The sequence below is a fragment of the Leptopilina heterotoma genome, unplaced genomic scaffold (genome assembly GCF_015476425.1).
Source record: "Leptopilina heterotoma isolate Lh14 unplaced genomic scaffold, ASM1547642v1 Lhet_98, whole genome shotgun sequence".
Lineage (NCBI taxonomy): Eukaryota > Metazoa > Arthropoda > Insecta > Hymenoptera > Figitidae > Leptopilina > Leptopilina heterotoma.
In genome coordinates, this window is record NW_025111204.1 from 790,747 (window position 1) to 934,925 (window position 144,179).

General features: G+C 25.6%; 1 protein-coding gene across 3 annotated transcripts; it reads left to right on the forward strand.

Annotated features, from left to right (window-relative positions):
- The first annotated feature begins 380 nt into the window (after positions 1-380).
- On the forward strand, positions 381-41,929 carry LOC122512381 (paired box protein Pax-6-like). Of its 3 annotated transcripts, none has more exons than XM_043628167.1 (6): positions 381-1,271; positions 19,798-19,977; positions 37,693-37,833; positions 38,253-38,654; positions 39,111-39,310; positions 39,420-41,929. In XM_043628167.1, the coding sequence occupies exons 1-6, from the start codon at positions 824-826 to the stop codon at positions 39,963-39,965; spliced, it is 1,917 nt and encodes a 638-aa protein (XP_043484102.1). In that variant the 5' UTR covers positions 381-823; the 3' UTR covers positions 39,966-41,929. The 3 variants fall into 3 exon arrangements, with proteins under 3 accessions (XP_043484102.1, XP_043484104.1, XP_043484105.1); XM_043628169.1 differs by having other exon boundaries at positions 39,126-39,310; XM_043628170.1 differs by having other exon boundaries at positions 39,437-39,758.
- The last annotated feature ends 102,250 nt before the right edge of the window (positions 41,930-144,179 follow it).

The following is a 144,179-nucleotide window of genomic DNA, read 5'->3' on the forward strand; positions in this document are numbered from 1 at the left end:
GATGCCCTTTCTCGCCGTTGGGATTCCTCCCTTGCCCCCCACACACACATCATTGCAAGGGGGGGGGGACGACCCCACACCAATTTTGTGGGGAGTATCCTCCAAGGCACACAAATACACACAGGTGTATGCACCACTTAAGCAAGTAGAGTCGAGGCAATGTGATAATTCCTCACGACAAGCTCCTTCTTAAATCTTGATCTCACCTTTGGTAGAGCTGTGCGCAGTGGCCAATGCTTTAGGGCATTTGAAAGGTGGGGGGAAGGTGAGCGAAAGAATGGGGTGGGTGGCGAGTGGTGTGGATCCTTTAAGTGGGGGAGGGGAGGGAAAGGGCAGGCAGTCTGGGTGCGCTTCGAACCGCTGAACGGAAGCCAATCCGCTCGAATCCGGCGGAGCGCGAGCAGTCACGGGTGCTCACCGGCTGAAGATCTAGTCTCCAAGTTTATACACACACGATCGGCTTGAATTTGGGGGAACAACCCTTCTCCGTCACAAATAGCCCCACTCGTGAACTTTGTATTGCGCTTGCGTACTTTTGGTGTTTTGTCGCAGTTTATTCGAAACCTGTTTTCTTTTGAGAAAAGAGATTTTAGGTTTATTGGTGTTTATTTATTCACGGTGATCATTGAGAGGATCTGTCAGTATGAAGTGTCCCGTTTTTAAGTGATGGGTTTACGGATTATTAAACTCTGAAGGGGTGGATTTTTGTTAATTTGTAAGAAAAACAAATGTTGATTGTGAAGACTGATGAATACTGGATGTAATAGCGAGGGCAATAGATAAAGTTGCCGAAAGAAAAAGAAATTAGGGTTAAGGACTGGTGATGATGATTGGGGGTGGTGTTGTAACACCTCCGGGAACTGCCAAACCGGCAGCTGTTATTAACGAAATGGTTATTGATGTCATTGGCAGTGCTAGTGTCAGTGGGAGTGGTAGTGGAAGTCCAGCGACGGCCGCTGTACGTGCTTCAAATATTGACAATGAAAGTGGTAATAATAACAACAATAGTATAAGTAATAATAATAATGATGCTCATTCGGTTGTTGGTAATGTGACAAATTCAAGTTCAATTGTTGGGAGAAAAATTTGTTGTCAAGAAGATGATACACCACCGAGTAGCACTGTGACGAGACCTTGGGAACCACCTTCTCCAACCCTTTCGCAACAACAGAATAGATCTCATTTGTTACAAATGCATCCTGCCCGACATCATTCACATGCTCAACATCATCATCAGCAGCTCAATGTTCAACCAACATCAATGATTGATGGTTTGTGGTATTTTATCATCTATCTTTTGTTATTATCTTCTCTATATATCAGAAAAAATACTAGCACTGAGAAATCAATTCGCTAAAATCACAATACTAATTCTAGAAGGTAAAATTTTTACCACCTCGTAAGATAGTTGCAAAGGTTCTCTTTATCAATTTCTTCCCTTATCTCATGCTTAAAAAGTCCAACCTGTTAGTTTTTAATTCTATTTTAGTAGATATTCATCAATAAATAATTTCTGCCATTTGTTGGATATGTTGAACTTTATTCATGGATGAAGTTCAACATATCCAACAAATGGAAAAAATTATCGATAATTTCAAAACGAACCGTTAGGAAAGGAAAGATTGGCATAGTCCTAGTCGTAATTGTAACCAGAGAAGTCAATACTGTTAGATTAATGACATTTATTAATGGATCACTATTGCTCAAGTTAATATCTACACATGTTGTTGAGAATAATTGACAACTACCAATGATCAATTACTTGTGAACATTAAATAATAAATGATTTTCTTACAATAAATTTTAATTAACATCAAAATAGTATAGACAGAAAGTTTGATACAATAATTGTCTGTTTTCTTCTTATATAAATAATTATAATTGCATCTCACTTGTGAGAAAATTACCGTATGCCCACACTGCGCGGCGCTGGTGTTGCTAAATATTCCCGCGTTGCGCGAAAGTACCTGCGCTTGGCACTTAAGTCACTCAACGTCCCACAGAGTGAGCAATTAGCATTTTTTCTTATAATTCATATTGCACCAGAATTAAATATAAGGAATTAGATTGCCATTTCAATAGGAAAATATAATATTCGCATATTATATTTATTATCTATTATTCTTAATAATTGTAGCTTTCTAATATATATAATAATAATTAACTTAGTAATAATTAGCTTCCTGAAGTTGGCGTCGACGCTCAGCATCGAAAACTATTTTTAATTTTTAGTGACAAAATTTAAACTAATTTCACTAGATTTATTCACCTATAGTAAATAAGACACTTTTAAGAGTACTTTTTTAACCTTTAACCTCGGGAAACATTAAGTGATTTTTTCGGTTTCGTGAAAAAAATATTCTTCGACGCTCAGCATCGACGCCAACTACAGGGACCATAATTTTTAGTAGTTCTCTATACTAATTGTTAGTAAACTACTAATTCATTATAGTAAGTCATATTTTTTAGTATTTCAAATTAAAAAGCTTATTTACTACATAAATTAGTAGTTTTCTATTAGCAATTAGTAGAAAACTACTAAAAGTTAATAAAACCCGTTACACTAATTTAATTGGTAAACGAATCCGCAGTATTTCATTAGTAGAATACTATTAATTCAGATTTAGAGAATAGTGGAGCAGTACATTGGATGTCAGTATGAACAAAAAAAAAAAATTTTTACCAACAAAACATCGTTATTTAAAATTTTAGAATCTAATAATAAGTAGAGCCATAATATTCCATTTGGTATTGTATTTAAAATTAACAAGGTTATTTTTAGTGTTCTTATATTGAATGTAATTTAATTAAAAGTTTATATTATTGGGCCATGATTCTTTGAGTTGAATATATCTTTTAAATTATTCACGCAAGTTAATGAAAGTGTATAATAGACATTAATATAATGCAATGTAAAAATGAAACTGGTCCTTATAGTAAAATGGTCGAAAAATTAGCATTGGAGATCAAACAGTCACATATGTTATTAAGATTAAAAATATGTTACTATTTTGGTTTTAAGATGTAAACGTATTTACATTTGGTTTGTTTTGTGTAATTAAAAAAATATTCACCAAAAATTGAAAAGCAAGAAAATTAGGATCATTTTTTAAGACGCTAAGAAAACAAAAATTTAAAAATTACGCAACTCTTCTAAAAATGTAAAATTAGAAAAGAATTTTCTTTTTAAATTAATTCATCTCCAATTTTAATATGCCCAAATTTTTCTTAGAGAAGAGTTGCTTACAAATCATTTAAATTTGAAGCAAAAATAATAAATATCGTCTCATTTCTATTGCTTTCGTGTTTGAAAAGTTTTGAGTAATTTTTTAGTCTGCAAACATTGCAGACTTTAGCCTCATAGAAAATTACTATATACAGTCTTTATTATTAGTATTTTTATTTATTTATTCTTCACTCACTGTAAGAATTGTTGTTTTTTCCTTCCTTCAAATTATTTCAAACAAATTATCAAACATATTTCTGCTGTTAAAAATTGCCGTAGTGCTACAACGAAAAAGAGTAAATAAAGCAGCATCATAAAAATGATGGTCATCAATTTAAGAGCCGCAAAGTGAAAGATATTATCGCTTCTTGATTGATTTTAATAATTATTGGTGATGTAATTAATACCGTGAGGTTGCTCCCGTATATGTGGATGTATATTATATACTTGATATACCTACTTATAGCAGTTTAATCAAAAGGAGGGGTGCGAAGACAGCCACACTTAAAGAGGAGTAAGATAACCTAAATTACAAGGTGGCGGCTGTGCGTGTGAAAGGTCTGCTGTATAGCCAGCTTCTATATGCCACTGTAAATATATAAGTGCGAATCAAAGATAATTTACGCGCGCAAAAAAGGGGTGTATCAGCACTTAAATACCTTAGATCCATTTGATTATGATGCGAACATATTCATATATGTGTATCTCGTGTACCCTTTACAAAAAATCAAAACAGAAGGAGGTAAATGATAAGAACATTCAAATTCACATAAAATTCTCTTGCAAAATCATAATTGAGTCCAAAAAATATTTATCAGTTCTTAAAAGTCTCGATTTTTACCACAAGCCTCAATATTTATCAATACCTTAAAGATTAAACCAATATTACTAGTATAGTAATTTTTAAAAACAAAGCATTCAATATATATCAATCATAAGCTAAATGAGCGTAATGCGAATAAATTTCCGTTTTGTCTTAATGGTACCATAATGATTGTAGTTTAAAGTCAGTAATTTAAAGTATATATACACCACATTCGCCAGTCTATTTGTGAAAGTATTTTTTAAATGCATAAAAATTGTTATGATTAAATTATAAGGTGTGTGTGTGTGTATAAATATAAATGTATGTGTGATATTATCAATTTAACGGTTATCGGTTGCCATTGCTTGCTCACGAGAAATTCTTGTTTTAAATGACTATATTGCATTTTTAATGCAAATATTTACAAAGACGTCTTCTTATCGAATGATGGTGAACGCTTATCGAAAACAGGTAGGATGTTTATGACGCAGGGACTCGCGCGCGATCGTAAAAGGAATAGGTAATACTGGAACGTAAAGCGCGAATAAACGAGGTAATTTCGATGAAAAATTTATAATCCCTCCACGCGAGAGAAGTGTTGATGTTTTATTTTATTTATTTTCTTTTTTGCTTTTGTTTTTAATAGCTGAAACATAGTTTATGTTTAGTTAAAGTAGCAAATGATTATAACTGCGTCCAAGTTCGTTTATATATAAGGGAATTAAAAAGTATTTTAACATTCCTCAAAACTTTTTTCTTTTAATACTGTGTGTGTTTTCTTTGCAAATATTTACTACAAAGTAATTTTACTGCTTTTTATAATTAACTATCGTTTTAATTACAAAACAATAAAGTGAAGTTTGAGTTACAAGTGTTGGTGACTATTAATATTTGAGAGGCACTTAGGATAAAGGTATCCTAAGAAGCAATACATTGCAGGCTGTGTTTAAAAAAAATTTTTAAACTAAAATTCTTCTGAAATTAGTTAAATTTTTTAATAGACTAGAGGGCCCCAAGGTGGCCAGTCAAGTTTTATTTTCCTTAGTAAAATAAAAAAATGTTTTTGCTAAAAAATTATTTTTACTACAATTTTCATGAAATTTCTCGAAAAATGTAATAAGATGTAAAATTTTTAATAAGATGTAAACGATCTTTAGAGAATAAGAATAGAGTATAGAATAATTAACTTATCTTGTATTAAAATACACTAATGCTTATAATTATTATCGAAACATTTCTTTTGACTATGAATCGATGAATATAAGCAATTCGCATGTGAATATATATGTTAGATTTGATTCTTTGCCAGTTGTAGAATGTTGTCGGGCGTCAGGTGTAAGTTATAACCGACATTTATTCACGCGTATAAAGATAATCTAATTAACATTCTAAGTTTCTCGACCACGATGTATCTAAATGATAATTTCGCGACGTTGAAGAGATTTTATGTTTCGTTTATCGTTAAGTTAAAGTTGTTTTCATTCAGTATTATATATATATATATATATATATATATATATATATATATATATATATATATATATATATTATACAAAATCTTGATGTCGCTTTTAAATGTTTTGATAGCTTTGAAAAATTATTAGCTATACAATTAAATTTTGAGTGTGAAATTTCAAATAAACTATAATAAAAATAAGAGAATTGAATTTCTCTGAAAATATTTTAACTAAACTTGATAAATTCCTTGACAGTTATTAGCTATATGGATTTATTAATTGGATTTATATTCCATTGGGCTTTTGAATCGAAAATATAGTAAAAAGAATTACATTAGACAATTCAATAACATAACTATTGAAATTTTTAAAATTGAGAAAAAAAACATTACATATTCCCGTTTTTTTAATATTTTTGTAGAAAATTTTCATAAGCAACTACACTGAAAAAAAAATTTAATTGATTCAATTAACCGATTAATTGACTATTATCCATTAAATATTTAATTGAATCAAATAATATTTATTGGAGTCAATTAAATGGTATTTGATTCAAATACTGAAATTATTGGTTTAAATACCAATTAATTGAATCCAATAAATATTATTTGATTCAAGTAAATATTTAATTGATAATAGTCAATTAAATGGATAGGTATTTGAATCAATTAAATTTTTTTTCAGTGTAATTTACATCATTTCTATATTTTTCAATTAAAATTGTTTTAATAAAATTCAAAGTTTTTTAAAAATAAAGGAAAAAATGTTTATAAACTCTATTTGTAAATTACAAATTTTAATTGAAAATTCACTTGAAACTTTTTAAATTTTTAGAAAATAAAGGAAACAATTTTACACAAAAAAATGTTCTGTTACATTTTTACGAATTTCTATAATTGCAAAGTCATTCGAAAACAACATTAACCACTTTTTTTAACTAAATATTTAATTATTATTATTTTTCCACAGGAATTAAGACATTCAAAAATTTTAAATTCAAACTCGGAGTGATCGATTTCTTCATTTTTTTATAAGAATTAAAGATGATCGATAGATAAAATAATTATTTTCTATTATAAAAATAGTTACTGTTACTTCTTCAAAATTATTTTCATTTTAAATTATTATCTAAAATTTTAACTAAAATTCATTTTTAAATCAATTTTTATTAGAAAATTCTATGAGAATTCAATTATTTAAATACAAAAGTAAATTATATAATTGAATGCTTCTTAAAATTTAATTCCTATAAAGAATTTTATCAATAAATTTTTAAATAATTGAATTCTTTTGACGAATTTGAATAAAATTCTTAAGAATAATTACTAATAATTAATTTTTTGAGGAATTCGATTAAAACTGTATTCAAATAATTGAAATTCTGCGATAAGTTTTATTATTTATGATAATAATTAAATGTTTGGGTACAATTATCAATTTTTTTTTAAATAATTGATTTCTTTTGGGGTAGTTTTATTAAAATAGTACAGACATTGAAAATTATTGAAATGAGGAAATTTTTTGAAAATAATTGAATTTTAAAGAAGATTTTTATTATTTAAAACGAAAATTTGTATTTTGACGAGATTTTTTTCAATTTTGAATATAATTGAATTTTGTGATAAGAATTTTATTACTGTTTAAAGTAATTAAGTTTCTGCAATCATTTGTAATTGTTTTAATAAAATTCAAAGTTTTTTAAAAATAAAGGAAAAAAATGTTTATAAATTCCATTTGTCAATTACAAATTTTAATTGAAAATTAATTTGAAACTTTTTAAATTTTTAGAAAATAAAGGAAACAATTTTACTTAAAAAAAAAAATGTTTTTACATTTTTACGAATTTTTTTAATTGTAAAATTATTCGAAAACATCAATAACTTCTTTTTTAAATAAATATTTAATTATTATTATTTTGCCACAGGAATTAAGATTCTCAAAAATTTTAAATTCAAACTTTTTTAAAATTAATTAACTTTTAAAGTATTGTTATAAAACATGAAGATATCAATCATTCCGAGTCGAAGATTCGGAATGATCGATTTCTTAATGTTTTATAATAATTTGTAATAATTAAAAATTTTTGAAAATAATTGAATTATTGCGAAGAAATTTATAAAAAATTGTAAATAATTACGAATTCCTGTGGAATTTTTATTATTCTTGAAAATAGTTAAATGTTTGTGTTTACAAAGATAATTGGGATTTTGACGAGAAAATTTTTTTAATTTTGAAAATAATCGAATTTTATGAGAAGGTTTTTATTATTTATAAAGAAAATTTGTATTTTGACGAGAATTTTTTTTTGAATTTGGAAAATAATTGAATTTTATGAGAAGAATTTTATTATTTATAAAGAAAATTTGGATTTTGACGAGATTTTTTTTTTAATTTTGAAAATAATTGAATTTTATTATTTATAAAGAAAATTTGGATTTTGACAAGAATTTTTTTTTAATTTTGAAAATAATTGAATTTTATGAGAAGAACTTTATTACTTTTGAAAATAATTGAATTTCTGCAATTATTTGTAATTTCTCCAAAATTGAATTTTTTTAGTGTTTTCAACAAAAATTTGAATTAAGAATGTTTAAATTTGCTAATTTTATTTAAAAAGTGAAGTAAAGAGTCTGTTGCTAGTAATAATTAATTTTTATTTGATGCAACATACTTAAAAGTTTATTGAAGCTGAGGACCGCAACGTTTTTAATAACAATTTTTTTTCAAAGTAAATTCATAGCTCAAAATTTTATGTGAGTTAATTTTTAAGAAATTAATTATTACTTAAGAGACAATTGTTAAAAAATAACATGATTTAGAATCAACAATAACAAAAATCCGTCGCATTGTTTTTTCATTTCGAAAACGCTGTCGACTTCAGCCTCAAGTCTATTGGTTGTATATATTTTTCCTATTAGTGGCAAATGAGGAATTTTTTCCTTCAAAAGAAAAATATTTCAGGAAATATTATTTTTTAAAACTAAATGCATCTGGAACGTGTGGAATGTTTGCCTTAATTTTCGATTAGAGTTAACACCTATGTCTAGAGAATGCTGCCAGTGTGTTATTATTAAGAGCATCAAGTTGCATGCTTACCACACTTGATAGACTTCACAAACTTGATTCCACACGTCTATTCTAGACTCCTCGAACTATTCTTTATGAAGAATATATGTATAAACACACAAACACGAACATAAAATACATAGACATACACATCCAATTGTTTACATGCCATGCTTTGAATAATTTAAAAAAATTTCACGACTTACATAAAAATTTCTTTCCTTTAAGTGTAAAGGAAATTTTAGTTCGTCTTTAAAAGTAAATCGATAAAACGATTTTTATGCGTGAAAAAGACATGTAAAAAAGGGTTCTTGCGGTAATAGGAGGTGTGCTTCTTTTCTTTCCACCATATAGTAAATGTAGCTGCTATTATATTTATAAATATGAATATAATTTCATATTGTTTAAAATTATATTAGTTGTGAAAAGTTTTATCGTTTTTCCTATGAAACTTAAACATTGAATGGCTCGAGGAGTTTTAATATTTTAGAATATTTCAATACTTTCTAAATTGATCTTCAAATGAGATATATTTAACTCAGGTGATAATTTGTAGAAATTCAAACTGGGATTTGATCTGGATTACATCTGAAAGTAGAATCTGATTGTAGGGAAACTTAGAACTTAGCTTAGCTTATTGTCAGAAATAGAAAAATTTGAAGAAGACACCTAAATTCAGAATCTTCTTATGAATTCTAAAAATTTAATTTTTTTACAGTACTTTTAATAAAAGTCCCTGATTTCGCTGACTTGTGGCACCTGTTAGGCACGGATCCAGAATATAATTGGGACCTGCCTCAGTTAGGCTCAATTATGACCCAATTGTAAACGGGCCGAAACAGGGCCTAATTTTGTGATCGCGATAAAGGCCCGGTTTAAAATTTCTTCACGGATTAACTGTATTATAACAATATTTGATTGATTCATGGAGAATTTCTCTTTTTCAATCATTGTTATTGTGCTTGAGTAAGTTTCTTTCTCGTAAATATGTGCATAAAAAAAGGGGGTCTGATTTTAATGTCACGCAACGATCTGCTTAATCTTGGAATTTCACCTGCCTTATCCTCTATTAAGCATCAAACACGTTGCAAAGGAGGCGAACCATGTTAAATCAGCGTGACAACAGCGTTTCATGGTTTTCGACCTGTGCAAGAAGGTCTATAGTAATGGCACACGTCAACCATCATTATTTTAAATGTACACACATACGGATTTTTTAATCTTCTCTTTTTTTAAAAAAATATGTGTTATACAAAAATGTGTTGATAATAATTTTTTCAAAATATTTTCGACTTTTTGCTTTTCAATTAGTACATTTTACCAATAATTAGTAATTTCTACTTGAATCAAATAATTTTGAAATGATTCAAATACAATTTATTTGATACAAGTAAATATTTATTTGATAATAGTCAAACCTGGAAAATCTGAAAATGTCAGGAAATTTTATAAACCTTGAAAAAACCTGAAAAAGTCAGGGAATTTTTATTGAAATTCTGGGAAATTATTGTTCTCTAAAGTTATTGTGCTTTCTATAATTTCTTTGCAATAATTCAATTATTTTTATAAATAATCAATTTTTTCCAGACATTCAATTATTTTCATAAATAATCAAATTCTTTATAGGAATTTAATTATTTTCATAAATAATAAAATTCATCGCAGAATTTCAATTATTTTCAATATAATTATTTTAATCGAATTTCTCGAAAAATGTAATTATTCTTAAAAATTTTATTCAAATTCATCAAAGAAATTCAAATATTTTAAAAAGCTTTCCTATAATTTATTTATTAGAATTTAAGTATTATTGTCAATACATTTTTAATTAAATTTCTTAAAAGAATGAAATTATTTTCAAAAATTTTAATGAAATTTTTTTTAACAATTCAATTTTTTTTCAAAATAATTTTAATAAAATTCTTCGTAGAAATTTAATTAATTTAAATAATTTATCAAAATCCAATTATTTTCAATATCTACTATTTCCAGAAAATTTCACAAAAGAATTCAATTACTTTCAAAAGTAATAAAATTCTTCGCCAAAATTCAATTATGTTAAAAAATTTTTAAAAATACTGATCAAAATTTTAATTATCTTTATAAATAATAAAATTTTTCTCCAAAATTCAATTATTTTTAAGAATTTTAATAAAATTCTTGGGAAAATTTCAATTATTTTCAAAAGTTTTCAATATCTCTACTATTTTAATAAAACTACCCCAAAAGAAATCAATTATTTAAAAAAAATTTTAATATAATTGTACGCAAACATTTAATTATTTTCATAAATAATAAAACTCATTTCCAGAATATCAATTATTTTTAATACAATTTTAATCGAATTCCTTGAAAAATGTAACTATTCTTAAAAACTTTATTAAAATTCGTCAAAAGAATTTAATTATTTAAAAATTTAGTAATAAAATTCTTTATAAAAATTAAATTTTAAGAAACATTCAATTATATAATTTACTTTTGTATTTAAATAATTGAATTCTCATAGAACTTTCTAATAAAAATTGATTTAAAAATGAATTTTAGTTAAAATTTTAGATAATAATTTAAAATGAAAATAATTTATTTAAATAACTATTTTTATAATAGAAAATAATTATTTTATCTCTCGATCATCTTTAATTATTATAAAAAATGAAGAAATCGATCACTCCGAGTTTGAATTTGAAATTTTTGAATGTCTTAATACTTGTGGAAAAATAAAAATAATTAAATATTTATTTAAAAAAGTAGTTAATGTTGTTTTCGAATAATTTTACAATTATAGAAATTCGTAAAAATGTAACAGAACATTTTTTTGTGTAAAATTGTTTCCTTTATTTTCTAAAAATTTAAAAAGTTTCAAGTGAATTTTCAATTAAAATTTGTAATTGACAAATAGAATTTATAAACATTTTCTTCCTTTATTTTTAGAAATTTTTGAATTTTATTACAACAATTGTAATTAAGAAATAGAAATAATGTAAATTAGTTCCTTATGAAAATTGAAAATTTTCTACAAAAATATAAAGAAACGGGAATTTGTAATGTTTCTCTTCCCAAAATAGAAGAATGAGTTTGTGAACAATATTGTTATTGAGAGATAAAACTTATGCATAAAATGGGTATTTATTTCCTATTTTTAAATTATAATTTTTTTTAAAACAATTTTCTATTTCTTTTAAATAAAAAGGAGAAAAATTTGCATAATTTTGATCAGTCAAACGATATTTCAATTTGTTGTAGAAAAAAGCATATAATAAACAAAAAGGGTATATTTTTCATTTGTTAATCATCATTTAAAAAAAAATTTCTATTATTTTAGTTGCATATTTATATATTATATATTTATATATTAGTTGCATATTTTCGATTTGTCAAACAATATTTTTTAAAGAAAAAAAAAACAAACAAAAGCATACACAAAAACTAACTTCAAACTACGGACAGAATGAATTGAAATGAATGAAAGAATACGAAGATTAATATAGCTAATTAATGAAGATAAAAAAACAAAGATCCAAGGCATAAAATGTGAATGAAAAGTTTACCAAAAATACCTATAGGTTAAAAAACTGCACATGTAAACTTTTACGACAAAATGAATAAATTTGTTCAATGTGAACGTTTAGTTTGGGATCCGAATGAAAATCAAGATCCGACACCTTAACCCTAATGCGCCAATTAAGAAAACAGTATAACCGTCAGGTATATAGGACTGCGTGTTAAAAAACAGGTATATATATATATATATAGGGACCGAAAACAAAAACTTAGGTTACCAGTCGTTGCCACAAAGTAGGTAGGTACTTCTTGCGTATCCACAGATCTTTCTGGTGTGTTCACACCTACCAGATGGACTGGAAACCAGCCATACTCGTTCAGAACCGGTTCCACGTCGCGAACCGACAGTACGTCTTTTTCGCGAAGAGAGCTACTCTCGTTAAGCACATCTCGAGGGCTCGAAGGACTGTCCTTCCAGTTTTCGTGAATCTTACCCGCGCGTACCAAAGCACGCCTACTCGATTACCACCGACTATTTTTCTTTTCCTTTTTTCCACCACGTACATATCAGTTGTATTTAGAGTCGTTCTCAACCGGTTTTTCCCTTGAAACATTAAGACTTTAATAAAAAAAAAAAAATAAGCACAGAAGCATTGCTTATTCTTCTTTTTCTTTTTATTTTCTCTCACTTCTCTCTGATTATTCAAAAAGAAAATATTTCTAGGGGAATATATAAATATACCACAATTGCAAAAATGTTGGTGTAGGTCTTCAGAAACAAAAAGTGAATTCTTTGTTTGATATTTTTTTCAGTTCCACTCACTAAAAAGAGTATTGCTTCCTCTTATATATTGTATGAAAAGTAATGGTCTTCACTTGAGAGGATTTTCCTCTCGTATATTATATATTTATCAATTATATGGTTATGAACTAATAAAATAAAAAATTACGGACCAATTATTACTGACAAAAATATAACCTGTTAGAATCTATTACTAAAATTTTTCTTTAAATCAATTAATTTTCAAAAAAGTTCATCTACAATTTTCAAAATTCATTTATTTACAATATTCAATTTTACAAATTTTAATCATTCGTAAATTTTTCAATTAATTATATATTAGAAAATAAAAACTTTAAATAATATAAAAAAAATTCAATTACATTATTAAAAAAAAATTAATTTCGAAATTAAATTATTCCTAAAAATTATCTACAATTTGAACTGAAATTCAGTTTTAAATCAATTTTTATTAGAAAATTCTACTAGAATTCAATTATTTAAGTACAAAAAAAAAAAAAAATTATTAAATAATTGAATGTTTCTTAAAATTCAATTCCCATAAAGAATCGTTATCAACAAATTTTCAAATAATTGAATTCTATCAACGAATTTTAATAAAATTTTTAAGAATAATTACATTCTTTAAGAATTTTTCAAATTCATTTGTTTCAAATTCAATTTTACAAAATTTCAATGATTCGTAAATTCTTCAATTAAATTTATATTGGAAAATAAAAACTATCAATAATTTCAAAAAGGAACTTCGCAATTAAAGTTTTAAAAAAAAATTAATTCTACAGAACTATTAGTTAAAAATATGAAAAGTTCAAATTTTCAAAGATTTTAATCTGAAACCTTTTCAAAATTCAATTATTTCTAAAAATGTACGCTCTAATGCTTTTAAAATTCAATTATAATCTAAAATTTGAACTGAAATCCATTTTTAAATCAATGTTTATGAGAAAATTCTACTAGAATTCAATTATCTAAATACAAAAATAACAATTTATTGAATAATTATATGTTTACGATTCAATTTAATAAAATTTCAATTATTCGAAAATTCTTTAATTAAATATATATATTAGAAAATAATAACTTCAAAATTCACGCTATATTGCTTTTAATATTCAATTATTATCTAAAATTTTAAATGAAATTCATTTTTTAAATCAATTTTTATTAGAAAATTCAACGAGAATTCAATTACTTAAATACAAAAATTAATAACTTATTGAATAATTAAATGTTTTTATAAATTGAATTCTCATAAAGAATTTTATTAACAAATTTTTAAATAATAGGATTCTTTCGACGAATTCTATTAAAATTGTATTAAAAATAATTGAAATTCTTCAATGAGTTTTACTATTTATGAAAATAATTGAATTCCTAAAAAGAATTTTATTATTTTTGAAAATAATTGAATATTTGTAAAAAAATTTTATTATTTATGAAATTAATTGAATTATTGCGAAAAAATTTATAAACAATTTGCAAATCATTAAATTTATTCAAAGATTTTTAAAAAAATTTGATAATAATTGAATTTCTTCGAAGAATTTTATTATTTATGGAAATAATTGAATTTTTGGAAAGAATTTTATTAAAAATTTTCATAATCCTAATTTTTTAAAAATTTTTAAAAAACAATTGAATTCTTTCGAAAAATTTCTTTAATTTATTGAATAAAATCGAATTTTTTAATAATTGAGTTGAAAATAATTTAATTCTTCTAAAGAATTTTATTATTTATGATAAATAATTTAATTTTTACGATGAATTTTACTACTTATAAAAATAATTGAATTGTTTCGAAGGATTTATTAAAATTTTAGAAAATAATTGGATTATTTAAAAAAATGTTATTAAAAATTTTTTTTTTAAATTGAATTCTTTCATGAAATTTTATTAAAATTATATTATAAAGAATTGAATTTTTAGGAACAATTTTATTAAAATTTTTGAAAATAATTGAATTTCGGAAAAGAATTTTATTATTTAGAAAGATAATTGAAATTTTGATAAGAATTTTTAAAAATTTTTTATCATTATTAAATTTTTGCAAAGAATTTTATTACTTTTGAAAATAATTGAATTTTTGTCATTATTTGTAATTTTTCAAAAATTCTCCAAATTATATTGTTAAATTTATGAACTTTTATTGCTTTTTCAATCAAATTACGGACTTTACGAACCTTTTTTTTTAAGAAAACAGACTTTTACGAACTTTAAACAAATTTACGGACGTTCACAGAATTTACAGAAATTTTCAAACTTTGCCGCTATTACGGCCCGGTAAAAATTTTTACTCAAGAGAAAAACTAAAACTGTTTAAGACTTTAGCCAGACTTTAATAAGAAAAAAAAAAATTTTTAAATTCTACTTTTGTTGAAGTTCTAAGGACATTTTTTAGACAGTTTTTCCAAGATTTGAAGTAGAAAAACTACTACTACGTCAGACAGAGCAATGACGAGGAAAAACGTTTATAGAAGTATTTGCAGTAGAGAAACAGTTGTTTCGTCAGACAGGGCAAATATAAGACGTTTAAATACACAGAAATAGATTTAAAAACCACTGAGAATATCAGTTAACAATGATAAAAAAATAAATATTAAAAAAAAAATACAAGAAGACTAAATTAATAAAAAAAAAGTAAGTTTCAAAGAAAACTAATAAAATTTATATGAAAATATTATATCTTGCGAAATGAATTTTTTTTTCAACTAAAAATACTTCCTGTAGAATGTTATTAAAATGTTACCATAGAAACTTGGTATTTTGAAATGAATAGATATTTTGCATTTTACGTCAAAAATGTTATAAATTTTATAAATTCCTATCAAGGAATTTCTTGAAAGGAAAACATTTTTTTTTTTTTGCGTGAATCTATGTGCAGTGTGAGCAACGTCATGAATGTAATGCGCGTCCAATTGAAAAACGATGTTTGATGATGTTTTGATAACGCTGATAGAACAAGATATATGGACATTGTAATTATTTCCTATTACAAACATTATTGCCGTTGAAAATTTTTAAATTTATTTCATTTGGTCAATTATTTAGAATTAGTTACTAAAATAGGAATATGAAGCAAGTTATTCAGACAAAGCAATAATTATTACTAATTTTTAATTAATTTAATTTAATTATTACTAATTACAAAATTTAATTAGTATTTACTAATAATTGGTAATATTGTAATAATTGAAAAGGGAAAAAGACATTAATGAAAACTACTAACAATTAGGAAAGTTTTATTATTTTTATAGAATTTTACTAATTCAGATTTAGAAAGTAATTACTATTTATTTCACTAGTAATAGTAATTATTGATAGTAATTAGTAATAGTAATTATTGATAGTAATTAGTAATAGTAATTATTGATGGTAATTAGTAATAGTAATTATTGATAGTAATTAGTAATAGTAATTATTGATAGTAATTAGTAATAGTAATTGTTGATAGTAATTAGTAATAGTAATTAATAATAGTAATTAGTAATAGTAATTAATAATAGTAATTAGTAATAGTAATTTGTAATAGTAATTAGTAATAGTAATTAGTAATAGTAATTATTGATAGTAATTAGTAATAGTAATTGTTGATAGTAATTAGTAATAGTAATTAATAATAGTAATTAGTAATAGTAATTAATAATAGTAATTAGTAATAGTAATTTGTAATAGTAATTAGTAATAGTAATTCGTAATAGTAGCATTATTTACTAATATAATTAGCTCAATAAAAAATTAGTTCTCTTGAAAGTAAAATTCACTTCCCTCGTTTCAAGAAAAATTCTGCAAGATAAAAGATAAAAAATTTCATGGCGATACCAAAAGTAATAATATTCTTTTTTGTTTACTTGCGCGACCAAATTAGAATATTGGTTTATAAATTAAGAGAAATAGCTTATTTATTTGTTTAGTGAAACATGAAGTTGGTCCAGTCAAAATTAATAGTCGGTTTCGATTAAGTCATTAGGAACCTGTTGCTCAGAATGAATTATCAATTAGTGGTTCTTAACGCTTGGCGCACTAATTGCCTAAGCATCTGCCACTTGAATAATCGGCTGCTGATTGGACAAGAATTTCTTTAATTCGCATATTCTCCCCGCAGCTATTTCACGTTTCCTTTCAATTAATTCCCATCGGTATTCATAAGAAACCTCGAAAACACGAAATTTAAATTTATAAAAATAGTAATAACTTTTCAAATAAACGGGTTCGTTTCTGTTTATGTAGATTTGCGGTATGTAGCGTATTTTCTTAATTATATGCTAATAGGTATCAATAACTGTTATTGTAATTATTTTTCAAGTGATAATAATTATAAACATATCAGAAAATTAAACTCAATTATTATCTAAAATTTTAATTGAAATTCGTTTTCAAATCAAATTTTATTAGAAAATTCTACTAGAATTCAATTATTTAATTATAGAAAAATAAATAATATATTAAACAATTGAATGTTTTTTAAAATTAAATTCTCATAAAGAATTTTATCATCATATTTTTAAATAATTGAATTCTTTCGACAATTTTTAATAAAATTTTAAAGAATAATTACATTTTCCGAGAAATTCGATTAAAATTGAATTAAAAACAATTGAATTTCTGAAATAATTTGTAACTTCTGCAAAATTAAATTTTTCTTAGTGTTAACTAACATTTTTTTTATAAATCCATTATTTTTAATAATTTTTTAAATAGATTTTTGAGAATTTTAAAATTCATTTCTTTTTAACTGAAATTTATTTTTAAATCAATTTTTATTAGAACATTCTATTAGAATTCAATTATTTAAATACAAAAAAATAATTTTTTGAATATTTGAATGTTTCTTAACATTTGTATTATAATAAAGAATTTTGTCAATAAATTTTTAAATAATTGAATTTGTTTGACGAATTTTAATAAAATTTTCAAGAATAATTTCATTTTTCGAGAAATTAGATTAAAATTTTATTAAAATAATTGGAATTTTGCCAAGAATTTTATTATTTATGAAAATAATTGAATGTGAAAAATTTGATTGAATTGCGAAAAGTTTTTGAAAATAATTGAAATTTTGCGAAGAATTTTATTCAAATTTTGGAAAATAATTGAATTTTGGAGAAAAATTTTATTATTTATAAAGATAATTAAAATTTTGACTAGTATTTTTTTTTAATTTTTTAACATAATTGAACTTCGATGAAAAAATTTAATTACTTTTAAAAATAATTGAATTCTTGAGACGGATTTTAATAATATTTATTTTTAAATAATTGAATTCTTTTGTGAAATTTTCTGGAAATAGTAGATTTTAAAAACAATTGAATTTTAATAAATTATTTAACTTAATTAAATTTCTACAAAGAATTTTATTAAAATTATTTTGGAAAAAAGTGAATTGTTAAAAAAAATTTCATTAAAATTTTTGAAAATAATTTTATTCTTTCAAGAAATGTAATTAAAAATGTATTGACAATAATACTTAAATTTCAAAAAAATAAATTATAGGAAAGCTTTTTAAAATATTTGGATTTCTTTGGTGAATTTAAATAAAATTTTTAAGAATAATTACATTTTTCGAAAAATTTCATTAAAATTGTATTAAAATTTAAAAATAATTGAAATTCTGCGATGAGTTTTATTTTTTTTCAGAAAATAATTAAAAACTTATAAAGAATTTGATTATTAATGAAAATAATTGAATCACTGTGAAAAATTTGATTATTTATCAAAATAATTGAATTATTGCGAAGAAATTTATAAAAAAGCACAATAACTTTAGAGAACAATAATTTTTTTTAAAAATAATTTAATTAAATTGCGAAGAAATTTATAAATAATTGAATTTTTGTAAAATTTTTATTATTTTATTGGCATTCATTAAATGTTTGCGTAGAATTTTATTGAAACTTTTTTAAGGAATTGAATTCTTTTGGAAAATTTTATTAAAATAATACATTTTTTGAAAATCATTAAATTGCGGAATATTTTTGAAAAGAATTGAAATTTTGCCAAGAATTTTATTAAAATTTTTTGAAATTAATTGAATTTCGGAGAAGAATTTTATTATTTATAAAAATAATTGAAATTTTGACGAAAATTTAAAAACACTTTTTAAACATAATTGAATTTCTGTAAAGAATTTAATTACTTAGGAAAATAATTGAATTTCTGCAATGATTTGTAATTTCTCTAAAATCTCCCAAATTATATTGTCCAATTTACGAACTTTTTGTTGTTTTTAATCAAATTACGGATTTTACGGACCTTTTTTTTTTTTAAAAAAAGGACTTTTGCAGACTTGAAACAAATTTACGGACCTAGTTCGAAGTCTTTAGTAACCATATAATAATAAAATGTTAAAAAATTATTTCACGAAATTTATATTCTTTCTAATTAAAAATCACTAAAATTTAGTAGAATTCGTTTAGAAATTCTATAGAATGATTCTAGTGAAATTTTATAGAACTTTTTCAGCTGGATAACTATAATTAAAATTCAAAGGTAGAAATTAATTTAAATTTAATTAAAATTAAAATTCAAAGGTAGAAGTTAATTTAAATTTAATTGTAATTAAAATTCAAAGGTAGAAGTTAATTTAAATTTAATTGTAATTAAAATTCAAAGGTAGAAGTTAATTTTAATTTAATTCTAATTAAAATTATTATCCAGTAGTAAGTAAGTAAGTAAGTAAGTAGATAGAAAAATAAGTTTAATTTTGTCCTAGAGTTATTATTTGTATTCCGTACCTTTAGGACGAGAATTTTTTTTTTTGTTTTTTTTCTTTATTTTATTTTGAGTCAGCGAAGCATTGTAAAAAAGGTACAAAATGTCTTTTCAACACTCTCGACAATTCTTTACGAGAGCCTTCGATGTTGAACATGTGACCAACGCTACTTAATATCCCACAACGGAAGCGACGAAGCTTCTCTAATTTCCAACTCTTACGTGTTTTCAGGTGTCAGTCTACAAAACTGCACGACAGGACCGTTCCCAACGGGAAACAACAGCAGCAGTGCTTCACGACAACGACTACTCGAACTCTCACATGGATTAGGTGCCTTGAGGCATTACAATGATCTCGCAAATCATGTACTGTCATTAAATCAACAGGGTGCTGTTGTCACAAAATTACTAGGTGAGTCATTTTTATGTGTATTTTTAAATCTAGGAATATAAATAAGACTTTTTTTTATAATCTATTTAGAGAAATAATAAATTTATCGACTCAATTTTATTGCACAAAAACATTTCCCGAAATTGAAAAAACTTATCAGTTCCTTGTCTAACTTTTACACAGAGCTGAAAATAATTTTCCGAAAAATTTAATAATAGTTTTTGAATAATTTTACAAACTTATAATTTTTTTTCAACTAGACACTAGAGATACGGATTAAACCATAGTTATAAATCTTTGTTTTATGCAAAATAGGCCTATGAAAACCAGCTGAAATCTATGTTGAAGCCCTATTTATTTAAATAGTGAAACAAAGTAAAAAATGTTATTTCTCCAAGTACACAATTCTAATCTATAATTACAATGTTTCACAATTTTTCATTAGACATTGTTAATGATTTTCAGGTATTTTTTCTTTGAATATCAAATTAAGATATTTGTTATAGTTATAATTCTATTTTGTACAAGTCAGTAATGACAGATGAAAGTTGAACCGGTTTAAAGTGACTTTTATTAGTTCGCACCTTCAAAAGTTTCACGTGAATGTTTAATCGCCCGTTAACTGCACATAAAGTCTTAACATGTAAACTGTAAACTTTCAACGCTCACATGATAAATTGACTCTTTCCTAGCAGTCCTTGAAGGCAAATATTACTTTGTTTTCTTATACCTTAGCATACGATATCCTTAAAAGTTTAAACTGTGTCGTTATTTCCAATATTTTTTTGTTTATTAGATATTTTTCTAACAAAAGATATATTTTTTTTAGTCTAGATAGAATTTTGAGTTCGCTAGTTAGTAGTTTTTGATCACAGTCAAAATATGGAAAGTTTGTGGGTTTAAAATATTTTTGTCGTTCGACACGGTTTCCTAAATTGTGACCATAGATTGCTATGAAACAAATTTGCTATGACGTAACTTAAAGGCCCCTATGGGGGCCGTTAGAAACTACGACCAGACCCCCAAGTCTCACTTAGAACCATACAGACCTATGTTGTCAAAAAAAAATTAAAAATTTTACCACGCGCAATTTTGTACAAACTATACTATGAAAAAAGAAATTACAATTTATTTACCCAACGCTAATCAGTGTGAAATATTGTATATTATTACAGACATTGAAAAAGTGCGTCTCATTTACTGTTTTTTTTTTTTTTAAAACGCTAATTATAATTACTAAGGTGGTTATGAGCTTCACTCATCGTTTATATGTCTCAATTTCAGCGCGCATTTCTTTCTTTCGGCAAAACAAAGTCATCCTGACGAGTCTTAATTTCTTGTCGAGACTAACGAGCGCATGAAGAGTGAACCTTTACATTTTTATAAGGCTCATAATGCAATGCGTTCCCTATAATTTTCCTAGAGTTGCTCTTGAATTTTGTTTCTTTTGTATTTTCCACATACCCTTTCAAGTAAAGAGTAATCTTTTCTTTAAAATATATAAGTGTTAAGTGCGCAATTTTATATACATGAGGAGCATAAACATACATATAAACTTCTTGTTCTTCTCAATGATTGACCGGCGCGCAGTCAAAAACGATATTCATTGAAGCCGCTTGTAAAATTCAAAATGCTTTTGTTAACTCTTACACCATATATCATTTTACAGTTGTTGAGTTAAAATCCGACGATTTGCGGAATGTAATTTTGAGAAAACAAAACTTTCCCTATTTTATGTATTGTGACAGTGCGATAGTGCATGTACAATTTCAAATGGTAAATTGTAAATATATTCATTGGAAAAAGACGATTTATAACTTTTTGTAAACTAGGAAAACTTGATGGGTACTAGTTTAAAATTTATTAGTCCCAGTATGGCGCGTTTAAAATAGGAACTTTAGTTATTAGTCAGAATTTCCATTTTACCCTAATATGTTCAAAAATTCTCATGTCAGAAACTAAAAAAACTTTCTAGTTTCTGCCTAGTTTCTGCCTAGTTTAATGCCCTCATTTCCCCAGTTCAGTCATTTTAAAGTAGACACTTGTAGAAAATCACATTTACCCCTATGTTTAAAATTGATGTTCAAAATAATTTTTCTATGCAGAAACCAAAAAAACTTGCTAGATCCTAGTTCAGGGTTGCCACAAATATTTAATTTTGTTTCTGATTTCCAGACAAAATTTTGACTTTTTCCCTGACTATAAAGAATATTCTGATTCACTCTAAAAATTATTAGATACTCAAAAATATATTTTATTAAATTTACAAATTTCTTTAAATGTAAAATTATTCGAAAACATCAATAACTTTTAATAAATAAGGTTGAACAAAAAGAAATATTAATTATACATTCAAACAAAATTACTCTATTTTGTTCAATGAAACTAAATTCAAAACATGAAGAAATAGATCATTCCGAGTCTTCGACTCGGAGTAATCGATTTCTTCATGTTTTGTAATAATTTAGATTATCATAAAATTTTTCAAAAAAAATTTAATTATTTTAAAAAATCCTAATAAAATCCTTTGCAAGAATTCAATTATTTTTAGAAGTACTAAAACTTCTGAAAAGAATTCAATTATTTTTTAAAAAATGTAATAAAATTCGTTGCAAGAATTTAATTATTTGAATAAATAATAAATCGATTATTCGGAAATTCATTTTGAAATCAATTTTTATTAGAAAATTCTTCGAAAATTCAATTATTTAAATTCAAAAATAAATAATTTATTGAATAGTTGAATTTTTGTTAAAATTGAATTCTCGTAAAGAATGTTAGCAACAAATTTTGAAATAATTGAATTCTTTTGACGAATTTTAATAAAATTTTTAAGAATAATTACATTTTTCGTGAAACTCGATTAAAATTGTATAAAAAATAATTAATAAATAAAAATAATTGAAATCCTGCAATGAGTTTTATGAAAATTGACTTTTATTATCGGTTTTTTTTTATTAAGGGCTTAGCCCGTGTAAGAATCTTAAATAAATAAATTACTGAGAACAGTTTAATAATTTTTAAAAATAATTGAATTACTGCAAAAAAAATTATAAAAAATTTGTAAATAATTGAAATTATGGGAAATTTTTATTATTTATAAAAAAAAATTTGTTTGCGTAGAATTCTATTAAAATTTTTTTAAATAATATTTCATCGAAGATGTTTGCTATTTATAAAGATAATTGAAATCATGACGAGAATTTTTTTTTGACTTTTGGAAATAATTGAATTTTTGAAAAGAATTTTCTAACTCTTGAAAATAATTTTATTCTCGTGATTAATATTGTTATTTATGAAAATAATTGAATTTTGCAAAGAATTTTATTAAAATTCTTTAAAACAATTGAATTTTGGCGAAGAAATTTATCTAGATAATTGATTTCTTTCTAAGAATTGCATTAAAATTTTGTAAATAATATTAAATATACAATATTAAAAAATTCAACTAATTTCAACAGAATTGAAATTAAAATTGTATTAAAAATAATTGAAATTCTGCGATGAGTTTTATTATTTATGAAAATAATTGAATTATTGAGAAGAAATTTATAAACAATTGTAAATATAATTGAATTCCTGTGAAATTTTTATTATTCATGGAAATAATTAAATGTTTGCTTAGAATTTTATTAAGATTTTTTTCTAAATAATTGAATTCCTTTGGAAAATTTTATTAAAATTGATATTTAAAATCATTGAATTGTGGAAAATTTTTGAAAATAATTAAAATTTGGACAAGAATTTTATTAAAATTTTTGAAAATAATTAAATTGCGGAGAAGAATTTTATTATTTATAAAGATACTTGAAATTTTGACAAGAATTTTTAATATTTTTTGAACATAATTAAATTTATGTGAAGAATTTTATTACTTTTTAAAATAATTGAATTTCTGCAATTTGTAACTTCTTCAAAATTCAATTTTTTCTAGTTTTTTTAACTAAAATTCTTCTATAAATCCATAATTTTTAATAATTAATTAAATATGTATTAAAAAATGTAACTAATTTCAGAAGAATTTGAATTATTAAAATTTTTTTGAAAAACTAAGTTCTTTAAAATTTTTAATCAAATTCATTCAAAATTCAGAGTTTTCTTATGAATTTTAAAAATTCAATTTTTTCAGTACTTTTACTAAAAATCCCTGACTTTTCCCTGATTTCCCTGACCATTTTGGATTTTATAATTCAGGTACAAAAAATTTTTTTGACGTTTTAATCTCGCAAAAAGGTTTTTTAAACCAAAGTGTAAAGAGGATAAATTTAGGGTTTAAAAGGATCATTGTCAAAAACTAGGAAAACTAGTTTCAGCCTTACTGAAATTTTCTTTCCCGTATATAGAGTAAATTGAGAAAATTTCTGCACATATTTTAAGTAGGAGAAAGTGGTACGACTTCTGCACGAGATTTAATGATTCATTACAGTTTAAGTTGTTGGTTGCGTTAATTATTGTCGCCTTTAAATCATTACAGCTTTATAGGTGTCTGGTATATCAATTAATATTATTCTCAAATAGTTTCGCTCACTAATAGTAGTAATTAATATCACCTTTATTCATTATAGTCCCAATTAATAGTAGTTGCAATTAACATTGCATTTTATTTCTTTCACGAGGCTAATATTATCAATTAATATATTTAGTTTAATCTATTCTAATTTCAGTATAGCTAATAGTGTTAATTAATTTTACACGCCGCGTATAGTTTTAATTTTCATCCGCATATTTTAATTTCCAGTGTATTTTAATTTTTAGTATATAGTTGTTTTTGATTACTCTTCATTAATTACAGATTTTTTGCAAATTAAATTTAACTAGAACAAGGAAGCAATTTTTAAGCAAATTTGATTGAATTTGAAAATTTACTTCGCCATATTGGATTTATTTTGAATTTTAAAAAACTGACATCGGATTCGTAATCAGTGACCCCAAAAATTTCCGACTAATAATTTTCAAGCAAATTTGATTAAATTCTAATTTTTTTAATTTTATTACCATTTTGTGTCCGCTATTTTGTTTCCTGTGAATTATGACAAGTTTAAAGATTTGCAATCCGAAAAGTATGAAAAAAGATTTAAAGTTTTCAAAGGTTCAGAATTGAATTAAATTCTAAGAATTTCTCAGTAAGAAAATAGCTCGGGCTTCAGTGTATTTTTTGCGTAAAGCAAATTTTTAAAAACTGTTTATGTATAATACATTGACGTTAAATGACGAAAAACCTCATTTAAGAAAAAAACAAGTATAATTTAAGTAACTTCCTTATACCAAAAAAGGAATGTAGTTCTTAAACGACGAAAAAACCTTAAAGAATATATTCTTAAAAGTCCCTTGAACTTGGTGCTAAAACTCTTTCGGAAGGTGTTATGTAAAAAAGTGAAAAAAAAACTTAAATCTCTTTCGGCAACTTTTTCATCTACATACCAAGTGAGGAAACAATTATTACATTCTGAATTCTGAAAAATATATACTGTATTTCCGAGACAACATAACCAGATTGAACTCTGATGTTGTCATTAGTTTTGCAGGTGCAATCAAATTCAGGGAAACATCAAAAATTAAGGAACAAAAAAAAAGAAGCGTTCTTTTTCTCTTTCTCTAAATATATAAACTAACTTCATTCGGAGTAGATGTGAAGATAGGATGACGAGAGAAAGAGAGAGAGCCCACTGCAATGAAGAAGCAAGGGATGAAAGGAAGAAAAAAAAAATTCTATGTATGTGTGTAATAAAAAATGAAGGCGAAACACTTCGATCCTGCTTCTCGCGGCTCGTTCCTCGTTAAGTTTACGAGCCGCTCGTAAAAATACCGTTCGTACTGGCCTCTCGCCTCTTTGGTAATGTCTTCATCTTCAGAAAACTGACTCCTTTTAGCTTTGGCGAGGTGAATATAATGTACCATAATCGTGCAGCCAATTACTTAACGCCACGAGACAATCAATCTCACGGTCACTCTTGCCGTCGAGCTTTCCCCGATAAGATCTGTCGGCACATATGCCAAGAATCCGCCTTTATCTTTATATATATAGAACCGCTTCGTTTCTCGAATTTCTTGTTTCTTCAGGAAATCGTCGAAAAAACATCGTTTCGAATTCTCAATGAGGTTTTGCTGGAGCAAAAGGCAATGAGAATCGATTGCCTATCCTCTCTTTCTCTCTCTCTCTCTCTTTTACTCATTCACTTCTTCATCCTCGCCTGGACACGCGACGATTTTTTTCCAACTCATTATTCTTTTGAACCGTTCGAAAAAGTGGAGATCGTCTCGCCAATCGACAAAATAGCTCAAGATTAAATCCAAAACCTGAAATTTGTCATTCTGTGAATCTTTAATTAAAGTTGATTCTTGTTTTATTTGTGATTTCGAGGTGATGATTGTAGATAGATTGCAATATTTAAAGAGGTGTGGAATTTCGGTAATGATGGTTAATCATTTCAATCGACACGTGATTTTTCATTAAATAATAATATAGCCAAGGGCTTTAATTGGAATGAGAACAGCAGAAGATTTTTGGGGAAAAATGAGATTTCCTTTCTTTTATTTTAAATTTTAACCAAAAAAAAATTTTACCTGCAAAATTTTGGTCAGTTTTCAGAATTATCATCAACTCAATTTACGTTTCGTGAAAATTTAGATTCATAAGAAAAAAGTCGGGTTCCGAATAGCTAGTAAAATACTGAACGAAAAACTCACTGCAACGAGAAACCCTTAAAGTTATGGTCAGCATAAATTTAGAAGGCGAGAATTCAGAATTTTAAATCTTTATAACCTTCATGCGTTAATTATTCTTCGTTAGGATGTATCAATTTTGTTTTAATCGCAAAAAAGAATCAAAATAATTCACTGATTCATCGGGATCAATCTGATTATTTTCACTTAACACTATATAGGTTTTCAAATCTGTTAAAAAAGATTTTGTTCGATCAAATCTTAATTCAAGAATTTAAAATTCAGTCAAGTGGAGAGATTTCATCGAAACTGGTTACGTAAAGCTTTTGTGAATATTATATATATACATGCTGAAAACTGATTATTTTTTGTGACATTTAGTTGAAGTTTCGTGAAGAATTTATATAGTGTTAATTGAAGCATATATATTATTTATACGTTACTAATTCAGAAAGGAATTGTTATTCAGTTTTAATTTTAATTTATAGATTTCGTATCACAGAGAATTTTGGAGTTGTTATTTTAACACCAAATCTGCAAAACGCCTCAATCCGTCAAGGATTAAAATAATTCATCAAACATTAAAATAATTCATCAAGGATTAAAATAATCCACAGAAGGATTATTTTTTCAAAATGTTTTAAAAACTATTTGGTTTTGATTTAGAGACATTTTTTTCATGCACTGAGAAAAAAAACTATTGGTTCAATAGTGCGAATGCTATTAAATTCAATTTTTTTTGTTGGAGAAATAATTTCTGTATTAAATTCAGTAAAGACAGTTTTTCTAAGGATATAAAATTGAGACACAAAACAAATCAAATTTTTAATTAGAAATTATGTTCAACATTTTTTTAAATTCTCGTCAAAATTTCAATTATCTTTATAAATTGATAGCGAAATTCTTCTCAAGAATTAAATTATTGTAAAAAAATTTTAATAAAATTCTTGGCAAAATTTCAATTATTTTCAAAACTTTTCCTCAATTTAGTGATTTGCAATATCTATTAATTTCAATAAAATAATAAAAATTTCACAGAAATTCAATTATATTCATAAATTTTTTATAAATTTCTTCGCAATATAATTCAATTATTTTTTGTATTTAAAATTTTAAATAATTGAATTCTAGTAGAATTTTATAATAAAAATTGATAAATGAATTTCAGTTAAACAAACAAATGATTTTAAAAATTCTCAAAAAACTATTTCAAAAATTATTAAAAATAATGGATTTATAGAAAAAATCAAGTTAACACTAAAGAAATTTAATTTTGGAGAATTATTTACAAATTTAATAAAAATTTAATCGCAATTGTTCAATTATTTTCATAAATAATAAAATTTTTACATAGATTTTTCGAAAAAAAGCAATTATTTAAAAAAATTGTTATAAAATTAATCGCAAGAATTTAATTATTTTGAAAATTTTTAATAAAATTCGTTGCAAGAATTCAATTATTTTCATAAATAATAAAACTCATCGCAGGATTTTAATTATTTTAAATACAATTTTAAATTATTTTTAAAACATTTTACAATTATTTAAGAACAATTTAAAAATTTAATGATAAAATTCTTTATGAGAATCCAATTTTCGATTACCTATAATTCAATTATTTAAAAATTTGTTGATAAAATTCTTTATGAGAATTCAATTTTAAGGAACATTCAATTATTCAATAAATTATTTATTTTAAATAGTTGAATTCTAGTAGAATTTTATAATAAAAATTGATTTTAAAAATAAATTTTAGATAAAAACAAATAAATTTGAAAATTCTCAAAAAACTTTTTCAAAAATTATTAAAAATCATGCATTTATAGAAGAATTTTAGTCAAAACACGAAAAAAATTTAATTTTGGTAAAAATTATTGCATAAATTCAATTATTTTTAAGAATAATAATATTCTTCCCAAAAATTAAATATTGTTCAAAAATAATAAAAGACTTTTTAGGAATTCAACTATTCTCATAGTTAATAAAACTCAATGCAGAATTTCAATTATTTTTAATACAATTTTAATCCAATTTCTCGGAAAATGGAATTATTCTTAAAATTTTTATTAAAAATCGTCGAAAAAATTGAATTATTTAAAAATATGTTGATAAAATTCTTTATTAGAATTTGAATTTTAAGAAACATTCAATTGTTCAATAAATTATTTATTTTTGTATTTAAATAATTGAATTCTAGTAGAATTTTCTAATAAAACTTGATTTAAAAATGAATTTCAGTTAAAATTTTAGATAATAATTGAATATTAAAAGCCATATAGCGTAAATTTTTAGATATAATTGAATTTTCAAATTAATTTTTTTTAAAAAGTGTAATTGAATTTTTTTTTATATTATTTGAAGTTTTTATTTTCTAATATATATTTAATTGAAGAATTTACGAATAATTGAAATTTGTAAAATTGAATATTGTAAATAAATGTATTTTGAAAATTGTAGAATAACTTTTTTGAAAATTAATTGATTTAAAGAAAAATGTTAGTGATAAAAAAAAATTTTGAAAAAATACAATATTCTTATAATAAAAAATAATTATTTTATCAATTTGCCATTTTGAATTATTATAAAACATGAAGAAATCGATTACTCCGAGTCAAAGACTCGGAGTTATCGATATCTTCATGTTTTATAGTTATGAAAAAATTTAACTTATACTTTTAAGTAAAATGTTTTCTTATTCGATACGGACTGGTTATATTTTTGTCAGTAATTGGTCCGTAATTTTTCATTTTTGGTCCGTAAAGTCAGTATTTTTAAATATTTTCACTGGTTCGAACCCTGTTACTAAGTTAAATGAATTATATATTGATATAAACAATTTTTGCCTAAAATTTGTCGTAAAAATCAAATGTAAAATTTAATTACACAATAATATAAAGGTGAAAAATATTATTTGACGAATTTAAAATCTTTCTAATTAAAAGTCACTAGAATTTAGTAGAATTCATGTAGAAATTCTGTAGAATCGTTCTAGTGAAATTCTGTAGAATAATCACTAGAATTTATATGTAGAATTATTCTATAGAATCATTCTAGTAAAATTCTATAGAACTTTTTCAGCTGGGGCAGCAATTATTTTTAATATATATCCTAGTTTACTGTGATACAAATTCAGCTTCATTACTGATTCAGTTTGAAAACTAATTCAGTAGCGTTTCCATTAAGCTGTGGATTGAAAAATGGATTCGCAAAATTGTTTTCCTAGACGCATTAACATTATTTTTCATTAAATATATCCTCGTGTAAACTCGAAAATTCTCTCTCTCTCTCTTTCTCTCTTTCTATATATTATAAACTGGTGTTACACCGACTGTTACTGACATGCGCGGTGCAAACAAAGAAAATCGAAGTTCAGGTTGGAATTTGCTCGAGGCTTTGGATACCTATTAGGTGGGTATATCGTTTATGTACCCAACACGCACTTCATTCCGTGGGAGCGCACGCTATATTATATGTATACCGTCTTCCCAATAGCATCATTATTGTTATTAATAATAGTTTGTAACGACCAATAATTGCTCAAGTCTGACTGCGCCTCTGGTTTCCATTACCTTCGCAAGAGTGGCATTCACCAGTTAGTTCTCCAATCAAAATTGATGGTGTATATATATATATATGTATAATATTTGTTGACGAAACAGTGGCTGCGGTCCATTTTTACTGATGATGATAATGATGACGACGTGTGCGTGCAGTCGCGCTTACCATGCTTAGTTCATTTTAAAAGATGATTTTCTTGTACAGTGGAACAACCTTGACAGCACGCACATTGTCTATATATACAGGTACAGACATATTTTCCATGTACCTTATAGCGTGTGTCCCTGAATCAAGTACAAGAACATATTGCTTTAGGTGCCATAAGTGTCTTTCAATTTTCAAAGAATTCATAAACGAAGGGTTTTCGATGATCACGATTATTTTATTTATATATTTTTATGTTTGCTTCTTTACAAGCCGTAGGCTGTATATTTATATATTATTGACAAGGTAAACGAGAGAATTGAGAGTTAATTTTATTCAGAGAATTTGCGATGCCAATTGACATAAATAAACACTTGGGTTTTGTTGCAATGAATAGTGGTTTAAATAAATAGTGAAGAAAGGATTTTATTTAAGAGGAAAGAGTAAAATGGGGTACATTTAATTTTCTATGAAAGGTACTTCTATACTTCACCTTACTTATTTATAATAATGTCGAAAACGTGAATCAAATTTGATTTTTCAAATGCTCCTTTAAAGTTTTAGACAACTTTTTGTAATGTTGCGTTATTTTTTAAATTTAAATCCACTGAAAGTTTAACAGAACAGTGAATTACTATTTATTCCTCAAATTTCTTAAATCATGTTGAAGAAACAAGTACATAGAAAATAAAAGACTTAATATCAAGTCTAGTGGTTAAGTCTGTGTCACTTTTCGTTTGCTTTACATATAATTAACTTTTAGCATACTTAATATTTCAGATGGCTGATGACTTTATTGTACATAAATATATTGATTATATGCTAACAGTAATAAGAGTAAAAGCCGTAAGTAAAGACTCTCTAATCGTGACTATAGTTTGAGAACATAAAAAATAAATAAACTATTAGTGCCAGATTGTAGATCTAATAGAGACATAGTAGAAAAAAGACCTTATTTAAATTCAGTTAAAAAGACCTTATGTACTAACAAAAGTCTAATAGATTATTTCAATTGTTCTAAAGAAGAAAATACATATAACGATGACAGTAAAAATTGTATTAATGACAAGAAAAGCAACAAAACAAATTTTTAAATTTTCGAATTCGTCTCTCTACATATACACTGATTCATAAATTCCTCGCGCAGTAAAATATCGGGAGAACTTTTAGAAAACCACTTAAAAGATAATTTTCGATAATTTCAGTGTTTTGGACTTTAGTTGATAGGTCAGAAAAAAAATAATTGTTCCTTTTTCGTACTTTATTCTCAAAGTGTTAAACATTGTCGTCCCAAAAAACGAGTCTGACGAAAAAAAGGTCACAAATCCAAGAAAAATGGTCGTAATAATATTTTTAGTCGCTCATTCTAGAGTGATTTATCCATAGCACGAGATCACGCACAGGTAGTAAAAAGCGAGCAAAATAGAAAAAAAGAAATGAGGAAAAAAAAATCGAAATCACCGCTTAGGTTTCTTGAGTCTTCTCTCTCTCTATACATATATATGACGTAACTATGCCTCTTGATGGCAGATGTTTAGCAGTCTTCAAGCTACCGAACTATCTCCAGACTCTTCCGGTTTCGTTTGACCTTGAAGAAGATGGTTCACGACCCATTCAAGTTGTGTAATATTTATGATTGGACGGTGTTTAGTCCTCGAGCTATATACCTGTATGCACCTGGTTTTCTTATATACATGGACACGTATATTATATTTGTATTCTTTTTGGTCTACATAAGGGACACTAGGTGCGGTTGACACAAGTGGAAGAACTCTTTTATTTTGAAATGTTTACAAGTTTTTTAATTATAGACAAATGAATTTATGACGTTCTGCTAAAGTTTTCCTCTTCCCAAGTAGAAATGTCCGGAGTTAGGACGGAGTTAAACACCGACATGGTACTGACTCAGTACTGACCGTCGGTACAGACTTTCGGAACCCGATCAGTACTGGGAGTATACTGACTCCAAAACCGAATCAGTACTATGTCGGAGTTAGAAAAGTTCTAAAATCAGTACTGGCAGAAAACTGGCTTAACACTAAATCAGTACTGCGAAGGAGTTAAAAAAACAATCAAAATTTGTTATAATGTAATTAAACATTAAACATCGTTTGATTTATTAACAATTAAAATATTTGCAAAGATTTGTAAAAACATTATTCATCAACAATAATATCAAACATTTTATTAATTTATTATTAACTAATAGATATATTTTAATAATATAATAATAAATTATTATTAATTAATTATTTTTAGAATTATTACGTATTATTAATAATAAAAAAAATTTTATTTTTTAAAGCTGTATATATATTTTTATTTATTTATTTAACAAAAATTTTTCTTAAATAAATTTTTTTTTATTATTATTTTAATAAATAATTAGATTATAAATAATAAATAAATAATTATATTAATAATTTTTACCATATTATTATGATGTATCTATTAATTACTACATAATGACTTGATAAAATGTATATAAAGATATATGTATAATAATTTTTCTTGAAATAAATATAATATGCAGTGGATTTATTATTAAAGCACTGTATATATCGGTCCCACAATTCAAAAGGAAGTTTATGCGAGATAACTCCCGAGCTTGCGTGGCTATGCGGTATGTGTATTCGACTTGCGTCCTCGAGGTCTAGGGTTCGGTCCCCCGTGCGTGCGATATTTTTCCGTCTTAGTTTTAAGTGTTTTGTGTATAATTCTTAACAGTGTTACATAAAGTATAAGTTTAAATAATTAATAACCAGTAATAATAATAATTTAGTCATTAATTTAAATAAATAAGAATTAAATAAATAATGAAAAAATAAGAAAAATATTTTTTTAAAACTTATTTTAATAAAAGGAATTCTAATAATTAATTAATAATAATTAATACTAATAATAATTATTAGTATTCAATAAATTACTCCCCATGCTTTAATAATTAAATAAGGAGCTTATACTGACCGCCGGTAAAAATCAGTACTGGACAGCGTTACCAGCCAGGGTTTTCCCAGTACTGACTTAGTACTGGAGTCAGTACTGCAATACTGGCAGTCAGTACAAGATCAGTACTATGCCAGTATTACATTTCTACTTGGGTTTTATAGATTTTTCTAACAATACAACCAGGGTATCGGTATCTTCATGTTTTATTATAATTAAAGATGACCGAGTGATTAAATCATTTATAATTCAATATTATTTACGAGAATTTTTAACTAAAATTCTTCTTTAAATCGATTATTTTTAAAAATTTTCGAAAAAATTCGTTGACAATTTTTAAATCCATCTGTTTATCTAAAATTTTGAATGAAATCCATTTTTAAAATCAATTTTTATGAGGAAATTCTACTAGAATTCAATTATTTATAAATACAAATAAAATGCAAATAAATAATTTGTTGAATAATTGAATGTTTCTTAAAATTCAATTCTAGTAAAGAATTTAATCAACAAATTTTTAAGTAATTGAATTGTATCGACGAATTTTAATAAAATTTTTAAGAATAATTACATTTTTTGAGAAATTTGATTAAAATTGTGTTGAAAATAATTTAAATTCTGCGATAATTTTTATTATTTTTGAAAATAATTGAATTTTTAAAGAAGTAATTGAATTGATTAGAAGAATTTTATTAAAATTTTTAAAAATAATTGAATTCTAGCACCGAATTTTATTAAAATTTTCAAAAATTATTAAATTCTTAGGAAGGACTTTTAAAATTGTTCTTAAATAATTGCGTAAAATGTTTTAAAAATAATTTTAAATTGTATTAAAAATAATTGAAATTCTCCAATGAGTTTTATTATTTGTGAAAATAATTAAATACCTAAGAAGAATTTTATTATTTTTGAACAATATTTAATTTTTGCGAAGAATATTATTACTCTTGAAAATAATTGAATTTCTGCAATCATTTGTAATTTCTCTAAAATTCTCCAAATTATATCGTACAATTTACGAACTTTTCGTCCTTTTTTAATCAAATTACAGATTTTACGGAACATTTTTCAAAAAAACGGACCTAGTCTCTTAAAAGAAGATTTTTACAATAGTTTATTTATGAAAAATGTGAAACAAAACAAAGAAACTTTGTTCCTAAGATAAAACTTTCAATTAGAATAAATGAAAATACTTTTAAAATAAGTCTTACATAAAAGAAAATTGATTAATATTCAAATGAATTCTATGTAAGGAATCTAGAAAAGGGCATTTTACTTTTACAATTATTTAATAACTTTGCTTTAAAAAATTGTTTCCTCTATGCTATTGCAGAAACTGTCATTAAAGAATAGTTGTGGAAAGTTTAAGGCGGATTGCTTGCAAATAAATTTTATAATTTGCTTCCATTTACAAATGTGATACATGATCCATGGTATTGTGTCAACCGAGACAGATTTTGCACTGTTGATACAATTTATATGCTGTAAGTTTATTTGATCAAATTAATTGCCTTATTGTCATAGAACCATCACTGTAAAAAAAGTCTTGTTTAAAGCTTGATTTTGGCTAAAACAACAACAACCGTCAGCAGTGAACTGATTTTAATACCTAAAATTGTCTTAATTTTATTTTAATCCCAAAAATGAGTTGAATTGACAAATAAATTTAATTAAACTTTAATTACTCTAAGTGACCAAAAAGCCGATAGTTTATAAGCTTTTAGTTGCCTTGATTTTGAAAGTAGCGTGACGGAAACCGCACATTACATCCTTGCAAGTACCACTGTCAGGCGGTTGTCGCGTCAAGTCTCTAATTTAAAGTTTAAAAATTGATCCTTATTAGCAAATAACATATTTCGCTTAACAGTTTTAAGAAGACTTTTATTTCTCTAAAAGTTGTCGTGATACTTTGTGTGCAAAAAATGCACATCTTTCCGAAGTATTGTATTTGTGTGTGTGTGTTTGAGTGTGGACCAGCAAAAAAGGATAATTGTGGGTTACATATTTTTCAACAATAATCCCTTTTCTTTAGAACGATAAGGACGTAATTGTCCGCATTCTTAGTCTGGCTAAAAGAGAGCACAAAAAAAAGAAATGGAAGGTTTTTTCAGTATTGCAAGTCGTTGCTTCAAATAATTATAGAATTTATCCTAATTTAGGGTTGAAAAAAATGGAAAACGTTTGCGAGCAAGGTTAACGTTTAGTGTATACACACAAAATGGGTGTATTTAGACAATTAATAGAATTATTAGTAGGGAAAAATTGTTTTTTTTGTCAAAGGACTTGATAGCAAGGAAGTTTTTAACTTAAACGAAACAAATGGTGCGTTACTTTCAGAAATTTTCGTACTAAGTAGAACTAAAAAAAGTAGTAAAAAAGTAGCTATTGAATAATTAAACTTGACGATCAAAAAAACTCGTTTTAGACACTTCACAAAACTGACAAAAATTTCATACTATATTTTATTTTTCTGACCTTTTCCTAATTTACATCAAAAATATTTACTCCTCTCTTATCCTACTAATAAATTAAATTCCAGCAACGAATTTTATTATTCATTAAAGAATTTAAATATTTATAAAAATAATTTAATTCTTGCCAAGAATTTCATAAAAATTGTTAAATAATTGACTTCCTTTGACTAATTTTATGCAAATTCTAATTTAAATAATTGAATTCCTGAGAAATTATCATTATTCATAAAAAGAATTGAATTCTTACGAAGATTTTTACAAAAAATTTTTTAAATAATTGAATTCTGTTGGGAAATTTTATTTTCAAAATCATTGAATTGCGAAAAGTTTTAAAAAATAATTCAATTTTACAATGAATTCTATTAAAACTTTTAACAATGATTGAATGTCTGTGTGGTATTTTATTAATTTTTTTTTAAAATAATTGAATTCTTAAAAAGCATTTTATTATTTATCAAAATAATTGAATTCTTGCGAACGATTTTATTAGAATTTTTTAAAATAATTGAATTTCCCAAAAAAAAAAAAAAAAAAAAATGTATTAAAAAAAAATGTAAAAAAATGTATTACTTTTAAAAATAATTAAAATCTTGTGATGAATATTGTTATTTATGAAAATAATTGAATTTTGCAAAGAATTTTATTAAAATGCCTAAAAATCATTGAATTTTCGGAAATAATTTTCTTATTTATCTTTAATAATTAAATTCTTTCAAAGAATTATTTATGTAAATAATTGAAGTCTTAGAAAGAATTTTATTAAACTCTAAAGAAATAATTTAATTTTTCAAAAAAATTTAATTAACATTGTATTTAAAATAATTGATTTCATTCGAACAATTTTATTAAAATATTTGAAAATAATTGAATTCCTGCGAAAAATTCTAATACTTTTGTAAATAATTGAATTCTTACAAAGAATTTAAAAAAAAAAATTTTTTTAAATTGATTTTTTCGAGAAATTGAAATTAAATTTTTAAAAATAATTTACATTTTTTGAGCAATTCCTATAAAATTGTTTTTAAAATAATTGAAATCCTGCGATGAATTTTATTATTTATGAAAATAATTAAATAGTTGCTAAGTATTTTATTAAACGTTTCAAAAATAATTAAATTTCTGAGAAGAATTCTATTATTTATGAAAATAATTGAATTATTGCGAAAAATTTTATCAACTGTTTTTTTTTAATTAATTGAATTCGTTTGCGAAATTTTATAAAAATACTAGATAATTAAAAATAATCGAATTTCGAATATTATTTGAAAATAATTGGATTTTTTTTAAGAATTTGATTATCATTTTTTAGAATAGTTTTTCGATTTCTAGTATTAGCGAATTTAAAGCAGTGGAAATTCTAAAAAAAAATAACAGAAATAGTAGCTTTTAGTGGCTGAAGTCTAAAAAAAGTACCCAAATAGTAGCATAACGTAAAAAAAGTAGTAAACAGTAGGTTTTAGTATGAGTGCGTAGCCTGATTACAAATTATGCTGAAATTTCAAGATTCGTTCTAATGGTTATTTTTTTATTTTCAAATTTATTTTAACATTTAGTTTCCTTCGGCTAAATTGTGCAAAATAAAAATGAAACACAAATTTTCATAAAAAACCTCTAAAAATTGTTTTTACAAACAAAACTCTAAAAATTATTTTAATATTAAAGAAAATTATTTTCGATTTTAGTTTCACGATGTAAGAAGTTTTTATTCTATTTTTGTACCTAGTAATTTTCTCGTTAGTAAAATATAACTTTAATAACGAGACATTTCTAAGTGAGATATATATGGTATATATGTGTATATGTAAAAACGCCCCTCTTCGAATGAAATACTGGTGTATGTAGTACTGACAGAGCATTAATCCGGTTTTCTTTCGCTATAAGGATTCTATAATCGTGTCCAGCCTTTCTTCGCTTTAGCGTCTACTTAGAGGTCTGTTTATTCGCTTTACAGGCACCCTCCGCCCACCAGGTCTGATTGGTGGCAGCAAGCCCAAGGTAGCGACGCCCGCAGTAGTCGCCAAGATTGAACAATACAAGAGAGAAAATCCAACCATCTTCGCCTGGGAGATTCGAGAGCGACTTATCTCCGAAGGTATTAATAACAATAAATTCTTTATCTTATGTATGCAGAGAAAAACAGATGCTTGGAATTCGTCTTAAATATAACAATCCAATAAATTTTTGTTAGTATACTATTGTGATTGTTGGTACACTACTATTATTTGTACTATTTTTAATATTATTATAATTCTCAGTTGTGAAAAACTAATTGAGCGCTACAATGCAACAACTCGTTCGACGCTCGAAACATTTTCGAGCGTCGAACGAGTTGTTGCATTGGAGCGCTCAATTAGTTCTTCAGTAAAGGTTAGAATGTTTTTAGGACACAAGGATCAATTCACTAATTTTGAAAGTGAAAAAGCAATATTAGAAAAATTAAAAGATAATCAAGTTCTGTTATCTTTTCTGTAATCAAGAGATTAACAGAAATCGTCTCTGCTTTTTAATTAGGTGTTTGCAGTAATGCAACAGCACCATCTGTAAGTAGTATTAATCGAATTCTACGTAATCGAGCGGCGGAGCGTGCCGCAGCGGAATTCGCAAGAGCCGCTGGTTACGGTTTGTACGCGGCTGGACCGCATCCGTATTTTAATTCGGCCCATCATCATCCGTCGTCAGCTCATCATTTATCATCAGGATGGCCAACGCCAGGTGCCGGTGGTCATCCCTGGGTACTACCACCACTAGGAAGTGGAATGTCAGGTGCAGCGTCGGCACTTCTACTTCCACCGTCATTGAGTCCCGGTGCTGCTGCCGCTGCAGCGGCGGCCGCCGTTGCTTCAGCGTCCGTCGCCGGAAGTCCCGATCACGCTCTTCACGCAGCCGACGCTATCGCTCGTGGCTATCTTCAAGGTGGGTTTGTCTCACTCAGTTTGTGATTACTGTATATTGATGGCTGATGATATTAATTGTAAATTAACACCATATTGATGTGAAGTTAATTTGCAATTAACTCTTGGTCTATGATGAATACATTCACCTACATCTACTAGTCTCTACACTCTACTTTCTACTATTCCTAAGGCTCCGGAACATAATTCCTACACAGAAAAAACGATAAACTAATTTTAAGAAGCGTCTAATACTTAAATAGGAGCCAGGAATATTCCCTACTTACATTAAGTGGGGCTACTTAATTTTAACTTAACTTTAATTTACCTCAATTTTAACTTAATTTAAGTAGGCTCCTATTTAAGTAGGTTTTTCTTAAAATTAGATTATCGTTTTTTCCGCTAACCTGATTTGACAGTTTCTAAGGAAACAGAGAAACTAAAATGATATCTAACGAGAAATATTATCACCTTGAAGGTGATTTTTGTGCAGATGGCGATGGCGATGACGGAAGTTTGGACGGTTCGGAACAACCGAAATTCCGTCGCAATAGAACCACCTTCAGTCCGGAGCAACTCGAAGAATTGGAGAAGGAATTCGAGAGATCTCATTATCCATGTGTATCGACGAGAGAGCGTTTAGCGTCAAAGACCTCCCTCTCGGAAGCACGTGTCCAGGTAAGTTTGTTGCTACCAACATTTTTTTTTTCAATTTGAAAATGAAAAAAAAAAAAAATATTTGCAATCTAGTCACGAGCCATCTAACGACCTAACTCGTGACTCTTAGGTTTGGTTTTCCAACAGACGGGCAAAGTGGCGGCGTCATCAACGAATGAATCTCTTAAAACGTTCGCCACCGCCGCCACAATCGCAGCAGCAGCAACAACAACAACAGCAGCAGCAGCCGCCGCCGCATTCCGCTGGATTAGACATCAACCGTACAGCGGGTTGCTCCATCGGTGGAATGGGCGGCGAAAATAGTGCCTTTCGCGCAGTCGTCACTGGACCAACGTCAACAACAGTCGAACGTATCGAGAGGATTGAGACAACCACAAGACAACCAGAAAGAAAGCCAAGTGCTTTTCGTATGATAAGTCAATTGGTGGGTGAAACTTCACCAAGTGGTCCACCGAGTCCAGGAGCTGATCAACGTAATCATGAGCCAGGAGTCGATCCCGGACCAGGAAGACCAGAAATTGAATCAATCGACGATGAGGACGAGGAGATCGATGTTCAGGATTCCGATCAAGATGCACCGTCGCCGTCACCAGTTGCATGGAGGGATCATTGGACTGATCAACAACCTCTCGAATTAACCAAACACGATCGTTGATTATCATTATCATTCACAAGGTGATTATTCATTTTCAAAATCAGGTCTATCGACTCTTTATATTCTCTCGGGAATAGCACACAATTTTTCAGGGCATTGAAAAAGCGTTTTTCAGCTCTTGGGATTCAAGATGGCACACACTAGCTTTTGGTGTATTATGCGGAAATTCAATACGAACTTATTTTCTTTATCAGTGATCAGTATTGTTTTAACGGTAGAAATGGTTCGCGTGTTTAGTTATTCAGAACATGATTATGTGGAAAGCCGCTCTTTTTTTTTGAAAAAAAAAGAAATCTTTCAAGATTTTACTCATTGTTTGTCAGATTATGTTATGAACAAATTAAAACCTCTTTTCTAACTCTAAATGATGTATTGTTACACACAAAGATATATATCTTCTGGGAAGATACAAAGTGCTGTCCGTGTAAGAGCCACAAGTCTAGTGAATTAATAATCAGGAATTGATTTTCTGTTATAATTGCTTCATAAGAGAGCATATTATGTGTATAATTCCTTATGAGTGTCTGCATTTCTTCGAGTTACACAGAAAGAACGGTAATCTAATTTTAAGAAGCTTCTACTTAAATAGGAGCCAAGAATATTCTCCACTTAAATTAAGGGGCCCCACTTAAATTAAGTAGGAAATATTCCTACAATAAGATTGATATTTTAATTGTAAGAATATTTCCCACTTAATATAAGTGGGGGCACTTTATTTAAGTAGGAAATATTCTTGGCTCCTATTTAAGTAGGAGCTTCTTAAAATTAGATTATCGTTTTTTCTGTGTAGAGTATTATTACTTCGGATATTCTGAAGGGATGGAACTCTTCATTGAATGGTAATTGTAAGTAGAGTAATAATACTTGCAATACTAATAGTACTTGCAGCTCAACTTTTTTTTAAATTCAACTAATTTTTGGGCTTAAAATAAAAATAAGAAAAATTTGAGGTTCTAAAATTATACATTTCAATTGTAAATACAATTTACAATTACATTTACAAATGTTAATTGTTTCAGTCAAAATTAGGTTTAAAACAAGACTTATTTTTTTAATGTGTTAAATCCAAAAAGTGTATCAAATTTTAATTTATTTAAAAACTAAAATTACCATTCAAACTGTTATTCTAAAAGCGGATGATTGAGACTTCTAAAGCGAGACTACAAATCTTTGGAGCGAATTTCACTCCTGACTGTATATAATAGAATATGCCTTTTTTTCAGTGAAAATCCACTCCATTGATATTAGTCATTTTAGTAAATTCACTACGACTATAAATATTGTATATCAACCACCATATTGTCGTTTGTATATATATATAGTTCGAATTAAAAAAAGAACAAAGAATTTTTTTTTCTGTGAAACAACGAGTATTATTTGTACTCTCCTATTAAATAGTAGCTAACTCTCTAGCTCAATGCATCTTTTCTTATCTACCAGAAATACTAAATTACTCTCCGAGTTCACTCGAAGGCGCGAGCTCGAAACTAGTCCTAGAAGAAATATACTTTGAAGCTATATCCATTTTCGAACGATATATTTCACACCTCGACGTGTTTTTCAAGGAAACCATGGAAGAAAAAAATAAACTATACAATTTCGCGCAAAAAAGAAGAAAAAGATAAGCCAATGGATTCGAAACAATTTTAAAGCTTGGCGTGAGAAAATCAAGTTATAGAAAATAACGTTTACTAGAGAAATGAATACGCAATCTTAAAAAAAAAATTTCTCATGTGATGAGAATGTAAAAAGTACTTCTTGAATACGTATAAATATATATATAGATAATTCTGTAACAAGTTCTGTTAAATCCTTTTATTTAAATGAATCGTTTGTAAATACGAATCACGTAGTTGTTTGTGTCTTTGTCTTCAACCTCATCGTATCCTCCGCTCCCAAAAAATAACAGATCCTACCGAATCCAAGGAGTGAATGAGAAAGAAAAAAAAGGGATGAGAGATTAATCCGAATCGAATGTGTATACATTTTTTGGGAAGATCTGTAAATTTTTAGCATACGAAACTGGTTCTCTCTGGAGCAAAAGGGAAAGAGTTACACTGACAAAAAAAAAAAATTTGTTGACTCAATTAATTCTAATTATTAGAAAAATATTTATTTCATTTAAATAATTTTTATTTGGATCTAATAAATATTTATTTGCTTCAAACAACTTGAATTATTTGAATCACATTTATTTGAATAAAAGAAATCTTAATAAGATCAATTAATTAATTAATTAATTAATTAAATCTAATAAATAAATTTATTTAATACAATACAAATAATAAGTTATTAAAAAAAATTATAATAAGTTATTTGAAACAATTAATTTATTTTATCGCTTCTAGTAAACTAAATTATTTAATGTAAATGCAAAAAAGTTTGTAATAAAAATTGTGATTTAAAATTTAAAGAAAGTTCCAGACTACGGAAAAAGTGAACAAATTTTCAGTAATTAACAAAAAAAGTTTAACAAAATTCTTGAACATATTTCTGACAGCAAATTTTCAATTAGAATTCTTCAAAAATATACGATTATATTTCTAAATAATTTTTAAAAGTAAACAAATAAAATTCATTAAAATATAAAATTTATTTCAATGGAATTTGACAAAATTTTCAATTGTTTCAATTTATTGAAACTATTTTTGGAATTTTTGAATTAAATTTTTCAAAACTTGAATACTTTTTGTTAAACAAAAATTTAAAAACTTATTCTTATTTATTTTTCCACAGGAATTAAAATTTCAAATAATTTCAATCAAAAACATCATGAAATTTAATTATTTCTAGAATTTATGAATAAAATTTTTGAAAAACTTTGAGAATTTTTCAAGAAAAATAATGTAATTAATAATTTTTTAAAATAAAAATTTTAATATTTTTATACATTTGCTTCCCTTAAATTTTCAAGGAATTTAATTTAAAATTCTTTTAAAAGTTAATTTTTGTAAATTCACAAAATAATGTATTTTCAAAAATAAAAATATTATATTTATAGAAAATTTTTAAAGATGAAAAAATAAAATTCTTTAAAATATAAAATTTTACAAAATTGTTTTAATTTTTTAAAACTGTTTTCGAGAATTCAAGTATATCTTCAAAAATTTTAATTATTATTTGTCAAAAATATAATTTTTTCCGAATTTTTAAATTAAATCTTTAAAATTTCAATTATTTTTGTAAAATAAATTTATATTTTAATATAGGTACTTATTGTTCTTTATTTCCTTCAAAAAATTTTGAAATAAATAAATAAATAAATGTATAAATAAATGAAAATTTGAACTGCAAGTCTTTCAAAATTTTATTATTTTTCTACAATTTTTTGAATAATATTATTCAAAATAAATATTTATTTAAATTCAAAACATGCATTATTGAATCGAATAATTTTCATAATTGATTTAATGCAATATTTATTAGATCCAATTATTAAGTATATTTGACTCAAGTAATTAGTATTTGGTACAAATAACTAGGTATTATTATTTAATATACTATAAATTAAAAAACTTGTGTTCAGTAAATATTTACTTAGTTCAAATAAATATTTAATGTACAGACAAATAAACAATTTAATTGAAATAAATATTTCTTTATTTGAATTAAATATTTTGTTATTTGATTCAAAATTTTTTTTATTTGATTAAAATATTTTTTTATTTGTTTAAAATATTTTTTTATTTCACAGGAAAAAAAAAGTCTGACTCCGTTTACACCTTAAATTCAGCCCATGTATTTCACATAAGTCTGTCCTTGTTTAACGGGGCTGACTCCGTTTACATCTTAAATTCAGCCTCAAAAATAGGCTGAAAGTAAAACTTTTTTTTTTTAGTGTGTTGATTTAAATATTTTTTATTTGATTCAAATATTTTTTTATTAGAATCAAATATTTTTTTATTTGAATCGAATATTATTTTTTTATTTGATTGAAATAATTTTTTTCGATTCAAATAATTTTCCTGCGATTCAAATAATTTATTTCCCGTGTAGAGTGAGTGAGAGAGAAAGGACACTTGGCGCGAACAGTTAACGTCCTTAAAGATCGAGGGAGGACACTTGATTTTTTTTGAGGGGGGGTTTTTTTTCGATATATCGCACACGTCATTGAAGGGCGGGTTTCTTAAATTTATGGGTTGTTCGAGAAGGGCGGAAAGGACGCGTTGAACTTGTTGAGGGACACGGGAGGGAAAAACAGATCGGCGTTACTGTAATGCGAACAAACTTGCCAAAGGCATTAACACCGGTGGTGGGTGAGTGGTCTCGTCGGCACTCCCACAATAAAAGAAGGAACTACCGACCAACTAGCAGTAGGTGAGACAAACGGTTGAGAGAGAAAAAGAGCGAGAGAGAGAGAAATCGAGAAAAGGAGAAAGAAAGAGAGAAGTAGAAAGAAAGAGAGAGAGAGAAAAAGAGAGGGAGAGAGAGAAATAGAGAGAAGAAGAAAGAAAGAGAGAGAGAGAGAAAAAGAGAGGGAGAGGAGATAAAACTAGTGAGTATAAGAGAGAGGGAGCGAGGCAGTCAGGCGCGAGAACGGGAACGTAACAATTACTATCTGAGACCGATCGGCGCGGAAAGATTAACGATCTTACTCTTACCGGGACGTCGGGTGCCTCACCGCGATTGCTCACGAGACGAGGGGCACATTAAAGTCACCTTCTTCTTTCTCAATGAGATATTGCCCAGCGCGAGGCGAGCACCTTTTCCAGCCGGTGGTGTGTGTCTTGTAAATCGTACGTCGTTTGCTTGAAAACGGATTGCGAAGCCCATCGAAGGCCGAACGAGAAGCTTTAAACGAAAATAAGTCTTTTAAAGACGACGACGACGACAAGAAGTCGATTCGCGTGGGTTGATATTTTCTCTCACTCCCTCTCTCCCTCTCTCTCTCTCTTTCTTTCTTTATAGATATTTCATTGTAGAGATACAGTTTTTTTTTAAGGACAGATTTTATATACAATAATCATTCTTGTCGTCTGATTTGATTGAGCTGTAAATCGTAATACTTGAACGGAATTCTATACAAGAGTATAATAAAGGAGAGAAATTTCCCTCCGAGGTGCTGAGGAATAATAAAGGCGGGCAAATTTATTCCGGATATCAATTACTGTAGAGAGGAGGGAGTTTATGTTTATGTTTTAGTGTAGATTTTTATTGTTTTGCTTGCAGATTCTAGGGTTGTATGTGGTCAGGTTTCTATATGCTTATAGAGTGAAGAAACTTATTTAAAGTTGCATTTTAAATTAATGTAACAACTTAGCCATTTTATAAACATTTGAGGCTTAGCAACGTTAGGGATGAATTTCAATTTTCTTGTCTATTTTTCGCCAGTCAAGAGTCATTTAAGAAGAAATATTTCCTAAAGGTAAGATTGAAATAAGGAAGAAAAGTAAGTATCTATAACTTCATTACTTTCATGAAAAACGAAATTTTAATTTAGCGTCGAAAACTGTATTAGTTTGTATTTTTAGAGACAAAAATGTCCCTAATTTAAATTTTTTATTTTATTATGTATTAGGCTTACCACCCTCAAGTGGTAAAAGATTGTTATCCTGTCAGTTTTTATACCGAATTCAAGATAAAAAATAATACTTCTCTTTTTCCAGTACAATAGTTTTTTGATTTTTAGAATAAAGATGCAAAAAATCAAAAAACAATTGTACCATTTAGGATATTAATTAATAAAGAAGTTTGAACAAAAAAATAAAAAAACTTTGAATTTTATTTATGCCCGAATGATGAAGGTAAGCATTCCTGTCTAAAGAATATAGGTATAAAAAAATATAAATTTATATATATATAAAGTCATTGTGGACATTTGTAAGGAGATATAAATATTTAACATTTAGCGGCAAAGGATTAAAAGAAGTTCATCTTGTTTTAAAGAAGAGTTCTCTGACACCGTTTGTTAAGATGCCGGTTTGTTGAATTCAATCTAGTGGAAAATGATATTACGCTTGAACATCAACTCGACGTTCAAATGGAAACATCAGTGTTGACGGAGAGATAGAAGGCACACACGCATAGATTATACTGCGCGAAGGAGTAGGTAGCCTGGGAATTTGAGACAACATACAAGAAAAGAATCACAGCTTTGTAAAAGTTGGAAAAAAAAGAAGTTTTTTCAATTTTTTTTGCTTTTTTTTTGTTTCTTTTTTAAAGTTGCGCACAACATTCTATATATGTCAAACCAATCTACACTAGTTAACATAATCATTTATCAGTATTACTTCGAATTTTACATCTCTTATCATTCACAAATAGCTTCTTCCATGCATTCCAATAATTATTATCTGAGTCATCAAAATTAATTTAATTCACAATTCATAAAAAGTAACCACAGCCAATAATCTGCAGAAGATGAAAAATTATTTATTGAGCGAACTTTCTCTTCTGTTTACAAAAACAATTGGTACCTCAAAAATTTTTTACTGGTCCCAAACTATTGCTAGAACAATTCCAATTAATATCTGGCTCATCAAAATTAATTTTATTAACAATTCATAAAAAGTAACCACAGCCGAAAATCGGCAGAAGATGAAAAATTTATTTTTAAGCAAACTTTATCTTCTGTTTACTAACAATTGTTAGCACAAAAATTTTTTACTGGTCCCAAACTATTGCTTGAACAATTCCAATAATTATTTGAGTAATTAAAATTAATTTAATTCACATTTTATAAAAAGTAACCACAGCCGAAAATCAGCAGAAGATGAAAAATTTTATTTTTGAGCGAGCTGTATCTTTTGTTTACTAACAATTGTTAGCACAAAAATTTTAAACTGGTCTCAAACTATTGCTTGAACAATTCCAATAATTATCTGAGTAATTAAAATTAATTTAATTCACATTTTATAAAAAGTAACCACAGCCGAAAATCAGCAGAAGATGAAAAATTTTATTTTTGAGCGAGCTGTATCTTTTGTTTACTAACAATTGTTAGCACAAAAATTTTAAACTGGTCTCAAACTATTGCTTGAACAATTCCAATAATTATCTGAGTAATTAAAATTAATTTAATTCACATTTTATAAAAAGTAACCACAGCCGATAATCAGCAGAAGAGGAAAAATTATTTTTTAAAGAACTTTATCTTCTGTTTAATAACAATTATTATGGAAAAGAATTTTTTTTTTCTCAATGTTTTTAACTTTTTGTAAATCCAAACCTTGGCAGTGATTTTAACTGGTCTATAAAATTGTCTTGTGGGTCAATGCCTAAGATTGCTAGTGAGAATTGCTCCAGAAGATTTTTGCAATCTTGCGCCATACATTTTCTCCTCGCACTGTTTTTTTTTACATCCCCCTATCACTCAAGTGATTAATAAAATTAAAACTTCCCGAGAAGAAAAAAAATCCCCTGCAAAAGCAGTGAGCAAGTTTTGCACGTGGAAGTCGTTGGCAGACGTGTGAAACCAGCTACTACATCAATGTTGAAAACGAGATAAGTGGCAATATAGGTATATTTCAACGATGGGATATTTGCTCTTCACGAGTATCTCGTAGCTTTTTCCATCTCTAATTGATCGTTTTCGACGCTGAAGAATGTATACGTGTCCAACCGCGTACTCAGGGCGCTCTCACAGATACGACAAGAGCGACGACAACTATATATATACACTAAATGGTGAGAGAAAAGAAGACGCGATGGTTAACCGAGCCGGAGCCAATTAGCTATACGTTTCCAATGCTTAGGTTTCTTCTTCAGTGTCTCCACGTATATATAGTCAATAACCCATTGGCTATGGCTTTATAAGTGACCTGGAAGGCTTCCGGGGCCGAAGCGGGGACATTACGGGCCCCAAACTCCTCTCTTGTGCAGGGACACGTATATATAGAAACAGGAACGACGAGACTCCTATCTTATCCGCAAGAGAAGTTTATAGCCCGGTCGACTCTAATTGGGCGAGAAATCATCGGGCACTCCCTTTCTCTCCTCCAAGTACCCGCGGTCAAAGACGCCACTAATTCACGATCTTGTTTTATTATTTATTTTCCAACTTTCATTCTAAACTTCGAAGCGAAAATTTCAGGCGCAGACTTCTTTTTTTTATTTCCCATGCCCTTGGTTGGGGGGGAATACCGCTTAGGGCTTTGTTTCACTGAAACCTAATCAGGCCACAAAGTTTTATTTCAGTCCAATTACATTCCAGTTCCGATCGGGACCGGATAGAGCAAGGTTGGGTTCAGTTCCGAAATTAGGGAGTCACATAGTCGAATTTTAGCCCTTGATTGGAGTTTGAATAAAACCAAGCGCAGGACCCAGGTCATAGACCGATTAGATGGGGTCACAAAGTCATGTTTTAGCCCCTGGGCTGTAAAATGCCTGTCAATTTTAGGCAATGTACACGGAAAAAAAAATCAGCCTAATAATGCATGGAGTCTATTGGTTCGATTTTTACATGAGCCCATTTTGCAAATATCACACAGGAGTTTACTAAAAATGCATGGCTTTTGTGACTTTTGCCACAGCACCATGCGAAAATAGGATGGATTCCAAGCTAATCACGCATGGTAGTGTGCGTGCAATATACACAACAGACGCTCATGTGTTTTTAGCCTAGTATTTTTTTCCGTGTATATAATTGAATAATTTTTTTATACATTGCCAGGGTATCTAACAAGGATTGAGAGAATAATTCCCTGACTTTTTACTAATTTTATTTCTGCTTTCTCGGAACAAAAATATAGTAACTGACATATTTAACAATAAATTAATATCTAATGATAGAAATAAACGATAATAAAAATCTTCTAATTTTTGTTAGATTAAAAAAATTTTTTATTCACAAAAATTTTAATTTTTGTATAAATTTTTAGAAACATCCCTAACTTTCAATGAAATTTGCTGACAATCCCTGACTTTTCCATGACCGTTAGACACCCTGTTAATATTCTCCACCCTTTGGCAAAAAATCTAAAATTATCAAAAATTCGAAAAACCGAATTTTTTAAAATTCAAAATTTTTTCTTTTCTTTTATGGCATTTAGCTTCATTATTTTTGTGCTCTTGGAAAATACTTTACTTATTTAATAGTCTCGACTCTTTGGTAAAAAATTTAAATTTATAAAAAATTATCAACAATTCAAAAAACTGAATTTCTAAAAATTCAACAATTTTTTTTCTTTTTAATGGCATTTCGCTTCATTATTTTTGGGCTCTTCAAAAACACTTTATTTATATAATAGTTTTAAAGCTTTGGTAAAAAATCTAAATTTATAAAAAATTTCAAAAACCGAATTTCTTAAAATTCAACATTTTTTCTTTTCTTTTATGGTACTTAGCTTCATTATTTTTGTGCTCTTGGAAAATACTTTACTTATTTAATAGTTTCCACCCTTTGGTAAAAAATAATTAATTAATAATAAATTTAATTAATTAATAATTCTCTGACTTTTTCCCTGACTTTTTACTAATTTTATTTGTTTTCTTGGGACAAAAATATGGTAACTGTCATATTTAACCATAAATTATCTAATGATAGAAACAAACGATAATAAAAATCTTCTAAATTTTGTTAATAGATTAAAAAGAATTTTTATTCACAAAAATTTTAATTTTTGTATAAATTTTTAGAAATTTTCCTGACTTTCAATGAAATTTTCTGACATTCCCTGACATTTCCATGACCAAAAAAATTCCCTGACTTCCCTGACCGTTAGACACCCTGATTGCCATAGGTATTACAATTATTATAGTCACAAAGTCCTATTTTAGCCCATGATTATAATAAGTTGAAATAAATAGTAATTAATAGTTTGTGATTTTTGTTTTTTGACCGTATTAATTAATTCTTAGAGTAATGAAAAATAAATTTTAATAAGTAGTAATAAGCAAGAATAAATAATAATAACAATAACAAATATTTTTAAAAAAGTGATAAAAAAGCAAACCTACATGATTAAGACGCGTAATCTAACGACCTAAGAAGACAAATATGAAACAAAAAGAAAAGAATGCCAGAAGATATGATTCTAATAATTGATCGTAAATATATAACAAACGAGCTCTTAGACAAGGCACAGGCAACGCATGTCACAAGTCACTTCTATAAACATGCTAATGGTGGTTTCCGATAATAAGTTATAGTGGTTCGATACAGTGTGTGTCTCACTTGACCAAAAAAAGATTGTTCAGGTTCTCACATACCAACATTTGTGTAGCATCATACGAACGTGCTTAACACGCTGATGCTGGTGAGGTGAATCTGGGAAAAGAGGACCCTAAAAATGAGGAGAAGAAGAAGAAGAAGGAGATAAAAAACGAAAAGGATGCTGAATCCGAAAGGGGGAGTGAGGTGGGGTAGAAAGGGAGAAGGGTTAGTAGCTCTTGTAACGCTATCGACTCTGTCGCTGTACATCACGTCGACACCATCCTAGTCGGTTCGTTTCTCTCGAGGAAAGGAGAAAGAGAAGAAGAGAGGAAGAGAGCGAGAGAGAGTTGTAGGAGTAGCTTCTGCGCCATTACATTCGACGGTCGCTGACTCTTTTCTTTTTTCTTCTTTGTTCTTCTTATTTTTTTTTATTAAACCGAAGCTATTCTTTAAAATCTTTCATAATTATTCCGAATCTCTACAAATTGTAATTAATGATATCAAATTCAATTGTATTCTTTTCTTAATCTTTATTAAGCGCCTACTGCTTTCTTTCCAACCTAGCTATGAACCTATCTAAAAGCTAAAGAAGTTGAGCTTTTTAATTACCTTATTTTATTAGGACTTTGTGGTCCTAATTGTGCTTTGATTTTTGACCTTCGAGTCAATTTGGTTATTAAGTCCTCATTATCTATACTAATTTGAATGTTCTTTCAATCTTTCATTCCTTAACTTTTTCTGTCCCTCACAATCTGAAGTTGTCTTTAGTTTATACTTTTGTTTTTGTTATAACTTTAGATAGATTGTATATTTTATTATTATGTTATAATTATTTTTATTTTATAATTAATTCAAAATTGTAATGACAAATAGAAATCATCAGAATTTTTTTCAATTCTTTTCATTGAAAGACTAAAATTTTGTTAAATATTAAGTTTTGTCAAATTGAAATTATTTTTGTTCTTTACTTCTAAACCAAATTGGAAAATTGTTAAACAACTGTGATTAAGAAATAGAAAACTTATTTATTTTGCATTATTTTTCTTTATGAATCACAATTTTTTTAAACAAAATTATTATTTTGTTTTAGAAAAAGAAGAAAAATATTTGCACAATTCCTACTTTTAATCTTATTTTTGGAACAGCATTTCCCACAGGAATTAAGACATTTCAAAATTTCAAATTCAAACATTTTTTAAATTAAACAACTTATAAAAGTATTGTTATAAAACATGAAGACATCGATTGCTCCGAGTCGAAGACTCGGAGTGATCGATTTCTTCATGTTTTATAACACAGAGAAAAGCGAGTGTTGTTTTTGATGCGGGTAAATTTTGGTAGGGTAATTTTAGTGAGGATAAATTTTCTATAAAAGAAAATTTACCTTATTTTCGGTGTTAAAATAACACTTCCGAGCTAAAGTTTGATGCAGACACTTTTAACACCGAATTCAGTGTTAAAATGACACTCACTTTTTTCTGTGAATAATTAAAGATAACCAAGTAATAAATTTATTATTTTATATTTTAAGAATATTGTTACTGTAACTTTATCAAAATTATCTTCATCATTTTAATTCAATTATTATTTTCCAGAATTTTAAATTATTTTCTATGAAAATAATAATTGAATTCCTTAAAAAAATTTTTATTATTTATAGAAATAATTAAATTTCTGTGAAATTTTTATTATTTATGAAAATAAATCTGCAATAATTTGAACTTCTGCAAAATTAAATTTCTTTTACCTAGTGTTAACTAAAATTTTTCTAAAAATCCATATTATTTTAAATAATTTTTTAAATAGTTTTTTGAGAATTTTCAAATTCATTTATTTTTAACTGATATTTATTTTTAAAATCAATTTTTATTAGAAAAATCTTCTAGAATTTAATTATTTAAATAGAAAAATAAATAATTCATTGAATAATTGAATGTTTTTTAAAATTGAATTCTTATACTTAAATTTTTAAATAATTGAATTCTTTGGACGAATTTTAATAATATTTTTTAAAAGAATTACATTTATCGAGGAATTTGATTAAAATTTGATTAAAAATAATTGAAATTCTGCATTGAGTCTTATTATTTATCAAAATAATTGAATCTCTTCGAAGAAAAATATATTATTTTTGAACAATATTTAATTATTCAGAAGAATATTATTACTCTTGAAAATAACTGAATTTTTGCAATAATTTGTAACTTTTTAAAAATTAAATTTTTTTCTGTTTTTAACTATAAAATTCTTCTATAAATGCATTATTTTTAATAATTTTTGAAAAAGTTTTTTGTGAATTTTCAAATTCAATTGCTTTTAACTGAAATTCATTTTTAAAATCAATTTTTATTATAAAATTCTACCAGAATTCAATTATTTAAATACAAAAAAGTAATTTATGGAATATTTGAATGTTTCTTAAAATTAAATTCTCATAAAGAATTTTATCAACAAATTTTTAAATAATTGAATTCGTTTGACGAATTTTAATAAAAATTTTAATAATAATTACATTTATCGAGAAATTTGATTAAAATTTTATTAAAAATAATTTAAATTCTGCGATGAGTTTTATTATTTATGAAAATAATTAAATTCCTCAAAAGAATTATATTATTTACAAAGAAAATTGAATTATTGCGAAGAAATTTTTAAAAAATTTGTAAATAATTGAATTCCTGAGAAATTTTCATTATTTATAAAAATAATTGAACTTTTGGGTAGAGTTTTATCAAATTCTTTTTAAATAATCGAATTTTTTGGAAAATTTGATTTAAAATTGTAGTTTTTAAAAATCATTAAATTGAGGGAATTTTTTGAAAATAGTTAAAATTTTGTCAAGAATTTTATTAAATTTTTTAAAAATAATCGAATTATATTGCGAAGAAATTTATAAAAAATTTGTAAATAATTGAATTTCTGTAAAGTTTTTATTATTTTATGAAAATAATAAATATTGAGAAGCAGTAAATTGAGGAAAATTTTTGAAAATAATCGAATTTCTGCATTTTTTTTTAATTTCTTCAAAATTGAATTTTTTAGTGTTTTCAACAAAAATTTAAATTGGAAAATAATTAAATTCTACAGTACCTTTCTTCAGAGCGCGTCTAGTATTATATTATAAAATAACACAATATTATTATTTATTATAATAATAAAAATAATTTTAACTTCTCTTTAAAATTAAACAAAATGAAAGCAATCAATACAAAATATAAATATTAAAAAAAATTTACAACCACAACTTGGAAGATTTTCTATAAGATTAAAAGAAAAAAAATTGAAAGTCAGATTTCATGTATATATTTATTTAATGTGACTGACGTGCTTGAAGCGATACATATTATATTTTGAAAAAAAACAGAACTAGAAATAAAGGAAAACATTTTGTTTTTTATTTATTCATAATAAGTTATTACGCGTGTACCACACTGGAAACTTGGCCATAATTAACCAATGACTCGTGGGAAATGCCATCAATTATTATTAACTCTTGCATTTTTATTCGCTGGTCACGCATCCAGTCACAGGAATTATTTTTTAGATAATTACTTAAAGCTAACTGCTGCGTAGTTTATAATGATCAAGTATAAGACACAGGTCGAGGCACAGTTTTAATATCTACATTTTCATTCCTAGAATTGTATATATATAATATTTTTTTTTTTTAGTAGAAAAATTAACATTAAATACTATATTTCTTTAATATACACTACTAGTTGACTAAAAACTATTTTTCAAAACCAGTATTTCAGTAAATGTATACAATTTTAAAATATTTGTTTTTCTTTACTTCAATCAATGTTTTTCGTAAAAAAAATTTATACAATTCAAAAATACAACTTATTATTATTTTTCACATTATTTCTTTCTTAAAATTATTTATACATTTAATTTTTTTAAACACTGTTTAATTGAAATATAATTTTTGTTTGAATTTTTGACTTAACAAAGAAGTTTGCTAAAAAGATAATTGTTTTCTAAGTGTAGAATTTAATTTCTAAACAGGTAAACTATTAATGAAAGTTGTGAAAATTTTCCATAGAACAAAATCATTTTTATTCAGTGAAGTAATAAAATTCAGTGAATGTGAGAAAGTTCGGAAACAGTCAAGTTTTTACAATATATACAGGTATATAAAGGTGCGAGGTTTTTCCATCATCGTAACGCGAGAGATATGTTCGTTTTGTATATATATATACAACGTTTGAACAATGAAATTCAAAAAGTAGCACACAAAGTTAATAAGAAAGCATACATTATTCCCCGCACGAGAAATGCAAATTCAAAGTGATCCCTCATTCACTGCGACATGGATGATGCGATCTAATATAGTGAAACCCCAAGAGCTGACTGATTACCGTCATATACGCTCGACAGATTATGCTCTGATCGTGTTCGTGACACGACTCAAAAAAATCACATGCATAAAACAAAATCCTTTCCCAAAACATTCCATATATACACTCCAAAGGCATCAATGCTCATAATTTCCATCCCCCTTTGAATAAATATTGTATTAACAGATAAAATCGCGAACTTTATAAATTGCAATCGATACTACTATTAAAAGTCTCTTAAAATACATTTAAGAGAGAGAAAATCATGAAAAAACTATTTGTTTTATTTGTAAAAAGTGAAAAATACTAGATTTTTAATCCATTGATATTATATTTTGATTAAAATTAAATAATTTATCCAGCTGAGAAAGTTCTATAGAATTTCACTAGAATCATACTAAAGAATAATTCTATATGAATTCTAGTAAATATTCAACAGAATTTCACTAGAATGATTCTATAGAATTTCTACATGAATTCTACTAAATTTTAGTCAATTTTAAAAAGAAAGAATTTAAATTCGTCAAATGATATTTTTCAACTTTATATTATTGTGTAATTCAATTTTACATTTGATTACAAATTTAAGGCAAAAATTTTATATCATTTCAATATATATATATATATATAATTCATTTAACTTAGTAACAGGGATCGAAACAGTGAAAGTATTTAAAAATACGGATTTTACGGACCAAAAATGAAAAATTATAAGGACCAATTACTGACAAAAATATAACCAGTCCGAGTCAAATTAGAGATAAATATTATATATTATTATAAATATTAAATTTTTTATAACTATAAAAGTGAATAATTAGTCGAAGACTCGGAGTTATTGATTTCTTTATGATTTATAATAATTAAAAATAGCAAATTGATCAAATCGTTATTTTATATTATAAGAATATTGTACTTCTTCAAAATTATTTTCATCATTTTAATTCAATTATTATTTTTAAGAATTTTTCACTAAAATTTTTCTTTAAATCAATTAATTTTCAAAAAAGTTCTTCTCCAATTTTCAAAATCCATTTATTTACAATAATCAATTTTACAAATTTCAATTATACGTAAATTCCTCAATCAAATATATATAAGAAAATAAAAACTTCAAATAATATAAAAGAATTTAATTATACTTTTTGAAAAAAATTAATTTCAAAATTCAATTATTTCTAAAAATTCAAGGTATATTGCTTTCAATATTCAATTATTATCTAAAATTTTAACTGAAATTCATTTTTAAATCAATTTTTATTTGAAAATACTACTAGAATTGAATTATTTAAATAAAAAAAATAATTTATTGTATATTTGAATGTTTCTTAAAATTGAATTCTCATAAAGAATTTTATCAACAATAGGAATTTGTTATCAACCACAAGAATTCAATTAATTTGAAATTCAAAATTCGATTAGTTTCAATATCTAATATTTTCATAAAATTTCGCAAAAAAATTGATAAAATTCATCCAAAATTCAATTATTTTCATAAATAATAAAAATTTCTACAAGAATTCAATTAATTTAGAATAGCATTTTCAATTAAAAAATTTCAAAATAATTAAATATTTAACAATAACTCAAATACTTTCACTAATAATAACATTTTTCATGGAAATTCAATTATTTACAAAAATTCGTTTAACGAATTTTAATAAAATTTTTAACAATAATAAATTATATATTTATCGACGAATTTGATTAAAATTTTATTAAAAATAATTGAAATTCTGCGATGAGTTTTACTATTTATGAAAATAATTGAATTCCCAAAAAGAATTTTATTATTTTGAAAAATAATTGAATCCCTGTAAAAATGTTATTATTTAGAAAAATAATTGAATTATATTGCGAAGAAATTTATAAAAAAATTTGTAAATAATTGAATTTTTGTGAAATTTTTATTATTTTATGAAAATAATAGATATTAGAAATCAGTAAAATAAGGAAAATATTTGAAAATAATTAAAATTTTACCAAGAATTTTATTTAAATTTTTGAAAATTAATTGAATTTCGAAGAAGAATTTTATTATTTATAAAAGATAATTGAAATTTTGACGAGGATTTTTAAAAATTTTTAAACATAATTGAATTTTTGCTAAGAATTTTATTACTTTTGAAAATAATTGAATTTCTGCAATCATTTGTAATTTCTCTCAAATTTTCCAAATTATATCTTACAATTTACGAACTTTTTGTCCTTTTTTTAATCAAATTACGGGCATTACGGACCTTCTTTAAAAAAAAACTGACTTTTACAGACTTGAAACAAATTTACGGACCTTTACGGGTCAGGGTTGGATTTTAGTCAAGGTTGGACCCCCTGTTTTTTTAAATAAGAACGCTAGCCTAAATTTATTTTTAAAAAAAATTTATAAACATAGTTTAAAAGGTGGCCCAACCCTGACAAAGTTTCCCTAATTTATTTCTAATTTAACCCTAGGCCCACTTATAACGTATTTTTAATTGAACCCCATAATTATTTATAATTTAATTACAATTTATTAATATTAAATTTAAATTAAATTTTATTAAATTTAAAATTTAAATCAGTTTTTTTAAAACACTTGACAATTTTTTTTTTTTTAAAGCAATCCAATAATTTTCTATTATTTATTTTGTAATTAAATTAATATTAATTTTTAAAATTCTTAATAAGGACACAATAAGCTTTGTCATACTACGTAATTAATCGTGACTGTTTCTTTTTTTTTATTTTCTTTTCGCAATTATTGTTTTTAATCGCGTGCACTATGGATTGACATCGAATGATAATTATAGTTTAATTTGATAACAGCAAATTCTTATAAAGCTGAATAATTCAAGACGAATTTAATTAGCGTTAAAAGACATGTTTATAAGTTGTTTGGACGAAATAATTATACAGTAATGAAATGTTAATGCAGGTTCAATTACATCAGATAATCAGATATTATACTATATAAGTGATATTTTAAATCGATTATTTTTTATATTTTCATTCAATATCTCGTGTTATAAATATTTATCTAAGAAATTAAATATTTTTTGTGAAAAATGTTAAATTTCTCATTAAGAAAGAAAATAAAAACGAACACATTCAGACATGAATTAACTATTTACTAATTTATTTATTAAAAATATAATATAAATATAAATTATAATATTATTTATTATAAATTAATTTATTATTATTATTATTATTATTGATTAGGGAAATTTATAAAATATCCGTAGAAATTAAATAAAATAAAAATCTTGGTTTGAATATTTTCTATCAAAATAGTAATTTATCATTTGGATATTTTTGTGACGTATAATTATAATTATTGATAACCTTCTTTTTTATCTTCTTCCAAAAATTATTAAAAATTAAGGAAAAAGTTGTTTATAATTGAAGCGAGTGAAATCGAAAAAAATTATAAACACGTGTTATTACAATTAGGGAAAGAATTTTTGATTTTTTTGCAACAAAAAAAAAAAATACATTTAAAAGAGAAGTAAACGAAATCAACGATTCATTTTACTCTCGGGAATAATGTTCGCGGCTAAGCATCATGCATTTCATGAGAAAGCAACGTCGACAAAACGGAGCGAGCGATTTCCAATTATCCTTAATCATCCTGTCAAATCATCTCAAGCAAAGGAATAAAAAAAAAAGAAGAGCTCCAGGTACAATCGACAACCATTGAAGAGAGGTGTTTTCGTGATCAGTAGCGTGAGCGTTGCAGTGAAATCGATATTGATCTAATTATTAGATAGAAACATGCAACGTATTTATTCCTATAAATGGAGAAAATAACGGAAACCAATTATCCTGTTCCTTCTAAAAATTAAAAGAAGAAAGAGGAGAATTGAAAAAAAGACAATGAGATCTTTTCAGTAGCGACATATATATATATATATATACAGTAACCAGAAAAATATAAAGTGTCTAAAGCTCATTCAAATTCGACGAGTCATTCGAGAATCATTTATTTACTTTTATTTTCAGAAAGAAATAAAAAAAATAATAATATTCATAAAATAGAGAATTACATTTTTGTTCAGTCATTTTCTTTTCTAGAAAGTTTGCAGAATCGATAAAATGTATTTCAATCGAATTTAAAATTTTTCGAATTAAAAAATAGAAATTCTTTTTTAAAAAAATTATTAATTCCTAATTTAATAAATAATCCTGACTTTTCTCTGATTTTCAGGCAAAAAATTTTGACTTTTTTCCTGACCCTAAAGAATATTTTTATTGACTATAAAAATGATTAGAAACTGAAAAAAATGTTCTATTACATTTATTTGCGAATTTCTTTAATTGTAAAATTATTCGATAACTAACTTCATTTTTAAATAAATACCTATCTAATTATTATTTTTCCGTAGGAATTAAAATTTTTTAAAACATTCAAATTTAAACCTTTTTGAAATTCAATAATTTATAACAATATTATTTTAAAATGTAAAGAAATCGACTCTTCGACTCGCAGTGATAACATCTTCAAAATTATTTTCATCATTTCAATTCAATTATTATTTTCTAGAATTCTTAACTAAAATTCTTCTTTAAATCAATTATTTTTAATAATATTTAAAAAAGTTGTCTGAGAATTTTCGAATTCATTTGTTTACAATTCAATTTTATGAAATATCGATTATTCAAAAATTCTTCAATTAAATATATATTATTATAGAAAATAAAAACTTCAGTAATTTATAAAAAAAATTCAATTACATTTTTTCAAAAAAATTAATTCTACAAAATTCTTAGTTAAAAATATGAAAAATTCAGATTTTTAAGGATTTTAATTTGAAATCTTTTCAAAATTCAATTATTTCTAAACATTCAGGCTATATTGCTTTTAATATTCAATTATTAAAAAATTCTACAAGAATTCAATTATTTAAATACAAAAATAAATAATTAAATGTTTCTTGAAATTAAATTCTTATTAAAATTTATGTCAACAAATTTTAAAATAATTTAATTCTTTTAACGAATTTTAATAAAATTTTGAAGAACTGAATAATTACTTTTTTCGAGGAATTCGATTAAAATTATATTAAAAATAATTGAAATTCTGCGATAAGTTTTATTATTTATTTTCTGATTCCAGACTCTACTCCATCGTCAGGGCATAAAATTTAAGTCTTCGTCTATTTTAATTATTAATTAAATTATTTTTTATTATTATTTTAATTTTGTATATAATTTTTGGATAGACTCCCTAAAGAGGAAATCATTTAGATTTCGAAACGTTGGAGAAAATAAATATTTTTATTCATTGTCCGAATTGCCTTAGTTTATTATTTAAGAAAAGAATTATATTATTTACAAAAATAATTGAATTATTTCGAAGAAATTTTTAAAAAATTTGCAAATAATATTGAATTCCTGTAAAATTTTTCTTATTTATGAAAATAATTAGATTTTTACGTAGAGTTTTATAAAAATTCTTTTTAAATAATTGAATTCATTTGGAAAATTTAATGAAAATCGTAGATATTGAAAATAATTGAATTAAGGAAAATTTTTGAAAATAATTGAAATTTTGCCAAGAATTTTATTAAAATTTTTGAAAAATAATTGAATTTCGAAGAAGAATTTTATATTATTTATAAAAGATAATTAACATTTTAACGAGAATTTGTTTTAATTTTTGAAAAATCTCGGCATTTCAATAAAAATGATAAAAAAAATAAAGTTTCTGAAAAAAATGAAAAATAAAGTTTATTTTAGAAAGAAACTTTAGAAAAATTATCCATTTATATTATTTTATAAATAACTCCTTCAGAAAGTGGTAAGAAAATCGTTTTCGGGACAGAAACAAGAAGGTCCTTTCGACGCTATGATTTTCGAAAAGGATTTTTTGAGTGAAAATAAAAATTCAAAATGATGGCTCCAATATGGCGACCAACAATAGTTAAAATAAAAATTAATCAATCTCGATTAAAATTTTTGGAGGATTGTTGCCAGTTCCAGAGTAGGGTCCCAGTTAGGAAATCTGTTTCCAACCAACTTGGATCCAGATTCGGTCAATCATAACACACCAGGAGCCCGGATCCAAATAAATATACTTTATATCACGTATAAGAATATAAAATAAGAAAAAAATAAATTTTTTGTTCCACCTTTAAAAGTGTACGGGATTTTTGTAATTAATAACACGGATATTAAAATTGGACGTCGATTGGAATCGATATTGTTTGGTTCGAAGATCCATTGAATGGAGAGATGAAAGCGCAAGGAAGCTGCGAGTGCCAAATAACGCGTCGTCGTTGCCGCTGTTGCTGCTGCTGCTGCTGCCGCCGCGCGGTACACGTCAGACGAAAGCGATCCCCCCCTTATTGAAGAGTTGTAAAGTCACTGGGGACCCATTATCCCATCGGCAAGTGGAAGTTTATTAGGAACCCAGCGGGGGTGGCCCCCGCTGGATCGACACCCATACGTAGATACATATATATATATAACAACGGCACAAAATCAGTCAGGCTTGTTACCAAAGACGTGTTATCGTTGTTTTTTCCTTCATTATTATAACGAACAATTATTAATAGCTGGCGCGGGCTTTCACTTTGAGAGGTGAGCTACTTTAGGTATAGACGCATCATTTTAGAACAGCTGCGAGAATATAAATTAGAATAGCGACAAAGGGAATCTATTATAATAAGTTAAGGAGAATTCATATTTCGCAAGACAATCGCAAAAAAAAGAAAGAACAAATGCTCCTAATTTTGTTTCTTTTCAAAGAATTTTATATGCGCATCGAAACTTGATTTAGTATTTTTTATTTTTTAGTTTTGACTCTGTCAATAAGTTTTAAGCCCCAATTGATTTACTTAATTTTCCCCCCAATCTAATTTTAAGAAGCACCTACTTAAATAGGAGCCAAGAATATTCCCTACTTAAATTAAGTGGCCCCACTTAATTCAAGTAGGGAATATTTGTGACTCCTATTTAATTAGGTGCTTCTTAAAATTAGATTATCGTTTTTTCTGCCTTGAGAGTCATAAAATGGGTCACGAGTTGCGAAAAGTTAATTAGGAATTCAAAAGTAACTTAAGAATCAAGAGTTAGTTACTTAAGAACAACTTAGTCAAAAAATAATCTGCCGGTTAACAAAAGTTACTTAGGAGTCATTATGAGACCTAATAGTTCAAAGCAGCCACTTGAGCGACGTAGGAGGCACTTAGCAACAAAATAATTTGTTAGTTATAACAGAAGTCACTTAGGAGTCATTATAATGACTCTTACTCATAGTTACTTTTAGGATACAAAAATTCCTTTAGAGTCCTAAAGTGAACAATAAGTCATCAAGAATCATTTGTCACCTAACAGTCAACAAAAGAGAATCAACACCTAAGAGTCACTTAGAAGTCATCATTTGTTATCTTAGAGTCAAATTAGTGAAATTAAGTCAAATTTGTGACTCCCCTAGGGAGTCATAAAGTAAGCGACGAATCATCAAAAGTAAGTTAGGAGTCATGAGTTCCCTAAAAGTCATCGTGAGTAACTTAGTCAATTCCTCAGCTGTCGCGAAGAAGCGAAGAAGCCAACCATGAGTTTCATAACTTCCCTCATTAATTCTAAAAAATACTAAGCAAATTATTAGCGATGAGGCAGAAAACGGAACATTTACCACGAAGGACAGATGTGCCGCTGACCAAATGAATTTAAGCACTCTTCCGCAACCTTATGTGTGGCATGCGTCGCGCAGTGGCCAGACTTTCAGCTCCATGTTCATTGTTAAAGCCGTGAAGAGCGAAGGCGGTGGTTTGAGGCGCATTGTTCATCGCTCCACAAACGTATTCAGATCCCCCGCTGTTCAAGTTATTTGCCACGATCCTTCTTCAATGATTTTTACTCTAATTTGTAGCGACAGGGATGAAGCACGCGAGCCGCATTCCGCTCTATACGTTTCACGAATGTTCACGCGCGGTCGGGAGCGTCATTTTGGAAATAACCATATAGCCTCAAGGCTTGCGGGTATAAATAAAAAGAGAAAGAAAGAAAGAAAAAGAGAGAGCCCTATGATTTCGGTAGCGGTATTTTTTGTCAGCATAAACCATCGTGAGTGCCCATGGTTAAGACTCTGATCGATGGCTGCTGAGTAAGCCTCCGTTTAATTAATTCTTTAATTACTTTCTGAAACGATCGTTCACTTTCAGATCTTTCGATATCAGTTCTGTATATATATGTGTATACACCTGATACCATACAGTAGCCCTTGATTAGACGTACCCCACCCCTTTGCTTTTTTTTGCTCTATCAACAAGAATTACAAGTCTTATGATACCTTTTTTTTAATAGTTATATGATCTTTCTTCCAGTTGTGCTCCAGGGCAGTTTAATTATTCCTAACTAGACCAATTGTTTCTCATCGCAAAATACCTTTCTAATTTTTTTCTGAAAAAGAAATTTATTTGTGTAGAATATGGAATAGGATTATAAATTATATATAGCCTAAAATAATGAACCAGGAGGAAAAAAAATACTATCAACTTGTGTTGGAATGAAGCTATAACAACAAAGCCCAAGAAATGACACGTCGAAGGGTTGTTGCGGCGATATATGACTTTCTCGAGTAAGCTCAAATTTCATCTGAAACTGGTCAAACAACCTGAAATCCCTTTTAATATATTCTTGAGAGAGCGGCATTTTAAAACGTCTTTCTCTCTCTTTTTCTCTCGAGCCGCGGTAGAAACGGGAGCAGATGCCCGTGAAAGGCAATGAAGAGAGAGACAGTTTTGGTAATCGGGTCTCTGGTATGTGTCGACTGACAAGAGGTTTATGCCCAACATAAGTATTTCGTGGGATATCTTTGAGAAATGATTTTGCATCCGTCGGAATAAAACCCTTCTGATTTGCGAAAAATTTCAGTATTTACAATGATTGTAATCGCAAAGAAAGCAAACAAAGAAACAAAGATTCGCAAATATCGCAACTGTATCTCAAAATTTTCAACAACTTTTAATAAAAATTTTCATAAGAAAACAGTTAAATTAATACATTTTTTGATGATGATGATGATAAAAATAGAGGAAAAAGTCAATAATCTTGATAAAGTGACAGAACAATGTCAATATTGGAAAAAGACAAAAGAAAGATGATAATATAAATTAAGGCGAAAATTCTGATCACAGTTTTTGTAAGGATATCAAATTGAGACAAAAGAAAGTATCAAAATGTTGCTTCGCAACACTTTTGATACTTTTTTTTGTCTCAATTTGATATCCTTACAAAAACTATGACGATAAATTTTTGGAACAATAAGTGAAAAATGTTGAAACAAAAGAGGGCGAAAACAACAAACATTCAAAAGAAGATTATTGGAAAGAAGCAAAAGATGATTGTAAATAAAGAAGCAAACAAAAATTGTGATCAAGAATCGAAGTCAATAAAGAATCCGATGACGATTATGATAAAGAATCAAGAGAATATTATGTTAAAGTGTTAAAAGAAAACTCTGAAAAGAAATAATATGGAAAATAGCCATCATCAGAAATTTAAACGAGTATAGAAAGAATAAATGAAAAGTTGTGAAAAGAAAAAAAAAGAAAGTTCTGAAAAGAAATAATAGAACATAATCCTCAAAAAATCTAAAAGAGTATTTATAAAGAATCAATAAAACTTGTGAAATGAATACTTGTAAAAATAAAATAAAATAAAAGAAAATTATAATACAGAACTTAAAAGAAAAATTATGAACAATGTGTACAAGAAATTTGTGATCAAGAAGAAGAAGATTATTTTTTTAATAAACAGATAATTGCAAACAGGAAGCAAGAGAATATTATTGTTAATAATCAAAAAGAAAGAATAAAAATCCAATTAATAGCTGAGAAAAAGAACCAAAAGAACAAAATTTACAAAGGACTAATTGAATATAATGACAAAGAAATAAAAGATTAATATAAAAAAGGAACAAAAGAAAGCTCTAATGAGCAACAAAGGAAAAGTTAAAAAAAATAATGAAATTTATTAAAATAAAAAATAATTATTGAAAAGTTGTTACAAGGAAAGTAAAGAAAATAAGGACAACAAATTCAAAGACATGATTACGACAAAAGAAAAAGATTACATTGATCCATAGAATTAATAAAAGATTATTTTTAGAAGATTATAAAATAAGAAGAAAGAGAAAATTGTTATTAAGAATTAAAAGATAATGTTAAAAAAAGTAAAAAACATTATAAGGAGTGAACAAAATTTGTTGCCTAGTAAGGAAAGAACATTATGAACAGAAAGCAACAGAAAATTATCTATAAGAATCAAAAGAAAATTTTCTTTTAATTCTTGAAGATATTTTTCCGAGAGAAAAAAGCTCAAGAAAAAAAAGTTCAAGAAGTAAAAGCAGATCATAATAAACAGAGAAAAAAAGGTTGTGGTAAAGAAGCAAAAGAAAATTATTGTTAAAAATGAGAATAATATTATAGAAAAAAAGCAAAAATAAATTGTGATCAAAAAGTAAAAGAAGACTGTGATAAAGAAGCAAAAGAAGACTGAGATAAAGAAGCAAATGAAAATTATTGTTAAAAAAAAGAATGTAAAATAAAAACAAAAGAAATGTAAAACAGAATCATAAGATAATTAAGAAAAGGAAGCAAACAAAAGCAATAAAAAAAATTGAGATTATGAAAATGAAACAAAAGAAAATATTGTGTGTTAAAAAATTAAGAGAACGATAAGTAAAAAAGAAAGAAAAATAAAAATAAAAAAAAAATAAAAATAAAATAAAGAAAAAACAAAATTCGTCATCTAATAAGAAAATATAATTATAAAAAGGAAGCAACAGAAAATTATCTTCAAATATAAAAAGATTTTGTAAAAGAAGCAAAAAATAGATTACACTAATGAAGCAAAAACAAAAATTATTATCAAAGAAAAAATTAGGATTATAAAAGTCAAGCAAAGGAAAATTGTGATCATGAATCAGAAGATGATTAGAGAAGGAAGCAAAAAAAATAAATCTAATCAAGAATCAAATGAGGAATGTGAATTGGAAGTAAAAATAAATTTCATTAAAAGAAAAATATCACAAGGATGCAAAAAAATTGCCATTATAAAAAAAAGAAAGATTATGAAAAATTATGAAAAAGAAGCAAAAGAAATTAGTACTTTTTAAGAGATTCTTTATAATCTTTTCTTATTTAATTTAGTTAAATATTTATTTTGAAAATAATTTATTCTTTTTTAATTCCTTTTTTTCCTTTAGGTTTTATTCTCTTTCCTTTCCTTCTTTCTTTATTTTCTTTAGTTTTAGATAAAATTTTTCATAAAATATTTAAGTATAAAGATTCTTTACAATTTTTTTACTTCTTACACGGAGAGGAGGGCGTAGTAGATTCTACTGACATGGCAGTTAAATCTACTAAACAGAATCGTTAGGTTTGGACTGAAGGTACAGACAGTGCCATCTACTGCACTGTTTAGTAAGATAGTAAGATGCACTGAGCAAACAGTATATTCTACTAAACAGAGAGGTGTCGTAGTGTATTATACTAAACATACAGTTGGCGCCACTAACCGGTGCACTAAATGATTTACTAAACGCGTTCTGTCACATTTACTGCAACTCTTCTCTCCGTGTAATAATTCTTTTTTACTTTTCGTACACAATTTTCTCTTAATTTTTTAAAATATAATTTTCTTTTACTTTATTTTCATAATCTGCTTTTGTTTCATGAACGAAGCAAAAGAAAATTAGAATTTAAAAAGAAAAGAGGATTATGAAGAGGAAGTTATTTCTTTTTTTTTCAAAAAGAAATAGTAATCTAGAATCTAAATTTTAGAGATTCAGAGAAGACGCAAGAGGAGAAAATGATATTGAAACAAAAGAAAATTCTGCTAAAAAACATTATTAGAAGTTAAAGCTAAAGAAATTAAAGAAGAAATGAAAGGGAGAAGAAAAGAAGCTATAGAAAATTGTGATAAAAAAAGATTTTAATCCAAAAAAGGATTATGAAAATACTCTCTAAATTCGAATTAGTAAAAATGTTTACTAATTGGAATTAGTGACTCACTTTTTGCTTTTGAATTAGTAAATTTTACTAATAAATTTGTAGAAATTACTATTAGTTAGTAAAATTTACTAATTCAAAAGCAAAAAGTCAGTCACTAATCTCAAACTAGTAAACATTTTTACAAATTCAAATTTAGAGAGTAGGAAGTAAAAATAAATTGTTTTCAGGAATCAAAAGAATAATCCAGCATCAAAAAAAAGATTATAAAAAATGATAAAAACTAAAGCAATACGAAAAAGAAGAAAAAATAGCAGATAATAAATCAATAAGAAAATCAAAACTACAAAAAAGGAAAAAATCGGTAAAATGTCAAGTCTAATTAAAACAAAAACTAAAAGATCTAATAAAACCATTATACAGAAGAATATATAATCAACAATTTCAAAGAAGATCAATACTTAGAACAATAACAAAGTGTTAAAAGAAGAAAATAAAAAAAAGAAATTTCAAACGAATTGAACCAATGAAAATAATGATGATGATGAATTAGAGGAAGATGACGTGGACGAAAAATGAATAAAGTTGAAGAGGAGAGGAGAAAAAAGAGCATATGATGAAAAGCGCATATAAGCAGAGGAGGTCGAACGATGCCGCGCTCGCCTTCGAGCTTGCGTGCTAGTTCCAATTGCAAAGTAATTTCTCGCACGCAATTGCCCGCTACTGGAATTATTATTGCCCGGTAGGCCACCTCTTCGTCAGTCATTTACTTTTAAAATTTACAAAACCCAAACCTCTTGTGCGCGCACGGCAATGCGGAATTTTGTGGTTTCCAATTATAATTGCACTTTCTCTGCCTGAGCACGATTCACATATATATTCAAACATATAACTTTTTCTCTCACGCTGTAATGGTTTTTTTTCTTTTTACCAAAAAAATAACCAAAAAAATAAAAACAAAATAAATAAAATTATACCGAAATTCTTACTTTTTTTCATCTCCTTCTTTTTAAGAGACTGATGTTGAATCGTATTTCATAATTATTATCTTTAAATTTAAATTAGTAAAAATGTTAAGTAATTTAAATTAAGGACTGATTTTTTGCTTTTGTATTAGTAAATTTTACTCAAATTGTAGTAGAAATTACTATATAATTTATAGTAATTAATACATTTATAATTTTATTTTATAATTTTATAGTAATTACTATAATGTACAGTAATTTCTACTACAAGTTGAGTAAAATTTACTTGAATTTACCAATTCAAGAGCAATTAAAAAATTTTGAATTAATATCTGACTTCTACTTTAATTTATTAGTAAAATTTCTTAAATAGTAACTTCTACTCATTTATTAGTAAAATTTGATAAATAGTAAATTCTACTAATTTTTTCGTAAAATTGATTGTAAGAGGAAAAAGTCAGTCACTAATTTAAATTCCCAGATATTTTTATTTTTCACTAATGGAAATTTAGAGAGAAGTAGAATTAACAAAATGCTTTTATTTTAATATTTTGTAGATTAAATTTAAGTTCGAAAAATTAATTTTTCGTTTATTAATATTTAGTTTGAATTCAATTTTCAAATTTATTTTGAGAGATCTTTAAATTAAGGGGATATAAAAGTCACTACGATTTTTCCATTGAGATTAAGTGGAAAATACCTCTTAGGGTACCTCTTTAAGGGATGATCAAACAACAGAAATTAAAAAAAATATTAACAAAAATTTGTCAAAAAATAAAACTACTAATACTAATAATGTTAATAATATTAATAAAAATTTGAATAAAAATACCTAATGTTCATAAATAGTAGAATTAATGAATTTAAAAAAAATCAAAAATACTGTCTTCTTCGTTATTTAAATCAAAATTGTTGAGAAATTTCAGGCTGGAAAATAGAAAATAAATCATTTTCTCTTTAAAATAAATTAAATTGCAAAAAAAATTTCAGTTTGCAAAAAAAAAAATTTTAGGTTTTGAATTTAAAGTATGAAGATAAGGAGCCTCATCTATAAGGAAGCATCATCAGTCAAATGTTCGATAACCGAAAATGATAAGTTGTTTTTTCCTGATTGATAGCCAAGGCATGACTGGCATATGCAAACTTATCGACAGTTACCAACTATGCCACATACTATTTTAGAGTACCGACTGAGAAATTTTGGTAGAAACTTTACCCTATTTCCCTCTAAATAAAAGTATTTGTTTTAAAAAACAATCAATTGGTAAAAATAGTAGAAAAGATGTCAATTTTTTCACTAGTTCGAAATGTATAGTTATGAAAAATTGTTTTTGGAGAATTTTTGTTTATCATAGAATGGTAACTAATAGTGGTAACTTACCGGCAGTGTGTCAGCAGTGTCCTACCATCAAGCAGTAAGTTCTATGAAAACTCGATCGATAACTGTAAATTCCGCAAAGTTTGGTCTCCTTTTCAGCAGAGGCAGCACTAAACAGAGAATAATTTTAAAATTTTAAATTGGATTTTTAATTCTATTCAATTAAAAATTTGTTATGTTAAATATACTTAATATTTGATATTATAAATTTTCTCATCAAGAAGTCTATCAAGTAATAAAATAAAATAATAATAAAATACTCATCAAGAATTAAGGGAGGTTACAAGAATATAAAGTAGACAGATTATTATACAATTTTAAAAGGAAATTTTACGAATTTCCGGTAATTAATAAGACTATTTATTTTATTTTTTTGTGTTAAGTCAGTTATAATTCTATACCATTTTTTTTATTTTTATTTTACTATTTTTAAATTAATTGTTTACAGTTTTCTTCAATGTATCTAATTGATACTAAAGTGGCCCAAATCGATGTCAAAAATTTGGATTTATTTTTAATTTTTTAATTTAATTTAATTTAATTTAATTTTTCATATGATCCACATTTTTGGTATAAATTCGTGGCAATTTGATACTATGTGTATTAAAAAATTTAGATTTTGTGATAAGAATTTTATTACTTTTGAAAGTAATAGAATTTCTGCAATCATTTGTAACTTATTCAATTTTTTTAGTGTTTTTAACTAAAATTCTTCTATAAATCCATTATTTTTAATAATTAATGAAATATATATTGACAAATTTAACTAATTTTAGAAAATTTCGAATTATTACAATTTTTCAAAAATTTAAGTTCTTTAAAATTTCTAACTATAACTTCATTCAAAATTGAAATTTTATAAAATTTCAAATTATAACCTTTGAAAGTTGTATTATTTATGAAAATTGTAAACGCAATTATTTTTTTAAAATTGAATTAATTTTGAAATATTTGAGTAAAATCAATTATTTAATAATTTATAAGTAATTATTTATATTGTCAGAAATTGGAGGTTATTTCTTATAATTTGTGGTAATTTCATATTTTATGAGGCAAAAAAATAAGACACAAAAATTCAGAATTTTCTCATGAATTCGAAAAATTAAATTTTTTTCCATACTTTTATAGTAAAAATCTCTGATTTTTCCCTGAGTTCCCTCTGTATCAGAATATATGATTATTATAGTTCTAATAATAATAAAACTACCTATTCCAATCCATATTTTATTTTTATGAAGATAAATTTGATTTAAAATTTTTTACATTCCATTATTTTTAAATTGCTAATTTTATTTTACAAAGTGAGTAAATTGTTGCTAAAAAATAAATAAACCTAAATATTTCAAAAAAAGCAAAAAGACACCGACTTTAGTCGAATTGTCATCAAAAATTGAAAAAAAGGAATAATAATAAAAAAAAAATACAGAATATTTTTCTTTGAATCCCAGAAAATTGTCTACGAGTTTATGGTGGTCCATTTTGCATCAGTACAATCTCTCCATTTCCAATGTTGATATTGTAAGGCGAAGGTTCGCTCATGGATGGTCCTAGATGATCGTAAAATTCACGCTCAAGATTACTCTCCACATATACCAAAACCCTCTTTTCATTCCAACATGGAAATTGGTGGCGATTCGTCTTTTTCGTTTTCTACCTTTTTTTCTTCACTCTCTATATATATATATATATATATATGTATGACAAGAGAGAAGGGAGAGAATCGAAAAAAGTGTGCGAGATAGGGCCAAGAAAAAAAAGCACAAGAACGAAGAAGACTTTCATCCAACTTCCGGATTCGTGGCGCATACACGACATCTCATATACTATGCATGAAAACGACTTATTCGTCAATGAAATGATCGGTGTCTCCCTTGGCCATATTTCCTCAAATATTTCAGTCCAGAGTTGAAGTGCATTTTTATATATAGGATAGTATTCCAAGGGCTTCGATATAGAAGAGGTAAAATTGAGAAGGGAGAGAGAGAGAGAGAGAGAGAGAGAGGAAATGTTTTTGCCATATCGACGAATGTGTTATTTGAGTTATTTCACACATGACGTTCGATCGATAAGCGTTGCATTGCAATTGGCGAACCCACGTGTCTCTTAGTTTCTCACTCCGATCATACCTTTCGCATAGTTTATATATACACGAATGTCAACAATGCACATCGAAAGTCTCCTCTACATACGCATATATATAATAATTCACCACTTCTCATGTCATTATTATTTTTTTTTCATAGTTCCATGGAATGCTGAATAGAATTTACCATTTCAAAACAAAAAATCTCATGTGGTTATTTTCGAATATTAACCTTATCCTATTTTTCGAATACTTATCAATTTTTTGAAATTTTAGCTGATAGCTGATTTCATATCTTATCATAAATATTTCGTAATAAAATCTAAACTATTTTCAATTTTTAATAATAATTAATAATAACTATTTCTATATAATTCTCTTGGTTGTTATTAAGAAGCATTTTTATTTACGAAAATAAAAAAAATTCAATAAATAAGTTTTTATAATAAAAATAATTTTTCATTTTATAGCCAAATGGAAGCATTTTCAAAAGAAATTAATAAATGATTCTCAAAATTAGGAGAAGAAAACAGTTGCTGAAATCATAAGAACTAAAATATTTTTAATTTATCCAAATCATTAAGAGTTTTATTGCATTTTTGTATAAGTACCCAACGGGAAGTTGCCAATGTTAACGATTGGTTCAATAATGGGCCATGCTTGGTGCCCAATGGTTTTTTCTTGGCAAAACAATTGGCAACCATCATTGGACCACCAATGGTTTAAACTTGGGATGATCACGCTACTGCCAATGATCGGTAGCCAAGCATCGGGCCAATATTAGTTGCCAAGGAATTGCCAAGAAAACAAAATCGATTTTTAAAAGCTTGATTTTTTATTGGCAGCCAACAAAAAACCAAGGTTTTAAAAATTGGTTTTTTTTTAATTATTAATTAAAATTTATTTTTAAAAAATATATTTTTCAAAAATTTATTTTTTAAAAATATATATTTTTTTAAATTAATAGAACATATTAATTTAATTTGTCACCTCTGGTAAAACAAAGATGAAAGACTGATAAATTCCCTCACTTTATATCTTACAGTGGAGGGATAACTGTGAATGTCTTTGCGAGAGAGGAGCAGGTACTTATATAGAGCCAGTGAAACAGGTCACAAGCGAGAAGAAATCACTAGCATGCACTCTGGCGGCGCTTGTCGGAACTGTTTTCTGGCGCGCATGCATATCCTGACGTTATCGACACAGCGCTTGGCAACCAACGTTGCGCCACTTCCGACAAGCGCCGCCAGAGTGCATGCTAGTGATTTGTTCTCGCTTGTGACCTTTCTCACTGGCTCTATATAAGTACCTGCTCCTCTCTCGCAAAGACATTCACAGTTATCCCTCCACTGTAAGATATAAAGTGAGGGAATTTATCAGTCTTTCATCTTTGTTTTACCAGAGGTGACAAATTAAATTAATATGTTCTATTAATTTAAAAAAATATATATTTTTAAAAAATAAATTTTTGAAAAATATATTTTTTAAAAATAAATTTTAATTAATAATTAAAAAAAATCAATTTTCAAAACCTTGGTTTTTTGTTGGCTGCCAATAAAAAATCAAGCTTTTAAAAATCGATTTTGTTTTCTTGGCAATTCCTTGGCAACTAATATTGGCCCGATGCTTGGCTACCGATCATTGGCAGTAGCGTGATCATCCCAAGTTTAAACCATTGGTGGTCCAATGATGGTTGCCATTAATGTTCCAATAATGGAACGGAGTTCGCCAAGCATGGCCCATTATTGAACCAATCGTTTACTTCCCATTGGGTAGTAATCGGAAGGTTTAGTCAGACAAAAATTAAAGTCATTAAACGAATTTTAAAAGCAGTTTCTTCAATATTCACGTCAGTAGACAAAGAAAATTTTAGAATTTTTTTTCGTTAGTAGTAAAAGATAATTTTAGTCAGACAGTGTATTACAAAATTTCTATTTTCACAATAATCAGTGAAAAAATTTCTAATTTATCAAAATTTTTCAGAGTTCTGTCATTTTTGTATAAGTAGTAATAGGAAGGTTTAGTCAGACAGGGTATTGAAACCATAAAACGAATTGTAAAATCATTAAAAGATACTTTCTGTACAACCAAAAATTAATGGAAAATGTGTTAGTTTCATGTAAGTAGTAAAGGAAAGTTTTAGTCAGACAAGATTTTAATTTATAAGACAAATTTAAATAAAATACTTGACAATATTGTTGAAAATTTCGCAATTTGTATATAAGTAGTAAAGGTAAGTTTTAGTCAGACAAAGATTAAAACAAGAAAACGAATTTTAAAATCAGTGAAAAAATACTTTCTAGCCAGCCAAAAACTATTTAAAAATGTGTTAGTTTCGTATAAGTAGTAAAGGAAAGTTTTAGTCAGACAAGCATTAAATTTATCACACAAGTAATAAAAACAGTTCAAAAAATACTTTCTAATTAGTCTCAACTATTGACAATTATTTTAGTTTCCAATAAGTAGTAAAGGAAAGTTTTAGTCAGACAAGATTTAAATTCATAAGACAAGACCTAAAATTATTATTAAAAATACTTTTAAACAAAATATTAGTCAATATTATTTAAAATTCCACAATTTTGATATAAGTAGTAAAGGTAAGTTTTATAGTCAGACAAATATTAAAACAAGAAAACGAGTTTTGAAATCAGTATTAAAAATAATTTCTAGTCACTTCAAACAATTGAAAAATGTTTTATTCTCGTCTAAGTAGTAAAGGAAAGTTTTAGTCAGACACGCTTTAAATTTAGAACACAAGTAATAAAAAACAGTTAAATAAAAAATACTTTCTAATCAGTCCCAACTATTGAAAATTATGTTATTTTCCAATAAGTAGTAAAGGAAAGTTTTAGTCAGACACTCCTTGAATTCAGAACGCAAGTCATAAAATCGGTGGAAAAAATACTTTCTATTCAGTCTCAACTATTTAAAATTATGTTAGTTTACGATAAGTAGTAAAGGGAAGATTTAGTCAGACATGATAAAAATTTATATGACAAGTCCTAAAATTCGTAGTAAAAATAATTTTAAACAAAATATTTGTTAAGATCTTAAGATTTTTTAAAATTCCACAATTTTTATATAAGTAGTAAAGGTAAGTTTTAGTCAGACAAATTTAAAATCACAAAACTAATTATAAAATCTGTAAAAAAAATACATTCTATAGCCATACAAGAACTATTGAACAAAATATGTTAGTTTCGTGTAAGTAGTAAAGGAAAGTTTTTGTCAGACAATCTTTGAATTCAGAACACAAATCATAAAATCAGTGGAAAAAAATACTTTCTAATCAGTCTCAACTATTTAAAATTATGTTAGTTTACGATAAGTAGTAAATGGAAGATTTAGTCAGACAAAAAAGTGAAATTGGTATTAAAAATACTTTCAAACAAAAGGTCAGACAAAATTGTTTAAAATTTCACATTTTTTCTATATAAGTAGTAAAGGAAAGTCTTAGTCAGACAAAAATAGAAAGCTAAAAGCGAGTTATCAGTAGTAAAGGAGATTTTCAATCGGACAAAGACTTTGTAATTAACTAAAAAATACTTTTTCATAGTAAAAATGTGAATTCATACAATTATATAATGTTTTTCTGCGCAGATATCAAATTGAGACAAAAAACGAAGCAAAACTGTTGCGAAGCAACGTTTTGATTCGTTTTTTGTCTCAATTTCATATCCATAGAAGAACTGTGATTAAAATAGAATTATAAATTATGTACAATTAAAATAAATTAGTAATGCTAATTAAGAAACTAATGTCGCTAGTTGAATATTAAATAAATCCAATTCAAGAATGTAATTACGAAATTAAATTAAATTAACTTAATTAAAAAATAAAATATAATAATAATATAATAATATAATAATAATATAATAATAATATAATATAATATAATAATATAATTAAATTTTTGAATTAAATTTTGAACAGCAAATATTGTGCCATTTAAATGTTAAATTTTGTATTTTTTTTTATAAGCGTACTTATATAAATTTATGGGTAAGCTTATATATACTACTTTAATAGTAATGTAAATCTTCCGACTGTGATCTATTTTAATAGAATTAAATGTCAGTCAAGAAATGTCACCACATTTTACAAATTTAATTGAGATACGAGTGCGTCGACCGTTTCAGGGTTTGAAGTACGTTTGCATTAACGTCGTCGAAATAGGGTCGGCAACTGCACAAAGTTGAAACTACAACGCCTGCCACATGCAGGCAAATCCACCTGAGTCCACACACTGGACACACTATACGTGATAAATGAACTATTTTCACCGCACAAAAAAAAAAAATCTTTATACATTCTGTTTTCGCTATTATTCTTATTATTACTATTATTATTATCATTACTATTATTTTTAACATTATTGTTAGAATAATGGTTGAAATAATAAATGGTTCATTTTTACTTAACATAAAACTGTTGAAATTGTCATTATTATTAAAATCAGTAGTTTTAGAAAGTTTTAGTCAGACATTTCGGTTAAAATTCAGTTTATTTATTTTTTTAGAGAGTAAAGTAACAGGGGATAATGAGACAGGAAATTATTCTTACTAAATAAAAATAACCACTAAATTCTAAACTAAAAACTTGTAATATTTTTCAAAGAAATATTGTCTTAATAAAAGAGAGGAATAATTTAAACTAAAAATAAAAATATTTTAAAATTTAAAAAAATTATTTAGTCTTCAAAAATTTTAAATTATTGTTTGTTTTTTTCATCTTTTCTTTTTTTTAAAAAAAACTTAGGTAATAAGGGTCTTATGACAATGTTTTTACTTGACAAAAGTGGATTATTTATATTTTTTGCGAATAAAATTGTAAATATATAATAAAATAATTGTATAAATAATAAAATAATTGTACGCTTTACATATAGTTATATTTTTTGTAATTAGTAAGCAACAAACGCCTGAATATAGGCAGCTGACTCGTAGCTTTGATAGCCGTCTAGAAGGAATTCAGGCGCTTCTCTCATTTTTAAAGAAATTATAAAAACTGACTCAAATGTTTATACATAATAAGAAAATCACCAATTAAAAATCTTAATTAATTTTATTGACACTACAAAAATAGCAAGGAAAACAATACAAAATATTAATAATAACAATAACAAATAATAATATTAATTGTTATTGTTATATATAATAATATACATTAATAAAAATATTATTTACAAAGTGTACAATATTAAAAATACTAAAAAATAATTAACATAATAAAAACTTATAAAATAATTCAGAAAATTTATAACAAGGAATAAAAATAAATTTTAGTCAAACAGAACTATTTTCGTACTTGTACTTTTAACATACTTTTAACATCAGTAGTAAAATATAATTATGGTCAGACACAATTTTCCAGAAAATGTATTTTTAATTTTTATTATGTTATATTATTATTCCAATGTAGTTTTATTGTGTCAATAAATGGTTAAAATATTTTTAGTTATACATAAAACTGTTAAAATTATTCTCATTTTTATTACCAGTAGTTAAAGAAAGTTTTAGTCAGACAAGCTTTAAATTTAAAACATAAGTGATAAAATCAGTTCAAAAAAAATACTTTTTATTCAGTCTCAACTATTGAAAATTATGTTAGTTTCCAATAAGTAGTAAAGGAAATTTTTAGTCAGCCAATAATAATTAATAATAATAAAATAATTAATAATTAAATTCATAAGGCAAGTCCTAAAATTAGTAATAAAAAAAATTCAAATAAATTACTTGTTAATATTGTTGAAAATTTCACAATTTTTATATAAGTAGTAATTGTAATTTTTAGTCAGACAGGAATTGAAATCATAAAATGAAATTTAAAATAAGTGAAAAAATTCTTTCTAGACATTCAAAAACTATTGAAAAATGTGCTATTTTCTTGTAAGTAGTAAGGGTAAGTTTTTGTCCGACAAGCTTTGAATTCAGAACACAAGTTATAAAATCACTAGAAAAATACATTCAGACAAAAAGTTAGAAAAAATTTTTAAAAATTTCACGGCTTGTATAAGTAGTAAAGGAATGTTTGAATCAGACAAAGATTTAAAACAGCAAGCGAGTTTTAAATTCAGTAGTAAATATACTTTCCAGACAAAAAAAGCAATTAAAAAATCTTTTAGTTTGGTATAAGTAGTAAAGGTATGATTTAGTCAGACAAGATTTGAATTCATATCACAAGTCCTGAAATTAGTAGTAAAAATATTTTCAGTCAAAATATTAGTCAATATTGTTCAAAATTTAACTGTTTTTGTATAAGTAGTAAAGGAAAGTTTTAGTCAGACATATATTTAAACCAGAAAACAATTTTTAAAATTAGTTGTAAAAATACTTTCTAACAAAATATTTTGTCAAGATTCTTTAAAATTTCAATTTTATTTCATAAGTAGCAAAGGAAAGTTATAGCCAGACAATGATTGAAACCAGAAAAAGAGTTTAGTATAAGTAGTAAAGGAAAGTTTTAGTCAGACAAGATTTGAATTCATATCACAAGTCTTAAAAATAGTAGTAAAAATATTTTTAGACAAAATATTAGTTAATATTGTTTAAAATTCCACTGTTTTTGTATAAGTAGTAATGGAAAATGTTAGTCAGACAAATATTAAAACCCAAAAAAACAATTTTTAAAATCAGTAGTAAAAATACTTTCAGACAAAATATTAGTTATGATTCTTTAAAATTCCAATGCTTCTGCATTAGTAGCAAAGGAAAGTTATAGCCAGACAAAGATTAAAACCAGAAAACGAGTTTTAAATTTATTAGTAAAAATACTTCCCAGACAGCAAAAACAATTGAAAAAGGTTTTAGTTTGGTATAAGTAGTAAAGGAAAGTTTTAGTCAGACAAGCTTTAAATTTATAACACAGACAAGATTACATTCATAAGACAAGTCCTAAAATTTTTAGTAAAAATACTTTCAGACAAAAATTAATCAAGTGTGTTTAAAATTTAACTGTTTTTGTATAAGTAGTAAAGGGAAGTTTTAGTCAGACAAATATTGAAATCAGAAAACAAGTTATAAAATCAGTAAAAATACATTCAGACAAAATATTTGTCAAGATTATTTAATATTTGACCGTTTCGTATAAGTAGTAAAGGAAAGTTTGAGTCAGACGAATATTTTAATTAGAAAACGAGTTGATACTCAATTATCCAAACTTTGTTTTTTAAAATACAAAGGACAATTTTCCCCAAAAATAAATATTTTTACATTTTAAATAATAAAAACAGACGTTTGTAAATATTTCAATTAACCTCGACAATTAATAAACACTAATCTAATTTGAATTTTTCCCTCCTTGTACACTAGCAATTACTTCTCTACGCTAAAATTCTCCATTTTTAATGTTAATTTCAGCGTTCAAAATGTTTTTACATTCACAGTGGCCGCGCGACTATATAAACAAAAGAAAATGCCCTTATTTTAAAAAAATAATCATCATTTCAGAAGAGAGAATTTTCCACTTCTAAATACCAAGTGGAACACTGAGAGAGAGAGAGAGACAGAGGGAATGCAAAAAAAAGGAACTCAGGGGACGAATTTCATTCGATTAGACTCCCTGGTAAACGGAAGAGAATGCAGTTAATGTTACGTTGCTGTTTTGCGCGCACACACTGTATATATATAGGGACGTTGTTATTTGCGATGCATATAAATGCATCGGAAATGGCCGCATAGTTTCATGAATCATAGCAATTATCGTTCATGCCATTTCCCTTTGCCCTGCCGGCAAAAGCTGCTACAGGAATCTGTATATATACACGCTCTTCTATATAGCTCTCGCGAGTATATGACCTTACTTTTATATATATACAATTCGCATATAACGAGCATTCGTGTTTGTATATCACTGAGATGAGCTCACAATTTTCAACTTGCTAATATTTGAATATTCCTCTGGTTTATGAAAAAAAAGAGGAGAAAAAAAATGATACTTCACTCCTCCTGCAAAAAGGGTTCATCATAAATAACACTTCTCTCTTTCTCCCTCTCTCTCTATTTTTTTTTGTCATCGTTAATGCAGTTCTGTCTCTTGTATACACTCTGTGTAAATTACGTAATTAGTGCCCCAAATCTTCAAAACAAACTTGGCTAAAATAAATTTTATGATGAAATACAAATTGTGTGCTCTTCTAATAATTTACGTCACTGGGAAAGAATTGCTTTCTTTTAAAACAAGGTGAATTAGACAAAAACATTCGGACAATGATTAAAATATATTTACTCCAATGTTTCGATATCTAAATGATTTCCTCTTGTCTGTCAAAAATTATACAAAATTAAAATAATTACAAAGAATAACTTAACAAAATAAAATATAAAAAATTGTCTTACTAGAAATTAATAATTCAAATAAACAAACACAAAAAATTTTATTACACCATGACACTCGAGTAGAAAAATTACATGGTTGCCACAAAATAATAAATATAAAATTCCAGGATTTCCCAGGTCAATAATTATGAAATTTTTATCAAAAATTAAAAAAATTTCTGGCCCAATAACACATTTTCATCTTCTCTAAAAAAATTTTTAAACTTCCAAATACCAAAATCTTAATAAGAATAAAAACTTAAAAAATTTGTCTTACTTAGAGATTTTTATATGGCAATGAGATAAAAATATTTTTTAATTTTAAGTTAAAATTTTTTTTAAAAATCTTTAACAGTCAAAATAACAGATATATTTTTAAATTAAAAAAAAATTATTTACTGTTCCTAAACTATGGCAAGAACAATACCAATTAAAATCTGGGTCATCGAAATAAATTTAATTCACAATTTATAAAGAGTAACCACAGCCGATAATCATCAGAAAATGAAAAATTATTTTTTGAGCGAACTTCATCTTTTGTTTACTAACAATTGTTAGTCAAAAAATTATTTACTGGTCCCAAACTATTCCTAGAATAATTGATATAATTATCTGGGTCATCGAGATAAATTTAATTCACAATTTATAAAGAGTAACCACAGCTGATAATCAGCAGAAGATGAAAAATTATTTTTTGAGCGAACTTCATCTTTTGTTTACTAACAATATTGTTAGTCAAAATTTTTTTTACTGTTTCTAAACAATGGCTAGAACAAAATTTTCTCAAAAATTTTTAAAAACAGGCAAAATTCCAGAAAATTTTTTAAATTACATACTATTTCTAGGTTTTTTTATACCTATTTCTAAATTGCAAACCTTTTCCAGGTTTTTCAGGATTTCCGGGCTCTGTAGCAACCATTAATTATAATGAATGTTAATAAATAATAAAATAAAACAAAAGGCAAAAATTGAAAAGATACAAAAAAAAATTTTCCTCGCTTTTTTTTTCATCAAATTTAAATTTATTTGATTTCAAACATAAATAAATCTACAAATGGCTTCAAAATTATTTATTAGAGTTTTTATGAATAATTGAATTCTTTTGACAAATTTCTTAAAATTTTTGAAAATAATGTTTTTTTATTAATAATTTTAATTAAAAATTTAGAAAATAATTGAATTAAACAAAGAATTTTTTCAATTTCTTAAAATAATCTTGTCTGTTTAAAATTATAATTAAAAATTTGATAAATTCAATTTTATTAAAATGAATTTCTGCAAAGAATTTTACTATTTATAAAAGTAATTGAATCCTTTCCAAAAAATGTTATTAAATATTTATGAAAATAATTAAATGTTTGAGTAGAATTTTATTAAAATTTTTGAAAATAATTTAATTCTGGAGAACAATTTAATTATTTATAAAAATAATAAAAATTTTCTGTAGAATTTAAAAAAGTTTTTAAACATCCCAGGTGGAAAAGTTAACGTTAGTTAACGTTAGCTAATGCTACTAACGTTAACTAACGTTAGACTAACATTAGGCTAACGTTAGTCTAACGACATTTTTTGATCACTAATATCAGATTATAACGTTAGTTAACATTAGTCTAACGTTAGTCTAATGTTAGTCTAACGTTAATTAACGTTAGTTAACGTTAGTAACATTAGCTAACGTTAACTTTTCCACCTGGGATAATTGAATTTTAGCGAAGAATTTAAAAACTTTTGAAAATAATTAAATTGTTTTTTAGAATTTTATAGAAATTTATGAAAATAATTGAATTCTTGTAAAGAATATTTCTTAAAAATAATATTCAAAAGAATTTAGTAAATCTGAAAAATTTTGCTATTTATGGAAATAATTGAATTCTTAAGATTTTTTTTTTAGTTTCTAGAAACAATTGATTTCTTTCGACGAATTTTAATAAAATTTTTAATAATAATTACATTTTTCGAGGAATTCGATTAAAATTGTATTAATAATAATTAAAATTCTGCAACGAGTTTTACTAGTCATGAAAATAATTGAATATATTGCGGAGAAATTTTTAAAAATAAAATTATAATTACAGTGACTAACTTCCCTTGATTATTTTCAAAAAATTTAAATAAAATTCTTTAAAAGAAGTTAATTATTTTTAATAGAATGTCAAGAAATTTCAATTATTTGTTTATAAAAATTCAATTATCTTGAAACAACAGAATTGAAAAATTTCAATAATCTTATTTTTCAGAATTTTCAAAAAAACTTTGCGAAAATTCAATTTTACTGAAACAAATTTAAGTATGTTTTTTTTTAAATTAACTAATAAAAATTTTAATTAATAATCTTCGCACTAAGAAACATGAATACATTAGAATGCGACTTTTCGTAAAATTCAATTATTATTTATCAATTATTAAATTAAAATAATTTAAATTTTTAATCTAAATTTTTATACATTTGTTTTAAAATTCAAATAATTTTAATATAATATACGAAGTGAATTTCAGAATAAAATTTGTAAAATTAACTTGGGTCTGGGAAAAATTTCCTTCAAAAATAGTAAAATTTAATATTAAAAATTGTTATTTCCAGATATTTACTTTTACTACTTTCAAAGAAATTTTTTATAAATTAGAAAAAATTATTCAAAAATAATCCTTAATAGCTAATTGCAATGTTCGAGGAAAATTTGAATAATTTTTATATAAAAATCGTTATTTCCAGGGGAAATTTTATAACATCCCTCGTAAATTTGAATGAAAATTAGTTATTAACAATTGACATAGTTTATAATTTTTTTCTCAATCATCGTTAATTAATAAGCAATCCTATATAGTTCTGTCGTTTTCTTCCCCCTAAATTTTTTAATTTTTTCTTTTTCAAAAAAAAACCTTTTAAAACCTACTTAAAGTTTGATTACAATTTAGATTATTCGGTGAAAGTTCATTATTTGTTTTTTAGATTACATGTGTTAGAAAGAAAGAGGAATGGCGCAGTGATGGTGGCGTTGGGGGGAGAGGGAGAGGGGGAGAGAAAAATTTTAAAAGTTGACTCTCTCGCTACAATTTATATTTATATAAGCGCAGTGAACTTGTTTCGCGTTTTCCTTCAACTTCAAACAAACTTGTGACTTTCATTCGCGAAACGAACCAAAATGTATATCGAAGTTCGTTTCAGGCAAGTCAGTTCCTCAAGCAAAAGTTAATTAACGAAGCTTTTACCTTAGATCAAACGAAGCGCTCTTTCCATCTGACTTATCTTGCCGCGCGAATGAATTACGCAACTTTTGCCCGATACATAAAAGTAATAGGTACGTTTAATATTGGGACAACTATCCTCGTTATCTACAATCATTTCCGCAACGCTTGCTCATACTATATGTCCTTGCACAAGAACGTTAAACATATTAAAATTTATTTTTTATATTCTTTGTTAACAATGAAGCAAACGTGGATTTTGAAAAATAAATAAATGACAAAAACCATTTTTTTGTTTTTCATTTTTATTCAAATTAAGAAGGACATTAAAAAAAGAAATTTGTTAAAATAGAAAAAAAACACCGGCTACAATACAATGTATCTTGAAAAATTGACACCGGTCTTGACAAATTTTTTTTAACAATTTTAGGAGGCGATTATCAAATTTGGGTTTTTTTTTATCAATTTGGAGCTTTTTTAATCGAAGAAGAGCTTTTTCCGAAACATAGAGGTACTCAGGACATTTTTAGAATTTATTTCAGATTTAGAAAAAATTTGTAATTCTTGGAAAAAAACCCTATTCTTGACAATTTTTTTTCAACAATTTTCGACGTGGTTACGAATAAATATATAACTAAACAAATTTGTAAATAAATATTTAAATACATTAATGAATATATAAAAAAATAAATATAAAAATAAACCTTGAAATATATGCAATTTAATTATTTATTAATAAATTATTTTCGGAGTAATTTTAATATAAAAAGAGAAAAATTTCAATTCGCATAGCAATTTTGCTCCGCGAAATTAAGTCATAATTTTTTTTTTGTGCAGTAAAGGAAAAGTAAATGGTTGCGCGGAGATAAAAATCATAAGAGTTGAAAAAAAATGCTACAACTCATTAAGAGTGTCCCTTCCGTTGGACGAAAAAAGAAAACATTTTAATGGATAATTTATGTACCCTCGAAATCTGTATAAAATATAATAAATTATACAACCCTTAAATTACTATGTTTACGTTTGATTTAACAAATGTGAGATGAAAATATTCTTTACTTCTCTTATCAGCAACGTTATGTCAAGAATGGGGTGCGACATTGGGTGTAAAAATAGAATAAATGAACAGAAAGTAAAAATGCGAACCATTTTCATTCTCTTTTTTTTCCATTATTTCTTTTTTTTTTTTTGTTTTATGATTAATATATAGAAACTGAAGAGAATAGAGATAAATATTTATACATATGATTCAACAGAGGAAGGTGCGAATTCTCTCGGAATTTTTTTTTTTTTTGGGTTTTTTTTGGAGAGGGTTGAAGAGGGTTGAGAGAAGAGACATGCAGGGAGGAGGTGGAGGGGGTTAAAAGGGGTGAAAATGGGAATTGTAGATGACACGCTATGGGAAGAACGCCCCTGTAAAGTTTACGAGTTTCGGCTATTCGGCTAACCGTTATCTTTTCTCCCATTTATTTTTACGTTCACTCCGCGTGCTCGCGACGGTGAACCCCCGATGCGTGTAATAATAAACGTTGCTTTTACAGCGATAAAGCTATGTGAGGTATGACCGTCGTGATTTCGCACTTCCGTTTTGCAACAGTTTTATTCACCACTCAATAATATTAAGACATTCTTGACACCTGTCACACAATACAAGAGGAGAAAAGCAAAAAATTTTGTCCATTTTTTAAATATTTAGTCAATAAATCTTAATTTTTATTAAATATAGTAAATTTTTTAATTTTTATTTAATATTGGTTGAACGTAACAAGGGGTCGATTCTGTAACTTCAATTCCCTTTCACTTCACTCTCACCTCGTTTTCACTTTCACTCCACTTTTATTTCACTTTCACTGTCACTTCCCTGCCACTTCACACTCACTTTACTTTCACTTCACTTTCATTTCACTTTCACTACACTTTCACTTCACATTCACTTTACGTTCACTACTAGAATTCAATTATTTTAATACAAAAAGAAATAATTTATTGAATAATTCAATGTTTCTTAAAATTCAATTCCCATGAAGAATTTTATCAACAAATTTTTAAATAATTGAATTCTTTCGACGAATTTTAATAAAATTTTTAAGAATAATTACATTTTTCAAGGAATTTGATTAAAATTGTACGAAAATTAATTAAAATTCTGTGATGAGCTTTATTATATTTATGAAAATAATTGAATTCTAAAATTATTTGAAAACAATAATTTCTTTTGTAAATATTTTAAATATTTAATTATTATTATTTTTCTATAGGAATTAAGATTTTAAAAATGTCAAATTCAAACCTTTCTGAAATTAATCAACAACAAATTTTCAATTTTTCATAAGAAAAAAATTTGCATCAATTCTATTTCTTAATTTCAATTGTTTTAATAAAATTCAGTTTTTTAAAAATAAAGGAAAAAATGTATATAAATTCTATTTGTCAATTACAAATTTTAATTGAAAATGAAATTGAAAATTTTTGAATTTTTAGAAATGAAGGAAAAAATTTTATTAAAAAAATGTTCTGTTACATTTATTTACGAAATTCTTTAATTGCAAAATTATTTAAAAACATCAATAGCTTCTTTTTTAAATAAATATTTAATTATTATTATCTTTCCACAGGAATTAAGATTTTCAAAAATATCAAAATCAAACCTATTATTGAAAATATTTTTAAAAATATTGTTATAAAACATGAAGATATCGATTACTCTGAGTCGAAGACTTGGAGTGATCGATTTCTTCATGTTTTCTAATAATTACAGATGACCGAGAGATAAAATCATTATTTTATATTATAAGAATAAGAATATTGTTACTGTAACTATTTCAAAATTATTTTCATATTCAATTATTATCTAAAATTCAAATTAAATTTCATTTTCAAATCAATTTTTATTAGAAAATTCTACGAAAATTCAATTATTATCTGAAATTTAAATTAAATTTCATTTTCAAATCAATTTTTATTAGAAAATTCTACGAAAATTCAATTATTTCAATAAAAAGCAAATTATTTATTGAATAATTAAATGTTTCTTAAAATTTAATTCTTATAAAGAATTTTATTAACAAATTTTTAAATAATTGAATTCTTTTGACAAATTTTAATAAAATTTTTAAAAATAATTAAATTTTTCAAGGAATTTGATTAAAATTGTACTAAAATAAATTAAAATTCTGCGATGAGTTTTATTATATTTATGAAAATAATTGAATTCCTAAAACAAATCTATTATTTATAAAAATAATTGAATTCATAAATAAGAAATAAGAAAATTTTTTGAAAATAATTGAATTTTTACGAGAATTTTGTTATTTATAAAGATAATTGTGATTTTTACAAAATAATTTTTTTAATTTTAAGCATAATTAACTTTTGTAACAAAATTGTTATTATCTTTTAAAAATAATAATTGAATTTCTGCAATAATTTGTAATTTCTTTAAAATTAGATTTTTTTCATGTTTTTAATTAAAATTCTTCTATAAATCCATTATTTTTAATAATTTTCGAAAAAGTTCTTTGAGAATTTTCAAATTCATTTGTTTACAATTCAATTTTCCAAAATTTCAATTAATCGGAAATTCTTCAATTAAATATATTTTAGAAAATATAGACTTCAAAAAATTAATTTCAAGTAAAATTGAAATAAACTTTTTAAAAAAATTTATTCTTTTACAGAATTGTTAATTAAAAGTACAAAAAATTTAAATTTTCAAAGATTTCAATATGAAACCTTTTTAAAATTCAATTATTTCCAAAAACTCACTCTATAATGCTTTTAATATTCAATTATAATCTAAAATTACAAGTAAAATTCATTCTTAAATCAATTTTTATTAGAAAATTCTACTAGAATTCAATTATTTAAATAAAAAAGAATAATTTATTGAAGAATTGAATTCTAATAAAGAATTTTATCAACAAATTTTCAAATAATTCAATTCGTTTGACGAATTATTATTATTATTATTTATTAAAATAATTGAATTCCTAAAAAGAATTTTTTTACGAAAATAATTGAATCCTTGTAAAAATTTTATTATTTGTGAAAATAATTGAACTATTTAGAAGAAATTTATAAAAAATTTGTAAATAATTGAATTTTTGTGAAATTTTTATTATTTTATGAAAATAATTAAGTGTTTGAGTAGAATTTTATTAATATTTTTTTAAATAATTGAATTTTTTTGGAAAATTTTATTTAAATAGTAGATATTAAAAATCATGAGAATTGAGAAAAATTTTTTAAAATAATTGAAATTTTGTAAAGAATTTTATTAAAATTTTTGAAAACAATTGAATTTCGGAGAATAATTTTATTAGTTATAAAGATAATCGAAATGCTGACGAGAATTTAAAAAAATTTTCGAAGATAATTGACTTTCTGCTAAGAATTTGATTAGTTTTGAAGATAATCATTTGTTAATATTATAAACAAATTAAGTTAACAACTGTTTATTTGTTTAAAGTCGAAATAATATTGTTTTTTAATCGTTTTACAATTATTATTAATAAATTTTTTTTTCGTAAAAATATTCTTTTTTAACTTTTATATATTAATTTCAATACACATTAGATTGAAGCGATATTGAGTGTAAGCAATTTTTTTCTAAGAAATGAGAAAAAAAACTAATAATATACAGAAATGTGAGTGAGATTTTTTTGCAAATTTTAATTAATAAATTAATTTTACCAGTCTCGAAGTTTTAAAACTAGTATTTAAAAATCATTAAAAATCACAAAATATACACATTTAGAGTAGAAAATAAATAAATGAAATTTATAAATATTTTCCAAATTGTTCTTGACAGTTTCAATTTAAACGAATTAGATTTAAAAAAAAAATAACAACGCTGATGAGACATGATAATTTGGTGAATGAAACTGATGCAGTCGGAACGTGAACAAAATTCTTGGACAATATATGAATATATATGTATACGCTCTTGCAATTCTGTGACATATCTGCATGCATATACGAAACCTATCCTTGAGCTACGCCGAACCAGTATGGTTAGCAAATATTTACTGCCATATTTCGGTGATTGTTAATATTGGCTCTCGCCAATGGTTTATTGATCACGGGCAGTGTTCAAATTGCACAGCTCGTGATCTCCATTGCATGAAAATTATAAATTGAATTTAGTTTACTTTAGAATCAGTCCATTAAAATTAATCATTCTGTAAACATTTGTAATTAATTAATTATTTATTTATTCCACTGTTAATTATTATTCTATTTGTCATGAAGTTTTTTTTAACCATGTTTTTAATTTTTTCTTTTTGAGAATTAGAGATAAATATTGTTACATAACTGTTGCTTATAGAGAGAAATTTAAAATAGTTCAGTTACTTTTGATATTAACGTTCATCATCATAGTTCACATTTTAATTAAGAATAAGTCGCTAATTGCTTAGAAAAGCTCACTGAATTAGTGGCAACTTATTATCAGAAATAAACGTGTGAACGAAGTTATGAGTATTTGTTTTCTAACTTTTATTCACCGTTTACTTTACACAACCGAAAAGTTTTTAATTTTCTGAAAAATTGGTTTAATTTTGAAATTAATTTAATATATTTTTAATTTAATCTCAAATTCATTTTAAATTAATTTCAATTTTATATTAATTAATTCTTATCTTAGTTCAAATTTAATATTAATTTAACTCATATTTAATTAAAGTTAAATTTAATTTCAGTTAATTCTAAACTTAATTTCAATTTCAATTTAATTTCAATTTAATTTACATTTAATTTACATTAAAAAAATACGATTTACTAAAATTAAAATCTAATTTTAATAAATTCTAAATTTAATATTTTCAATTTATATTTCAATTTAATTTACATTTAAAAAATACGATTTACTAAAAAATAGATTTTGTCAGTTCTATAAGAGAAAATAATTTTGAAAATGGAAAATAAAGGAGTGAAATTTTCATGAGAATTCTCTCTTTTGAATATGGAATAAACAAAGTTGAAAAGCGTAAGAATCGGGAAAAAAAAAAAAAAGTTTTTCTAAAGTTTTTATATACATGTTTTGCCATCTTATAAAAAAAGAGATCGAATTCTCAGCGTGAGCGCGAGAGAGTTTTCTCAAATCGAGTTAAAAATAATTTTTTACCATGAGCCTGATCTTGAATATTTAAAAAGCATATCCACTCTCCCCAGTGCAACCATTATTTGTCTAGACTTTTCCAGAGGAAAAGATAGAGAGAGAGAGAGGGTCGAGCTTGAAATTAAAAATTTCATGATGTTGTAACAACAAATTTCAACCCACTACTGCGGCGAAGGAATTGAACAAGCGCAATCTCAAACTTTTCAACACTCTCTCAGAAAGAAAAAAACAAAAAAAAAAAAAGTTAGGCATCGAAGGAATAATTTCATTTTTCATTGAACAAATGTTTTCCCACTTCTAAGAAGATTGTCATTATACAATTATACTTGTTAAATAAATAAATAAATAAATTATCATTATTTTAATGTAACTACATTATAATATATATTTTTATTGCATCTAAATTACAACAGACTTTGCACTCAATAATTAATTTTAAAAAAGCAGGAAAAAGTAGTTTTCAAACTAAAAAAAGTTGTAAAAAAGTAGCTCTTGAAAAATTAAACTTGACGACCAAAAAACTCGTTTTAGACACTTCACAAAACTGACAAAAATTTCATTCTATATTTTATTTTTCGGACTTTTTCCTAATTTACATCAAAAATATTTACTTCTTTATTATCCTGATAATAAATTGAATGCTGCAACGAATTTTATTACTCATAAAAGAATTTAAATATTTATAAAAATAATTTAATTCTTGTCAAGAATTTCATAAAAATTGTTAAATAATTGATTTCTTTCGACTAATTTTATACAAATTCTAATTTAAATAACTGAATTCCAAGAGGAATTTTCATTAGTATTCATAAAAAGAATTGAATTATAATTATAATTTTATTGTAACTAGATAATTATAAAAATTATAATTATTTATTTTTAATTGAGTCATAATATCAAAAAGTTAACTAATATGACAATAAATAAGAAAAAAATAAAATGCAAAGCAAATAAAAAAAATTAACAATAAAAATGAAAAATATAAATTATATTCATTCACTGATATTTTTCTAACAATTGTCAATTTATGGAAATAGAGAAAACTATTAATAATTTAAAAAAAAATCATTTTTTTGCATTTGAAAAGCTAATTAACTCTATTTATATCAGTTTACAAATGAATGAACTGAAAATTACGTAACTCAACGTTTACCTTGTTAAATGACATCAACGTTCATACTCATAAAGATAAGCATATGCAAGTCTTGAATGTAACAATAACAATTGTATCATTTACACGTTTTTTCTTTTTATTATCCAAACTCAAAAATGAGAACAAGCTACTTCATCTCCTTCTCCAAACAGAAATTTTTGTTAAATATCAGAAAATTTATCTACTATTAAAAAATTATATAATATATTACAAACACAGAAAATATCTTAATGTAAATTTTAATAAAAAAAAAAAAAATATTGTGAAAATAATGGGCAATTTTCTTTTATAGCAGAACTATAAACTGAAGCAATTTTTGAAAAGTAGGTAACTAGAGTTTTCTATTGAAATAGTGAACCTTCAATACTTGCATAACTGTTATTTTCTCAAGCAATTATCATTTACAAGGCCATATCGATACAGAGTCACTCGTGCAAAGCTGCAAGTTTACTAATGAGCATACAAAACAGCAACTAAATATTATCGTATGTGAATAGAAATTTTTATTCTCGATTACTTTATTTCTTCTTTCTTTTAGTAATCGGGGAAAAAAATTATCAAACAATTTTTTATTTTTATAATTTCTCTTTTTTGAACATTCAAATGAATTTTGACATTCAAATTTTTTTTATTAAAAAGATTTTCTAAAATTACTGATTGTAATTAAAATTAAAAACCTAAATTTAACATTTAGAAACTTCAGAATTTTTTTTTATGAGACAAAATTTTGGTAATAAAATTTTACTTTGAAGAAGAAATAAATAAACGTTCATTAAAACGTTCAGAATATTAAAAACATTTTTGAACTTTTAAAATTTTAATTAGTAAGAATGTTTACTAATATGAATTAGTGACTGACTTTTTGCTTCTAATAAGTAAATTTGACTAATAAATTAGCAGAAATCACTATATGTTAATAAAAAGTTAATTTTTTAGTAATTTATTAGTTTTAATTTAATCGTACTAAAAAATTAGTTGAAATTACTATTTATTAATTAAAAATTAATTTCTACTAATTTATTAGTGAAATTTACGAACCTAAAAGCAAAAAATTAGTTACTAATTCAAATTAGTAAATATTTTTAGTTTTTACTAATTTAATGACTTTTGAAAATCTATTTTTTCATTTAGCAATTTTTTTGTCGATTTAAGGGCATTTGAACCATGATGACGTCACAGATTTAAAACTAATGCTTTGCACAAACTGTGACGTCATCAAGGTTCAAATCCCCTTAAAAACATATATTCTTCAAAATTACGCATGGGTTTTAAAATCTACCAATTTTTAAGTAAAATAATAATTCAAAACGGGTTAAAATGAATAAACAAAAAAGGTTAGCAATTCAACTTTATCTGGTAAAAAATTTTTTGGAACTGAAGTTTTTTATTAAATATTTCAGAAATTAAAGTTGATTAGAATAAAAAAATATACAATAATTTCTATTTAAATAACTGAATTCTTCGAAAATAATTTAATTATTGCAAAGAATTTAAAAAAAATTTAAATAATTGACTTCATTCAACTAATTTAAAAATAATTAAATTCTTCATAAGAATTTTATGAACTTTGTTTTAAATAATTAATTTTCTCGAAATATAATGAATATTATGAAGGCTCGGTGAAACTAGCGACCCGCCGGCCGCCAGCCATCAGAAGAATCCAAAGGCGCCGACACAAATAGTGGCGCGGTGGGCCTATACGGTTCAATCAACGCAAAAACAACGTACGCTAGCTATTACAGTTTATAGAAAAAAATGCAATAGTTACATTTTAAAAAGCAATAATCTCCCTTTAATTTGTGACCAAGAACCAAAAATTTGGTCGAAAATTTATCGAGTTATACACGGAGAAACTTTTTCTTATAATATTAAATATATTTGGTTATGTTTATTCTAAAAGTACGTTAGAATGTGAGGATTTTTCGTGTGTTGTGCTAATAATTTCAACATTAATACGAAAATATGATAAGTTCGTTATATATTAAGCAACCTTCGGTGTACAAAAATTACTATCTGCATTAGAAATAGTCTTATTTTTCTTTAGAAAAGAATAAGATGCCATTTTTTGTTTGTGAAATAATACGGTAATTCTAACCTTTTTTACACATATAGATAGAATATATAAGAGACATTCTAACGTAACATACCAATTTTGGAAGGACTGCGGGCGGACTTAACCGATTTCACCCGAGCATCACCGAGTCCATCACCTGACGTCGCGAACTAACCCTAATGTTTTCGAAGTTGAAATTCTAAAGAAGAAGAAGTTGAAATTCACACGTGTATGAAAGAAAAAACCTTTTTATTAATAAACGTGAATGTCTCCTCATGCCAAATTAAATTCAAGAACTGTTCCTCAATATAACATAATTTTTTTCACGACTTTTACTTATTTACATAATTTGATTAGAAAGTTATTTAAAAAAATGCTCTCTCTCGAAGGTACATATTTTTCCACTCGTTTAATATATAAGGACGATTCAGCTGTGTACTTCTAACGAATCGTGCGATCTTTCGGTTTCCGTGACCAATCGTCGTGTTTTTACTTGCGTGTGCGTGTGTGCGTTAATAATATAGGTTAGGTTCTTACGTCGTGTTAAATATATTTACCTACAGTTACAGTGACATTCACTAATGCCATCTACCATCAGATCCAAGTATCACTATCGTCTCTATGAGTATCTATAGACAATTAATTTGTTGTGTTTCTTTTTAATTCATGGCTTTCCCAACTTTGCAAAAATTATTATTTTCTTTCTAAAACAACATACTAATTTTCGTTAGTTTCCTTATGAAGAACTGTAAAATATATACTGAATGAGTGTTTTTGATAGTCTCAATAGCAATTTCTATAACCTATGTCGTTTTTCCCTTGAATCTAACCTAACATACTAAAATGTCTCACCAGTTTTAAGAATTAGTGGTATTAAAAGTTTCTCCGTGTAAATTTTTTTTGGACATATTTCGATATTTTCGTTTTTCTGATACGGGCGGGTGGGGACGCTGGCTATCAAAAATTTTTTAAACGTATTCTTATTGGTCCAATGACAAGAAGCATTAATCCCTCTTTAATTTGCGACCAAGAAACAAGAATTTGGTCAAAAATTGGTCAAGTTATGAATTTTTTTGGACATATTTCGATATTTTCGTTTTTCTGATACGGGCGGGTGGGGACGCTGGCTATCAAAAATTTTTTAAACGTATTCTTATTGGTCCAATGACAAGAAGCATTAATCCCTCTTTAATTTGCGACCAAGAAACAAGAATTTGGTCAAAAATTGGTCAAGTTATGAATTTTTTTGGACATATTTCGATATTTTCGTTTTTCTGATACGGGCGGGTGGGGACGCTGGCTATCAAAAATTTTTTAAACGTATACTTATTGGTCCAATGACAAGAAGCATTAATCCCTCTTTAATTTGCGACCAAGAAACAAGAATTTGGTCAAAAATTGGTCAAGTTAGGAATTTTTTTGGACATATTTCGATATTTTCGTTTTTCTGATACGGGCGGGTGGGGACGCTGGCTATCATAAATTTTTTAAACGTATTCATATTGGTCCAATGACAAGAAGCATTAATCCCTTTTCAATTTGCGACCAAGAACCAAAAATTTGGTCAAAAATTTATCGAGTTATAAATTTCTTTTTTTATAACTTTCTTTTTTTATATTATAATTTTTTTTTTTTTTTTTTGGACATATTTCGATATTTTCGTTTTTCTGATACGGGCGGGTGGGGACGCTGGCTATCAAAAATTTTTTAAACGTATTCTTATTGGTCCAATGACAAGAAGCATTAATCCCTCTTTAATTTACGACCAAAAAACAAGAGTTTGGTCAAAAATTGGTCAAGTTATGAATTTTTTCGGACACATTTCGATAATGTCGTATTTCTGATACGGGCGGGTGGGGACGCTGGCTATCAAAAATTTTTTAAACGTATTCTTATTGGTCCAATGACAAGAAGCATTAATCCCTCTTTAATTTGCGACCAAGAAACAAGAATTTGGTCAAAAATTAGTCAAGATATAAATTTTTTTTGGACATATTTCTATATTTTCGTTTTTCTGATACGGGCGGGTGGGGACGCTGGCTATCAAAAATTTTTAAAACGTATTCTTATTGGTCCAATGACAAGAAGCATTAATCCCTCTTTAATTTGCGACCAAGAAACAAGAATTTGGGCAAAAATTAGTCAAGTTATGAATTTTTTTTGGACATATTTCGATATTTTCGTTTTTCTGATACGGGCGGGTGGGGACGCTGGCTATCAAAAATTTTTTAAACGTATTCTTATTGGTCCAATGACAAGAAGCAATAATCCCTCTTTAATTTGCGACCAAAAAAAAAGAGTTTGGTCAAAAATTGATCAAGTTATGAATTTTTTCGGACACATTTCGATAATTTCGTATTTCTGATACGGGCGGGTGGGGACGCTGGCTATCAAAAATTTTTTAAACGTATTCTTATTGGTCCAATGACAAGAAGCATTAATCCCTCTTTAATTTGCGACCAAAAAACAAGAGTTTGGGCAAAAATTGGTCAAGTTATGAATTTTTTTTGGACATATTTCGATATTTTCGTTTTTCTGATACGGGCGGGTGGGGACGCTGGCTATCAAAAATTTTTTAAACGTATTCTTATTGGTCCAATGACAAGAAGCATTAATCCCTCTTTAATTTGCGACCAAGAAACAAGAATTTGGTCAAAAGTTGGTCAAGTTATGAATTTTTTTTGGACACATTTCGATAATTTCGTATTTCTGATACGGGCGGGTGGGGACGCTGGCTATCAAAAATTTTTTAAACGTATTCTTATTGGTCCAATGACAAGAAGCATTAATCCCTCTTTAATTTGCGACCAAGAAACAAGAATTTGGTCAAAAATTTATCGAGTTATAAATTTTTTTTTAGACATATTTCGATATTTTCGTTTTTCTGATACGGGCGGGTGGGGACGCTGGCTATAAAAAATTTTTTAAACGTATTCTTATTGGTCCAATGACAAGAAGCATTAATCCCTTTTCAATTTGCGACCAAGAACCAAAAATTTGGTCAAAAATTTATCGAGTTATAAATTTCTTTTGGGCATATTTCGATATTTTCGTTTTTCTGATACGGGCGGGTGGGGACGCTGGCTATCATAAATTTTTTAAACGTATTCATATTGGTCCAATGACAAGAAGCATTAATCCCTCTTTAATTTGCGACCAAAAAACAAGAGTTTGGGCAAAAATTTTTCAAGTTATGAATTTTTTTTGGACATATTTCGATATTTTCGTTTTTCTGATACGGGCGGGTGGGGACGCTGGCTATCAAAAATTTTTTAAACGTATTCTTATTGGTCCAATGACAAGAAGCATTAATCCCTTTTTAATTTGCGACCAAAAAACAAGAGTTTGGGCAAAAATTGGTCAAGTTATGAATTTTTTTTGGACATATTTCGATATTTTCGTTTTTCTGATACGGGCGGGTGGGGACGCTGGCTATCAAAAAATTTTTAAACGTATTCTTATTGGTCCAATGACAAGAAGCATTAATCCCTCTTTAATTTGCGACCAAAAAACAAGAGTTTGGGCAAAAATTGGTCAAGTTATGAATTTTTTTTGGACATATTTCGATATTTTCGTTTTTCTGATACGGGCGGGTGGGGACGCTGGCTATCAAAAATTTTTTAAACGTATTCTTATTGGTCCAATGACAAGAAGCATTAATCCCTTTTTAATTTGCGACCAAAAAACAAGAGTTTGGGCAAAAATTGGTCAAGTTATGAATTTTTTTTGGACATATTTCGATATTTTCGTTTTTCTGATACGGGCGGGTGGGGACGCTGGCTATCAAAAATTTTTTAAACGTATTCTTATTGGTCCAATGACAAGAAGCATTAATCCCTCTTTAATTTGCGACCAAAAAACAAGAGTTTGGGCAAAAATTGGTCAAGTTATGAATTTTTTTTGGACATATTTCGATATTTTCGTTTTTCTGATACGGGCGGGTGGGGACGCTGGCTATCAAAAATTTTTTAAACGTATTCTTATTGGTCCAATGACAAGAAGCATTAATCCCTCTTTAATTTGCGACCAAGAAACAAGAATTTGGTCAAAAGTTGGTCAAGTTATGAATTTTTTTTGGACACATTTCGATAATTTCGTATTTCTGATACGGGCGGGTGGGGACGCTGGCTATCAAAAATTTTTTAAACGTATTCTTATTGGTCCAATGACAAGAAGCATTAATCCCTCTTTAATTTGCGACCAAGAAACAAGAATTTGGTCAAAAATTTATCGAGTTATAAATTTTTTTTTAGACATATTTCGATATTTTCGTTTTTCTGATACGGGCGGGTGGGGACGCTGGCTATAAAAAATTTTTTAAACGTATTCTTATTGGTCCAATGACAAGAAGCATTAATCCCTTTTCAATTTGCGACCAAGAACCAAAAATTTGGTCAAAAATTTATCGAGTTATAAATTTCTTTTGGGCATATTTCGATATTTTCGTTTTTCTGATACGGGCGGGTGGGGACGCTGGCTATCATAAATTTTTTAAACGTATTCATATTGGTCCAATGACAAGAAGCATTAATCCCTCTTTAATTTGCGACCAAAAAACAAGAGTTTGGGCAAAAATTGGTCAAGTTATGAATTTTTTTTGGACATATTTCGATATTTTCGTTTTTCTGATACGGGCGGGTGGGGACGCTGGCTATCAAAAATTTTTTAAACGTATTCTTATTGGTCCAATGACAAGAAGCATTAATCCCTCTTTAATTTGCGACCAAAAAACAAGAGTTTGGGCAAAAATTGGTCAAGTTATGAATTTTTTTTGGACATATTTCGATATTTTCGTTTTTCTGATACGGGCGGGTGGGGACGCTGGCTATCAAAAATTTTTTAAACGTATTCTTATTGGTCCAATGACAAGAAGCATTAATCCCTTTTTAATTTGCGACCAAAAAACAAGAGTTTGGGCAAAAATTGGTCAAGTTATGAATTTTTTTTGGACATATTTCGATATTTTCGTTTTTCTGATACGGGCGGGTGGGGACGCTGGCTATCAAAAATTTTTTAAACGTATTCTTATTGGTCCAATGACAAGAAGCATTAATCCCTCTTTAATTTGCGACCAAAAAACAAGAGTTTGGGCAAAAATTGGTCAAGTTATGAATTTTTTTTGGACATATTTCGATATTTTCGTTTTTCTGATACGGGCGGGTGGGGACGCTGGCTATCAAAAATTTTTTAAACGTATTCTTATTGGTCCAATGACAAGAAGCATTAATCCCTCTTTAATTTGCGACCAAAAAACAAGAGTTTGGGCAAAAATTGGTCAAGTTATGAATTTTTTTTGGACATATTTCGATATTTTCGTTTTTCTGATACGGGCGGGTGGGGACGCTGGCTATCAAAAATTTTTTAAACGTATTCTTATTGGTCCAATGACAAGAAGCATTAATCCCTCTTTAATTTGCGACCAAAAAACAAGAGTTTGGGCAAAAATTGGTCAAGTTATGAATTTTTTTTGGACATATTTCGATATTTTCGTTTTTCTGATACGGGCGGGTGGGGACGCTGGCTATCAAAAATTTTTTAAACGTATTCTTATTGGTCCAATGACAAGAAGCATTAATCCCTCTTTAATTTGCGACCAAGAAACAAGAATTTGGTCAAAAGTTGGTCAAGTTATGAATTTTTTTTGGACATATTTCGATAATTTCGTTTTTCTGATACGGGCGGGTTGGGACGCTGGCTGTTAAAAATGTAAAAAAAATTTGCAATCGTCTTATTTATAATATGCAACCAAGAAACAAGAAAATTAGTCCAAAAATTTTGCAGTTATTAATTTTTTTGGACTTTTTTCTAATTTTTGGTTTTTTGATACGGACCGGTGAGGACGCTTGTTTATTAAAAATTTAATAAAATAAAAATTTGCAATTGTTTCATTTTTAAAGGCGATAATCCTTTTTTATTATCTATTAAAAAAAAAATTTGTTAGAAAACTGTTTGAGTTTTGAATTTTTTTAGTGCTTTTTTAAAAGTTTTTATATTGATTTTAGTTTGCATCAGGGACCGACACGGACACGAAAAAAACGAAATTCCCAGTCGTGCCCGTGCCGTGCCTTGGCACGACACGAAAAACGTTTTGTAATTCGTGCCGTGCCTAGGCACGACACGAATAACGCTTGGTAATTCGTGCCGTGCCTAGGCACGACACAAAGTACGTTTGGTAATTCGTGCCGTGCCAAGGCACGAATTTTTCGTGAAAGTCCCTGGTTTGCATAGATTACTTCTATCCCTGCGATGAGCTGATGAACAAATTTATTAACCCAGAGTGTGCCGCGTGGAGGTTGCAATTTTGTACAGTCCTTTTTTAATTTTTTTTTTTAAATTTGTATTCGTAATTCGTAATAAATTGGAAAAAAAATAGAAAAAAATTCATAACTTGAACAATTTTAGACCAAATTTTTATTTCTTGGTCACAAATTAAAGGGAGATTATTGCCTAAGGATTCTTCTGATGGCTGTCGGCCGGCGGGTTGCTTGTTTCACCGAGCTTATTATGAAAATTTTATTTTAAATAATTGAATTCTTGTGGAAAAGTTTATTTGTGAAACGGATTGAATTTTTTGATTAATTAATTTAAAATAATATTAAAAATAATTGAAATTCTGCCATGAGTTTTATTATTTATGAAAATAATTGAATTTTTGCTTAGAATTTTACTAAATTTTTTTTAAATAATTGAATTCTTTTGCAAAATATTATGAAAATAATTAAATTTCGAATATTTTTTGAAAACAATTCAATCGTTTTAAAGAATTTGGTTATTGTATCAATTTTTTTTTTAAATAATTGAATTCTTTTGCGAAATTATATGAAAATAATGGAATTTTGAATATTTTTTGAAAGTAATTGAATCGTTTTAAAGAATTTGATTATAATTTTTGAGAATAGTTTTTTGATTTCTAGTATTAGCGAATTTAAAGTAGTGGAAATTCTAAAAAAACAGTAACAGTTGCTTTTAGTGGCTGAAATCTAAAAGAAGTACCAAAATTATAGCATGACGTAAAAAAAGTAGTAAATAGTTGGTTTTAGTAGATGAGTGCAAAGCCTGTATAATTCATCTCTTTTTTCGAAATATTTTATGAGATTTTTGCGTAAAAGTTAGAGTTTCAATTAGTCGAATTAAGAATTTTGTTTATTCGTGTGTTTCGAATAAATGTTGGTCATATATCGTGTATCTTTCCATAAGTTTGAAGAGCTTTACGAGTTCATAACATAAATGTACATAAATGAATGTATGAAAGTGTGAGTGATTGTGTATGTGTGTTGTTGTTGTTGTATATCAGCAAACGAAGTGTAATTAACAATTTCGACAAGTACATGGCAGTCATCTCGAGTGTACATTAAATAGAATATGACAGATGAATCAGAATTTGATTGTCCGATTGAGTAGTATTCCACAACCTATTTGCAAATTGGTTTTGCAAGGCAATAAATGTGGATATGCACACGCGACGATGAATGAATCAGGCGTTGCGTTTGCCTGATTGAATCCCTGGGAGGAGGACGACGTCAACGTCGACTAGGACATCGTCGACGATGACGACGACAAACCTCGTTGGGAAAATTGATGAGAAAGACGACGATTGCATGGGAATTTATCTGCCAACGTCGTTGTTGATTGCTGTGCTTGAAAGAACGAGAGAGAATGAGAGAGAGAACATGTGCCTGGAAAGGGATTAAAGTTATACCGATTGTCGTGACCAGGAAGCGATCGTATGGCGACAAAAAAAAATTACATCCCCCCTTTTTTCATTCCTTTTTTTTGTTTCACATCCCTTTGACAACTATGTCTCTCTGTCACGTCGGAGAATTTTCACACTTTTTTTTACGACTTTCCATTTTCTTTTCTTTCAGAACTGTTAAACTTAAGCTTAAAATTTTTATTGTCGATAGTTTTCCGTTTTTTATTACCCAAGCAAGAAAAGTGTCTAGTTGAGTTGAATAAAAATCGAGAGCTGGAAAATGAATAACGTGCCCTATCAAAATCTTTCTATAATGCAAGATGATTGTATTTTATAACATTTTCGATCATATTTTTTCTTTCTAAGGTATTTTTTTCAAAAGTGTGTTCTTTTTTTAGAATTTTTTTTTTTAAATGTCTTTCCAGTCTTTGACATTTTTTTATGCTTCGCATTCGTTTGTTAGTGAAAAGAATTATTAATTTTGTTTTATTAATGTTTCATTTAATAAAAAATATTTTGTTCTTACTGATTCACAAATTAAAATAAATATTTTTTACAAATTTTATTAGATTAATTTCGAAAATGATTAAAGTGTAATTATTTCTTTGAAATTTTGCATATTGTAAAAATTAAAAAATGTAAATGGTGAACATTTTTCAAATATATAAACAACTTTCGATTTGATTTTAACTTTGACATTGAATTAAAGAAAATAATTTTTTAGAAGGGCAACACCTCACAGCTAATTTATTTTTTAATTTAAAATATACAGAAAATATTTATTAATTTTAAAATACTCTTTTATTAGTACAACAAAAGAAACGCACGAATTCTTAATTAATTAATTAATTTTATATTAATTTGTATCACTTGATATCAACTCATTAATAATATTCAATTTTGGGGTTAATTAATTAATTATTATCATCGAATCTAGACTCGGGCACTGCGAAGAAATATTCGATCAATTAGGTATGACAATATTCTACATATATATATATTATATATGTACATATATATAAAGTAGGACAGAGATTTAGTTTATACGAAACAATTAGTTTAATAATAATTAATTACTCCGGCAGTTACCATGTTTATTATTGTATTATTGAAATTATTATAATTAACTAAAAATAAATAATAATTATTACAGTCCATTTAACATTTCAATTAAATGTCAATAAGTAGGTAACCTAATCTACTATTAGTAATAAAATCCAAAAATTTCCAAAAAATTATTTTTTATTATATTTTTAATTAATATAATTATAATTTTTAGTTCTTAGTTCTTAAATACAATTTTTAATTTTTTCAATTAAAAAATAAAAAATGAAAGACATTTGAGAGTAGATAACATTCATTTGAAAGTAATAAAAATTATGCAAAAGAAAAATTCCGAGAAAAAAAATTTCTAAACTAAAAAAATTATTTTCAATATGCAAAACAATGACAATTTTCATAAAGTAAGTTCTTTTACTTGATTTGCATTTTGAAATTATTATTATTATTATTATTATTCATTGTTCTATGAAATTGTATATAAAATAACGAAGATATTTACTCATTTTTGCATTTAAATTTATATTTCTAAAGAAACACACATATGCAGGTTTGGCAATTAAAAATAATGTGACTGTGTGTTTGGAGGAAAAACGTGACATTCACTCGCATTAAAATATTTTTACAGTTTCTCTCACATGTCGTGATGAAAAACTCGCCAATCGAGTATATTATATATACAATAGTGCATCATGTAATCGATGACTAAACTTCGCGAGTGGTTCAAATGTCTATAATTTTTTTTTTTTTTTGACGACCTTAACCTCTGCATTTTATATATACATATATATATATATATATAAAATTGAAGATACATGAGTGTATCAATGAGTCACTTTTACAAAATGATTGTGAATATCTTAATGAGATTTGTCTCTTCCGCTTATGTATAATTCATAAACTATTACTCATTGTCGCGATAAAATTTATGTTCTTTGAGAAAAAACAATTTCCCCTATTTTCTACATTTTTTATCAAAAATGCAGTTTATTTTCGAATTTAATCTATTTTTTTAGTCACGGTTGACATAAAAATTTCCTGAGTTTTCCCTGATTTCCAGAGAGAATTTGTAGGTTAATAAATAATTAAGTTAATAAATCAACTAATTAATTTGTATATAAATTTAATTATTATACATTTTAATGATTAAAAAGAATCAAATCGATACCAAAAGAATCAAATTGATCTAAAGTTTTTGTATCGATTTGAAACTTTAGTATGAATTTAAAAATTTTTGTTAAAAATTTGCTATTTTCAGAATACTTTCAAAGAAATTGTGAAAAGAATAGAATATTTTTAGAACAATAGTTTAATTAAAACAGAAGAGAATTTCTTTAACAAACATTTAATCCAATTTACGTAATGACAACGAAATTAGGGCCAATTTGCTTAAATGGATAAAGTGTCCTTCCTTGAGATAAATTATCTTAAATTAAAATAATCTCTTGACTTTAGACAATTAAAATATTTTCATTATCCTTTAAACAAATTTTCTACACTCTCCGATAAAGAAATAAATGATCAATCTAAAAAACTTTAAAAAGTTAATCAAAACAAAAAGAAAACATTTAGTAAATGGGTGTATACTAACCGGGAAATTCGGGAAAACCGGAAAGTAGCTGGGAATTTAATTTGACCGGAAAAAATCGGAAAAAATCAGGAATTTTATACCAAACCGGAAATTTATTCACAAAATTAAAAAAAAAACCGGGAAAACTTAGGACAAAGAAAAAGCTATTTACAATTTCAGTCTACTAAAACAAGGAGAAAAATAGCAACTAGAATATTAAAAATCTAAAAAAATTTTCTCCTTTCCAAGAATAACCGGTATTCCATTACGAAAAACTTTTGAATCTTCTCTCATATTTATGCAAGAATTATGTGTTTACATAATCAGGATTTAATTTGCCGTTTTTTCATATATATATATATATATAATTGATGCATAAATTTATGTATTTCCGTCATGTATATATGTATGTAGCTATATCTAACCATTAAGGACTGGGTCCAAAACAACACGCTCGTCTTATTTGTTGAGATATTCAAATCTCTCGAGCGACTAACATTCAATGGATAAACTTACCTTCTTTTTTCACATGCAAACGAGCAATTAACAACATATATGTGCCTTCGCCATTGAGTCATAAGCGTACATAGCTATATTGGTAACGGACGGAGGTTTTGATAGACGTGACTTGACGTGTACATCGCACAATAAAAATTACGTAAACCACTCGTGAGCGTATTATGTATCCGGTGAATAATCTCAAAATCACTGCTAAAGTTCATATTATTATTTACTCAAAATACATAATCGATCATCTTTGAATAGATGTTCATAACAAGAATAAATTATAATTATTTTTAGAGATTACTTATCACAAAGTACAAAACTACTTTAGTAATTATTTTAGGAATATAAAATTATTTCCAATCGAGACGAATTTTATTAAAATTTTTTTTTAATAATTTAATTCTTTTGTAAAATTTTATAGAAATTGAAAATAATTGAATTTTGACAAATTTTTGAAATTAATTAAATTTCTATGAAAAATTTTATGAAAATTATTTGGAAAAAAATTGAATTGTTACAAAGAATTTCAAGAAATTTAATTAAAAATGTATTGAACAATAATACTTAAATTCGAATAAATAAATTATAGCAAAGCTTTTTAAAATAATTGAATTTCTTTGATGAATTTTAATAAAATTTTTAAGAATAATTACATTTCTCGAGGAATTTCATTTAAATTGTATTGAAAATAATTTAAAGCCAGCGATGAGTTTTATTATTTATGAAAATAATTGAATTCTAAAAAAGAATATTATTATTTATGAAAATAATTGAATTTCTGTAAAAATTTTATTATTTAGAAAAATAATTGAATGATTACGAAGAAATTTATAGAAAATTTGTTAACTAATCATGAACAAAAAGTTTTGAACGTTCAAATGAACGAAATATTTTTTGTTAAAAATAGTTTCATAGATTATTGATTACAATTCAAATTAAAAACTCAAATTTTACATTTAGAAACATTATAATTAATTTGCTTAATAGTGACGCAAAATTATAGTAATAAAAATTTAATTTGAAGAAGAAATAAATAAATTTCGTTCATTTGAACGTTCAAAACTTTAACCTCCTAACTAATCGAATTTCTGTGAAATTTTTATTAATTTATAAAAATAATTAAATGTTTGCGTAGAATTATATTAACATTTTTTTAACAATTGAATTCTTTTGGAAAATTTTATTAATATAATAGATATTAAAAATAATTGAATAGAAAAATTTTTTTTAAAGTAATTGAAATTTTACCAAGAATTTTATTATAATTTTTGAATAATTGAATTCTTTTGACGAATTTTAATGAGATTTTTAAGAATAATTACATTTTTCGAGAAATTCAATTGAAATTGTATAAAAAATAACTGAAATCCAGCAATAAGTTTTATTAGTTGTGAAAATAATTGAATTCCTAAAAAGAAATTTATTATTTAAGAAGCTAATTCCATTTTTGTAAAGAATTTTATTGAAATTATTGAAAATAATTTAATTTTTAGGAAGAATTTTATTATTCATGAAAATAATTGAATTTTTCTCGCAGAATTAGGTACTTATTTATTTATTTTTATTTATTTAAGAATTATATTAAAATTTTGGAAAATAAGTGAATTTATACCAAGAATTTTATTATTTAAAAAGATAATTGAATTTTTATGAAGAATTAAATTTAAATTTTTTAAAATAATTGAAGTTCTGAGAGAAATTTTAATATTTTTGAAAATAATGGAATTTTCTCTCAGAATTCTATTAAAAGATTTAAAAATAATTGAACTTCTGAGAAGAATTTTATTATTTATAAAGATAATTGAAATTTTTGGAAAAATTTTTATATTTATAAAAATAATTGAATTCTTAAGAAGAATTTAAAAAAAATAGTTTTTATGTTAATAATAGAATTTTTTGTGAAGAATTTTATTATTTATATAAATAATTGAATTCTTGCAACGAATTTTATTCAAGTTTATAAAAATAATTGAATTTTGGTGAAGAATTTTATTATTTATGAAAATAATTGAATTCTTGAAAAGAATTTTGTTAATTTTTTTTATATAGGTGAATTCTTGAGACGAATTTTATAAAAATCTTTTAAAATGATTTTTCGAAAAATTTTATGAAATTTTGTATTTTAAATAATTGAATTCCTGTGCAAATTTTATTACTTATGAAAATAATTGAATTATTTCGAAGAAATTTATTAAAACTTTTGTAAATAATTGAATTCCGATGAAGAATTTTATTATTTATAAAGATAATTGAAATTTTGACGAGAATTTTGTTTAAAATTTTTTTAGCATAATTGAAATTCTGCGAAGAAGTTTTATGACTTTTAAAAATAATTGAATTTCTGGAATCATTTGTAACTTTTCCAAAATTCAATTTTTTTTTAGTATTTTTAATTAAAATTCTTCTATTAATCTTGTATTTATGAAAAATGTAAAAATTTTTCATTAAATAATTTATAAGTCATAATTTTATGTTAATTCTTGAAAAATCAAGTTATTTAAAAAGAAATTATTGTCTGAAATTTATGTAGAAATTCTATAGAATCGTTCTAGTGAAATTTTATAGAATATTCACTAGTATTTATATAAAATGATTCTATAGAATATTCACTAGTATTCATATAAAATGATTCTAGTGAAATTTTATAGAACTTTTTCAGCTTGGAGCTTAGACTATATTAACGGATGATGCCTAGGCAGAACCATTATAGACCCAACAATCAATATTGCCATACCATGTAAATTTCCACACAGGAGGTAATTTGTGATTATAATAAGTTTTACGCAACTCTCTGCATAGTGATTTAAAATATTTATCTAAGTTTGAATCTATCGGAATGCAAGAAGGACAATTAAGAATATCAAATGAGATTAAGAATAATTTTATCAAATAAATCCCCGTAGTTGAAATATTGAATATCGTTAACACTTCTTATTTATGCGTACCCACAATGTAAATGGGATTACATTTTCCTATTCACTTATGTAAAGTATAAAATGAATATAAGGAATGTATATTCACAAAGTAATACATTCCCATACAAAGTGGTATAATTATAACTGGGTTAAATGCAACATTCACACCTTTAATTACGATTCGATCTATGCACTTGTCAATTATAAATATTATTAAACATATAAAACGTGAGACGTGCGTAAAAAAAGAGGTCGAAACATTTTATTGCATCGATTGTACGCATGCTGCTAAAGATAACACCAGTCCCACGGTAATTCATAGTTATTATTACTCTCTCAAGTTATCTATATAAGTATGTGTGTATGACTAGAATGCGCGTTTGTGAGGACAGCTTCTGTCATTCTATCTTTCTTTAAACATTTTATCTTCTTTTTACTATAGCTCAACAGTATATTACCGTTTGTCATTAATGACTGGTCTTTGCAGATCGGTGACGAGATCTTTGCCCATTATTTATAGAATGTACAGCCATTAAAGCATTTAAGATTTACACGCTGTTCTCGCTTATTGCAAATTTCCCTCCTCGAAAATAAATCACAACGGAAACAGTTGATTCTGACTAATTTCATTGCATTTGTTTTACCAATTGTATTTATTTATTTACAGAGAAATGAAAAATTATCTTCGATCAAAATAAACTTGTTCTTATTTTTATTTTCTCCCAACTCATTTCTAAATGAATGCGCTCGGAAGTTCATTTGAATAAATAATTTTTACATTTGGCTCAATTTAATATTTAAATTTCTCTAAATAGAATTTCAATGTTTGTTCCAATTTAAATAAATGAACATTATTTTTCGGACTCAGGCATTTGCACTCAATTACTAAAAGCTACTATTTACTACATTTTTCAGTTTTCCTACTTTTTGGATGCATTTTAATAAAACTAACGACAAAAAAAGTTCAAAACTATTTCTGCCGTTGGCACGTTTTTTTTTTACTTCTTCCCTGACACAAAAGAATATTCTGATTCACTTTAAAAATTATTATATACTCAAAAAAATATTCTGTTACATTTATTTAAAGCTTTCTTTAATTTTAAAAATATTCAAAAATACCAGTAACCTCTTTTTTAAATAAATATTTAACAATTATTATCTTTCCGTAGAAATTAAGATTTTACTCTCTAAATCTGAATCAGTGAAATTCCACTGAAAATCAGTGAAATTTCACTGAAAATCAGTTAAAAACAACTGAAATTTCAGCCATTTTCCACTGATTCGCCAATTTAAAAAGTACTGAAAATTTCTGTCACACATATTGAAAATTTCAGTTATTTAATAAGAAATTTGGTTTTTTGAATTTTTGATAATATTCGATAATATTGGATTTTTTACCAAAGAGTCGAGACTATTAAATAAGTAAAGTATTTTCCAAGAGCAAAAAAATAATGAAGCCAAATTCCATAAAAGAGAGAAAAAAATGTTGAAATTTAAGAAATTCGGATTTTTGAATTTTTGATAATATTCGATAATATTGGATTTTTTACCAAAGAGTCGAGACTATTAAATAAGTAAAGTATTTTCCAAGAGCACAAAAATAATGAAGCCAAATTCCATAAAAGAGAGAAAAAAATGTTGAAATTTAAGAAATTCGGATTTTTGAATTTGTGATAATTTTGGATAATTTTGGATTCTTTACCAAAGAGTCGAGAAAATTAAATAAGTAAAGTATTTTCCAAGAGCACAAAAATAAAGAAGCGAAATCCCATAAAAGAGAGAAAAAAATGTTGAAATTTAAGAAATTCGGATTTTTGAATTTTTGATAATTTTTGATAATTTTGGATTCTTTACCAAAGAGTCGAGACTATTAAATAAGTAAAGTATTTTCCAAGAGCACAAAAATAAAGAAGCTAAATCCTATAAAAGAGAGAAAAAAATGTTGAAATTTAAGAAATTCGGATTTTTGAATTTTTGATAATTTTGGATTCTTTACCATAGAGTCGAGAAAATTAAATAAGTAAAGTATTTTCCAAGAGCACAAAAATAAAGAAGCTAAATCCCATAAAATAGAGAAAAAAATGTTGAAATTTAAGAAATTCGGATTTTTGAATTTTTGATAATTTTGGATAATTTTGGATTTTTTACCAAAGAGTCGAGACTATTAAATAAGTAAAGTATTTTCCAAGAGCACAAAAATAAAGAAGCTAAATCCTATAAAAGAGAGAAAAAAATGTTGAAATTTAAGAAATTCGGATTTTTGAATTTTTGATAATTTTCGATAATTTTAGATTTTTTACCAAAGGGTAGAGATAACAAATTAAGTAAAGTATTTTCCAAGAGCACAAAAATAAGGAAGCTAAATCCCATAAAATAGAGAAAAAAATGTTGAAATTTAAGAAATTCGGATTTTTGAATTTTTGATAATTTTGGATAATTTTGGATTTTTCACCAAAGAGTCGAGACTTTTAAATAAGTAAAGTATTTTCCAAGAGCACAAAAATAAAGAAGCTAAATCCCATAAAATAGAGAAAAAAATGTTGAAATTTAAGAAATTCGGATTTTTGAATTTTTGATAATTTTGGATAATTTTGGATTTTTTACCAAAGAGTCGAGACTATTAAATAAGTAAAGTATTTTTCAAAAGCACAAAAATAAAGAAGCTAAATCCTATAAAAGAGAGAAAAAAATGTTGAAATTTAAGAAATTCGGATTTTTGAATTTTTGATAATTTTGGATTCTTTACCAAAGAGTCGAGACTATTAAATAAGTAAAGTATTTTCCAAGAGCACAAAAATAATGAAGCCAAATTCCATAAAAGAGAGAAAAAAATCTTGAAATTTAAGAAATTCGGATTTTTGAATTTTTGATAATTTTGGATAATTTTGGATTTTTCACCAAAGAGTCGAGACTATTAAATAAGTAAAATATTTTCCAAGAGCACAAAAATAAAGAAGCTAAATCCCATAAAAGAGAGAAAAAAATGTTGAAATTTAAGAAATTCGGATTTTTGAATTTTTGATAATTTTGGATAATTTTGGATTTTTTACCAAAGAGTCGAGACTTTTAAATAAGTAAAGTATTTTCCAAGAGCACAAAAATAAGGAAGCTAAATCCCATAAAAGAGAGAAAAAAATGTTGAAATTTAAGAAATTCGGATTTTTGAATTTTTGATAATTTTGGATAATTTTGGATTTTTCACCAAAGAGTCGAGACTTTTAAATAAGTAAAGTATTTTCCAAGAGCACAAAAATAAAGAAGCTAAATCCCATAAAATAGAGAAAAAAATGTTGAAATTTAAGAAATTCGGATTTTTGAATTTTTGATAATTTTGGATAATTTTGGATTTTTTACCAAAGAGTCGAGACTATTAAATAAGTAAAGTATTTTTCAAAAGCACAAAAATAAAGAAGCTAAATCCTATAAAAGAGAGAAAAAAATGTTGAAATTTAAGAAATTCGGATTTTTGAATTTTTGATAATTTTGGATTCTTTACCAAAGAGTCGAGACTATTAAATAAGTAAAGTATTTTCCAAGAGCACAAAAATAATGAAGCCAAATTCCATAAAAGAGAGAAAAAAATCTTGAAATTTAAGAAATTCGGATTTTTGAATTTTTGATAATTTTGGATAATTTTGGATTTTTCACCAAAGAGTCGAGACTATTAAATAAGTAAAATATTTTCCAAGAGCACAAAAATAAAGAAGCTAAATCCCATAAAAGAGAGAAAAAAATGTTGAAATTTAAGAAATTCGGATTTTTGAATTTTTGATAATTTTGGATAATTTTGGATTTTTTACCAAAGAGTCGAGACTATTAAATAAGTAAAGTATTTTCCAAGAGCACAAAAATAATAAAGCCAAATTCCATAAAAGAGAGAAAAAAATGTTGAAATTTAAGAAATTCGGATTTTCGAATTTTTGATAATTTTGGATTCTTTACCATAGAGTCGAGAAAATTAAATAAGTAAAGTATTTTCCAAGAGCACAAAAATAAAGAAGCTAAATCCCATAAAATAGAGAAAAAAATGTTGAAATTTAAGAAATTCGGATTTTTGAATTTTTGATAATTTTGGATAATTTTGGATTTTTTACCAAAGAGTCGAGACTATTAAATAAGTAAAGTATTTTCCAAGAGCACAAAAAAAAAAAAAGAAGCTAAATCCTATAAAAGAGAGAAAAAAATGTTGAAATTTAAGAAATTCGGATTTTTGAATTTTTGATAATTTTGGATTCTTTACCATAGAGTCGAGAAAATTAAATAAGTAAAGTATTTTCCAAGAGCACAAAAATAAGGAAGCTAAATCCCATAAAAGAGAGAAAAAAATGTTGAAATTTAAGAAATTCGGATTTTTGAATTTTTGATAATTTTGGATAATTTTGGATTTTTTACCAAAGAGTCGAGACTATTAAATAAGTAAAGTATTTTCCAAGAGCACAAAAATAAGGAAGCTAAATCCCATAAAAGAGAGAAAAAAATGTTGAAATTTAAGAAATTCGGATTTTTGAATTTTTGATAATTTTGGATAATTTTGGATTTTTCACCAAAGAGTCGAGACTTTTAAATAAGTAAAGTATTTTCTAAGAGCACAAAAATAATGAAGCCAAATTCCATAAAAAAGAGAGAAAAAAATGTTGAAATTTAAGAAATTCGGATTTTCGAATTTTTGATAATTTTGGATTCTTTACCATAGAGTCGAGAAAATTAAATAAGTAAAGTATTTTCCAAGAGCACAAAAATAAAGAAGCTAAATCCCATAAAATAGAGAAAAAAATGTTGAAATTTAAGAAATTCGGATTTTTGAATTTTTGATAATTTTGGATAATTTTGGATTTTTTACCAAAGAGTCGAGACTATTAAATAAGTAAAGTATTTTTCAAAAGCACAAAAATAAAGAAGCTAAATCCTATAAAAGAGAGAAAAAAATGTTGAAATTTAAGAAATTCGGATTTTTGAATTATTGATAATTTTGGATTCTTTACCAAAGAGTCGAGACTATTAAATAAGTAAAGTATTTTCCAAGAGCACAAAAATAATGAAGCCAAATTGCATAAAAGAGAGAAAAAAATCTTGAAATTTAAGAAATTCGGATTTTTGAATTTTTGATAATTTTGGATAATTTTGGATTTTTCACCAAAGAGTCGAGACTTTTAAATAAGTAAAGTATTTTCCAAGAGCACAAAAATAATGAAGCCAAATTCCATAAAAGAGAGAAAAAAATGTTGAAATTTAAGAAATTCGGATTTTTGAATTTTTGATAATTTTGGATAATTTTGGATTTTTCACCAAAGAGTCGAGACTTTTAAATAAGTAAAGTATTTTCTAAGAGCACAAAAATAATGAAGCCAAATTCCATAAAAGAGAGAAAAAAATGTTGAAATTTAAGAAATTCGGATTTTCGAATTTTTGATAATTTTGGATTCTTTACCATAGAGTCGAGAAAATTAAATAAGAAAAGTATTTTCCAAGAGCACAAAAATAAAGAAGCTAAATCCCATAAAAGAGAGAAAAAAATGTTGAAATTTAAGAAATTCGGATTTTTGAATTTTTGATAATTTTGGATTCTTTACCAAAGAGTCGAGACTATTAAATAAGTAAAGTATTTTCCAAGAGCACAAAAATACAGAAGCTAAATCCCATAAAAGAGAGAAAAAAATGTTGAAATTTAAGAAATTCGGATTTTCGAATTTTTGATAATTTTGGATTCTTTACCATAGAGTCGAGAAAATTAAATAAGTAAAGTATTTTCCAAGAGCACAAAAATAAAGAAGCTAAATCCCATAAAATAGAGAAAAAAATGTTGAAATTTAAGAAATTCGGATTTTTGAATTTTTGATAATTTTGGATAATTTTGGATTTTTTACCAAAGAGTCGAGACTTTTAAATAAGTAAAGTATTTTCCAAGAGCACAAAAATAAAGAAGCTAAATCCTATAAAAGAGAGAAAAAAATGTTGAAATTTAAGAAATTCGGATTTTTGAATTTTTGATAATTTTGGATTCTTTACCAAAGAGTGGAGAAAATTAAATAAGTAAAGTATTTTCCAAGAGCACAAAAATAAAGAAGCTAAATCCCATAAAAGAGAGAAAAAAATGTTGAAATTTAAGAAATACGGATTTTTGAATTTTTGATAATTTTTGATAATTTTGGATTTTTTACCAAAGAATCGAGACTATTAAATAAGTAAAGTATTTTCCAAGAGCACAAAAATAAAGAAGCTAAATCCCATAAAAGAGAGAAAAAAATGTTGAAATTTAAGAAATTCAGATTTTTGAATTTTTGATAATTTTGGATAATTTTGGATTCTTTACCAAAGAGTCGAGAAAATTAAATAAGTAAAGTATTTTCCAAGAGCACAAAAATAAAAAAGCTAAATCCCATAAAAGAGAGAAAAAAATGTTGAAATTTAAAAAATTCGGATTTTTGAATTTTTGATACTTTTGGATAATTTTGGATTCTTTACCAAAGAGTCGAGAAAATTAAATAAGTAAAGTATTTTCCAAGAGCACAAAAATAAAGAAGCTAAATCCCATAAAAGAGAGAAAAAAATGTTGAAATTTAAGAAATTCGGATTTTTGAATTTTTGATAATTTTGGATAATTTTGGATTCTTTACCAAAGAGTCGAGAAAATTAAATAAGTAAAGTATTTTCCAAGAGCACAAAAATAAAGAAGCTAAATCCTATAAAAGAGAGAAAAAAATGTTGAAATTTAAGAAATTCGGATTTTTGAATTTTTGATAATTTTGGATAATTTTGGATTTTTTACCAAAGAGTCGAGACTTTTAAATAAGTAAAGTATTTTCCAAGAGCACAAAAATAAGGAAGCTAAATCCCATAAAAGAGAGAAAAAAATGTTGAAATTTAAGAAATTCGGATTTTTAAATTTTTGATAATTTTGGATAATTTTGGATTTTTCACCAAAGAGTCGAGACTTTTAAATAAGTAAAGTATTTTCTAAGAGCACAAAAATAATGAAGCCAAATTCCATAAAAGAGAGAAAAAAATGTTGAAATTTAAGAAATTCGGATTTTCGAATTTTTGATAATTTTGGATTCTTTACCATAGAGTCGAGAAAATTAAATAAGTAAAGTATTTTCCAAGAGCACAAAAATAAAGAAGCTAAATCCCATAAAAGAGAGAAAAAAATGTTGAAATTTAAGAAATTCGGATTTTTGAATTTTTGATAATTTTGGATTCTTTACCATAGAGTCGAGAAAATTAAATAAGTAAAGTATTTTCCAAGAGCACAAAAATAAAGAAGCTAAATCCCATAAAAGAGAGAAAAAAATGTTGAAATTTAAGAAATTCGGATTTTTGAATTTTTGATAATTTTGGATTTTTTACCAAAGAGTCGAGACTTTTAAATAAGTAAAGTATTTTCCAAGAGCACAAAAATAAAGAAGCTAAATCCTATAAAAGAGAGAAAAAAATGTTGAAATTTAAGAAATTCGGATTTTTGAATTTTTGATAATTTTGGATAATTTTGGATTCTTTACCAAAGAGTCGAAAACATTAAATAAGTAAAGTATTTTCCAAGAGCACAAAAATAATGAAGCCAAATTCCATAAAAGAGAGGAAAAAATGTTGAAATTTAAGAAATTCGGATTTTTGAATTTTTGATAATTTTTGATAATTTTGGATTCTTTACCAAAGATTCGAGAAAATTAAATAAATAAAGTATTTTCCAAGAGCACAAAAATAAAGAAGCTAAATCCTATAAAAGAGAGAAAAAAATGTTGAAATTTAAGAAATTCGGATTTTTGAATTTTTAAAAGAAAATTTGAAATTATTAAAAATTCATAAAGCCGAATTTCTTAAAATTCAACATTTTTTCTACTTTTTTATGGCATTAAGCTTTAATATTTTTGGGCTTTTTAAAAACACTTTACTTATTTAATTGTCTCCACCCTTTGGTGAAAAATTTAAAATTTTCTAAAATTATCAAATATTTAAAAATCCGAATTTCTTAAAATTCTACATTTTTTTTTCTTTTATGGCATTTAGCTTTACTATTTTTGGGCTCTTCAAAAATACTTTTCTTATTTACTCAGGGTGGTTAACAAAAAAAAAAAAAAATAATAATAATTATTATTATTATTTTTAAAAATAATTCTCTGACTTTTTCCCTGACTTTTTACTAATTTTATTTGTTTTCTTGGGACAAAAATATGGTAACTGACATATTTAACAATAAATTAATATCTTTAATGATAGAAACAAGCGATAAAAAAAATTTTCTAAGTTTTGTTAGACTAAAAAAAATTTTTAATCACAAAAATTTAAATTTTTGTATCAATTTTTAGAAATTTCCCTGACTTTTCCCTGACTTCCCTGACCGTTAAACACGCTGTATAAGTAAAATTAATCAAATTTAAAGTATGAATAGTGATTTTAAAGTGTTTTACACGAGCTATAAGCTGGTGATGAAAAAATAATTGTTTTCTTTTAATTTGACCTTGAAATTCAAGGTCAAATTTAAAAGAATCAATTCTTTGTCTCTCCTGTAAAATTTCAAAAACCGTGATGCGCACTTTTAAAAATTCACGATTCATATGAATTGGAATTTTCTTTTCTAGGTATGAATTCAAAAATTGTGAATTGGCAAAGAAAGAAGAGAGAGTGAGAGAGTGAGAGTTACAATTCATCTCTCGGGGAAAATAACGACTGCTTTGCGTGAACAATCGTAAAGCAGAGATGAAACAAACTACATGTATACACACATTGTTGCAGATGAATATTCTCGAGGAGTCTTGTGGTTCCCTTCGCCTCGGGATGGTTAGTCGAGGATGGCGAGGTGCTTGCAAAACAGAAAACACGTTACACGTCTGACGCTAATGTGATTTGCAGGACTCGCTCGAAAAGAGACATTCTACACATGCATGTATGAATAGAACAATTCCACAATGGTCGAGTATAGGAGAAATAGAGAGAGAGAGAGAGAGAGAGAGAGAGAGAGAGAGAGTGAGAGAGAAATGGAATATTATAAAGGTGGCGAGAGACTCGAGTTGGACTTATATAGGATGATGAGTTTTAGCGCAATGCCGAATTTTCCGCGCCGCTTCTCGAAGACAGACGCCACATTGTCTCCAAACGAGATAAGAGGCCAAAAGCAGTCTCCGAGAACTATATGCTTCTTTGGACGTGAAAAGCCGTTAGGCGATTAAAGCCTGGCTCATGGGTCGCCTTAACTATGACTTTGGACGAACAACTTTCAATAATAATATCTAGCCTACATTCGGATGGAAAATCTCACTAATGACTTTCTTCAAAGGAGTAAAAAAAGAAAAAAACTTCCTTTGCCTCACTTCGCTCTACATTTCATTAATTTTACACAAAGTTCCAGTTAATTTCCCCCTCTTTTCCCACTTATCCATCCTTCTCCTTTTCTTTCAATAATCTTCAGAAACTAGGATTTTTTTTTAAACTTTACAAACCGCAAAATTCCTCCAAGCATTCTTCACCAAAGAAGAGGAATTATTTCCTCTATATTCACCTGAAAATTTATCTTATTTCTAAAAGAATAGCAACAATCCTTACCTCTTTTCCATTCAACGAATATATAGAACAACTTTTCCACAAGTCGAGAGTTGAAAATTTTGCAGACTATTGAAGGTTGGTTATACATAGAGAGAAATGGAGAGGAGAAAATTTTTACAAAGTTTGTGTTAAGATTGAAATAAAAAAAAAAAAAGGAAAATAGTGGACAACAAAGGGATCGGAGAAGATGAAATACGCTCGTGAAGTACCATTGGGAAGGAGATGTAGGCTAGCCATAGGTGGTTTCCGATAGTCATCGTTACATCATATAAATCTGGTTAACAATAGATCGAGTGCACTTCCGTGGTTGCATTGCAGCAGAAAGCAGTATGAGAAAGCGCCAATAAAAATCGACGAACTGCCACCCATGCGCGAACAGTTCAATCGCTACTCCGCAATGATACTACACCACTCTACTCTCCTGGCCACAAAAGTACTATATAGCCAACTGGACATGCATAATAATCGCATCGAGTACAATAGATAACCAATATTTGTTATTTCACATATGTACCATTTTCTTTTTATTTTAAACTAGGAAAATCTTTTCAAAAATGAAAATTCAAAACGAAGTGGATACTTTTATTTTTTTTTTTTTTTTAGAGTTCTTTCAGGTTTGCCATAAATATTTAATTTTATTTTTCCCTGAACTTTTCTCTGATTTCCAGACAAAATTTTCACTTTTTCCCTGAAACTAAAGAATATTTTGATTCACTCCAAAAATTATTCAAAAAAAATGTTCTATTACATTTATTTAGAAATTTCTTCAAAAGTAAAATTATTCAAAAACATCAATAACTTCTTTTTTAAATAATTATTTAATCATTATACAGGACCACGAAATTGTTTAAAGAAAGTATTGACCGGAAAATGTTTTTTGGGTCACTGAATTTGAATCCGAGCTCAGTTTTTTGCCATCACGTCAAGTTTCTTCACAAATTAATAAAATTCGCAAAAAACTGACAGTAAACAAGATATAAATAAAAATAAGCAGAAGAATCTATTAAAAAACAACTTTAACACACTGAAAAAAAATTATATAATGTTAAATAATCAAAAAACTCGCAAATACTCCAAATTTAAAATGGCGGATCCAATATGGTGTCGATTTTTTTAAACATCACTCAATTCACTTAAAACTTGTTATACTCGGGGGTTTTTGGGGTTGCTTAATACAAATTTCACCTTAGTTTTCAAAAATTCAAAATGGCGGATACAATATAGCTGACCAATTTTTAAAAAATTTCATGTATTTACCTGAAACGTTATACTCGGGGGTTTTTGGGGTCGTTGAATACAAATTTCATCTTAGTTTTCAAAAATTCAAAATCTGATAAATTTTTTAAAAATTTGTTCGGATTCGAATTCAGCAACCCAAAAAACATAATCCGCTCAATACTTCCTTTAAAAAAAATTTTGTGGTCCTGTGTTATAATTTTTCTGTAGAAATTAAAATTCTTCAAAACATTCAAATTCAAACCTTTTTTAAAATTCAACAGCTTATAAGAATATTATTACAAAACATGAAGAAAGCGATCACTCCGAGTCTGCGACTCGAAGTAATAGCCTTCTTCATGTTTTTGTAATAATTTAAATTACCATAAAATTTTTCAAAAAAAATTTAATTATCTACAAAAATTCTAATAAAATCCTTAGCAAGAATTCAATTATTTTTACAAGTAGTAAAATATCTCAAACAAATTCAATTATTTAAAAAAAATGTAATAAAATTCGTTGCAATAATTCAATTATTTTCATAAATAATAAATCGATTATTCGGTAATTCATTTTTAAATCAACATTTATTAGAAAATTCTAGAAGAATTTAATTATTTAAATTCAAAAATAAATAATTTATTGAATAATTGAAAGTTTGTTAAAATTGAATTCTCATAAAGAATTTTATATCAACAAATTTTTAAATAATTGAATTCTTTTGACAAATTTTAATAAAATTTTTAAGGATAATTACATTTTTCGAGGAATTCGATTAAAATATTGTATCGAAAATAATTAAAATCCAGCGATGAGATTTATTATTTATAAAAATAATTAACATTTTCCCAAGAATTTTATCTAAATTTTCCTAAAATAATTGAATTTCGAAGAAGAATTTTATTATTTATAAAGATAATTGAAATTTTCACGAGGATTTTTAAAAATTTTTGAACGTAATTGAATTTCTGCGAAAATTTTATTACTTTTTAGTTTATAAAAATAATTAAATTTCGGTGAAGAATTTTATTATTTATAAAAATAATTTAATTCTTGAAAAGAACTTTGTTAAATTTTTTTAAATAATTGAATTCTTGCGACGAATTTTACAAAAATCTTTTTAAATGATTGTTATTTTTCAAAAAATTTTATGAAATTTTGTATTTTAAATAATTAAATTCCTGTAAAAAATTAATTACTTATGAAAATAATTGAATTATTTTTTAAAAATTTATTAAAACTCTTGTAAATAATTGAATTTCTGTGAAATTTTGCCAATAATTTTATTAAATTTTTTTAAAAAATTGAATTTCGATGATGAATTTTATAATTTATAAAGATAATTGAAATTTTGACGAGAATTTTTTTTAAATTTTTAACATAATTGAAATACTGTTAAGAAATTTTATAACTTTTAGAAATAATTTAATTCTTCCAACGAATTTTATTCAAGTTTATAAAAATAACTGAATTTCTGTGAAGAATTTTATTACTTATATAAATAATTGAATTCTTGCAACGAATTTTATTTAAGTTTATAAAAATAATTGAATTTCGGTGAAGAATTTTATTATTTATAAAAATAATTTAATTCTTGAAAAGAACTTTGTTAAATTTCTTTAAATAATTGAATTCTTGCGACGAATTTTATAAAAATTTTTTTAAATGATTGATATTTTTCTAAAAATTTTATGAAATTTTGTATTTTAAATAATTGAATTCCTGTGATAATTTTATTACTTATGAAAATAATTGAATTATTTCGAAGAAAATTATTAAAACTTTTGTAAATAATTGAAGTCCTATGAAATTTTGTCAAGAATTTTATTAAAATTTTTAAAAATAATTGAATTTCGATGAAAAATTTTATTATTTATAAAGATAGTTTACGAGGCAAATAAAAAAGACATTAAAATTCATAGTTTTCTAATGAATAATAAAAATTCAACTTTTTACAGTACTTTTACTAAAAATCCCTGACTTTTCCCTGAATTACTTGGCTTCCCTGATTACAGGTAATTTACCCGAAAGTAACAGCCCGAATATACGTTTGCCCGAATGGTGAACGCCCGAAATATGTTGACCCGAATACTTTTGCCCGAATATAAAATCCCGATTCTTATTAAATTTCCCGAAAAATAGACTTAGTTTGAGCCCTGCAGTAACTATACATAATTTCAAAAAAATTATTTCACGAAATTTATATTCTTTCTAATTAAAAATCACTGAAATTTAGTAGAGTTCATGAGTAGAAATTCTATAGAATCGTTCTATTAGTGAAATTCTATAGAATATTCACTAGAATTCATATAGAATGATTCTATAGAATGATTCTAGTGAACTTTTATACAACTTTTTCAGCTGGGAAGTGGAAATTAGAATTACAAAATATGGATGAGATTTCGAAAATATTAAAAATAGAGAAGGGCGCAAAAAATGACATTTAGAGAGAAGGAATTTTTTTTTAAACCCCGGGAATGAAATTTTGCTTCAATAAATATTACTGTGTTGAATTAAGTACAGCACTTTCTGCTAAGTATTATTCGTAATTGGAAGGTGGAGGGCAAAGGAAGTAAAAGTAAAGGAGAGCGGCAGATGCAAAAAAGGGCGATTTAATTTCTTCTTTAGGAGCGATCCCAGACCGTAGGATGGAAAGGTACGAGCCATTAGCTTCGGTCACAGGGTGCAACGTTGCTGGGCGCTCTTCGCTCTCGCTGGCGTAGACGATCTTTTAATCCAAATTAATGCTTTTAGCAAAATTACCTGAAAGCTTGTAACGCGCACGACCTGCCCTCTCTCTCTCTCTCTCTCACTCTATATATACACCACACCACGTTTACTCTCCATCGTTGGCCTTCTCTCGTTTTTATTCTCCCTATCTATTGCTCAGTCTCCTTTTTTTCAATCAGTACTCCACCCATTCATTCGATAGAAACCACCTGACCAGAGGGTTGAAACACCCTCTCGCCATCCCTTCCATTTCCTATCGTTCCTGATTACCACAAAATCACAATTTTCCACCATTCATCCATAAAATTCTCATTGTCTAAAAAAACTGCGCTTCCCCCCTCCCCCCACGCCTCGTAAATTACTCTCATCCCCTTATTTGAAACATGAAACCAAAACGGTAGTGATCTAACGATTCGTTGAGAAAAGACCGGAAGTTCGCCTCGGAGCTTTTTCGCGGATCGTACGGTATTCAGTGAGTGGGGAGAAAGAGAGAGAGACAGAGAGAGATAGAGGAGAGTGGGTGAGGTTATATGTACGTTCTGAATTCGTTGAGAAGACTTTGCAACTGTTGGTTGAATATGTGTATACGATCCTCTTCGTGCTGCCTGCACTGAGAGTACGAGACGAGCCTGCAGAATCTCCTTGCCGGAACCGGAAAGCGTCATCGTCCGCATATCAACGAAATGTTAGTCAACGAATAAAACCAGAGACTACATGTAACGAATACAGTGCGCTTCCCGTAAATACGATCTTCTCGTATGGGATGAATATAAATAAGACTATTATATTTTGTGTATATATATAGTATGCGCTTTAATAAAAATTGCATTTCCAGCAATAAATCTTGTTTTATTTAAGTTTCATCGCTCGAGACGGTGGTATACGCAGTGCGCAAGTTAAGATACTGTATATCGTTAATGTAGAAATGTTCTATAATTAGGGAGGGGAAAAATTTATTTTTCCTGACTTTTAAGTTGTATGATGATTTGCTTGTTTGACGTAGTTTGTATGATGATTTATTTGTATTAGCGGAATTGTATAGATCTTCGTTGTCATTGTTCCATTCTCTGAATTTTTAGTTAACCCTCTGCGATACTGACGACAGGGTTCGAACTAGGTCCGTAAATTTTGCTTCAAGTCCGTAAAAGTCCGTTTTTTTAAAAAAGGTCCGTAAAGTCCATAATTTGATTGAGAAAAGACGAAAAGTTCGTAAATTGTACGATATAATTTGGAGAATTTTAGAGAAATTACAATTGACTGCAGAAATTCAATTATTTTCAAAAATAATAAAATTCTTCTTCGAAATTCAATTATATTTAACAATTTTAAAAAATTCTCTTTAAAATTTCAATAATCCTTATTAATAATAAAATTCTTCTCTTTCATTCAATTATTTTCAAAAATTTTAATAAAATTCTTGGCAAAATTTCAATTATTTTCGAAAATAATAAAATTCTTTTTAGGAATTCAATTATTTTCGTAAATAATAAAACTTAATGCTGAAATACAACTATTTGTAATACAATTTTAATGGAATTCCTCAAAAAGTATAATTATTCTTAAAACTTTTATTAAAATTCGTCAAAAGAATTCAATTATTTAAAAATTTATTTATAAAATTCTTCATGAAAATTTAATTTCTGAGAAACATTTAATTTTTCAATAAATTATTTATTTTTCTAGTTAATTGATTGTAAAATAAAGAAATAAAAAAACAATTGAATTCTCGTAGTTTTCTAATAAAAATTAATTTAAAAATTAATTTCACTTAAAATTTTAGATTATAATTGAACATTAAAAAAATAATTCAATTATTTTTTAGAAATAATTGAATTTTAAGAAGATTTCATATAAAAATCTTTGAAAATCTTTAAAGATTTTAACAAACAATTCTGTAGAAGAATTAATTTTTTTGAAAAAGTTTATTTCAATTTTACTTGAAATTATTTTTTTAAAGTTTTTATTTTCTAATATCTATTTAATTGAAAAATTTTCAAATTATTGAAGTTTTGTAAAATTGAACTGTAGATAAATGAATTTGAAAATTCTCAAAGAACTTTTTCGAAATTGATTAAAAATAATTGATTTATAGAAGAATTTTAGTTAAAATCTTAAAAACACTAAACAAAAATTTAATTTTTAAGAAATTACAAATTATTGCAGAAATTCAATTATTTTCAAGAGTAATAAAATTCTTCTCAATAATTCAATTATGTTAAAAAATTCTCTTAAAAATTTCAATTATTTTAAGCAATAATAAAATTCTTCTCCGAAATTCAATTATTTTCAAAAATTTTAATAAAATTCTTGGCAAAATTTCAATTATTTTCAAAAATTTTCATTAATTTAATAATTTTTAATATCTAGGTATCATTTTCATAAAGTAATAAAAATTTCACAGAAATTTAATTATTTGCAAATTTGTTATAAATTTCTTCGCAATATAATTCAATTATTTATTGTATTTAAATAATTGAATTCTAGTAGAATTTTATAATAAACATTTATTTAAAAATGAATTTCAGTTACAAAAATAAATGAATTTGAAAATTCTCAAAAAAGTATTTAAAAAATTATTAGAAATAATGGATTTATAGAAAAGTTTTAGTTGACACTAAAAACAATTAATTTTTGAGAAGTTATAAATTATTGCAGAAATTCAATTGTTGTCAAGAGTGATAAAATCCTTCGCAGAAATTTAATTATATTAAAAAATAGTAAAATTCTTCTAAAGAATTCAATTATTTTCATAAATAATAAAACTCAATGCAGAATTTCAATTATTTTTAATACAATTTTAATCGAATTTCTCGGAAAATGTAATTATTCTTAAAAATTTTATTAAAATTCTTTAAAAGAATTCAATTATTTAAAAATTTATTCATAAAATTCTTTATTGTTGTTGAGAAAATTCATTATTTTAAAAAACATTGAATTATTCAATAAATTATTTATTTTTGTATTTAAATAGTTGAATTCTAGTAAAATTTTAGATAATAATTGAATATTAAAAGCAATATAGCGTGAATTTTTAGAAATAATTGAATTTTGAGATTAATTTTTTTAAAAAAATGTAATTGAATTTTTTTTTTTGAAGTTTTTATTTTCTAATATATATTTAATTGAAATTTACGAATAATTGAAATTTGTAAAATTGAATATTATAAATAAATGGACTTTGAAAATTGTAGAAGAACTTTTTTGAAAATTAATTGATGTAAAGAACATAATTGAATTTCTGCTAAGAATTTTATTACTTTTGAAAATAATTGAATTTCTGCAATCATTTGTAACTTTTTTAAAATTCAATTTTTTTCAGTATTTTTAACTAAAATTCAAACAAATAACGATCTTTTTATTGTATCTCAGATGTACAAAATAATTTTGTTTGATACAAGAATTGTGAGAACTAAAAATTTTTATTGATAGGCAAAGTTTTGAATTCTTAAGTGCGAACAAGGGATACTACGGACATTTTGGTACTAATTTTTCTCTCAAATTTCAGAGAATATGAAGAAGCTGAAACTTAATTTTGAAAATTAAATTTTAAAGTTAAATATTTTTTTGTTTAAAACCAACATCAAATTTTGAAAAATTAAGTGGATGCTGATAACTAAGTGCAAGATGTGCAACTTCATAAAAAAATGCAACTTTCAAAGTTTCAAATTTAATTTCGAAAATTAAGTGGGTGCTGATAACTAGATACTAGTGTCAGCTGCATTCAATTTCTAATTTTCTAGCGACTAAAAATTATTAATTTAACTAGAACAAATGATTAAAAAAATAATTTACATAATAATTAGTATTTCAGATTTTCGGGCAGGACATGAAGATGACATTTTAATTTTAATCACCTATATATGTGCGTAGCGATCTATTTTTAAATTTTTTTTCAAGTTCCATAATACACATCCTTAATCAATAACATGATTTATTAAAAGAAGATCCGGTTATTAATTTTTGAGACTTGCATTTATTAAAGAAAAAAAAATAAATGTAAGAATTTATTTTTCGAAAAAATCTGCGAGGGAAATAAATCCGTGTGTAAAGGTTAATCGAAGGGTATGTACAAGAAGCGTTTTCTATTCATAAGCAAAAGACTCGGATTCGATTTGTGATCATCGGTAAATCGTTTATCATTCGTTTGGTATTTTTTTTTTTTTTTTTTTTTTTTTTGAAGAGAAGTATATAGGGAACGAATCATGGATGAGTGATCTGATATGAAGGAGGTGCAGTGGAGTACCGGAAGAGGCACTATACGAACATACTATCGAAGTCTGGATCAATAAGGCTGTGTGCTTTCATCCACAAAGATCGTGTGCTGACGCTAATGGCAGAGCAATGACCTTGCAGCATTTTGCTGAGTAAACTGCCAACGACTTAAATGTTCCAGGCACCACACGCGAATCGAGAGTTTTAAACATTGGATGTGAAAATTTAAAGGGAGATGTATTGGCTTCATTCCGACAGTGTTTAAATGCGACGGGATTTCTTTTTTTTTGGCGCAAAAAAACTCGAAACTTTGTTCATTGATAACGATAAGAATAATATGTCCATTGCTGTCGTAAAAGAAAGGAGAGAGAGAGTGTAATCCTATCGTCAAGTAGGTCGTAGAAGAATCTTTCTGTAGTCTCTAAATTGCACTCGACAATCGGCTTATCATGTAAGAAAAATATAAAAACCCTTTTTCGTTTCATTCTCGAGAAATAATCTTCTTTAGGAAATACATCGATACAAAACGATATTTATTTTATTTAAACTAAACTTTACTCTCGAACTTATGTTACTTTAGTAATGGAATTCTTTTTTAAGAAAAAAGGAAACTACTGGAAAGTAAATTGAAAAATATAAAAATTTGGACAATGAGATAGAATTCTAAAATGTGTAGATTACGAAAAAAAATTAGAGAAACTTTAGGATAATTGATTTATCTAATTTTTTAAACAAGAAAAACTGAAAATGCGTGTCCCACTTTAAAAAAAAAGAAAAGTCCCACTTTGTAAATGCAAAAGTATTTAGAAAGCACTACTCAGAATCAAAAGTTCCACAAGAGTTAGGAAAGTTACTTTAAAGATTTAAAAGCAAATGTCTTATGAGCCAAATAATTTTAGAAACAAAACATCTTTAGACAAAAAAGAATCTTAGCAATTACAGAATCTTGTGATACAAATAAAGTTAGAAGAAACGTGACCTTAAACAACAAACATCCTTTAGTAACAATGAATAAAATAACCAATAATAAAAAAATAAAATAAGATAATAAAATTTATTATAAAATAAGCATGAATAAGAATATTTCTAAGCAAAAGTGTTAAAAAAAATCGTTAGAAACAAGAGGTTGTTAAAATCTAAGATTCTTAAACTTAAGAATGTTTCTTAAAATTCAATTCCCATAATTCATTTTTTAATAAATTTTTATTAGAAAATTCTACGAGAATTCAATTATTTAAATACAAAAATAAATAATTTATTGAATAATTAAATGTTTCTTAAAATTTAATTCTTATAAAGAATTTTATTAACAAATTTTTAATTAATTGAATTCTTCTGACGAATTTTAATAAAATTTTTAAGAATAATTACATTTTTCAAGAAATTCGATTAAAATTGTATTAAAAATAATTGAAATTCTGCAATGAGTTTTATTATTTATGAAAATGAAAATAATTGAATTCCTAAAAAGAATTTCAATTATACTTTAAAATTTTAAGTGAAATTCATTATTTTAAAGAAATTTTTATTAGAAAATTCGTTGAGAATTCAATTATTTATTTATTTATTTATTTTACAATCAATTAAATACAAAAAATTTATCAAAATTTCTCAAAATTAAATTCTTATAAAGACGCATTTTAATAAAAGGAATTCCATTAAAATTGTATTAAAAATAATTGAAATTTACTATTGAGTTTTATTATTTATAAAAATAATTGAATTCCTGAAAAGAATTTTAATATTTACGAAAATAATTGAAATTTTGCCAAGAATTTTATTGAAATTTTTAAATATAATTGAATTTAGAAATATAATTTTATTATTTCTTAAGGTACTACTACACTTTAGAAGAAGACCAAATTTAAAAAATTTTTTTCTTAGGTCTTTTATTATAAATGTTTAAAAAACTTTTTTGCCTATATTAGTACATATTTGGAGAATAAAAATAATGGTCGTAACAAAAAGCTGGACCCCACCATCCCCTTAAATACTTACTTAATTTGTCAATGACTTTTTACATTAATTGAATATTTTTTGAAAAATTTACTTTTATTTTTTACAATTGGTTATAAATACTTTAGGAGGTGTTTTCTGAAGTTATAAGGACTTAAAAATACAATAAAAAAAAAAAAAAAAATTTTAATTCTAAAGTGTAGTAGTACCTTAAAAGAATTGAAAATTTGACGAGAATTTTTAAAAAATTTTTTAAATTTTTGAACATATTTGAATTTTTGCGAAGAATTTTATTATTTTTGAAAATAATTGAATTTCTGCAATCATTTGTAATTTCTCTAAATTTATCCAAATTATATCGTACAATTTACGTATTTAAAGTATGAAAAATGAAAATTTTCAAAGATTTTAATATGCAACCATTTTAAAATTCAATTATTTCTAAAAATTCACGCTATAATTCTTTTAATGGTCAATTATAATCTAAAATTTTAAGTGAAATTCATTTTTAAATCAATTTTTATTAGAAAATTCTACTAGAATTCAATTATTTATTAATTTCTTTATTTTAGAATCAATTAAATACAAAAATAAATAATTTATTGAATAATTAAATGTTCTCAAAATTAAATTTTCATAAAAAAATTTTATCAATAAATTTTTAAATAATTGAATTCTTTCGACGAATTTTAATAAAAGTTTTAAGAAGAAATACAGTTTTTGAGAAGTTCCATTAAAATTGCATTAAAAATAATTTAAATTCAGCATTGAGTTTTATTATTTATGAAAATAATTGAATTCCTAAAAAGAATTTTATTATTTACGAAAGTAATTGAAATTTTTTAAAATAATTGAATTTCGGGAAATAATTTTATTATTTCTTAAGAAAATTGAAATTTTGAGGAGAATTTTAAAAAAAATTTAACGTAATTGAATTTCTGCGAAGATATTTTTCACTTTTGAAAATAATAGAATTTCTGCAATCATGTGTAATTTCTCTAAAATTCTCCAAATTATATCGTACAATTTACGAACTTTTCGTCCTTTTTCTTTCAAATTACAGATTTTACGTACCTTTTTTTAAAAAAAATGACTTTTACGGACTTGAAGCAAATTTACGGATCTTTACGGGATTTACGGACCTAGTTCGAGCCCTGCTAATACCATCTTATATAAACTCTAATAAAAAAGAAAAATTAAAAAAAAACGAGAGATAGAAATAAAAAAACGAAAATCAGATAAACACTCGCAAGGAACAATTCGAAGAATACTCCAAAGTATTCAGATAAGAATTTTTAGATTCCTAAAGGATATAACCAACTAAAGAATTTCTCTGTAATGTGAAAATAATTTCCAAGATGAAGTTCATGCTCTCGGAATGAAATGGAAGCGCACGGGCAAATTGGAAATAAATAGTTATTAATTAAATGAAGTGTAACTGGATTATAGGAATTTTCAAAGATGCATTAGAAACAGGAAAAAAGAAAAGGAAATAAAGAAAAGTCGCGTAGAACTTTATGACTTGAGTCATTAGTCATTAGCAGTGCAGGATTCCTTTCGAACGAGATCACATTCTTGATGCTTGAAGTGGAATTTTGTGCTGCAAAAGGTCCATATGTGTACCTACGAGGCTATGCATTTACTTACATAATTGCGCTTCTCAAGAGATAACTATCTTCGTGTAACGTTGTCTGGGGCTTTAATTGGACGCTGTGGTTAAATCATCCGTAACGAGCGTACGCCATGAAAATCATTTTCTACCCGCATATATAGAACACACATAACAAGTTCACTAGAGTATTAATCTTATACTCCTCACTCTCAAGATGACCATCTTCAAACAGTTTTATCACATTTTCAAATCAGAAACCGGAAAAATCCCCTCACAAAAACAAAGTTCAAAAGAAAAAAAAATTCAAAAAACACTCAAGCGTAAAATACTCTTCATTTTTTTCCTCTCAGTCTAATTAAATTATGCTAATTGAAAGATAAATACTTGACCTAATTTTAATTGCGAATATCAAACACATGTAGATTGGCACTACTGAAATGTTATAAAACCATTTTTCCCATCGTTTGTTTGAATTTAATAAATTAAATCAATGCCAACATAATGTTCCCACAATTAATTCTAATAACACAGACTATATATATATATATACTTTCCATTATAATTTTCCAGAAATTGTACGATTTCAAATGATTTGCATATAAATTGCAGGAGGAAACATTATACGCTTTGCTCTTTGATTTAATTTCATTAAAAAAAAAAAGTGGGTACAAAAAAACTTGATTGCTATACAAGCTTTCTATGAACTATAACAATTCAATTATCATCGTTATTTTCGAAAGTATTAATAGTCGAGGTAAATTTGAAATTAAATGCGTGTCTCGGTCATGTGAATTTTGTTTGAATAGCTTGCGAGCTTTTAAATCAACGTTTGCCAATTCAACTTACAAATTTATTCGATTAACTATTATATGCTTTGAAAAGGGAAAAAACAAATTCTGGTCCTTGTAAATGGAATGCAATCAAAAATGATTCAATTTTTATTTTAATTAATTAAGCATCATTTATGTGATACTGGGAATGTTTTTTTTTTCAATGTATCTGGTTTTTTTTTGGGAAAAATGTAATGAAAAATTTTGTTTTTGTAAACAAGTAAAAATCTAATAAATTAACTAAAAAAGTTGCAAATTTTAGAGTTAAACTATTAGAGTAGAAAAAATTTATTTGATTTAAATAAACGATTACTAGTTTATTACCAAATAAATATTTACTTCAATCCAATAATTTTTCTCTAATAAATATATATATTTAATCAAATAAATATATATAAATATATTTGAATCAATAATTTTGGTTATTCAAAAATTTCGTATCTAAATAGTTGAATCTTTAAAATGCTTCTATTCTCGAGCAACTTAGATACTCGAAAAAGCGGAAATAGTTGATCAAATAAACCATGTGATGAATAGAATTTTTTTCCTTAAATTACTGTAAACTTATTTCCAACAATTAGTGCTTAGTCATTTTTTTCTATGATTCAACAATTCTCTAAGAATGACTTTCAATCAACGATAACTAACTTAATTAAATTTCTTAATTTTCTCCGCAGTGAACCCAGGGAGAAAAAGCGATTGGCGATTGGCGTAAAATTGGCACAATTTAAGAAACACTTTTACTAATTCTTAAATTTTGGAAACAAGCTTTAAAAATTGTTCTTTAAAAATATAATTAGTTATTTTTCCAAAAATATACCAAAATTATTATATGCATTCATACTAAGAATATGAATATATGACGATAAAAATATTAACATTCAAATTGACAACTAAAATTTACAAATAAAATTCAGATTGTCTTACTCACCGATCGCTGATCACAGGGCAGGTAATTCACTTCTGAAACCGAAAAATTTTTATGTTAGTATATTTATATAAAAAATTGCCAATAAAATTGCTATTATCCAATTGATTCAACTTTATATTATCGTGTATTTAAATTTTACATTTGATTTATATGACAAATTTCAGGCAAAAATTGTTTATACCATTTAAATGTAAATAATTAATTTAACTTAGTAACAGGACTTGAACCAGTGAAAGTATTTAAAAATACAAATTTTACGGACCAAAAATGAAAAATTACGGACCAATTACTGACAAAAATATAACTAGTCCGAGTCAAATAAGAGAACATTTTACTTAAAAATATAAATTTAATTTTTCATAACTATAAAACATAAAGAAATCAATAACTCCGAGTCTTCGACTCGGAGTGATCGATTTCTTCATGTTTTATAATAATTAAAAATGTCAAATTGATTAAATAATTATTTTATATTATAAGAATACTGTACTTCTTCAAAATTATTTTCATCATTTCAATTCAATTATTATTTTTAAGAATTTTTCACTAAAATTTTTCTTTAAATCAATTAATTTTCAAAAAAGTTCTTCTACAATTTTCAAAATCCATTTCTTCACAAAATTCAACTTTCCAAATTTCAATTATTCGTATATTATTCAATTAAATATATATTAGAAAATAAAAACTTTAAATAATATAAAAAAATTTAATTAAACATTTTCAAAAAAATTAATTTCAAAATTCAATTTTTTCTGAAAATTCACGCTATATTGCTATTAATATTCAATTATCTAAAATATTCTATTATCTAAAATTTTAACTGAAATTCATTTTTAAATCAATTTTTAATAGAAAATTCTACTAGAATTCAATTATTTAAATACAAAAATAAATAATTTATTGAATAACAAAATGCTTCTTAAAATTGAATTCTCATAAAGAATTTCATCAAAAAGTTTTTAAATAATTGTATTCGTTTGACGAATTTTAATAAAATTTTTAATAATAATTACATTTATCGAGGAATTCGATTAAAATTCTATTAAAAATAATTGAAATTCAGCATTGAGTTTTATTATTTATAAAAATAATTGAGTTCCTAAAACGAATTTTATTATTTAGCAAAATAATTGAGTCCCTGTAAAAATGTTATTATTTATAAAAATAATTGAATTATATTGCGAAGAAATTTATAAAAAATTTGTAAGTAATTGAATTTCTGTGAAATTTTTATTACTTTATAATAATAATAGCTATTGAAAATCATTAAATAGAGGAAAATTTTTTAAAATAATTGAAATTTCGCCAAAAATTTTATTAAAATTTTTGAAAATAATTGAATTTTGGAAAAAAAATTATTATTTATAAAGATAATTGAAATTTTGACAAGAATTTTTGAAAATTTTTGAACAGAATTGAATTTCTGCTAAGAATTTTATTACTTCTGAAAATAATTGAATTTTGCAATCATATGTAATTTCTCTAAAATTTTCCAAATTATATCGTACAATTTACGAACTTTTTTCCTTTTTTAATCAAATTACGGACCATTTTTTTTAAAAAAATCTGATTTTAATAAAATTTTGTATAATAATTACATTTTTCGAAAAATTCGAATTGTATTGAAAATAATTGAAATTTTGCGATTTGTTTTATTATTTATGAAAATAATTGAATTATTGGGAAGAAATTTATAAAAAATTTGTACATAATTCAATTTCTATAAAATTTTTATTATTTTAGAAGATAATTAAATGTTTGCGTAGAATTTTATTATAATTTTTTTAATGAATTGAATTCTTCTGGAAAATTTTATTAAAATAATAGATATTGAAAATCATTGAATTGAAGTAAATTTTTGAAAATAATACAAATTTTCTAAGAAATTTAGGTATTAAATTTTTTTAAAATAATTGAATTTTGGAGAATAATTTTATTACTTATAAAGACAATTGGAATTGTGCAAATAATTTTTAAAATATTTTAACATAATTGCATTTTTGTGAAGAATTTTATTAGTTTTGAAAATTATTGAATTTCTAAAAAAAATTATTATTTAAGAAAATAATTGAATTATTGCGAAGAAATTAAATAAAAATTGTTAAAATTGAATTTCTGTGAAATTTTTATTATTTTTCGAAATAATTGAATTTCTGCAATCATTTATAACTTCTTCAAAATTTAATTTTTTTTTTTTTAGTATTTTTAACTAAAATTCTTCTATAAATTCATAATTTTTAATAATTAATTAAATATATATTAAAAAAATTCAACTAATTTCAGAAGAATTTGAATTATTAAAATTTTTCAAAAATTTCTAATTAAATTAATTAAAAATTTGGAATTTTATAAAATTTTAGAATTTATGGTAATTTCATAGTTTATGGGGCAAACAAAAAACATCAAAATTCATAAATTTATCATAAATTCTAAAAATTTAATTTCTTTCCATTACTTTTAATAAAAAATCCCTGACTTTTACCTGAATTTCCTATATCTCAGAATATATGATTATTATATTTATAATAGTATTAAAAATAAATTTCAATTTATATTTTATTTTTATGAAAAAAAATTTAAATTAAAAATTGTTACATTTTATTATTTTTAAAATTGCTAGTTTTATTCCAAAAAAAGTGAGTAAGAAGTTAGCCACGCGCGAATTGTTGCTATTTTTAATAATAGTAGTTGACTCTGTCCTTGTTCTTGAGTTCGGAAAAATTGCAAATAATGATTACTGTTTATAACATCCCGTGTGGAAATCTGCCCAAGTTAGCCCAGTTAAAAACTGGGAGCCAGCTGGGCCCCACCTGGGCTTCCCATTTTCATAAAAATATTAACATTATAATAGAAAAAGTCTGAAAATTAAATATAACTATTCACAATAAATCATTCTACAATTAATTCATAATAATAATAATCATTATTATTTTAAACAATTTATTATTGTCAATAATTATAAACTTTTATTGTACTACACTAACAGACATTTAGTTTTATTGAAATTTTAAAGTTGTTCCAGCTGAATTTATTTATTTAATAATTAACTCATCAAGGTATAACGGTTTTTAATACATTTTAATAATTGTTTAAACAAATAATTGTTGTTATTTAATAACTTTTGATACACATAACTTAGAAACTTGCAATTTTTTTTCCTAATTTTGCAATTAACTAATAGGAACGACATAAAATAAAGAAAATTTATGGTTTTAACAATTCAGAAATTGTTTAAACAAATGATTGTTGTTATTTATTAACTTTTGATACACATAACTTAGAAACTTGCAATTTTTTTCCTAATTTTGCAATTAAGTAATACGAACAACATAAAATAAAGATAATTTATGGTTTTAACAATTAAGAAATTGTTTAAACAAATTATTGTTGTTATTTATTAACTTTTGATACACATAACTTAGAAACTTGCAGTTTTTTCCTAATTTTGCAATTAACTAATGTAAATAGTAAATCATTCGGATGTTTTATGATTTTAATTTTAACAATTTATCAAATGTTTAAACAAATAATTGTTGTTATTTACTAACTCTTGACACATAGCATCTAGAAGAATGAAGTTTTTTCTTATTTTGCAATTAGTTAATCAGAGTAGTAGTAATTGTAAAATTAGAAAGAAACTGCAAGTTTCTGGATTGTTTGTATTAAAAGTTAATAAACAATAACAATTATTTGTTTAAACAATTTCTGAACTGTTTAAATCATAAAATACTGTTATTTCATACTTTTCAGATTAGTTAAATATAAAATTAAAAAGAAACTGCATTTTTTTAGGTGCTTTGTGTCAAAAATTAGTAAATAACAACAATCATTTGTTTAAACAATTTTTGAATTGTTAAAACCTTAAATTATTTTTATTTCATGTGGTTCGAATTAGTTAATTGCAAAATTAGAAAAAAACTGCATCTTTCTGGAAGCTAGTGTCAGGAGTTACTAATTAACAACAATTATTTATTTAAACAATAACGACTGCAATATAACATTAGTAAAATTTATTATATATAATAACAAAAATCGTTTACAGTGAAAATTATTAAATAGTTTAGTTTTTCTTTAACATTTAATAATAAAACTTTGATGTAATTATGGTCATCTTCGTACATGAATTGACAATTGACAAACATGTTAACATTTTACGGAAGCATTTTAGAGTTTGTCTATTGACCCACTCACGGTGGGTTCCGGTCAGGCGAAATAATATTATAAGTGGGCGTGAGCTGGGTCCTACCTGGGCTTCCCAGTTTTTGAGGACCCACATCAATAATTATATAAGCAAAAATTTCTAAGTCCAAACCTAAAAATTTTTTTTTCAACAAAAAATTAATGTTTATAATGACTAAGATTAAGAAAAAACGTGTTTTTAACAAAAATGTATTCACAATATTTTTTTTTATGTAATGTCCACATAATTAATTAGTAAAAATTTCTAAGTCCAAACAATTAAAAAAAATTTTTTTTTAGACCAACAAATTAATGTTTATAATGATTGTAAACAATAAAAAACACATTTTTAATAAAAATGTATTGATATATTTTTTTCATAATAATATAAATATTATTTTAAGAATATTTATCGTTTATTATTACATTATTAATATTGTTATTATTATTATTAAACTATTTATTTGTCACGGTGTATTCGTATCAGTAAATGCTTTATTGAATCATTACAGCAGATCAACAAGTCACTGACAATAAAACGTCGGTGTTCAGTAGTTAGTCTCCGTAGTATAGTGGTTAGGGCGTTAGTCTAGTAGTCCGTAGGTCGTAGGTTCAATCCCCGCGTGCGTTAAATTTTATTTGTTTCTTAGGTTTGCGTTTATTCCGATTTTTCTGCATTGTATTCGTATAAGTATGCAATTTAGTGATTATATATACCGTTTAATAATTTAATTAACAAATTTCTAATTTTTTTATAAATTTTTAATTTATGAATGAAAGGATATATATTAATTCCCATATATATGCTAACATTATTTATGAATTTGCTTTTGGTCACAATTTCATTAAAAAAAGTAAAAATCGTTAAATAATAACGTTATTTATTTATAATTCGACTTATTTGTTATTAATAAACAATTTATTCATTAATTTGAATGAAAACTAAATCTATGGGCCCCAGCTGGATTTTTCCTAGGTGGGCTGTGGCTGGATTCACCGTTACAAGCCAAGGAATCGCCCACCTGGGCCATCCCTGCTGGGACCCACCTAGAACCTGGGAAGCCCACCTGGGACCCACCGTGGGCCCACCTCACTTTTCCACACGGGATTGTACAGCAGTTGACATTATTGCAAGTAACCGAAATTTGCTACAAATGGTATATTACATATTTTTAAGATTGATTCTAACTTTGCCCAAAAATGGTTAAATGTCCTAGTTTAGTTTATGCATTTCAATGATATTTATACTAATATTGAAAAATGACATTTTCTCATTAGACATGTTAGTCTTATTTTATTAGTTGTGAGCCTTAAACAGTATCCCACCATGAATATGGACAAAAACAACGTTTGTAAAAAGAGATTTAAAACTGTAAGCCCACATGGTGAATTAGGGACACTTCTTTCCTAATCACATTAAAATATAAAATACTATGGATGACTGTGACATTTGAACCTGTTTAATTTAAACCCTCCCTCTCTCTCTCTCCTGATTTTTTTGTCTCTCTTCAACACAAAGCAGTAATCAAACAAGGCTCTGCACCCACACGTGGTTCGAATGGTGAGGTACTCGCTCTCTTTCCCTCTCATCGTAAAAAACACGAGACCAATTAACCGTTGATTCGCTCATCCTTCGTCTCTTCTACTCGGCACGGCCATTCCCGACAATAAGTGCAATTGCTTCGGTTTCAGAAAGGTTAACGCTCTGGGTTAAATGCTCGGGAATTTGGTGTCACTTTCGGTGCTCGAGTCACCCGTCGTCGCATAGTTGTGGAATTAAAACGAACCCTAACGGCTCGCCAAAGAATGGTATTAAAGGGTTCGTTAAGGGAGACGACTCTCACTCGTCGAGTCGTATCACTGCCCCCATGGGAATGCGGTTTTGACATTTCTCGTTTAACCGAGTCAACCACAAAAGCGAATTTCTCTTACTCTCTCTCCTCATCAGCTTTTCTAGAACAATGTTTCCTTTTGCATTTTATTCCTTTTTTTTTGTCGCTAAACTTGAGACAACTCACTTCTTACTTTATAATCTCTTAATTACTCCAAATAAATTTTATTCCGCATATCCATTTCCCTGAAGTTAGCTTCGACGTTTAGAGTCGAAAACTATTATTCCAGGATTCTTAGAAATTAAAAAGTTATTAATTTTATTCTCTTTACAAAAAATTCTGTTTTTCCATATAATTACAAAAAAGGATCTTATATCCGGGTTGCCACAGGTCAGGGATTTCAGGTAAATGTCAGGGATTTTTAGTAAAAGTACTGGAAAAAATTGAATTTTTAAAATTCATAAGAAAACTCTCAATTTTGAATGAATTTAATTAGAAATTTTAAAGAACTTAGTTTTTTAAAAAACTTTAATAATTCAAATTCTTCTGAAATTAGTTACATTTTTTAATACATATTTAATTAATTATAAAAAATTACGAATTGATAAAAGAATTTTAGTTAAAAACACTAAAAAAATTGAATTTTGAAGAAGTTACAAATATAATTGCAGAAATTCAATTATTTTCAAAAGTAATAAAATTCTTCACAAAAATTCAATTATGTTCAAAAAATATTAAAAATTCTTGTCCAAATTTCAAGTATCTTTATAAATAATAAAATTCTTCTCCGAAATTTAATTATTTTCAAAAATTATAATAAAATTCTTGGCAAAATTTAAATTATTTTCAAAAATTATCCTCAATTCAATGATTTTAAATATCTACTATTTTAATAAAAATTCTCCAAAGGAATTCAATTATTTAAAAAAAAATCTTAATAAAATTCTAAGAAAACATTTAATTATTTCCATAAATAATAAAAATTTCACAGTAATTCAATTATATTTACAATTTTTTATAAATTTCTTCTCAATAATTCAATTATTTTCATAAATAATAAAACTCATCGTAGAATTTCAATTATTTTTAATACACTTTTAATTTCAATTCTGTTGAAATTATAGTTAAATTTTTTAATATTGTATTTAATATTATTTCCAAAATTTTAACGCAATTCTTAGAAAGAAATAAATTATCTAGATAAATTTCTTCGCCAAAATTCAATTGTTTTCAAGAATTTTAATAAAATTCTTTGCAAAATTCAATTATTTTCATAAATAACAATATTAATCACAAGAATAAAATTCTTTTTAAAATTAAGAAAATTCTTTTCAAAAATTCAGTTTTTTCAAAAATTAAAAAAAATTCTCATCATAATTTCAATTGTTTTTATAAACAGCAAAAATTCAGCGGAAATTCAATTGTTTAAAAAAATTTCATAAAATTCTACGCAAACATTTAATTATTTTCATAAATAATAAAAATTTCCCACAATTTCAAGTATATTTACAAATTTTTTTATAAATTTCTTTGCATTAATTTAATTATTTTTATAAATAACAATATTAATCACAAGAATAAAATTATTTTCAAGACTTAAAAAATTATTTTCAGAAATTCAATTATTTTCAAAAGTTGAAAAAAAATTCTCGTCATGATTTCAATTATCTTCATAAATGGCAAAAATCTTCGCTGAAATTCTTTTATTTAAAAAAATTCTAATAAAATTCTACTCAAACAAATTTATTTTTATAAATAATAAAAATTTCCCATGATTTTAATTATTTACAAATTTTTTCGCAGTAATTCAATTATTTTTAAAAATAATAAAACTGTTCTCAGTAATTTATTTATTTAAGATTCTTACCCGGGCAAAGCCCTTAATAAAAAAAAAAACGATCATAAAAGTCAATTTTCGTAAATAATAAAACTCATTGCAGAATTTTAATTATTTTTTATACAATTTTAATCGAATTCCTTGAAAAATGTGATTATTCTTAAAAATTTTATTAAAATTCATCAAAAGAATACAATTATTTAAAAATTTGTTGCTAAAATTCTTTACGAGAATTCAATTTCAATAAAAATTTAATTATTCAATAAATTATTCATTTTTGAGATTAAATAATTCAATTTTAGTAGAATTTTCAAATAAAAATTGATTTAAAAATGAATTTCCGAATAATCGAGTTAATATTTATTAAAATAATTGAATTCTTGCAACGAATTTTATTACATTTTTTTTTAAATATTTGAATTCTTTTGAGAAATTGTACTACTTGTAAAAATAATTGAATTCTTGCGAAGGATTTTATTAGGATTTTTTAAAATAATTAAATTTTTTTTGAGAGATTTTATGATTATCTAAATTATTATAAAACATGAAGAAATCGATCAATCCGAGTCTTCATCGATTTCTTCATGTTTTAAATTTAGTTTCGTTGAACTATAAAGAGTAATTTTGTATGAATGTATATTTAATATTTCTTTTTGTTCAACCTTATTTATTAAAAGTTATTAATGTTTTCGAATAATTTTACAATTAAAGAAATTTGCAAATAAATGTAATAAAAATTATTTTTGAGTATCTAATAATTTTTAGAGTGAATCAGAATATTCTTTAGAGTCAGGAAAAAAGTCAAAATTTTGTCTGGAAATCAGGGAAAACAAAAGTAAATATTTGTAGCAACCCTGTATATACGAAGTAAAAAAAAATTGTTTTACGAATCACAAAAAAGTGTCTGTTTCTAAATTCAAAAAAAAGTCTTCTACGAATTACAATGAAAAACAGGAAGTGAGTGAAAAACTGCATTTAATAAAAAACCAGTAGTTCTCTATGTAAACAACTGCAAATTAAAAGCACACTCGCGAAAAAAGGAAGTCAAGCAAAGGATGGTAATTAATTTTTTAATTAATAAATACGAAAGAAGGCAAAATAGCAGGAAGTAGGAAAATACACTCCCAGGATGGAATAAAAAAAGAGGCAAAGAAGAAGAAGAAGAAGAAAAAAAGTATCCCCAGGCGTTAAGCCGAGGCAAAGAGAGGACGACCTCTTAGTGTAGATTTTTCCTTATCTGCAGTCACGACGCCAACGGCCTTTTGGGTCGAAGATTAGAGGTTTGAAAAAAAGAACGACACGAAAGAAGAAAAGAATGAGATCTTCTAAACGCGAACACAAGATCGTAAAATATTTTGGACAGCCGTGTGATATCTGGTTCTCTCTCGATCCGATTCGCGAGTCAAAAAAAAAAAAAATAAAGCAAAAAAAGAAAAAGAAGACAAGATTGAAAAGTGTAAGAGACTTGCAGCAAAGAACGAATAAAGAGTAGAAGGAAAGGGAAGAAACAACGTGCCAAGAATAAAATTCAAGATTGACTGTAATATAAAGAAGCAGAAAGTACGAGGTTGGCAGCCCTCAGGAAAAGGAAGGGTCTTATGATAACGTGCTTTGGATATAAGTACTCATATGAACCACCGAAAACCTTGTCTTCCTTTGCTTTTAAATCCCATCTTTAATACACAAAAAAAATTCAAGGACGCCTATAAAAAAAAACTGAAAATCTAATACCAGTAAAGCCCTTACTTTTTTTTTATACATTTCGAGATAATAAAACAATTTTTATTTCAATATCGTATCAATTTTTCCCCTTCGATTCGTTTAACACAATTTTTTCACCACACGACAAAAACGGAATAAAAGTTTTCCTATATAGTTTTTTTACAAAAAAAATCTAAATTCTCAATAGAAGTTTTCTTGATTTATGTCAATGTTTCGTATATTTTCAGAGTAAATATCACTTCTTTGGAATTACTTCATTGTGTAAAATTCAATGAAAATGAATATTTTAAATTACAAATATTTAAATTTCACTAAATATTGTATTTACTATTTAGTAAAACTAAAATGTAAAATTTTTAAATAAAATCTTGAAAATTTCCATTTTCTGAAGAGAAGTAAAATTTACCATTTACTTTGGTAAATAAATTGTTAAAAATTAGAAAAGGAATTTTAATTTCAAATTTTTTAATTTAAATTAAAAGTTATTTGTGACTAAAAAAAAAAATTTTTTTTTCTTCGACATGGAATAATATTACATTTTAATTTCTTGCACGAGATGAATGCATTTGTGCGGTCGGACACAATTATATTTTTCTTACTCATTATTATATGAATGAATGAATGAATGGATGGACAATCGAAAGAAAAATATTCGCGTTAAAAATGAACGCGCAGAGTGAACAGAACGGTAGGGTAAATATTTTGTCACCTCTCAGAAATAATATAATCGATTATAAACCGTATTTATGCATGTGTCTTTATAGGTCCGCGTTTCACGAGAGACATTTTTATTGACGATTTAATCGGAAAGAGAGCAAAGAAAGAAAAAAGAAGAAAAGAAAAGAAAAGAAAAAAAATTATACAATCATATAGAACAACCTGTTGCAAAATATATCTGCACCAACTTCATTTATTTCTTTATATAAATATTATATATTTTCATCAATGAAATATAAAGAAAATTTTCCTCACTTTTTAATATAAAGAATATAAGAAGAAGTTAAGAGTATAAAATATTCATGACAAAAGAGACGAAAAACAATAGGTACAAACGTTTTAGAATGAGTAAAGACAAATCGGATATATTTTTTCTGAATAAAGGAAATCAATAAAAGAAATTGATATCAAATTATCTCAGAAAATTTTATAGCAAAAGTGTCAAATTTGTCTAAATCTTTGTATCAATATTACTTTTGGTATTAATTAGCATTTTTTATTATACCAATTTTATACTTTTAGTATTAATTAGCAATTTTTATTATACCAATTTTATACTTTTGGTATCAATTTAATATTTCTGATACCAATAAGAAATTTTTAGTAATACCAGTTTGATACTTTTGGTATATCACTTTGATGCTTTTTGTTATACCAATCTGAAATTTTTTGGTACTAGTTTGATACCTTTTGGTACCAATTTGATACATTTGGTACCATTTCGATTCTTTACGGGACCAGTTTGATACTTTTGGTACCACTTTGATGCTTTTTTGATACAAATCTTTTTTTTTTTTGTACTAGTTTGATACCTTGTGGTACCAATTTGATACATGTGGTACCATTTCGATTCTTTACGGTACCAGCTTGATATTTTGGTACCATTTTGATACCTTTTGATACCAGTTTAATACTTTTTAGTACCCATTTAATAATTTTTGTATCACTTTGATAATTTTGGTACCACTTTGATGCTTTTTTGATACCAATCTTTTTTTTGTACTAGTTTGATACCTTGTGGTACCAATTTGATACATTTGGTACCATTTCGATTCTTTACGGTACCAGCTTGATATTTTGGTACCGTTTTGATACCTTCTGATACCAGTTTAATACTTTTTAGTACCCATTTAATAATTTTTGGATCACTTTGATATTTTTGGTACCATATGACATTTTTTTTAACCATTTTGATTCTTTACGATACGAGTTTGATCCTTTAAGATAACGTTTAGATAGTCTTAATCAAATTGTTACAATTTGATATTTTTTGGTACTAATTCGATCCTTTATGATACCAATTCGATACTTTTGGTACCAATTTGATACTTTTGGTACCAATTTGATACTTTTGGTACCAATTTGATACTTTTGGTATCACTTTGATACTTTACGGTACCAATGCGATATTTTTGGTATCAATTGGTACTATTTTGATTCTTTATGGTACCAGGTTGATATTTTTGGTACCATTTTGATACTTTCTGATACCAGTTTGATACCTCCTTTTTATATTATCAATTTGACATTTTTAGTACCAGTTTGATATTTTTTGATACTAATTGGATCGATTCTGATACCAGTTTGTTTTTTTTTGGTAGCAATCTGACAGTTTTTGGTCTCAGTTTAATGCTTTCTGATACCAATTCGATTCCTTTAAATTAACAGTACAAAAGAATTGTAGAATTTGTGCACTAAAGAGAAAATTAATTTTTTCTTGCGAGATGTAAGAGAGTTCATAACAGAGTAATATATTATTTTCTTTAAAAAAAATTAATTCTTTTACTAATACTAGTAATAAACGTGACTTTTCCTCTCTTCTTTTCTACAATATGTGGAAAAATATAAACGAAAAGAAAGTGTGCGAGATAAAACCACTGTTAAAATGTTAGGATTGGTATACTATAGCCACACAGCAGGATCTTCATTCTGGTACAAAGAGGCGTGCACTCAAGACCAAATTTACGTCCAAGTGTTTACGGGACAAGATGGCGCCAAGGTGCCAGCTTTACGTGCATTACTGCTCTTGAGAAATACTATATATACACTTTCTAGACAATGGGTATGAAGATGTTGAAAAAATAATTTATATCTACTATTTTACAAAAAAAAATAAATAAAAATAAAAAATTTTCAAAAAATGGAAATTTTATACTTAGTAATAATATACATAATATTATATTATTATTATTCTTTTAATTTTAATTAAATAAAAATTAAACTTTACTGACTTTACAGACCAATTACTGACTAAAATATAACCAATCCGAGTCAAATAAGAGAACATTTTACTTAAAATTATAAATTAAATTTTTATAACTATAAAACTCGGAGCGATCGATTTCTTCATGTTTTATAATACAGACGACCGAATGATATAAAATTTCAAAACAAACGGACTTTTGCAAGGCCCGCAAATAAAAAAAAAATCTGAGTATATATTTAAATAAATAATATACCTTTCTCATTTTTGTGACACACATTCATACTTTTTCAAAAATTATTCCTCTTTTTCCAACGATAATACTGAATTGAAAATTTTTTCTGTTGATTAATATTTTGTGTCACTCTCTTCATATTGTTATAAAAAATTTGTCGAAATAAAAGCGCTAAAATGTACGGCTAAAGTATAAACTGCGGATAAAATGGAATGCATTCTGTGGAGATGCAATTTTTATGTTTCATATTGGTGCAGTAGTTGAAATATATTGCATTTTAAAAGACAATACGTACATATGCATTACGGCAATATAAGGCAAGAGTATTTGCGCGCCCGCGCTTCACGATGAGAGAGAGAGAATACTAACACAATGGCACTACTAATACCACTACCATCACTCCTCTACTGCTACTACACACTATTTCTACTACTGTCATATTCTGCGATGACCATAATCCGCCGAAGCATTCTGCATAATATGTTTCCTCTGTCATTGGCAGACCCTCTAATCCAACGCCAGCCGCATGTTAAACACAGACGTGCAAGTTAACATACGCTTAAAGTCAATGTCATTATTATAGTATATATATATATGTGCATGTGGAACTTTATTCAATTCGACTTATTATCATCGTGGATTCAGAAATTTTCTAAATATAGCAGATTTACCTATATATGTTTGATCATTTCAACATCAATCACTCTTGACAATAGTTACTACTTACTATTGATATTAATATTCACCCGCATTGGAAAAATTCGGAATCTTATGAATTTTCGGTTCCCACTCATTGTCAGTGCCAATAATCTATCGCACGTTAAGCTCTATTGAAATTAAACCCTCATGTAAATCTCTCAGGATCGATATAATTTTATAATAATTTTATAATTAGTAAAAAAAATTTAGACTTTTAGTCACCAAGTTGAGATCTACAATTAACGAACAAATATTTTTACTAAATATATCATTTAAATCATTTAAATTTTAAATTATCATTTAAAAATAAAACAATATTGTCACAAGCGCATACTATTAAAAATAAATTTTACTTTCAGTCCACTTTTAACTAAATCCGTTTACATGAACACTACTGTTAACTTATTAAAGTATTAAATTGCAATAAACTGATACCAAAAATGTGGATCAAATAATAATCAGGGTGGCCACTTTTTTAATAAAAAAAAAAATTCACGGTCCAAGGTTTCTACAAATTTCTGCTTATAAAATTACATAATTTTTCCATGATTTCCAAGTAATAAATGATAAAATTTTTTTAAATTCAATATTTTTAATATTTTCAATTACATATTTCCAAAAATAATATTTTAGAATTATTTTTAACATTTTGGAGAAAACAATAATGCAGGACTCGGATCGTCTTTAAGACTCTTTAAAATGTCAATTCTTTTTATAAATAATAAAATTCTTCTCCAAAATTCAATTATTTAAAAAAAATTTTAATTAAATTCTTCTCTGAAATTCATTTATTTTCAAAAATTTTTTTAAATTCTCCTCAAAATTCCAATTGTCTTTATAAATATCAAAATTCTTCTACAAAATTCAATTACTTTTAAACATTTTTAAAAAAAAATCTGTTCAAAATTTCAATTACCTTCATAAATAATAAAATTTATCCCAGAAATTCAATTATTTTCAAAAATAATAAAATTCTTCGCAGAAATTCAATTATTTTCAAAAATTTTTTTTAATTTCTCGTCAAAATTATCATTATCTTCATAAATAAAATTCATCATGTTAATTATTTTCAAAAGTTCTGATAAAATTCTTTGCGAAATTCAATTATCTTCAAAAGTAAGAAAATTCTTCGCAGAGATTCAATTATTTTCAAAATTTTTTTTTAATTCTCCTCACAATTTCAATTATGTTTATAAATATCAAAATTCTTCTGCAAAATTCAATTATACTTTTAAACATTTTTAAAAAAATCTGTTAAAATTTCAATTATTTTTATAAATAATAAAATTCTTGTACAAATTTCAATTATCTTCATAAATAATTAAATTCATTCTGGAAATTTAATTATTTTCAATTTTTTTTTAATTTCTCGTTAAAATTTTAATTATTTTCATAAATAATAAAATTCATTCTGGAAATTTAACTATTTTCAATTTTTTTTTAATATCTCGTCAAAATTTTAATTATTTTCATAAATAATAAAATTCATTCTGGAAATTTAATTATTTTCAATTTTTTTTTAATTTCTCGTCAAAATTTTAATTATCTTCATAAATAATAAAATTCATTCTGGAAATTTAATTATTTTCAATTTTTTTTTAATTTCTCGTCAAAATTTTAATTATCTTCATAAATAATAAAATTCATCATGGAAATGTAATTATTTTCAAAAGTTCTGATAAAATTCGTGCAAAATTTAATTATCTTCAAAAGTAAGAAAATTCTTCGCAGAAATTCATTTATTTTCAAAAATTTTTTTTTAAATTCTCAAAATTTCAATTATCTAATGTAAATATCAAAATTCTTCTTACTAATGTTACTAATGTTTTATAAATTTCTTCCCAATAATTCAATTATTTTCATAAAAAAAATTTAAAAAGTCTTATAATATAAAATAATGATTTAATCACTCGGTCATCTTTAACTATTATAAAACATGAATACATCGATTGCTCCGAGTCGAAGTATCGGAGTGATCGATTTCTTCATGTTTTATAACAATTTTTTATAAGTCGTTTAATTTCAAAAAGGTTTAAATTTGAATCTTTTGAAGAATTTTAATTCCTATGGAAAAATTATAATTAAATATTTATTTAAAAAAAAATTTAGTCGCACAATCCGAGCCCTGATAATGTTCAAAATTTTTAATTAAAATTCATCAAAAAATTCATTAGTTTTTTTAAATTATACAAAAATTCTTTTAAGAAATTATTATTTTCGAAAAATTACATTAATAAAATATTTTTAAACACTAATTATTAGAATTGTGTTGTAATAATTTTTTAAGATTCAAAATTTACTTTCTGGTCTTATTAAATTTTTTGAGAAATCATGGTCCTGTTTATAATTAAAATTCTTCAAAAATTTGATCATTTTTATTTCCTATCAAAAATTCAATTA

What these genes read in the sequence shown, in the direction of transcription:
- LOC122512381 (XM_043628167.1), top strand. Translation starts at nt 824, where the DNA reads ATGATGATTGGGGGTGGTGTTGTAACACCTCCGGGAACTGCCAAACCG. An exon ending in AGAGCGACTTATCTCCGAAG is followed by an intron (nt 37,834 to 38,252) that starts GTATTAATAACA and finishes CTTTTTAATTAG; the next exon opens with GTGTTTGCAGTAATGCAACA. An exon ending in TCTCGGAAGCACGTGTCCAG is followed by an intron (nt 39,311 to 39,419) that starts GTAAGTTTGTTG and finishes CGTGACTCTTAG; the next exon opens with GTTTGGTTTTCCAACAGACG.